The 109,814-nt window shown below is 39.8% G+C and overlaps 2 protein-coding genes across 2 annotated transcripts; both read right to left on the bottom strand.

Moving 5' to 3' along the window:
* Positions 1-37,609: 37,609 nt before the first annotated feature.
* On the bottom strand, positions 37,610-40,720 carry LOC122980866 (PAK4-inhibitor inka2-like). Its single transcript, XM_044349273.1, has 3 exons — positions 40,558-40,720; positions 40,411-40,444; positions 37,610-38,731 (listed from the first exon to the last, which is right to left on the bottom strand). The coding sequence occupies exons 2-3, from the start codon at positions 40,426-40,428 to the stop codon at positions 37,742-37,744; spliced, it is 1,008 nt and encodes a 335-aa protein (XP_044205208.1). The 5' UTR covers positions 40,429-40,444; positions 40,558-40,720; the 3' UTR covers positions 37,610-37,741.
* Positions 40,721-45,482: 4,762 nt separating this feature from the next.
* Positions 45,483-109,529, bottom strand: LOC122980724 (guanine nucleotide-binding protein G(i) subunit alpha-2-like). Its single transcript, XM_044349023.1, has 9 exons — positions 108,679-109,529; positions 63,842-63,884; positions 58,372-58,513; positions 54,532-54,692; positions 49,496-49,624; positions 47,396-47,525; positions 47,052-47,205; positions 46,531-46,742; positions 45,483-46,438 (listed from the first exon to the last, which is right to left on the bottom strand). Exons 1-8 carry the CDS (start codon positions 108,794-108,796, stop codon positions 46,552-46,554), a joined length of 1,068 nt encoding a protein of 355 aa, XP_044204958.1. The 5' UTR covers positions 108,797-109,529; the 3' UTR covers positions 45,483-46,438; positions 46,531-46,551.
* Between the last annotated feature and the right edge of the window lie 285 nt (positions 109,530-109,814).

Below are 109,814 nucleotides of genomic sequence, written 5' to 3'. Positions count from 1 at the left end.
CTTAGAATTATCCTTACAGACAATTTGGTCTTAATTCTGCCGCAGGGATGTGAAGGTTTACCTCAACATGAGGCTGGAATTCATGAGCTTTCACCGCATGCTCTCAGAGTTGGTGTGGAGAGAGGCGGATAAGCAGCCAACTCTGTCGTTTTGATCCTCAAACGCCTGAAGCTTTCTCCTCAAATACCACCTGTCCAGGTGACAAATAGCACAGTGACCTGCTTTCATACCTCCATTACAGAGGCTGGTGATTAAGGTAGGAGAAAGGAGGGACAAAAGAAACCTGAAATAGAGCATAAACTATGCTTGACAAGAAAAATATAATGATTACAGTTCTGTTGTTGTGGAAATGGTACACCATGCAAGTTTATGATGATAATAAATTTAAATTTAAAGGTCAATGCATGAGGGAAGGTTATGAGGTATACAGAGTTATAGGGTCTCCTCTTCAAAATTGATTGATTTCTTACACTCTTTCATGCCAATCTAGTCACACTTTATTTAGGTTTTCCAAGATGGATATACAGTATAGTGTACAAAGCCATGATAATGTGTCACTCAATACTCCTCATAATTATACATTTACATGTATTCATTTGACAGATGCTTTTGTCCAAAACAACGTACAAGTGAGGTTCAGTCCAAGCCACAGTAGATCAAGGAGAAGCCTTTGAGACAAAGAGCCACAACACTCAACACATTGTGGAAGTGCCACAAGGCATGCAGGTGCCTGAAGTAATATGTACAGTAAGTGCCTAGTAGGTTACTAGGGTTTTTTTAGGGTGGAGAAAAGGGTTGAGCTATAGAGAGAGAAAGGGCACGTTAGGTAAAGAAGTATTCTCAGATGAGATAGGTCTTCTAGCAATTTTTGAAGACAGAAAGGGATTCTGTTGACCAAAATTCAGGGCTAGTGGATACTCTGTAGGCAACCATTGGTGACTTGAACATAATGTGAGCAGCAACAGGGAGCCAGTGGAGAGTAATGAAAAGTGGAGTGACATGAGCTGTTTTTGGCTGGTTGAAGTGTTGTGCTGCTTAATTTTGGACCATTTACAGAGGTTTTACTGGGCATGCTGGCAGCCCTGCCACAAGAGTGTTACAGTAGTCAAGGTGAGGGATGACTTTGTTAGAGCTGAGCTGGGTTCTAATGTTGTTATGAACAGAAGGACTGGCTAGGATCAAGAGTCCAGTCTTAGAGAAACTGAGTTGTAGGTGGCTTTATATCATACGCCTTGAGATGTCATTGAGGCAGGCTGAGATCCGCGCTGAGAGAGGGTCGCCTAGTGGGAAGGACAGATAGAGCTGGGTATCATCAGTATAGCAGTGGTAAGAAAAATCATGTGAGTGGATAATCGGACCAAAATATGTGAAAAGTGGTCTGTAAATTGTACAATTAGTAGGTGAAATTTATGGTTACGTTGTCTGTAGAGATGCGTCAGATATATGGTATTAAAACTGACACTTGTTGAACATCTACTTTTTGTAAAATGCAGAATGACTTTTGCTTCGCTTCAGAATATGTTGGTTGTTTTTGAAAGATAAGATGTCTAAGATATCTGAAAATTGACATAGAACATAGAAGAAGCCACACAGTGGCAGCATATCTCAGTAATAAAACCAGAAACAGCTGAGAGGGAGCGCTCAGAGGCTGTTCTTTGCTCTGCAGCTGTGGTCACCATATGATATTAGCAATGGCTACATATTACACACACCCAGCCCACATGGACTTAAAAGACATTACACATGTTGCACAGAAACAAATAAAAAAATGGAATAATAGAAAATCAAACATATTGTGTATAATAATGAAAAAAAAATAACAATGGGTTTATGCACACCACACATGACCACAGCAAGATGTCAAATAAATGAACATCTTCATTAGTAAAGATTCAAGTTTGCATAAAACAGAAAAAGAGCAGGAATAGAAAAGAGAAAAAATAAAGACAAATCATGCTGTAGGAAAATGTTGGACTTGGAGTAGTAATGGCATGTTACAGTGTCTTTTTTGATACTTATACTAGTCAGCCAAAATGGGAAGTTTTTCAAACTCTATTTAAAGGGACTTTCATTGTTGTTTTGCAATTTGGCAACTCAATTAACCAGGTGTTCTTCTGACTTAAAGGTTACGCTACTGGCGTAGGGCCCATGTATATACTGGTTCAGATCAAATCATCTTATGTTATCGACCTGTTCTTCCACGTCATGGTCTCATGCACACCAGATTGCAGTCTTAACATTCCAGCTTGAGAACAAAAATAGATACATACATTTTTTTAACTATATAATGCGATTGCATTTTGTAATGGTACACACACAATCACAATACTGTCGGAAAGATAATAATGTTCAACAGAACTGGTGTCTAAAATGAAGACCATATGTGTACTAGTTAAAAATAAAATGTGCAGACATTGCAGAGGAATGTTTATTTTAAACCAGGATTGTGAATTGATAATCAACATAATTTGTTCCAAAACAGCTCATTGTGCGTCCAGGATTTTCATAGCTATTTGACATGCCATTCTTGTCAGAAAACAAACATCAGAAAGCGCTAGGAAACATTTTGTCTCTACAGACTAGCATATGGGCAAAAATATGTGGCATTAGAAACTGAATTTTAATCATTTATATTTTAATTTGAATTGCCCAACTTAAATAATTGCATAAAAAAATGAATTTGAATCACATAATTTTGAATTTGTATTGTTTAACTTGAATAACTGCATTGAAAAACTGAATCTGAAAAGCATAATTTGAAATTGAATTTATTAGTTTTTGGAACTGAATTCCAATAAACTTGAAACTGAATGTAATATTATGAAATTGAATAAATTTGCTCTGAAACTGTATTTGATCCTTACTGAAAACTCAACTCTCTATATACTTCCACATTCACACAATTCTCATTCTCACAAATCAAATTCAGTTCTTGCAATTCACTTTCAGCTCACTGAGACACACATCCGGTTGTTGAGGAAGAGTAGTCTAGGAGATCATGGACTGCTTTTTGGCTCATCATTCAATGTAATAATTTGACTTTCACAACTCTGTCTCCCAACGTGTTCCCGTTGACCTGCAGTGGAGACAGTGTGAGAGGCAGACAGGAAGCTGCAGCTGACGTTAATACTGACTTTCTAATAATAGAGTGGTAACATGTCTGAACAAACTGAGGTAGACAATGGCACTGTCTTTGATGATTCACCAGTTTGGCTTGGATCTCCACTTCCTCCAGTAACAGCACTGGTGGGCACTGTTGCTCGTGGGTGGAAGAACTGACATCTGTTTTGAAAGATTAAAGACAAAATCTTGGAATGAAACAAATGTGAGAGTCTCCTTTGCATCCTTTTTAAAAGAAAGAGAAGAAGAAGAAAAAGAAGAGCAGAGCAGGTCTGGCACCACTTTACTCCTGTAATCTGTGTCTCAGAGCCCCCAGTGTACATTTCAATAAAAACATTTTCCATATTACTTGCAAATGTTATACACCACATAGAGAGAGAGAGAAAAAAGAATAACTTGATTATATTCTTTAGGAATTACATATGTTCACATGTTTCAGGTTTGGTCCCACTTTTACTGGTGTTTTAACTTTTTTCACTTTTCGAGCCGTCCCATAACACTCTATAACAACAGGGTTTAGAGGCTTTAAAGTGAGAGCTAACTCACAATCACGCTAACCACAATGACTGACAGAGCAGAGCAGAGCATTGTTTTCTTTACAAAGGTTATGTATGTGAGATATGTGATTAAGCAACGCGCGAAACGCGTAGTTTGCTCCTTTTGTTTCTTAATGTAATCCCTCAATAAATAGTGTCTATCCTATTATCCTGGTGTGCACTGGAATACTTTTTTTATTTGCTGTAACTTTCCCTGCATAAGCTGACACCCAGGAGAGAGGCGCTGCTGTGCACAGGGTATCTTCATCTTTTTGGTTATCTATGTGAGTGTTTGCAAATTAACATTAGCCTTCCTTTCAGAGTTTCCTGTCTTTTAGATAAAAGATGAACTGATCATTTACATTCACTGTTCAACATTCTTGTATTTTAATGAGTTTTACAGTTTATCATTTGGTCTTACAGTATCATCAACTTTAAGTTAAAGCATTGCCTTTGGTGTATCATCTCCTTTCCCATTCTGCTTATTTGTTGGTCCACTACACTGTTACACAAACTAATAGAAACAAAATATCTTAAAATACTATGCTAGAAGTTTCAGGAGTTTCAGGCATAGAAACTCCAAACTAATAATGATAGCTTATATGTTCCATTTTTTCAAAAGGTTTTTATCAATCTGAGGTACCAATCTATTTTTCATTTCAGAACTTGTGCAAATAGTCAAATTCAAAAGTGATCAAAATCTCTTGCAACTTGCACCAACTTATATATCCTTCTTAAATTGTGATGTTGAGAAAACTATCAATCAATACGACTGTGGATGCATTAGATGTAGGAATGAATTCTGAAAATCAACATGGTAGATCTAGAGAACTGGAAACAGAATAGCTTGTATTAGGGTTTTTACACCAGTCATGTAACAGGAAAGGAAAAAGATGTTGACAATCACGGGTAGGAAATGCTGAGTGACTGTTTAATCCTTTCTTTAATTTTCAGAGAGATGACTAAGAAAATCCTCACACTGTCTCAGTCAGACATTTTGCGGTTTGTCTTTACAAACACATCTGTCTCATTTTAATGTATCTGGGTTCCAGCCAGTGGGTAAACAAAACAACTCTCTGAGGTCCTCTAGTGTTTCAGGGCAGAAGTACAAATTTTGAAAATTACAAATTTTCAAGAATGCCTGTAGTGCTGATTAACATAAATTCACCTCTTCTGTGTCCACTTTTTTTAGTGTGGTGGTAGATAGCAATGGTTTGTCTTGTTGATGCTAAAATTACGGTACCTGGCAGATCATTCAATAATGTAATTGCATAACTGTTTGATGAATGAGGCAATGAGTTTGAGTAGCGAGAGAAGCAGCATGGCCTTCATAAGTGCAGGTTACATACCAGTGTATTACGTTCCACAACAAAGTACAAATGTAATACCGTGTGCTTGTGTGTGTCAGAGTGTGTGCTGATGGATATTGGTGTGTGTTTACAGTAACTTACATTATCTATCAGCCTCTTGCTTGTGCTTGGTTTTGCTCTGTTGATCCTATAACGCCCTTAATGTGTAGACAGTGCAATGCAACCGAGCAAATAAAACACACAATAATAGATCTCAAGAAATTCTTTATGTCATCATTATTATCATCACCAGTTCATACAGACAGGCTGTTTTCGACATTGAGAATGACACAGTGTTACAACAGGATACGCAACACAAAAGAATAGATTTTTCTCTCCATGTATGTAAAAATCCAAAATTATGGACTTATAGACTTTCAATTTAATTGAAAGCATCACTTTAATCAATTTAATTAAAAATATCTAATAAAATGCTAATAGAAGATATTTGCTATGAGGTCCATGGCTTTAAATTCTCCCAGAAAAATAAACTTGAACACATTTGTGACTATTTGTGTAGTTGCCTGTTGTGAAATATACTACATCACCAGCAGAGGGAACCACAGAACAATGACAGTTTATCCGTTTTCTGGTCATGCAGTATAACAGCAAACTCTATTTTAGGGGACTATAGTATTTCTTTTCTCTTTTTCTTATTTTTCTTTTCTGTTTATTTGTTTTGTTTTGTTTTGTTTTTTTTACATTTCACAGCAATGGTGACACATAAAAATGTTATCATAACTGTGAACCTGTGGACCACAGGAAATCCATCTTAACTGGACAATTAGAGGAAAATCAAAACGTCAAGGTCTTATACTGTACAAAAAGTGAGGGTGAGTGAACTATGCAGAGATCTTAAAATCAAACTGAGAAGAAAGTGTTGACCTCTGCTTGAAGGGGCTGGAAATGCAACATGCTCTTATTTAAAGAACATGTCATAAACTTGCATTGCCCCTAGAGAGCAGCAGAGATCATCACTTAATCCAAAGACATCAAATTATAATTTTGTTAACATAGCCTTGTGTTAATCAACATTCAAGCAATTTGGAGCTCCTAATTAAGAAAGGTCACATAGAGTACATAACATGAAGAAAACAACAATGGGGGACGTGCAGAGCATCTAGTTGAAAGGGCATGCTGTAAATGTCAAAGTTCGGTTTACTCAGTGAGGATTTAGATACTTAACGGAGTATGAGATGTTTTTGTTCTACAGCGAGGCAAGTCCCATGACCTTTTGTTTAAAACCAACAGAAACTGTAATCTGTCTGATCAGGTGAAAATGAAAGTGTTGTGTTGTCAGCATCAGGCCACTAAAACATGACTCTTGTCACAGAATTCACAGTGATAAAAATTAAGCAGTTATAATAATAATATCAGGTAAGTAACACAGGAAATGTATGTGGCAGAGCAGTTACAACTTGTATATGGCTGACGTTTTCTATTGAAACATACACCCATTGCTTTCCAATGTAATTCCTTTTCCACCCTTCTGGTTGTTGCCACCTTCGTGTTCAGACCTGTCAGTTCGTGACACTGCAAAAAGTGGAGCAATAATTTGCAAGGCGTGGATTAGTGAATCCCTGTTCCTGCCCTTCCCCTAATGTTTTTGGGAAATTCAGTCTGGGTTTTAATGAGTTACTGATGCATCATTATGCTGCATGTTTACAGTACTCAGACACACTGAGTTCACACAGCTGGTAACTAAGCCACTGCTGCGCTTTTATCAGTCAGAAAGTGTTGTGAGAGCAGATGAATAGATATTCATTTTTCTTGCACAGATTAATACACACACCCATCGAGTTGTGTTTCTTTCAGTCCTCTGATAAATGAGTTCTGCAGTAAATAGCACACAACGACACATGAGGGAAAAAATAAAAAAAGGCTTTTAGGATTCCTCGTAATGGGCGAGAGGTCTTTTCTATCTTCAAGGGTCCTCTGAATAGACTCCAGCCTGGTCCTTTTTGTACATAATCACATAGACCCCCTGCAATCCTTTCAGTCCTGTTGGACACACACACACACACACGCACACAAACACACACACACACACACACACACACACACACACACACACACACTGGTGCAATAGACATTTCAGTGAATGGCAGCTTTCCTCCCTCCAGAGAACTGGAGAATATACAAATGTACATTAAAGAGTGTAGAGAGAGGGGACTTAAACAGCTTGGGGGAGTCTGCGATGAGGTTTATATCTTAGGCTCTGATAGATACTCTGGTTGATGATTTATGGACATGATGGGGAGTTTATAGCAGTATCCTGTTACCAGTGATGCACACTGAACTTTTTTTTTTTAGCCTTTAGCCATTTTTCCATCTCCATTCAGTTCTTCGGGCCATTCAGTCCTTCTCACATCATGAATTAAATATATATTTACATCTTTCTCGGGGCTCCTTGCTTCACACTGTTTAAAACTTTGCAGTTATCCCCCAATAAGCAAAGCTAAGTTAAAACTTTGCATGTCACTAACTGTCACTAACAAAGTTTTCTTTAACAAAGTTTCCATTTTTGGCTGATGCACCCCCACAATTTAGTTCAAGTATCCCTTCATTGGCACCAACAGTCATGTGCCGAATATGTCCATTAGAACTGATTTTAAACTGGATTTTATTGAACACTTTTAATTACATAAATTGGAATCATCTGTATTTAGGATTCTTTTTTTTTAGGGCTGTTATTTTTTCAGAAGGTTTGGTCGAGTTTTCATTTGTGCTACTACCACTTGTGAGTGTCAGAAGCTGGATGTTTCAACCATTTATCGAGCAGCAATCTAGGTTTTTACACACTCTCAATCGCAGCACATGGTATCAAAGTAGTGCAACTAGCTCAGGTTGGTTGGAGGCATGTCCTGTGCAGTCTGCAGTCTTTTTCTCAAATAGTTGGAAAATTGCTGATTTCAGGCATCTGAAAATGTCACATTATCTGAGATTGTGTTTTTTTCATCTCACAATATAATGATTTACTGTATACATTTTTTTTAAAAAGAGTTTTCAGTGATGATGTAGAAATCAGAGAAGAATTGCACACCTGATGATGCATATTTCCAGAGCTCATGCCCAGCCCTGTTGCTGAACCTGCCTTCATTCACTCATCATGTTATCCTCATTGACCTTGCCTTTATATTTCAAGTACCACCTCTAATTTTGTTCAAACAGATACTGGAGGCCACAAACACCCATTAATCGGTGTGCACCTGAGTGTGGGTTTGTGTCCTATTAGTAGTGTTCACACATGTCTGTGGTTAGCTTGATGAATTTGCCCTGAAGCTTTGTTGTTGAGAAATCAACAAATCTGTTATCAAGGTCAGTAATTACATTGTCACAGCAATAAAAACGTCACAATCCCGGATGTGCATGCGCAGATCATCCTAACTGTACACTTACACACACACATAATCAAGAATTCCATGCAGAGTCATTGAATGCGTCACAGTTTCAGTGTGTGTGTCTGTGCTTGTCTGAGGTGAATTATTGGCTTCAGTCATGTATCTCAACCAGTCATGTTTCCCAGTCTATCCCAACCTTTCTCTCTCTCTCTTTCTCTCTCTGTTTTCTTTTCCTCTCTTTTACCTTCTGCCTGTCCTCCCATCTGCTCAGGGTCTTTATTTGCGTTGGTTGTGTGTGTTAAGCTACTCTGCTTACTGGGCAAACATGCTTGTGTTTTCTTGAGTGAGGTTTTGTCACTTTGTTAGAGCTCCTGGCCTGACCCTCACACATACTGGAGCACATGTCCAAACACACACCTCAAACAAGCTCAAACACAAGATTTGTCCATGCAACTTTCAATCAGCTTTAATAAATATTGTCATATTAACAATGGATCACATATAACTACTTGTATGTGAAAGGAGTTGCTTGCTCACCCGACTCTACAGTTTCAACTTTGCTGTTTAGGTTCACTGTCACCACTCTTGTCAGCATCGTTTTCGGCCACATGAATGCAGCTTTTTCCAGCAAAAAAGCTCTAAAAACCCTGTGTATGCTAACTGTCCATCATCAAAATGGCAGATAAACAAATTTAGAAACTAGATGGTGAACATACTGAAGCATATAGCAGCTAAAGAGCCAAATATTTCTCTCAGGAGTCAGTGAAGACCAAAAATAGAACTAAAAGAAGAGTGAATATATATTAAATTTATTATATTTTACATCATTTTTCATTCATCATTTTTACATCATTTACATTTTACTTCATTAAAACAAATGGGCTTGGGGCTTAGCAAGTCGAAAAGTAACAAGAGATGGACTAATGCATTACTGTTTTTTGTCTTTTCATGGGATTTGTTGACAATAAAAAATTATAGAATAACACCAACACTAATCTTTAATTGCATGTGTGATATTCTAATTCCATGTGAGGTGGCACACCTAACTTGACCCCTCCAGACAGAGGTCTTAGCATCTCTGCCCAGTAGAGATCATAAGAAAGACAGAGAGCTCTTCCTCCTGAGAGCAACATTTTGTGAACTTTGAAGCTCTGTGAGTCTGTATATAGAAGCCTGTGAAACTGTCCTGATGTGTGTACCGTCTGCTTGGCCTGTTACTGACATTGATGAGCTCTCGGGATGTGTGTGTTGTCTTTGTGTCGGGCTCCCAGGCCTGGCACCCATCACACACAGGAAACAGGCCCTGGCCCTCAGCCGCACATTAAACACGCAGGAAATTCACACAGGAAACCGTGTCTCAACCTCTTGTGCGCGTCTCGCTCACTCCTACAGATCCCAGAGGAGGGCTGGCCGCCAAAGCCCTGCTGCACACTCAGCTGACAACCTGTCTAATTTCTCTGCAGTGTGTAGGCTATAGTATCGTGTGCACCCTCCAACCCCCTCACCCCACATCCTCCACATCAATCCACCCTAGAGTCAGACTTACTTCCAGTCCTGGAGCCAAACCTGGTGTTTAGAAGGCAGGAAATCAGGGTAGAGTTCACCTGTTTTATCGTAAAATGCCTTATGGATGCACCATCATTGCATTTATCACTAACATGGCACAAAATTACACTTATAAGAAAATACCTTGCTGTGGTTATGTACTTTAATGATTAGTTGTTAAGTGAACGGGGACTATACTTGAAACCAAGTGCCCTAAGTCTGATGTTATAGATACCGTTCAGCAGATTTTTCTCACAATTCCACAAACCATATGTGCTACCGATGACTCTGCAGTTGTGAGAAAGATATTTTACCTTCCATTTAGTTAAATCTATGTCTCTACAGCTTGAAATCGTTCTTCCCTCTGTTACTTCTACTTGCGCCCCCAGTTCTCTCATGGCCTTTTTTTCCTCCTGGGTTCACCACAACTTCTGGGAACATCACACTCCTATTTCCATTATGGGATACATGCCAGATCATTTGATTTAAAGTGTGTAAAAAGGGACGCAAGGAGATGATTTATAAGGGTCCTCGATAAGGAAAAATAACTTTGTGCCAAATACTAACTGACTAAACCTGCAAATATAGCAAATATGATGATAAATTCATCCTCTAATCCTCTTGGAGTTACAACAGGGGTCTATGGGCCCCTCTGCAAAGTCAGATTGCTACGTGGTACTTAATGCACAAAAATTTGTCAGGGTTAATAGGAAGAAAAAAAAAGTCAGTAATACAGTACAGATACCCTGAGAATGAATTTTTCTTTCGCTGTCTGTCCTCCCCCCGCTAAGTTAAAGCCATAATTAAGTCCTTACAGACTAAATAATGAATATCATATCTGTTTACTGTTAATTAATCAATAGCATGTTTAGCTCTGCTGGCTTGGCGTTAGCTTCCCTGCTAAGCAATATCTGTTTCACTCTGGTGCCAAAAGCACAAGGCACTTAAAATGACTCTTCACCAAACCAGGATAAATGTATTGCTGTTTTCTATTGGAGATGTAGCATATTCACATTGTTTTTTCATGGTTTTATTATACCTAAAAAAAACAACAACACTACAGTATATGGGAATTTCATTGCAGATGTCAGCAGCTGCATCCAACCTCTGTTTCAAATTTGCTGGGTCAATAAAAGCTGTGATTACAGACACTGAGAGAGTTGTGTTTACCTTGTGATTATCTACACTATAATGACTGATAATGATACAAAACTAAGTTGGTAAGAAGACATGACTGAGGTTGACTATAAAGTGACACTGGTTAGTCCTGTGACCAGTGAGTGACCTCTGTGATTGAACAAAGTCACAGCATGCTCATTAGAGCTGTCCTGTACTAAAGATTCTTAGCTGAATGGCGGTCACAGGATTCCTTGAACTAATTGGTTAATTCATTTAATTGAAAAATCAGTCAGACTGTTTTTCCCCCCTTTACTGGGGAATGTTGTCCTGGAGAGAGACATCTTCAAATTCAAACACTAAAGCATGTTGGTGAATGTTACTGTAAAGCAATGTTTTTCAATCCTGGTTCTGGGCAACCCTGCCTACATGTTTTAGATGTTTCCCTCTTCCAGCACACCTGATTTAAATGATCAACTCGTCATCAAGCTCTGCAGAAGCCTGATAACGACCTGTTCATTTGAATCAGGTGTGTTGGAGCAGGGAAACATCTAAAATATGCAGGGCAGGGGTTTGAAAAACACTGCTGTAGAGATATAGTGATATGTGCCAGAGATGCGACCAGATCATGTTTTCAGTAATTCCTAATGACCAACTGTGTGCTCCTCATAAAAAATGACTCACTGACTAAAAATATTCTCATTCAACCAGAACTTATAATTCACACCTCAACTAAGAGGGAGCAGCTCTAATGTAAACGTAAACCTCACTGTCAATAGTTCTGTTTCTGAGTCTGTCCACCATCTGGTTCATGTGTCTGAGTCTCCAAGATGGAGCCATCCATCAGTTAGATAGATGTCTCCTGAATTTTTCCTCTCTCTTTCATGTATTTTGGGATCTCTGTTAGTGTCTCACTCTTCAACCCTGTCTCTCTGGGTTCCTTCCACTGCTCTTTCTCTGTCATTCATACAGTATACAGGCATATAAAAATAGATCGACATGTAATGCACGAGCACATTCTTATGTAGAACAGAGACTGAGGGGAAAAGTTCATTTCCTGGGGTTAACAAAGAGATTTAATGCAAACCAGGGTGACGATACATTCCTCACACACCATGTGCTTTCTTTTATTCAGTTTGGATGATGTGTGGAAAGATGTGTTAAGCTGAAATCTTGCATTTAGTTTTTATGAGCCATATGAGAGAATTTGGAGGCGACTCAAAGTAAAGCTCAGGCTGCGTCATGTGATGGATCAGTGATAAACAGACAGACATGAGTTTGATAGATGGGTAAAAGTGAGGGTAGGAGAGTCATGGTCATGTTTGATCAAGACGAGCTTTCTTTGATTCCTTTGAGCTTTAAATGGAAAGATGGATTAGTAGTTTCATCTTAAGGGAAAACAAGTGTGCTCTTCATATATCCTTGTGACACTTTGAGCTGTGACTTAATTGAAAACCGACTCCTGGAGTTTCAGCCTACTCTGCCCCCATCAGCCCCCTGAGGTGGAGTGACCTCTTTCCCCAACCTCTGGTGACCTTGTGCCAGGACCAGAGTGCCTGACTGATGCTCACCTGGTTTTCATTACTGTTCTTACATCAGCAGCCATCATTATATCATATGCAAAGTTAGATTGAAAGGTCTAATGTTTGGTTAGTTTTTATTTTTCAAATGACACTGGAAATGTCAAGAAACTCTACATGTTATATGTAACTTGATACATGTGACATTCTGTGTTTTCCTCTTCGAGCACCATCAGGAAGCCTGTGTGTATGTATGACCCCAGAGTTTCAGTTCAGTTGAACTGGCATGGAGAATCAGATAAGTGACAGGTTAGTTCTATGTAAAAGCTCATCATCTGTTCCTGTATTTTGTTACTCGGCACTGACTTACCTGACATGTGTTCAGAGAGCAGGATCCAGATGGAGGCATGACACGTATGAATAGGAATGGTCATGAGGATTCCTATTACACACAAACACCACATGCAGATGCACGTGTATATTCGTATCCATGCGTATCTGAACTAAGCATCTCAGCTTCACTGGAAAAAGTGGTAAGAGGTCTCAGTGGCCCTCATTTTTCCATATAGGAAAGTGTGTCTGGAATCCCTCCATGTGCAGCATGTTTCATGGGAATGAGGGTGCATGTGATAGCAGCCAAATGTAAATGAGGCCCTAAATTGACTGATCGAGCATGTCCAGAGGCACAATCTCACCTTCTACTCTATGTAAAGTTATTCCACACAGCATCTCAGCACAGCGATTGTTCCCTCTCTCAAGGTCTAGCCTGGCTGATGTCCATGAGCTTAATGGTCCAAGGAGAAAAGCAACAGTCTTCACAGGACCATTACACTCTAACAGAGCTCTCCGTTTACACCCAGGCAATGTGACCTGTCTTAAAATCACTCATCCAAAGTACATTCAACATAACCCTCATCTCCCTGTTCCATCTAAATGTGTCCTTGCAGTGCAGTATAGACACTGCTGATGTGCCAACACAAGACTGAGGACAACAGACCAGAAATGAATGCTGAGTAGGTGAGTGGGGTGATAGGTTACAAGTCGCATTGCATGGCTGCTTTATGTACATTTTTGACATTGTAGTAAAAATAAAAGAATGTGCTGTGCATGAGCAAACAACTGTACGCAGACGTGTGCCATTAAAAACTTTAAAACACAACATGTGTTCACTGTCTGTATCTGATCCTCTGCCCAGACTCACTGGGTCACTTCGTGCTAACATGCTGTGTCAAAAAGAATTTGTCAGCTGCAGAGGTAGAACAATATATCTCTATCTATAGAATGATATCTGTGCAAAGCTTCTTTAGCTTTACTCCGTCTCCCAGACTTTATGAAAGTTCCTGTTTTTACTTTAAGTTAAGATTCTGATTCAGTGATATAGAGTGAGTGACAAACACAAGCAATCAAACAGTGACACAACACACTGAACTTAAATGAATGTGGCCGGATGGAGCCAGGTCACATCGGGCCCTCTGGGTCCTGACCTTAGGGTTAACTACTCAGCAAAGTGCTGTAAGTCATAAAGCTAAACGTGAGAGAAAAGGATCATTAATGAGGAGCACTCACTGTTAAGAAAGGACTGCCACAGTGATTATGTTGTTGGAGACCAGAAAGACCCTTCCTTCCCTGTCACGTTGTCTCATATCTGGAACAGGATGAGGCCTCAGTAGATCCGGCTGTCATGCAGCACAATGACTGCGACCACCGTCCAGCTGTGGCCTGATGTGATGTATCTTGTTATGTGCTTCAGGGGAATGAGTTTAATCAGGTCAAAACAAGCAACTATCAGCTGTTCAATGATACAGTATGTTTCCTATAGTAAACTACTATGATTTAAAACACCCCAAACACTCCACAAAAGCATAAAACACATCTCTAAGAATGTCAAAATACTGTTAATCACCTGTTTAAATAGCACTTTGAACAGCAGCCTTTAGCAGCTTACGAGGGAGTCCTATTTTATCTGTAAAAATAGTCAAGTCATCTGATCTTGACTTCTGAAGGCAAATCCTGGCTAGCAGGTCTGAGAGTCTGCACAAGAGACTAAGTATTGAAGCTGCTGATTTAAATAGCAGGAAAAGCCTCTTTGATTCCTGTCACATCCTCTGGGCTGAGCCCACAGCCTTGAAGCATGTTGTGGTATGTGGTGGGTGCGATGACGGCGTGTCCCCCTGGGAAATATTGTGTTACACTGCTGGTTTTTAGATCAGAAATAGGATTCAGAATACTCTGGCGCACGGTTTTTTTTGGATCAGTGGATCAGACAGGGGTTTAAAGAGGAGTATTGATGTCACATTTGGTTAATAATCCTTGTCATCATGTGCTGAAATGAAGACTAATACTACACTCCTCCCCTACTGTACATTTCCTTCCTTAAAGTGTGCCTGGATTTGTAGTTAATATAAAACTCCTGTGAGATCTGAGTCTGAAAAATATGCACAACTGGATGAACTTCAATACTTTACAACTCAAAATCTGTCTGGTTTGTTTTGTTTATGATCATGTAAGGTTTGGCCCTTCATGCTCTATTACACTGGTATCCACTGGGGAAAGATGTTTTTATTTCTCTATTTAATTCATTGTTACATGTCATTGGACATTTGGAAAGTACTATTTTTCAGTAAGGCAGAGTTCAAAATAAACAGCAATGTTCCTTTATTTGGAGACCAGAGTCATTTAAATATGTTCAGTCCTGTCCTGTTGAGGTTAGAGTGGTGCAGCAGGCTCCACAGCAGAAAGGGAGAGAGAGAGGTGGAGTAGCTCCACCGTGACTCCTCACAAGCTTGCTTTGTGTGGAGGGCCGTTTCCTGCATTCACAGGAAACACTCATATTGGAAACACATTTTCTCTGACAGTTGATTCGAGCCACAGCCCGACTGAAACCGATCTCATCTGCTCCAGCCTGCACACGGAAAAGGAGGAAGGTATTAAGGGAGGGGGCAGCTTTGAAACTCATCTCCCTCATCCTACTGGGTGTGGGGTATTTCCTTCATTATTTTTTTTCTTTTTTACATCCACATATTTTTTCTCTCTCTCACCCTCTTCACCAAACTGCTGCCTCTCCTCCTCGTGTGGGGCTCATGTTTCACTGCTGAGTGCTATTTAGTTTTTCAAATGTCAACACACAGGAGCCTGCCTGGGTGGAGGAGTTACCATCAGCCTCAGCAGTACAGTGAGGGTCCATGCAGAGCCCTGGTCAGATGGAACAGCCAGGGCCCAAACATAAATACACCATGCGACACACCATCACAGCACGCTTTTAAACCCTCAAACAGAGGAAGTTAACATTTGAGTATCACACTGCAAGCAGACAGTCATCTAGTGGGTATATAAAACTGTCAGGAGAAACCCAACTGACCCTGAATTCAACCCAAACAGTCTTTCTGCTGTATGCTGCATGTGAAGAGACATGTATGGCAGGTTTATGCACATGCAAGAACATACACATACACTCTTAAATGACAATGAAAGAAATAAATCAGAAAAAAGAAAGGAGATTCTCAATCATTTGTTTCTCTGTTTCTTGTTTGCATTTATATGAACTGACAGCTTTACATACTACAATATCTTCACATTCAAATTCAAGTTGTTTAATGCATTAAAAGGTCAATAGAAGGTTACAGCCAGTAAATTCTGGCAAAAAAAAATTTAATTTATATAACATACTGCAGTTGGTGACTGGTTTTGTTCTTAATGGATACATGATTGCCAGCATCCTAATGTGAGAATGACAGATGCAGTCATGCCTATATTGATGCCGAAAATGGCTCCTCGGTGAGCACCACACCAGAGCAGCTGCTTAAATCTGTGCAGGTATCACCCAGTAGCAACTATCATGTCAGGGTGGGTGAGTGGAGCAGGTGGACCCAAATGCAGAGACAGTAGGCAGGGACAATCCAATGCAGATATTTATTAATGAAAAAAGCAAAAAGTCATCAGAACAAACGAGAACGCAGGAGACACAGGAACATCGGACAAAAGCAGACAACTCAACAAAGACCGAACTGAAAACTGGACTATAAATACACAGGGAGTGATTGCAAATGAAACACAGGTGAGGGAAACGAGACACAGGTGAGACACATGAAATAATCAAACACAAGAAGTAAAGTGACCAGACACAAGGAGGAAATATTACAAAATAAAACAGAAACTAAAGTAAACAAACAGGTGATACAAAAAACACAGGTGGAACACACAAGGGAACAGAGAAAACCAAAACCAGGAAACAAATGCAACACAAATGAAAGAGCCCCTCAAAAAGTCCAACTAGAAACAGAAAAAGTATGAGGGCATCAGAAGGATAACAAAAACCAAGGTCCCAGTAGGACATGACACATCATCCCTCATGGGTGCTGTAGTCACGATTACCATGGTGATAACCCTGAGGTCAAGGGAAGTGTGCCAGGGGCAGGACCCCCCATACTGCAGGCAGGGGTCCCCAAGGGACATACTGTTACCTCTCAGGAGAATATTGTTTATCTCATATCTTAAATTGGGGAAAATGGACCAAGTGGCATACAACACACTCAAACAAGAACTGTCTGCAATATTTTTTCCTGTCACAAGTTTTTTGAGGAAGAATTTAATGGAAAAAAGATAAATAAAATAAAATTTGTCTGATTGCAGTAAATCTAAATATACTGTAAATATACATGGTGTAAGATCAAATTTATTTGATGGTCTGTTGCCTCTACATTGTCAAAGTAGTAAGACAAAAGAAAAACTCCTTGTGAATTTTAACTCACTATGTAGAAATAAAAAACACAATATACTGATTGTGGTTCTTGATGATGCTGTTGTGGTTGATCCATAAGGATTTCCCACCTTTTCCTCTTGGTGTTGTATTTCTCTATCGTTAATCCTCATCCCCATTTTCTTTCAATTTAGTCCACGTCTCTCCTGCTGTGAGCTGGCTTGGCCGACTCCTTAGCCTTTTGTCCTGCTGTGGTGGTGGGCCAGGCCTCATCTTACCTTCCAGGTGTTCTAGATAAGCCGTAGGTACCCTAGCAACCTGGTGCTGAGCTGCTTCTTGAGGAGTGCAGGCAGATGCGGGTGCACAATGCATCCACTATCACCAGCATTTAAACAATCCAAAACAACTCTCCCTTGGATCCTGTGTTTTCCCCACCATGCCATGCTTTAATTATAGCACGATCCTGACTTCAGCCACATGTAGCAATGCACACACACATGCACAATAACCCACTGAGGGCAGGAGTACACCGCAAGACAGAGAATTAATGTGCTGTAAGCTATGAAAAGGAAAGGAAAGACTTCTCCAGTTTTCCTTGTGGGAGACGGTGTTCACAAAGCCACAAACATGCAGTCTGGGAGCTCTTAACAGAGGTTAGTGGGAGAGAGGTTTCCCTTCTATCATATTTTATTCACAGGAGTGCCACGCTGCCAAACAGCATGTTGATCTTCAGACGAGGATTCAGGGTGTGTACTGTAACCTTCTGCTGGGAAAGAATGTGCTCTCTGTGTCATTTTGTGCTTCTGCTCTTGTCTATATTTGAACATGAGAATCTCCGTTGTGGTAAACCAGATTCTTTACTCTGGGTTCAGATTGGGAGGTTTTTCTTGGCGTGGCCTAGTGATTAAATACTGGGAGAGAAGAGAGCAGCTGAGCAGATTGGATCTTTTTTCCACAAGCCAGGATCCCCTAACTGACTTACAACTGCACAAACTGCTCTTTGGTCACAGCAAGATGAGAGCCATTATCTTGCTGACTGTTGTATGCAAAGTATTTTCTAAAATACTTTTCATGCTGAATTTGTTTTGTCATGATAAACAATGAAAAGCCAACATTTCATTGTTCCTTATTTGATACAACATGGCAAACACTGATGAGATAAGGAGGCCTCTGTAAATAACATACATCTGTTTAAAATAGCAATGCTAATGTAAGCAAAACATTTCAGCTCAGCAAAGTGATTTTAGGCAAAAGAAACTGAGCTATTGAAGCAGATGTTTCCCTCTGTGTGTATACTTCACTTTCTATTTTCATTCCACCTACTTTCTATCTCGAGTCATCTCGCAATCACCCTTATCTTGTCGAGGCTTGTCATCACTGTGCGAACCTGAAAGTGCATATGTTTGTGATTTTGTGGGCCTGGTTCCAGAGAGAGTGGCCCAGTTCCCCGACTGCATTTAAAAGCTTTTCACACCTGGCTGTCAGGGGAGGGGAGGCTGCTGCACGGCACTCCTATTAACAGCTATAATGAACTGTTCACCAGCTGGATCAAGACTAGCTCTGTACCTGAAAGCATATAGCAATTACATATATTATAATTTATATATTTGCTCAGTGGCTAACATTATATAAGGAATATTTGCTTTCTTGTTGAGAGTTAGATGAGGAGACCGACACCGGTCTCATGTCTGTACAATATGAAGCTAAAGCCAGCAGGCAATTAGCATAGCTTAGTTTAGCTTGAAGATTGGAAGCTGGGGGGAAACAGCTAGCCTGACTCTGTCTGAAGGTTTAAACACATCTGTCCACCAGCACCTATGACTCACTAATTAACAGTTTTATATCTCATTTGTTTGATTCATACAAAAAATGAATTGTAAAAACAACAATTTGTGGTTTTACAGTGCTGAGACTAGCACTGTTACCACCACACCACTGCTAGCTCTGGCTTCATATTTAGCTTTAGAGTGGTATCGATTTTCTAATCTAACTCTCAGCGGGAAAGCAATGAAGCATATTTTCCAAAACTATTCCTGAGTTGGTTGTTTTCTTCAACCAGCCAAGTGCATGTTATGTTGATGAAAAAAGGGAATTCGATGGAACATATCATATCTAATGTCACCGTGGTAACATTTCAATCTATATTTGTACGCTTTTGATGTTTAGAAATAGAAATTATATCTATAAGCTGTGAAGCAAAACTAATGTTGAATCAGTAGCTTTTTTTCAGGTTAATTTAAGGTCATTTGCTTGTAGTGTTTGGCCATGGTCAACTTCTAACAACTAACAGCAGATGTCTACCACACTTTGCAAACATGAAGAAAGATGGAAACAGCTACAGAGATAACACAGTGATATATTTAAATTGAGAATAACTCTGCTTGGGCGTATAACCTGTATTAATTTAATGGATGCCAGTGGTATGCCCTCGACTATCCACTAATAAACACAAGAGTAAAAAAGCTCAACCCTTCTTTTGTAGTTTGCAGTCTGGTGCCAATTATCCTGATTGGACAGGGCCTGCTGTGTGAAGGTGATTACATCCCACCACCAAAGCCACATACCATCAGGTGTGGGACAACATGAAAAACCTGAAATAAGAGATGGGTAGCAAAGAGGGTTCAGGGAGTTGGGCATTGGTGTAGTCCAGCTGTGATTCACTCAACAAAATTAGAGTCTAGGGTTCTTCACAGCCAGAAAAACTGAAATCTGATTCCTTCACAGAACGGTGCACCATTTTCAAAAGTAGTAAAGCACCATACTCTCATTTCCCTGATGACTGTACCAAACTAGGTTTTACAAGGTGACTAGCAGTAAAAACAAATAGGTTAGATGTGTTAGTTCCGTGGGAGAGCTGCCCATTTATTTTGAATAATAGCAGTGGACACAGAAGATTAAGTTGAGGTCAGATTTAATTTTGGGCCAAGACAAGCAGAGGCAGCAGAATTAACTACTCAATAATATCTGGGAACAAGAAGTATTTCCTCCTGCTGAAAGTAGTTAGTAAAATGCTGATTCATTTAAAGCTGCTATACACAACTGCTTTAGAGAAGGTGTTCTCACACTTTTCTGACGATGTACTCCCAAAACGTTGCGGGTGGTGCTCAGGTACACTCTATCATAAACATCATGATAAGCCACAGCTGTCACTTGAGGCCAAATATGGTACTGGATACAATAAGTAAAACCTCGCCTCTCCACATCCGCCTCACTTGCTATTGTTTGGACAAGTTGCTGTAAACGTCTGTCCATAGGGAGGAGTAGCAGAAGTTAACTGCACTGTTTAAAATCAGCAGCTTTCAGTACTTCTTCAGTCCTTTCCTTATATAGACTTAGATCACCAGTTTGTCTGGCTGCAGCATCTAATTTCCCCCAGAGCAGCGGACAGTGAACCTCTCTGAGAGGGCAGCTCTCAGGGTCCAGGAGGTCACTCGCTGCAGGCGCCTCTTAGTTTTTGTAGATCCCTTTGTCTTTGTGAGAGTCCCTCTGTTCATGTATTCTCAATATCGCCACACTTCCTTCTCATATTAAGTCCCAGTGGTCTTCAGAAGCCTGTGTTGTAAAATACCAAACCACACTGAGGACCAGTCTGTCACAACTGACCCTATTGATCTTCTCCCAACTACTGTGACATCTGCTCGGCACTAATTGAGAGAAATTTCATGCAACTGTCAGCTAGTAAAGTGCCAGACTGCTGTAAAACTAATTCTTTCAATGGTGTTAACAAATCTGTATTGTTTACTGACAGGCACCAGTCAAGCACTGAAGGAGAAGTCAAGATGAGTTTTTTTTTTGGTTAAGTTTCTATGTAGTCAGTCACAATAAAAGTATTAACCATGGTCTCATCAGATTTTGCGATATTCAGGAGGAGTAGAAAAAAAAATATTGGACATATTCAACCTTATCACCAAATCGTTTGTTCACTTGATGACTTTGTTATTTGGAGGTGAAACTCAAGGTGAGCCCACTTGAGCTCACGACTGATGGTAATATTTCATCATTGCACAGTTAAACTTTGTATGCACATAACTACAGCAAGTACAATAGGTCAAAGTTGAACCAGGAGGTTAGTCTGTGAACCGTGATCAGATGTTTAGTTTACATAAGAATTTTTCTTTCTATACAAGTTTGTCTTTGGCTTTTCTTCCAGATAAGTTTGACTAACCTTGGGGTCTGTTTAAAACCTGACTGACCACTGACTTCTTCTTAGTGATGTTGCCATATTTTCCACATCTCAGAAATTAAGTTGGTGAGTACAATTATAGTTAGTTTACAGAATTAAACACCAAACCTGCAAAAATATGATCCAAGTTGTAATAAACTGGAATTATCCTTTACTATTCACAATGGTAGGGAAAATGCTGTGCAGCCAGTCGTCTGTACTGTATAGCATGTGGGCGTCAGAGATCCCACCACAAAGAGCTGACTGAAGGGCACACATCACCTCAGGGTTCAGGGGTCGAGAGGAGCCACACTTCCTGTAGCCCGCACCATGGAACCCCTGCTGACTGCTTAACTGGCTCTCTCATTGTTCAGATTTATCATCCTCTGCCATTGATGTGGCCTCTCGCAGAGGCCATTAAAGACCAAAGAGCATCACCCCGAACCAGATGTTTCACCCAACAGAGTCGTCAGCGCAGTCTGTCACTGAAACATACAAAGTGCATGAAAGACTGATGGGCTCGTGAATAAGGTTTAGAAGTCACTGGCCATCATAAAGCACCCCTTCAAATGAAAGGATCTGTGCAGGTAAGACATTCCTGCTATGGTTTTAATTTGAACAACCACATCCCCCATCAGAAGAATTCTTTATACTGTATAATATAAACTGATAGATGATGTGTGTTGTAAATCCCACCAATGTGAGACTCCCTTTATCTCTGAATAAACTTCTGAAGTAATTAAATTTAACATTATGGTTTAAACATTTGGATGACCGACAATAAAATAAGTTTATCAATCATAACATTACAAACAACCAATAAGACAGCACTGGCACCATACTAGTGTAAACAACTAAACAGTTACTGCATAAGGGTAAGATTGCGTAAAATTAAAAAAAACAAACAAAAAAAAAAAACACTTCAAAATCTTCATTATCTTCTGTTTAGGTAAGAGAACAATGTATACTGTGTAGTTGAAACCCTGGGTCTCATTTTTGTAAAAACAAAATTGAGCCATGATGTTTGTCTTTAAGAGGAACATGAATGAAAATAGTTACTGCTGTTTGCCTTTATGAAAGTAGCATATATAGATACATTTTTTAATAAAATGCTACTTTGACATTGTCTTGCTTCTCTAATTTTTCCAGTAGGAACAAAATGTAGGAGGAGGATATAATGCAAAGTTAGATGTAGATGCTATGTGCAAAAGCTTGATCTGTTAAAAAAAAAAAAATCAGCATTCTTAAAAATAAATACATTCTAGTTACATTGAATTAATCAATATACTGAATAATACAATACCACCATGTTGCCATTGGTGTTACACTGAAAAATTAAATAGGGAGGATGTTTAAAAAATCTGTTTGGGCATTTGTGGTTACACTTTTTTGTACAGCTGATATACCATGACCTAACAGTTATGATGTTGTTTTAACACTTTGTAAAAGAGATTTTGATACAAAAATATGAGAAAATATAAATGTTGTACATTTTTCACATTCCATATCAAATCTGTGCATGATGATGTATAGAAGATGATATTTTGAACCAGGAGTTTAGTCTGTTGACAATTTGCGTGAGAATTTTATACTAGAATGCTTTTAGCATTTTAGTAAAGCAACTAGTCAAAGCAGATAGCCGCCCACCTAGAGCTCCTTTCTGCTCAAGGTTTCTTCACGTTAAAGGGGAATTTTGTTCTTGCCACTGTTGCCAAGTGTTTGATCTATTTGAAAAGTGCCCTGAGATAACTTCTGTTGTGATTTGGTGCTGTATAAATAAAATTGACTTAACTTGTTTTGACCTGACTTGGCTTGGCTTTTCTTCCAAAGAAGTTTGACTAACCTGGGGGTTTGTTTAAGAGAAAAGTTGACAAAACTGTTATTATACCCTGACATGGCACACTTGGCAACACTGAACTCATGCCAGAAAAAGACAAGCAAACATTTAAGACCTCAACAGAGCCAACATCTCTGTCAAAAAGATTACAGTGACATTCCCACCCCACTGCCAACAGTCTAAGGACAAGGTTAGAGCAAAATACAGACTTCACATATAATTTGGCTGTCAGAATCCAGTAGGCACAGCTTATTTTGGAGTTATTTTGGTGGTTATGTGCTTTTCTTTCAGGCAGCTTTGCGTTTGTTGTGGGTGAGAAAGTCCCCTGAGGTCAGTGGAAACAGAGGGAGAAAGACTGTGAGAAAGCGAGGAAAAAGAGAGCGGAGTCTGGTGTGGTCTAACGCTGTGACATGAAAGCTCTGTCATTAATGCTGGAGTCAGGACCGCAGGATCACCACCTCACTGCTGCCTGCTGGGCTACAGAGGCAGGACGTGGTTGCAGAGTCAGGGGGATAATGTGATCACATCAACCTTGTTAGGAGAGTGCATGAGGGGGAATGCTGCTGTACACAAAGGAGCACAGTATTCACCTCTGTTGGTCTGTTATAAGAGAGTTCCACATGCCACTGTGATAATGACATTAGCATCTAATCAAAGGCAGCAGTTCAGACTGCTCCCATTGCAGATGATGTGCATTTATACTTGTGATGATGATAGTGTGGTTTCTCATTTGCCTAATGCAGGGAGTGTGGCAGAGCAGTAAACAAGTGGACGCAGCATCATCTCTGACTCTATTTTGAGAGAGATGTGTCAGATGAGAAAACAATTTAATGATTCCCAAGTTGCAGCCCTAATGAATTATCTCAATTCAAACCCCCTGGGTTTCATAGCTGTGATGTGAGGCAGAGTGTGACTGACTAAGCAGACATGTGCTTGAGAGAAAACAACAAATACTGACAGAAAATATGGCGCAAAGCAAGGGGAAATTTGAGGAGAATTTACTTCATATAGTCAGCAACAATACCTTTAAAGGGGAACGCCACCAATTTTAAACATTAAACTCTGTTTACAGGTCTTGGGGAATATTGTTTGAAAAAAAGTTGTATAAATGAAAGTAAAATGTATTTTTTGGCTCTAAATGGAGCTGTGTGAAATTCAGTGTGGACTGATGACTACAAGTTTGAAAATGAGAAAAATCTGAGGGTGTGGAGTTAGAAAGAAATTAGATTGCCAGACCTCTGTAACCCACTCCTCATTTCTGCCTGATAATAAAAAAGATGATATCTGTGGTTCTGCTGCATCAGTTTTGATCAATTTAAAAACAAAAAGTCTTGGAAAGTTTGAGTGAAAGATTGCAAAGTAAAATCTTGTACCATAAAAACCCATTCCTGGCTCAATTCAGTTAAACTTACAGTTAAAGCATTAGCCTACTTGTAGGTTTACCACTCAGTAGGAATGTGGATGTTAATTGCCGCAGAGCTCCTGCACAGTATTTGATCTGTACCAAACAACATGCATTACTCAGCCTCGCAGAACGGCACATCGTTGAAAAGCAGCCAAGTGCCTGACTTCACTGTGTAAACACAAGTATTATCTGGGGTTTGTTTGCTCTAGTTTGGTTGATTTATGTGTTTGTGTTCAAATACAGAAGGTGAAAAGGATAACAAAAATAGAACAGAAATCGACTTCTGATTAGATCACACCGTGTTTATGTGATTAATAGCATTGATAAGATGATGCGGGGTGAATTAGGGCTGTTATTTGAGCTGACATAGTGCTGAAAAGACCCAAATGGGAAACTTGGAGCGGATTGATTTATCTCATATATTGTGCAAGCCAGGGATCGTATTCTGCAGTGTCTTAGAAGATGAAAAGCAAGAGCTTTTTCCTGCATATTTTATCATATTTCAGGTGTCAGTCAGGGGTTTAGCTCTCTTGTCAAGTAACTTTCACTCTTGTCATGGCTCAGACACTGTGTTTTGGGGGAGGGTTGATGGCTGTGTGGTGGGTGGTGACAAGTCACAAGGGGCCACGGAGGTGACAAAGCTCAACAGCAGAGTAATTAGCAACACAGTGGTCAGTCTGGGTTGTCAGATGTAAAAACTGCTGTACTGTTCGGCCCTGCAGCTACACAGACACTGCGGTGCCATGAGTCACCATGGCTGACACGGTCATAAAGTGGTTGACATCACAAGCTTATTGTGATGTGTGTGTATGTGTGTGTGTGTGTGTGTGTGTGTACACCTTGATCTATGACGCCTGTCCCTGCATCATAGATCATATGCTCAAGTCAGTGTCAAATCATTCAAAATTTGGCCAAATGATGCTTCTCTGGTTGCATCTTGTTATTCTCCCTGAGGATTGTGTGTATTTCTTATTCATTTAATGTACTTTGCATTACTATATATGTACATATATATATGTGTACTATAAAAATGGCAGAAAATGGTGGAAAGTGACATCATCCAAAACAGTCCAAAACCCAAATATTTTTAATTTATTATCATACAAGAAGCATCAAATCCTCACATTTGTGAAGCTGGAACCAACAAATGTTTTTTGCTTGAAATATGATGATTGAAATGATTTATTGATTATCAAAATAATTATCTGATTAATTATCTGTTATTTGTCCATTCAATTGATCAACTAATCATTTAAGCTCCAAAAGATATAGATTTATATTATTATGATATATTAAAATAATATTTAATAAATATATAACAAATAATAATAGCTCTACTAACCTAACAGTGCTTAAAAAATTTCATTGGACCATTTTTGGTGAGCATTTTGGTGCTCCAGTTTAAAATTCAAATTAAAAAATATGTTGTATCCAAATATGGTAAAACAATTATGAGAAGACATATTTATTATGGTTATTCTACTTCATTACAATATACTGCTGAAATAGAAAATTGGTAAAATTGAAATTGGTGATGACAGATGAAATGTTTCTGTGTGTTAAGGCTGTAGCAATGAAAATGTTGCAACCACCACTGCATAAACATTTAGAAATACTAATCTAATCTATCTGTTTCGATGTTGAAAATATTAATCTGATTTCAGATGTTTTTTTTTACTGAACAGGTTTTCAGTGTGCATGCATGACATATAATATTTGTAAGATTTTTCCCACGCTGCATCCTGCACGCAGTTTTCCCTTGTTACTGAGCTGGTTCAGCCGGTCTTAAGTCTGATTGGAGTTCCCACATTGCTCTGCCTTGGGTGTAATAGTGATCCATCCCATTTCCTGATTCATCATCCAAATTGAATCTTCTGTTTTCCTGTCATTCACATCCTCGTTAAGGGACAAGTAGAGGAGGGACAGCAGGTTATTTCAAGACTGATCTGCGGTGACAGTTTGGATTCGAGGCCTGGAGGCCAACGAATATCCAGAATATTGCTCAATTTACAGCCAACACCTGTAGTAAATTCTATTCCTGCTGGTGATTGGACGTGACAAACTAAACTGTCAACTGCTGAACATTAAAGTGCTCCAGTGACACTGCACTGTGTGTGACTTTGTTTCCTGACATTTCAAGCAAATGTTGCATCCTCATTATGTCGAACAGCAGGACATTTAATTTTAGTTTCCCATCTTCTCTGTCCTCCTCAGCTTATCTAATAAAACAAACAAAACCTCAGTCTCTTCCTAAACAGTGCTGCAATCATGTGTTTGTGTGTCTATTTGTGAATGTATGTGAACACTTTTGGTCATTTGATAAGCTCAGTTTCTCCAGGCAGGGTTTACCTCTCCATTAAATTAGCCTTCAGCAGGTACTGTTGCTGATCAGTTTTCAAATACTGTTGTCAGATGAGACCAATCAAGAGGGTGGAACAACAAAAGTCATTGTATGCTACTGTCTGTCAGCCCTCTTACACAAAAGTGTGACTCTAATTAAAGCCACTGATTCCAGTAAGGACACAAAGATGTATAAAATGAAAGTGTTTGGTTAGATTAATCGTTGGGGCAAATAATGACTAATCTACAAATTCAAATGTTGTTCTTACATAATCTCACCCAACCTGTCTCACTTTCTTGTGGACCGTTGACTCAGCTAACTGACTTCTGACGAAGTCAAAAGGCTTCAAAAGGCTTTCAAAAGGCATTAAAGCTTGAAATTCTGGTTATGAAATAGTGAAACTGGTTGTACAGTTTGTAGTTAACGAATGTTTTTAAGGTTGTTTGTGTGATTTCATTTTGCCTCTACTCACATGTTATTATTCTTAATATGTCTCTAACAATAGAAGATCTGTCCAGAATTCAATTATCCTGCAAACTGAAACTTGTGATAGGGTTTTTTTATATTTCTAAATGAATCAACTAATCAACAATTAATAATTAAAATAATAATTATTTGCTGCCTTAAAATTAAAAGTGTATTGTCAAGTATTCAAACTGATAATCAGTGATACCACAGCAAGTCAGGCTACCTAACTGAGACGTAATCACAGTCATAACTGTTATTTAATAAAATATAATCTGAATATTATATTTGTTCAGCATGAAAGTTCATTCTTGATTTTGAAAACTATAGTTTGACAAAACAATCCCAACTCAAGAGTCACTTACTCCCTCATTCCTGAGCTCTCAATAGCTCCACTGTAACATCAAATTAAAGCATCATACAGGGACTTAACAGAATCAACTAATCTTTTTTTGTTATCTTAACTTAAATATGTAAGTTTTATTCATTTCAAGTTAATTGAACTTAAAATGTCTAGTTTCATTTTCAGACCATTTCTGAACTTATGAACATGAGCTCCCTTGATTTGAAATGATTTTAATGTACTGCTGTTAGTTAACTCTACATTTTAAATTAAGTTTCTACACAAACAAGATCGAGCATGTTAGCAGACTTCCCAGCATGCATTGTTTGAGAGTTAAAACTCTCCATAGACCCTTCTTTTTTGTAGTTTGAAGAAAATCTAAGTGATGGAAACTTGCTGTGTCTTTAATACATTCAGTACATCTGTCTTCATAGTAATGAAAACAAGGCAAACCATGATGGGGTTAGTATTGAAAGTCCCTACCCAAGAACACTTATAATTTATCAAAGTTACAGAGAGCAGCCTCACATGTTCACTTTGTCCTGACTCTGGTACAAAGTGGCCGCAACTGCAGCCACAGCTGAAAAAACTGACTCCTCAGACTGAGAAAATGGAAATGGAAAGCAAACCCAACAGTGACCTTTTGTCAGTGTGATTGAACAGTTGTAGGTTCAACTTAATACCTTATTTTTCATTTTCAATAAGTTTATTGAACTTGTTGAGTTAACCTGTCCCAATTAGTTTTATATTTTCACAACTCACGAATTGACTTTGAACTAATTCTTCAACTTAAGTTCAGTTAACTCACATTTTTAAGTGGAACATTTGTTGAACCATGTTAAAATGCATTACAGTGTGCTTTGTTTGCATGTCAGCTACTATTTCCAAGGTCAAGAATGAACTTTCATGCTTAAGCCAATATGGACAAGTAGTCCTAAAAATGCTGTGGATGAAATTATAACACCTAGCTTGCATGTCGACAGATCCATCTCCATGTCCACTGAGCAAACTGGTGACAACTGTGTGATACAGCCGAAATCTACAGTGAAAGCTTGTAAGTAATCCTTCAGTTGGGATTGTTTTGTCAAACTATATTCAGAGTTTCACCATAGTTATGTTTTGCTTTTTTGGTTTTTTAAATTTTTTTCTGGATAACCTAACACAAATGTTATGGTGCACCGTAAATTAAATAAACAGTAGCTTACAATTATCTTCACAGCAACAAGTATTGAATCAATTTAAATGGACCTCAAAATATTGGAGCAGGACAATGCATGCAGTGTGTACGGTGTGTGTCAGCTGAGTGGTTGAAAGGGTTGAGGGGGAGTTTGACAACTCTTAAGTTTAATATTTGACTCCATCAGTGGTACTGAGGTGGTCACTCAGTCATGTGGTCTGCATTAGGACTGACAGCTTTGTTTAAAATCAACAGTAGTCCAGGTGCGGCAGACAGCCATCTGGTGCCTGCAGTAGCCCACCTCCACAGGGCCGTGTTGACACAGGGGCCATGATGAGGACGTTCCTCTCTGCCAGCCAAGAGCTTTTACTTAATGTCTGCCAAAATACTGCTGCACTGGGGGATTTGGCAGTTGATGTTGGAATTTCACATAACATACAAAAAAAATCTGACATAAATGATCAGGTGCGTAGGAAAACAATCATTTTTTTGTCTATTACAAAGACTGCAAACGTAGAATAGTTAAGCAATACAAATATCCCAGTACTAGAGAAAGAAACATATCAAAGGAGTGAGGTTGAGAACATTTTATTTTGGGCAGATTAGAGCAAGAAGAGGCTGATGTCATTTTGTTCTTTGGAGGGAGGAATCTCAAAATTGTCAGCCTTTCTCTGTATTTCCCGTATCCAAATACATATGAGTGAATTTGGAGGAGGAAGGAGGTATTTGGTCTCTCACATGATAGTATAATTTTGCCCTCTGTGTGGACCACATGATGACATGACCTCATACATACGGTCGGCCCAGCTGATCATCTACAACACATGATTTAAAGTTGGATCCCAAAACACTGTTTTTTGATAGGGCTTTATCCACTTTTGCTCTATGTCAGATGCCATCTCCTCGAAGAATGTATTAAATATTTGCCACACACTGGTGGAGCCCTTTTAAAAAAAATCATTGAAGCTTAATCACTGACTCATGCACATCTGTTTTTGATGTAGATTTCTGGATTGAACCCAACTGGTGCAAGAAGGCCTGAATCTTTTAAACTGGGGTTAACAGTGGGGTTAATGTTTACAATCACACTGCCGCTTCTGTTTACTGCAGCATATCAGAAATAAATCTCTGAAAAGGTAAACAAACAACCCGTGGGGTATCATTGTGATTATAATTTGTGTGTGACAGCATGGTCTCCGTGGACGTTTTCTCTCATTTTTCTCAACATTTCTATTTACACTCAGCCTGCTCTGGCGTACATCAAGACAAGAGGTCACTAAACATGTTCAGCCGTCATAACAAATTATCCATAGCCAGACACAGTGTGAGAGCAAGTCAGGCATGACCAACTGGTTCGTCAGTGCAGTAAAGCAAAGCCTACACAAACAAATAGTATACATCTTTATTGACAAATATCCGCAGGGGTCTATTCTGGGTGGACAAAGTTGAAATGCAAATCGTTTTTGTTGCAGTGAATTGAGAAGACAGAGCTAGATAGAGAAGATGAGATGGGGGGGATGTCAGCAGGAAGTAGAAATGTCAGAGAAAAAAGGGTGAGGGGAAGCAGGAGACTGAGAGATCTTTGAGACCACACAATGTCTGCTTTCTGTCTGTGTCCTCAGTGTAGCCCATCTTAGAGTGGAGAAGGACTCTATTGTGCGGACGTCTAGCGAGGGTTTTCTGACTTGAGCTGTGAAGGGACAGTTAGTGGCACAACCATGCTGTGGCGCACCACAGGAAGATGACTTATCAAGGTCACTCCTCTGACCTCAGTTTCCTGCCCTCCAGAATGACTGATTGTGTGACCAAGTAGCTCGCAGGCTTGCATTCTAATTATTGATTTCCCACCCAGATGCGTCACTTTTTGTTCACATCCCAAATGGTGCTCTACAAATTTCTGATCTTCTCTAGTATTTTATTACTCATCTGCTTCTCCACCAGCAGTTTGCTACTTCCCTTCCCTCTCCTCCTCATAGTTCAGGATTTATGACTCTTCAGTCTACATCTTCTTATCTCTACACACCTTGAGTTCATCCGACCACGAGCCAGGCAAACCCGCTCTCCCACGCTGCTCCAGTCTGCTTCCTGTGTCTGCGATATTTGGGCAAGAAAGAGGTTACATTGCTCCCCCGTGCTTTGAATGTCAGTCACATGAGCTGCTTTCACTCAAAAATGATGGTGCATAGATGATGGCTAAACTGGGTGACTTTTTATCAGCCATTTGAAGCCCAAAGGCAGTTTCACAGAATATCACATGCCGGCCACTCTGTGTGAAAAGGCTCCATTATGTCCCTAAAATCAGATGACATTGGGGGTGTATGTGTATGAAAAAGTGCATTTTTAACTTTTTTTCCTTCTTTCTGGTTTCAAGCGAGCTCCTCAGAGGAGATTCTAGTTTATTGTTTGCAACCTTCTGTGTCTATTGTATCAAGGTAAACTATGCGACAATGTTTGTGTGTATGACAGTGTGAATATTTGTGTTTGGCAGTGAAAGTGTGTGTTTGATTTAACCGGGTTGTTAAAGTTGATGCCTTGCCTGTGTGACAATAAACACACATTGGGCCATGTGGTTGTGAATGGACTCTGTGTGGATGAATTCCCAGAGACACTCTCACACTTGCATCCTCCAACAGCAAAGGCATGAAGGAATGTAAAGTTTGTCACCATATGTGGGTTTGGTGTTTTGCATAAGCTCTGTTTCGGGAAGCCTTTTTTTGTGGTATTTATTGTAACCATTTCTAAACTCTTCACCATTTCCAGTCATAGCTCTGCAAAGTGACAGAGAACAACATGATGATGAAGTTTAATCTTTACATGTCTGTATAAACAAAAACATGAGTCTCTGTCCCATTGTCTCAAGCAATTGCCTTTTCCAAGTCGACCTTGTGGACTCCATCTTTTTTTAGACAAAGAAGGGGAAATTGCTGTTTTATGGAAGTGCTGAAACATGAGCCACTGCAAAAAATAGAAAAACCATTAATTGTCTCCAGAGAAGCTAATGTTTTTTCCGTTCTCTTTACTGCGGTGCTTATTCTGTGTTTTTCCAAGGCAGAGCATGAACGTGCTGGCTGCAGGCTCTGCAGAGGCCCATAGCTCATTGAGCCAAATGCTGGTGAACTGGGACATGAAGCAACCAGGCTCAGGCAGGTTCAGACTCACATGCAGGTACAATACATTAACAGTAAGAATAGATGGCAAATAATCGCACTACATTCCAGAGATGGTGGTTGTTTATACAAGCTTTAAAATCTGCAATGCAGCTTTCTAATAATACCTAATTTGCAAAAAGCTTTTGGATAAGCTAAGCGATTCATGCATATGGTGAAGTAAATATATGTAGATTGCACACAATGTATCATGGATGACACAAGCAGTAAAGATATTATTATACATATTATTATCATTCATTTTCTGTAGAAACTATGCTGATTTTGCAGAAAGCCAATTGTTTCCTGTACTGGTCTTCTTCCCTTTTCCTGTAGTTTTAAGCAATTACTGTATAAGCAAAGGTTTAATATGGATAAAACATTTTTCTCTCATGTAGGAACATTTTTAAAAATGTGTATCGGTAAAGCCTGAAACTACTGCTTGATAACATAAACATTCTGTATTTTAGCCTGTAATGAGGCAGTCATATTTATACAATGGAACTGTGGGTTTGCTTGTAAAACTGTGTGTTTTACTGAACAGAGGAAGTGAGATATGACCTAAGAGGCCCTGTTTGGCCATGAGAGCCAAAGCAAGGTCTCCTGGGATATTTCTCCTGTGTCATCTCGACTGTTATGATTCCCATGAACCTCATGGTCCGGTTCATAGTAAACAGAAGAAGAAAGCAGCTGAGTAGTTTCTAAATAAACTTGTGTGATGATTCATCCATATTGATAGATTTTTATCATTTTTTTAAAGGCCCTACTTTTTATGATCAATATAATTTCAATAGTAATCAAACATTGCAATGCCAGAAATCCTACTGTAGAGGTTGGTGTAATATTTGTCAGTTACATATAAGAATCAGAATAAGAACCGAAGTGAATTAATGACTCTGGAAATTATCTCTTAATCTTAGCCAGGTTTTAATGGGGGAGTTTTGCCTGGTGACTGAGAGCAGAATCTCTGATAAGTGAAGGTCCAATATTAAATGTTCTCTCTGGTTTTGTTTACACAGACATTTCATAGCCAAAAAAGAAAGAAAGAAAATAAAAAAGAACATTAATCACATTCATTCTCTGTCAGACTGCAGGCTAAACACCCCCCGCACTTCACTTCCTCTCCCGCTCTCTGCTAGTTGATAGGTTAATAGGAATAGCATGCTTGTGTGTGTGTGTGTGTGTGTGTGTGTGTGTGTGTGTGTGTGTGTGTGTGTGTGTGTGTGTGTGTGTGTGTGTGTGTGTGTGTGTGTGTGTGTACACTATGTCTTGAGAAGAATCCCTTTTGAGTAAAGGCAACATAAACTGATAAGTTGATACTTTCTATATCTGTGACGGAGTGTTTTTCTGGTTGTGCAGCAGACAAGCTTTTAATCTGTGACAGATATGGAAGCCAAACATTGCTGGGCATCTGTCCAACACATAACTTAACTATTTACTGCACACAGCTTCATAGACATTTTGTATGACTCAAACCTCTCCTAAACATTTTGTTATATGCCAGCTGATTCCTCAGTAACTGGGTGTCATGATTTAATTCCAGCATATACGGTATTTTAACACTTTTTTAAACTGTGGTTTCTCCCACCCATTCCTGCTTTCACTTGAAGTATCACATGATGCCAAGATGCTTCCAGCAAAATGGCTTCATGATGTCATTTACCTATAAACATCTCAGTGACAGTGTTGCATAATGTGTGGGATCAATTGAGGATCTGCGTAATCAGAGTCAGCAGCTCCCTGTATGCACGTAAAAGTCATAGAAACAGTGTCCCCATTCTTCTTAAAGAAATCAAAAGAAAATCACAAGATCTTGTAATGATTTTTAATGACAGATATAAAAACGAGCTTCTAGATATGCCACTGTTTGCAGCAGTGTGCAGAAAACTTTTTGCAACTTTTTCTTGGAGGGAGATGGAGCTCATTAAATCTGTTCACACGTTTCAAATAAGCACTTGTCCCTTGCCCATGTTTATTCACACAAGTTCAGTGAAGGAGCATGATGGTTGTTTAATGCAACTGAGAAGAAAAACATCAAGAAAATCCTAATAAAGCAGAGAAATTATTCCGTTACATCCCAACAGCCCTACACTGGAAAATTGATTAGAATAACTGCTCTGAGGAGAACAAACATTAGCCGCCACTGAACCGCCACCGTGCAATGCCTGACACTCCCTGCAGTGTGAGTACCGCTCTGATCTGAATCCAAACTGTCAAGTGAGATGGATTTGAAGTTTCTTTTGAGTGCAATATGACACAGGTAGAAGTTCTAATTAAAGTTTGTTTCAAGCCACAAGAATCACAGGGATGAAGAGTTTGCCAGTTTGCCCATCTCTTTATGTGTACTGAAGGGATAATTATAACATGGGTGATGGGAGTGAGGGATTAGTCAGCATGAGTTCAGTGTTACCCAGGACTATCAGTGAGGACCACAGGAAAAATCCTTAACACTTTTTAATTAACAAAAGATTTGTGTGTGTACACTACATTAGACTGGACCACCCTGCAAGTCTGCGATGCCTCAGCAGGTCTGCTCTAGATCATTTTGTATGCCAAAATGAAACCCTGCACATACTGTTAACAGTCACTGGCACTGATATTTGCCAGAGAGTCTGGCCATAATCAGGGTGGCACACATCATCTGTCCAATGGTTTGAAAGGTAAGTCATTTTAATAGTCTCCTGTATTGGTGCATACAGCTTGTTATTGAGTAATCTACCTGGATCAGCCTCATTTCTGTGCCCAGTAAACAGTGTCCTTCCAAAGGCTGTTTGAGATTCATTAACATAGCTATAGTGATCAGTGATTGTTGCCTAACTGGCATTGTTTACACAATAATAGCCCAGTTTTTAAGAGGTGCATTTGCATTTTGAATATTAGATGGAGGAGGACCACAGGTATGCCGTCACACACAGCTTGTGTCCACAGAACTGATAAATGAGGACATTTGTCAGATATCTGATCTGAATCAAATGTTGGTCACAGAAATGAAGACGAGTAGCAGAGGTTAACACTGAAGCTGGTTCCAGACCACGTTCAGCCTATTGCTGCGTCTGTAAGTAGAGCAGGAATGCAGAGAGTGAGATCAAAAGATAGAAGATAAAGGAAAAATGAAATTGAAATCTCTGCAGGTAAGATGAAATTACCTGCGAGTTTCCAGGGATCCTCATTCTCAGCTGGAGTGCAGGGAAGCCTGTCAAGCTCTTACTGTGTGAAAGTCATCCAATAAAATCAGGAGTTGATGGACAACACTGTAATGAAATACTATGGTGTCACGTATATTGGAAATGATTCTATATAGAAGACATGGTCAAATATACACATAGAATCATCACTGACAGTTTTTGTATGCCTTTTTCTGACAAATTTAGACTTTGATGAGAACCTTTCTGAACTTATGATTTGGCGCCAACAAGATGATATTTGCAGTCACAGAAACACTGCATCTGGCAAATGCATATTTTTATCTGTTACTTCTGTACATTGTTTGGTCTTGAATTGATTGTTATTTATTCATTGTTCATTTTTATTTAAATTACGAATGAAGCTGAATATAGAAAAGAATCTCCTGTTACACACATAAACAGTGTACTATGTTGAGGAGAGTATGTGCTGTTGAGATGAGCTTTGGATTTGATCCATTGCTTCCTTTCTCCTCTCTTCTCCTCTCATCGCCTTCTCCTGAATGATTCTCAGTCAGCTGGGGAAGTTGATATATTGATGCCCTTATCCAGCTGCAGACCGCTGGGAACCAGCATGCACTAAAAAGAAAAATCAGCAGTAGAGCCAGAGAATGCTCAGAAAAGGTGAACACTTAAGTTTTCTTTGCAAAGATTTTCTATTTTCCATCATCAGTTGTCACACACTTTAAGAAACATTCACTGTAGTCTGAATGTTGCCCTGATAAGAGATCATTATGCTGCTCGGCAGTGACATTCCACCAGGAGACCAAGATAAACAGGCTAAGACAAACGGCACACAGAAAGAACCATCTCTCTTCTGTAACCCCCCATGCCCTCAATATCAGCCATGATTGGTGAGGCTGGCTACAGCAGGGAGCATGGGAAATCCCTTTTGGGAAAACGCTTTATCTTTATAATGTCTGGCGCTATTTCTCCTATGAATTGATGAACAGAGTGATTATGGTACAGCAGAGGTGAAGTGATCATTAGCTTATCTTGGTGCATATGTCACTCCTTTGTATCAATGTTTTTTTTTTTACTTTCCTCAGAACTAATGGTACCATTAACCAATGTGTGTGCATGATTTGGTACCACCTGTGAGGTTAGACCAAAACAACAGCACAGACCAGGTTAAATGATGCAGGGGGCTGTTAGTGAGATGTTATGCTTCATAAAGCAAAGGGGAGAGTAAACTTCTGCTCCATCTGTAACCAGCTGCTTCGCCTCTCTTCACCTCTCACTGCACAGACACATGGGGAATTACCTCATCAGGCACACAGAGCTCTGTGTGTTGATACAGCCTCTGTTTCTGGCCTGTAAATAGCCTGGTCATCCTGTTTAATGCCTCTCTTAAGGACTCAACTTTTTGTTTAGTAAGAACTGAGCCCCTTGCTATCTAACAAATGTGCTTCAAAATGGACTCAAATGCCCTTATTAGTCATGGAATAACTGCACATCTGCGCATCTGAGATATTATCAGTGTTTATTATCAGTGTGGCTTCCAGTCTTTTTAAGAATCAATTTTAAAGTGCTTTTAATCACATCTAAGGTTCTACATGATTTAGCGCTGGATTATATAAGTGAGTATATGACTCACACCATACTGTCCAAACAGGCTCCTCAGGTCTGCCAATCTGGGTCCTCCAACTAAATTAAAAACAAAGGGTGATTGAGCTTTTGCAGTACTGGCTCCTCAGCTTTGGAACAGCCTTCTACTGAGCATCAGGTCAGCTGACTCTGCTGCTTTTAAATCTCGTCTTAAAACTTATTTTTACAGAATGGCTTTTCCTAACAGCTGACAGATTTGCATATATGTATGTATGTATGTATCTATGTATGTATGTGTATATACGTATGTGAATGTATATGCATGTTTCATTATTTACCTCTTGCAATTGCTTATGTTTTGAATTTCCTCTCCTTGGAAAGCACTTTGTTCGGAAACCCTTTATGCTTATTGAACAAAAAGTGCTCTATCAATACAATTATTACTATTGAATTTATCTTTTTATTATACATCATTTATTCTGAACTATGCATCTCCAAACTCTATCATACATGCCTAGAGTGTTACATTTCTAATAAAAACAAATGAACCCAGACTCATTTGCTATACTGCGGAGACAAGTAAAAGCCTCCTTTAACTAACCTTCCTGTAAGGAGTTACTGTCTGGCTGTAATAAGCTCTAATGAAACTCAGATGACTATGGCGGAAGCTTCATTCAAATTAAAGAAATGGCCTCAGATGTTTTCTTGGAATTCAAAATGATATCAACCACACATCCTGTGTCACATGCAACGCATGAATAATGAGAAGAATATTTCAGTTTTAAATTATGAGAATGTCTTTATTTCAGTGGCAAGTCAGAGCATATAAAAAGTGAATTAACAGTCATATAAAAATAAAGTGACTCTGAGGATTGTCCGGTTTGTACATGGCTTTACATGGGAACTGGTGCGTCAGATGTAGCCAATGATATCTTTGCAGATAATCGGCTGCCGGCTGCCTGATTTCATGAGGGCTGCAAAGTGGTAGAAGTCTGTGTCCATCTCATTAATGCCTGAGTGGGACTGGTGGAAAAAGGGGACTTTAGACTGCGATGCCACAACGGGACAGGACAGACGTTTTGAAGCATTGGCAGCTCTGTTAATATGAGCAGAGTCTATGGATCTCATCCTCACTCTGTCCCCTACACTCTTAGAAAACCCAGCTAGTCTCCTTCTCATGTTGACAAAGAAGCCTCTTCCCAGTCTTTGTCTCGAATTTGGCTTCAGCTCAACAGGCTCAGGGCAATCTGGCAAGTCCATCCAGTTCTGTATGAGGTCAGCAAAGCTGTTGTCACCCAGAACCAGAGGTTGGCGGTTGCGTCCTCTGGTCAATAAAGAGTTTGTCCAGTCCTCTGGGTCGCTGACCTCAAACGACGTCCATCTCTCTAGACAGGCGTCAGAGGTGGATTTGGGTCGAATACGTCCGCTTGGTGCCTTGTTTGTGCGGAGGCAGGCTGAAGATGATACCCGCACATTCCTTGTCCTCCTGAGCACCACCCCATCATCCTGCCAAGATGCTTCAGAGTAGCCTGAATCAAACTCTAAACTCTTCTGACTGCTGGGAGAACCCAGGCCCAGTCTGAGGTTCAGGCCCAAACGATTGCTTGAGTCGTCTTCCTCCTCCTCCAGAGGACTCGCCAGGCAACAGGCAGAGTCGTAGGTACTGGCCGTGCTGGCATCAGACATCCGGAGCCGTGTGCGCTGTTCTCGCTGCAATGCTCGCTGCTGACAAGCACGTGCCACTGCAGAGTGGCGCACTAAGGCTGGGAGTTGGTTGCTGATGGGAGCAAGGGGGCATCTGGCCGCAGGGCAGGTTTTCCGCAGCTGTTTCAGGTCTTGCAGTGACCTCATCATATACTGCATCTGCTCCCGTAAGCAGTCGCCTGAGTCACGTAGACAAAGCTGAGGAAACAAAAGCAAAAGAGTCAAACAAATGTTGGCAGTAAATGGCATATCAGTGCATACAGTCAGCAAAGGCAGATGACTGGAAGGCTTCAAAGCCTTTCTAATGAATTACTGCAGTGGAGTGGAAATGGCTCTAATAATAACAAGAGTTCAGTAAATGCAGAGTAACACAGGAACAGCTTCATGGGCACGCTCAGGCTTGCTCACTCCATGTCATGTCAAATTTAGAAATATGAAAGAGCGCCTTTTCTCTTATTGTATTTGTGAAGGCTGGGCGAGCCGCTGTTCAAACAACTTAACTCTTCAATAGACACATTTCAACACAAAGCAAATGTATCTGTTCGTTAATTAACTTGACCACACCAGCACCATGAGTGAACGCCCTGTTTTCACTGACTCAGTAGTGATTCAACTGAAAACCCAGACAGATGTTATTACAGAGAGATCTGTGCTCATTTCTAACTTCAACAATTTATCTACAGAGTGACTCCAGGGGCAAAGTAAAAACAGCTGCACCATATCAAGGAGAAACTGGGGTCTTGTGGATCTTGATTTAGCTACAGGGTTCCTGCCTCTTTAAGGGCGCAGCCTGCCTGCCTATGAAATTCACCAGTGATACACGAAGGCATATAATACTCCTGTTTCCTCTCTGACTCACAGTGCTGATTGGTCAGAATCAGCCAGTGAGAGACGGTGGCCCACTCTCAAACTCAAACACAGTATGAGAGATCATGTGACAGTGTGTGTGAAAGTTTGGAAGTGGAAGTGAAGCAGAGAAAGAAAGACAAGATCCCAAAGTCTTTAAATAATTGTCATCCATTCTGATCTCAACTTTCCTACATGGATTTGTTTGCTCCATTTAATTGACATCTTTTTAAACACAGTTGAGAAAAACATTCTCAACTCCCAGTCTGTGCAAAAGACCTCCGGCTTAGTGTGGCGCTGCCATTAAAAAAAAGAGAGAAATTGAGCTGACAGAAGTGAGATATGTAAGCACGTCCAGAAGAAGAAAAAAAGGACACAGGATGCAGGTTCATTTCTGGCTACAGAGGTCACATCCAACACAAGCCATCAAAACAACACACTTCTTTCCACCACTGGTGTCAGTGCACTAACCTCTGAACCTGTGCGACCCCTCTCCTCTGAGTCTGTACTGTTCGTTAAAGCATTTGACCCTGTTGCAAGACCTTCTGCCCCCATTTTGTTCTCATCATAACTCTGTTAGATGTTACAAGAACTTGAGAAAGTATCCAAGGCATAGAGTCATGAGCCAACAAAGATGGAAATTTAAAAAAAAACTGCAAAATATTCCATCACAGAATGAACATAAACTGCAATTATACAGATATATGTTCAGAGTCTATCAGTGAAAAAGTCTCCATATGCTTCTTAACTGTCATTATTTACTCCAACAAACACTATAGATGCATCTGAGCATCACTCACCGTTCAGCCGTCTGCTCCATTGGCAGATGTTGTCTCCATATGTTGGAAGACTACCAGATCTGATCCTCTATTCAGACTAAACTAAAGCCAGTTCAACATTTACTTTTCATTTTTAAATAGCGTTCCAGATGAGCAAATAATAGAATAACCAGTGTCGAATAAAATGCGCCCAAGTTTAGATCAAAATGTAAAAAAAAAAAACAAAAGTTTATAAAGAGAAAACGCACTTACCATGTCTGTTCCTCTCATCTGTGATGCTCAGTTCCTGCAAGGAAAAAAATATGAACCACTTTTTAAACAAGACCACGCAGACATGTTCCCTTCGTAAGAAATCACAGCAGCATTTCAAAGTAGGCAACACAAGAAGACACCACTCACTTCTAAAGCCACAGATTCTGTCCGGAGGAAATAATCGGTCCCATAAAGAGATCAATACCCCGGTTCGATCAGAGGTGTTGCAGCAGGCTGCAGTGTCACCAGATCTCGGCTCCAGCTGCTTGTACGAGGCAGATGTGCTGAGTGAAATCTTCAGCCCTGTTCGCCTCTTTTTACAGCTCAGCCAGTTACAGCCGCTTGCGTCTGAATGAGCCAATCACAGCGCAGGAAGCTCACAGGGCTCGTTCGCGAACCCAGATCTGTGTGCGGCTCCGCAGAAGAGCAAGAAATGCAAAGAGGATTCCCCTATAATTTAGACCTTAGACCACCAAGATAAAAATGTGTCTTTTCTTTTTTGTGACTTAAGCTCTTTAAAGATGGAGAAATATTGACTGTGATGGTGAAAACTTTAATCAGAATGTGTCTTTCCCTCACTTTTACCTTTAGCCTCAAATGATAATGGTAATTAGCTCAGTATGGTTACAGGAAAGCATCGGGAACAGTACTGTAGACATACTTTATGTAGTGTCTTAGAATCGGGGGTGCAAAGTTTTGAGTTTGCTTTGCATCTTGTAGCTTAAATCTGTGTAATCCTGTGTCTTTGCTCATTATTTAATTTATTGCATTGTTATGGCTGCAACTATTAGGATCATTTTCATTACTGATTGAGTTTGGTTTACAAAATGTCTTGTATTATGTAGTCCAAACAAAAGAAGCCTACAATTCTCTCAAAGCCCAGCATCTTCATATAGCCTATTTTGTCCAAAAAACAGTCTAAAACCCATTTTATATTTAGTTTATAGAAGACAATCAGCAAATATTCACATTTGAGAAGTTGGAATAAGTGATTTTTTGGCATTTTAGTCAATTTCCCATCAATAAGCTCTTTGTTTCAACTCTATGATGGCACCTTTTTAAATTAAATTTTGTGGCAAAAAAGCAGGCGATGTATGTTTTCAATCCCAAGGCACTTCATTTTCATCCCTCTTTCCTGATTGTTTTAAAATCATATTGTAAAAAAAACAAATCCTTGTTTTGGCTGCTTGTAATTTTAGAAGTTGAAGCTTCTTCTACTTGTGGCTCATTGTAAATCACTGAATAAGAGTGTAAACAACATGCCTAAATGTAAATGTAATAATTTGCACCCTAATTGGGCATTGAGCCTGTAGCCTTGACAGTTGTTTGGCACTCAAACCCACCATTCACACTATTCAGTGAACAAATGTTTATGCTAATCTGATGGGCTGAGAGGAATGCATCTGCTCATTACTTGTTGTAGAAAAATCCAGATCTGATGGGCTGCTGTTCACGTGCAGATTTTGTCTCCACAGCATGTCTAACATTAGCATACAGGTAGGCATGTCCTAACCCGCTTAACCAAGGTGACCCAGTAACATGTCTATAAGGTGAAGAAAATGTGATAAAACCTTTGACACTAGTATGATTAAGTTGATCATTTCTGTCTAATGCTCACATACTTGCAGGTATTCTTCCACACAAAGCCTTAATATATAAGCTACTGTGCAGCCCAGCATGACTGTATGAAAATAGAAATAATAGAGTGCAATCTGCAGGTTCCTGACATCAACATAATGTTTCTAAAAAATAAAAAAAAGCAAAACAGCATTAAGGATGGTTCCCCCTAATGCCCTCCACTTCTAAAATCCACCAGCCCATAAACACTTGACTATGCATTAAGTAATTACACAGGGCTGCTAATGGAATTATGATTATTTCAATTTTCAATGCAGGCGGACCTTTTGTTCTGAGCATCTCTGCTTCTCTGATTGCTTAATGGATTTAATTATTGTACAAGCTGGTACTTGATCACAATCCATGTCCATTAAAGTCACTGATAAATTGTTTATTCCCCTGTTTTTTATAATACATCATTTTATAACTATGCTGATGTTTTGTTATTAGTTTTATTTTGACATCACAGTGATAAATATTGCAAGGCTGAGGGTCATTATAGGGCTGGGCTGTCAGGTAACCAAGGCTGAGGCACAAAACCGACATCTACATCATTGCACTCTACTATCCTGTTCTGCTGTCTTCAGTCTTACTGGTCCAAACAGGTCCATATAGGTTATAGCTAAGTTTTGATGCACCACATTTTACATTTGTATGTCACTATCATTCACTGAGTCTCTAATTTGTAATTTCGGGCTTTGAGGGAGAATAATTCAGTTTCACAGATGTTTTTTCTAGTCATGTTTTATGGCTTTAGTGCATATTTCAAACCTGTTAATGTGGAGCAAACCATTTGAAACCTTTACCAGCAAAATAATCTTCTTTCACTGTTGGGTACACAAAAACTGTAATGTTATACTTACTGCCTAAGAGGCCGGGTCAAAGTGGGACTGGTGGAGTCTTCCAGGCGTAGAACTTCAGCACCCTCTAGAGAAAGTACTGCAGAAGGGTTTAAAAAACTGGATTCAATGAAATCAAACAGCAATAGACATGCAGAGTTTTGTTTTGGTGACATTGGACATATCAGTAACACAGTTCACATTAACTCACAGAATTCAGTTGAAGTATGCCATTGGCAAGTTATATTGAATTAGCTGAAAAGATATTGATGACCTTGAGAATGTGCACGTTTTCTGAACAACCAAACATAAAACTTACCTTTGTGTTAAAGGAAGATAACAGTTGTTATTGCTATTGATCAACACTGCTTGTCAGCTGATAAGTTTGAACTGTAACATGAAAAACCGCGCACCCAAAGATCCTTGTGATTTTATTTTTCACACACAAAACTTGCTTGTTTTTGTTGTAGCAGTTACACCTCTGTCACTGACATCTTTTCTTCAGTTTATAAGGCAAATCAATGAACATGCAAAGTATTGTTTAAGCTTTTTTTTATGTATAAATAGGCGTATAATAACATTATGATATTAATGCTGGCATAACATTCTAACAAGGTTACATTTAGAGCTCCTGTCAAGTATATGGATTCTGTATGAGTCATTTGTTGTTTTTAAATCACAGCCACAACTATGGTAAGAATGACAACAATCACATTCAGTTCTGCATATAATTAATGCATACATGAACTGCAACATTATAGCTGATAAATTTTTCAGCTTATTCATTGTACATATAGGCATAGTAACAGCTTTGGGCTATGATCATGCATGTGAATGAGGACATGAATGAACCACTACAGTGTAAACCTCCGTGACTGATTTGCACCTTTAAGCTCCAGTAATCATTCACATCAAACTGATCTCAAACCCAGTTCACAATGACACGCTTTCTGTAATATTTCATGCAATATCAATTAATTTTACTTACAGTTCATCTGCAATACTGTCAGTTTCCCTGACATATGCCTTTGCAGCTCCATGTAGTTCTCTTTCACTTCTTAATCTGTCTCAGTATGAGCATTACTATTCTGGAGGGCATCTGCAGAGGACTGGCAGGCTGAGTGTAGAGGAGGGATGGTACACGAGGAGACAATCATTAAGCTAATACAAGCATCATTAATTAGCCGTCTTATCTGTGTGATATGGATTACACCACTGACAGCTTCTCACCTACTTTATACGCTTCTGAATCCAGACCTGAGACAGGATGAAGCATAACTCTGCAGAATGAGGAAATTTGCATATTTTCTTAATACTTTAAATCTGGAAGTGAATCTTAATGTCCACTTTTGCTCTCAGACAGATGTTGTTATTGATAATGACAGGTCATTAAAAAGCTGGTGTCTATAATACAATTCCATGTCATGCCTTCTCTTCAGATGGTCTCGGTCTCTCTTTGTATTACAGTGTGGAGAGATGTCGAAACCACTAAGGTGGGGATGGACGCCATTGACAGCAATGTGTCCTTCAAACATATTGACAACAATCATTCTTTCAACAAACTCTAGCTCAGAGATGGACAACTGCAGATACAGCAACAGCATAATAATCAGTTCGTGCAACAGCAAAGTCAGTTGGTGGCTATATTTCTCTAGTGTAAAGTGATATGTCGTTTTCATGGTGTTTTAAGTTAATTGCAGGTAGTCATAGTAAATAGGTGCCATTTTTAGGACAAGAAACAAGTGTACCCAGAGACAAAGCTGAACTTAATGAGAATGACTAAGAAAGTCTGAATCAGTTGTCACCGTGTCGCATAAAATGTTGTGACACTGACTATGGATGTCATGCACTTCAAATGTTCACTAGATGGCAGCGTCAGCTCATTTAAAGTCAGTCTTGAGGAGGAAGTGATGGTTATGTTGACTGATATGTCCTGTAAGCAAGAAACTGAGTTATTGCAAGACATTTTTTAGCAATTCTAAACTATTTCTTTACATTAGAAATGTATTTCACAGGTAACAGATGATATAAATTCTTAGAAAATGCCAGGAATATAGAAAAATCCAGTTTCTGAGCAGTGTCAGGGGGATGTTACCTTTTGACCCCACCTACTTGTGAGTGTTGATTACTTTGATAGAAAAGCTGCCTCACCTGCAAAGAATTTGAGAAGTAGCAGAACATACTGTACTGACTAAAATAGTCACTATAATAGTATTAAGTCTTTTTTTTTTTATTGCAGCCTAACACTACAGCAGTTAATAATGTCATAAGTTATGTCCTTCCTCTCTGATTCAGGATGTGTCGACTGAAATCGTTTGCTCTAATAAAAATATGAACACACCCTGGTCATCATGGTGGAAAGATCCACTGTATTGATGTCTTCCTCTCACTTACTTTAATGTTGTAAAACTGACTCAGTTTAAGAAAAGCAGTGCAAATTTGTGGAAAGTTATGATTATTCTAAACCCCAAGTGCTTCCAGTATATTTATGTTTGCGATCAAATCCTCCCGTGTAACAACAGAGCAGACAAACTGTGTGTGAGTGAAGCTGTCAGTAGAAACAATGTTGCAATAAAATAAAATATACACATAACAAAATGGAGAGGAAAAACAATGTGCAAGAGTCAGGTGATCTCTACTTTTATTTAAATTAAATCATATAGGACTTTAAAGCATTTTAATATTTACCAAAAACACTAACCTTTTTGTCTGAATTAGATTTTCGTCTCTCATTAATAATCACTATATATTCATAGGGTGCTAGGCAGAAAAATGGAAGAAAATATATCGGCGCACAGTAGGTCAAACAGTACTGAAAGCATATCTAGGAATTGATTGTAAACAGAGGTCAAGGCACAAACATACAGCAACAGACATGGAAATGATACTATAAAAAAGTGATAGAATGTTAGGTACACACAAACTTTAAATATCAGTTAGAATTTTGCCATAATTTCTGCCTGCATGTGAAGCCATTTTTTTTTTTCCTTTTTTTAAAACTTTTTAATATTTTTTATTTTCATTTTATAGGAATGTTAGGTAATTTGTGCAGAGCTAATATTTGCCATGTTGAGTCATGCAGAACAATAAACTGTTTGGCTATGAATGATGAACTTATGTAAACATTATTAAAAAAAAAAAAAAAAAAAGCACTTTCCTTTATCAATCATATTTTATGTCCATGCCTGTGCTTCATCTCTTTAAAAAATAAGCTTCATGTGATTAAAAGTTTAATAATTTGCACATCAGACTTTCTAAAAGTAAAATGAATGCATTTATATAAAAAAGTTTTCCTTTGCTTCCTTTAGTAATTGAAAATAAAGAAGAAAAAAAAAAAAGAACAAAAATACAATAATAAATGTTGATTTTTGTGGTCATAGCCCAAAGAGAGTTAACAATACGAGCAACTGGAACAGCAATCATTGAAATTCTGCGAGGCTCGTCGGGTTCTCAGTCTCTTAGGTGTCTTTATAAAAAGCAGATCAAAGCAGAAATCGTGGTTGGCCAGTGCAGTCATTCATGATGTGTGTATATTCCGCCATCTATATGGTCATCGGAGCTGTTCAAGTAATCTAGTAAAATACAAAAAAAAAAACACACAAATCAGTCATTTCAGACAGACTTCATTTTGTAACTTGTTAGAGAGCCGAGTCATTTTTCTCACCTTGACTCTCTCTCTCATCTTTTAGAAGAGGCCACAATCCTTCAGGTTGTTCTTGATGATGACGTCAGTGACAGCGTCGAACACAAACTGCACGTTCTTGGTGTCGGTGGCGCAGGTGAAGTGGGTGTAGATTTCCTTGGTGTCCTTCTTCTTGTTCAGGTCCTCGAATTTGGTCTGGATGTAAGCCTGGGCCTCCTCGTACTTGTTAGGGCCTGAGGGACAGGAAGAGTTAGAGGAGCTTGATGGGTATGAGACTCAAGTTAAGAAATCTGCTGACAGGGTGAGACAGTTTCATTTGTTTCTGCTCTAGATCAAATAATTTCAGCAGTTCCTTGATTCAAGTGCCATTATCTTTGTAATGTCGGATTCATCTGCATGATTTTGTTACAGGAACAAAGCAGTACGACTTAACTGGAAACAATTGGAGGTATCGCACCCTACTGACAGAAAATTTAAATTTTTTTATTAAATAATTTGAATAAATAGTTCTTAATAAATTGAAGTTTTTAATCAGTCTGTACCAGTGTACTCAGGGAAGCAGATGGTCAGAGGGCTGTGGGCAATCTTCTCCTCAAACAGGTCCTTCTTGTTGAGGAACAGGATGATGGACGTCTCTGTGAACCACTTGTTGTTGCAGATGGAGTCAAACAGCTTCATGCTCTCGTGCATCCGGTTCTGGGTGGGACAGACACAAATGTGGAGATAAAGAGATTATTTGAGAGCACAACTAGGGCACATAAAGGAAATGAGTTCACCGAAACCTCGACCTCCCTCCCCATTTGAAATCATCCTGGGAATGGGCTTTACTCTAAAGTCATTTTTAAACCGAAGGAGTATAAGCGTAGCTTTCGGGCGGCGATCTCACCATCTCCTCATCCTCAGCCAGGACCAGGTCGTAAGCGCTCATGGCTACACAGAAGATGATGGCTGTGACTCCCTCAAAGCAGTGGATCCACTTCTTCCTTTCTGACCGCTGACCACCAACATCAAACATCCTGCAGGGAAACGCACACACACACACACACACACACACACAGTGTAAACATGCTGTTTGTGAGAGAGTGCGGATGGGCTTGAGCGCAGGAGAAAACAACAGTTTTTCAAACTGACAGAGCAGCCAAGCAGCTTCATGGTCTCCCTCCGGAGACATGTGTGTGTGTTTGTGCTCTCTCTCTCTCTCTCGCTCTCTATCCTGTGAATACATCTCTGCATTTTCCTCTCTTCAGGGCAGGGTGTTCGCTGCACAGGCCTTGTCATTTTTCCTGGCATTTGTTGGCACTTTATGTACAGTGCAGTTGCTGTGGTAACAGGCAGCCATAAGACAGGTTGCGGAGTGGCGGCAGCAGGTTTTTCACTAAGATCCTATATGACTTATTCATGAAGGTGGAGGGTACCTAGATGGATGAGAGAGGATGCTCGTCTGAACGGTGCCATCTAATATTAAGAAGAAGTTTTTCAGCCGGCAGCTTAAAGGTAGAGTGCGGAAAACGCCAAGTGTAACTGTTTGTAGTATCTCACAGTGACATGCTTTTTTCATTACAGTAGAACTTTGACTCTCACAGACAGTCAGCTTTGGGCTGAGTAAGCACAGCTCATTATAACAGTGACATACTTTAGACTGTTTACCTCACCAGCGCGCTCATTTCCAGCACTGCTTACACAAGCTAAATATATCACAGCAATTCAGCACTGAGGAGACTGCTCTAGGTAAACATACACTGGTTGGATTTGGTTTATGCCTTCCACGAAGAAATAAAATACATCAAGACATAAATATGAGACTTGAATATCACATACAGACACATTTCCATTGCTTCAATAATGTAGCTAAAGCGAAGCCCTGACTAAAAGCGTTCTTTGATCTTTGATATTTTACAATTTCCTCTGTTGTTTCTAAAGCCTTAGTGGTGACTAATGTCTCCATCAGATATGTGTTAGGTGTGTGTGTAGTGACCTAAATCTTCAGATTTCATTATCTGAGGAATATGTCATTACGAGTACACATGAAACAATGACAAAAAAAATTAAACTGTCATACATGCATATTATGTATCACTTTCCTAATAATTCCCATTACTCATATGTGAAATTCTGATAACAATCCAGCTACTCAAAATCCCACACATATGTGTCCTTGTCTGTGAGGGCGTACACACATTTATGGTTTGCAGTTTACTGAAAGTAGTCAATAGCAATAAGTATGAGGTTCCCTTTAAAAAAAAGGTATTCAGTGGGAAAAGCTGTTTGGAATACAGACATCTGAAGCTTAATTGCTGAAACAACACAGCAACCTCACAACGGCTCCACAAATCGGAAAACAAATGTTTTCCTTACTGCGAACTTTGACTTTTTGACTTTCCAAAAAGGGGAAACACCCAAATACCGCGCTGGCAAACAGTTTTAGTACACATAAATGTATGACTCATAAGCCCAGATAGATTCATTTTCCTCGGTTGCTTAGGCACAATCCTCAAAAGACAATCATTATTGTCAAAACATAGCGAAATACTCTGCATCAAAGGCTCATTTTCTCACAAGATATGCATTTTTGATTTCTTTCACATAGAGTTGAACTTTTTGAGTGCTATTATCTTCAAATAACGCAGTGATGCTTTGAGTAAGCCTGGGAGATTAAAATGGGTTTGACTGCTTTTCAAATGACTTGTATTACTCTCAGATGCATTTATTGTGTAAATCTTTGAGTGCAAAACATTCCCGGAAACCGTTGTGTTGATAAATTTCAGGTGGTGTGAGTAAGCCTAATCAAATAATTGCCATCACCTGCTGAGCCGAGTCCGACAGGTCCTGATGGCATCTAATCCTCTCTGATCAATTTAACTACTAGATGAAGGTCTAAACTATAGTCTCAGTCATTAAATATATGGCCAACAGTTTTAATTTTGAACACTGTTTCCCAAGATGAGCTTGAGCACTTGATCAAAACTCGTAAAAAGGAGAGTCTTACTTGAAATGCAGGTCTTTGAAGGTGAAATGTGTTTCCACAATGCCGGTGGTCTTGACTCGAGTTCGCAGCACGTCTTGCTGTGTGGGGATGTAGTCTGGCTTGGCTATCCTCTCCAAGTCATTTAGGTAGCTGAGGGGAGCACAAAAACAGATTAAATATATATCAAATTAAGAGTGTTGTTCTCTAACCTCGCAGAGAGAGAGAATCTTAAGGTGTTATGTTAAAGGTGTGGGCCTGAGGAAAGGTTCTTTGAGGTTAAACGTCTCATCTGTTCCCTCACACAGACACGAGAAAAACAGAAGTGCCTCATGCTGGCCCTCTAACAGCGCTGGCAGCACAGTGTCGTCTTAACACAGTCGGGTTCAAATTTACAGTCACATTACATGAGGAGTTGATGTGTGGGCACAGAACAAAACAAAGCTGCTTCTTTACCTCTGCTGATTCCATAAGAGCTCACATTGGAGTGTGAAATATCTGCAGTTTCCTCTTAGTTAAAATATAAATTGTCTCTCGTTCACACAAGCATTTTCATTTTCTTCACAGTTGTAAAAAAACTGGATTTTCAGGGCAAGTAAAATGAATAAAAATAATATCTTCAGGAAATCTTACAAATTATAGCCAAAGCTTCCCCTAAAACACAGTTTGTGACATAAAGTCAGCAGAAACAGGTAAAGTATGGTAAAGAATAGGTCTAGTAGCTGTAATAATTTCTGAATAAATCTTCTCTACCCTGCAAAGGGACACCAAGCCTTTAGTCTTTTCAGACATGCAGAAAACAACCTTCATTTAACCACTGATAAGATAGCCAAGGCCCTGCCCCCGATTCAGTTGTAATATATTATCGTCAGATTCCTCCTAATATTGTCTTAGGAAGTATCTGGATAGTTTTGATGCACTTAATTTAATTTGATCTGTGAAATTTTGCTTTCTTTGTCAATACTGACTCCATATTTTGGATTGTTTTCAATCTATTCAGAAATCTGTTTTTGTGTGTGCTTGCAGGCATGCGTGCAAACATGGCCAAATAAAGCATGCTGGGAAAGCCTGATAAAAGCATTAAACAGACCACAATCAACTTTTACAAGTATAATGTTACCATGAGAGACACACAAGGCTAGAGGCCAAACGTATTTTCTGTCCATTTTTTCAGCAGTATTCAACTGCGTAAAAAGACTGTTGTTTAACAAAGTGTTTGTGCTGATGTAATCCAATACAAGCCGCAGCCCAGGTGTAGATATTAGAGCCTTCGCACCACTACTTCATGCCACGTGTCTGTCAGTTTAATCATAATCCTGCTCCCCGCAGAGGTTCAGCTGCTTTTGTAGTCCACACATCAGATATTGTAACGCTGCTTGATTTGGCCACTGGGTTCATAAGCCTTGAAGATTAATTGAATATGGTTGGCTTACATTGTAATCAGAAAGGTTACTACATAGTAGAGCCTGACCAATAAATAGTTTGGGCTGATATATCAGCTGATATCAGCTCATTGCAGGTATACTGGTATTTATGTCAGCCCATAAATGACAGGAAATTGAAGTGCAGAGATGCCAAAGATACTGTATGTTTTGCAACAGTGTCACTATTCTATGGTTTGTTCACCGGAGTACTGACAAGTTTATTTTTCACCTGTAAAATGTCCTGTCCTGTATACTTCTTGGTCACAACTATTACAAAGTTATTGTTATTGATTGATATAACATTATCAGATTTTTAAAATTCTCAAATATCATTATCAGTATCAGCCTTAAAAAACCTGTACAGGTCAGGTTATATTACATATTGTGACAGAGACTCATCAATGGCCAAATAATGGACATTTCAAAGTTTTACAAGATATGTTAAAATCAACCTATCACAGCATAATCACATGTATTTTAGTCCACTGGTGGACAAAGTCCTAGTGAGAAAAAACAGTCAATTTCGACTGTTCAAAGCTGGTAAATATCGCTACACACAGAACAATTACGGGCAAGAAGAGACCATTTCATATAAACACAGATGTGTGAAAACGTTATCCTTGTTTCCTCAAATAATGGCAGATGGATCTATTATTTGAGTGTGTAGTTCATGTCCCCACGTCTATCAAATCGGTGTGAGAGAAGAGAGGTCTCTGTCTTTTCCTTCCTTTCTCTTGCTCTCAGCAGGTGCTCAAACATGGATTACAATGCCAGACTCATTTAGTCCTCTCTTACAGTAACTGACTCTCTCAGCACTCTACAAAGTCTACATGAAACATTGTGCACTGTCCACTCTCCCAGCATCTAACTGTGAGGCCATGTTAGCAGTATGCTCCCAGGTCAGGGTTGCCAGGTCTGTGTGACAAAACTGGAACAATGGCCAATCAAAACCAGCACAAAAACCTGTGCAACACCAGAACTCAAGATATGCTTCTGTCAAACCATATACACTGCTTTTAAAATCCAACTGCACTGCTATCATTGCCAAATGTATTGTAATATCTACAAAGTGACACCATAAATGCCAGCATTAAAAGCAGTTTTCTCTAAACAGTTCTTTCACCTAGGTCCTAAAATGGTGTTGTGTAATTAGATACAGTATATTATCATAAATAAAACTTTTTTGTAGTCTCAGGGATCCTGCCTGATGAGATTTAGTTATTCCATAACTGTCTATACAGAGTTGGGATCGAGAGGTGGGTGCTGGGCAGCAGAGAGGATTACAGCACGTCATGTGTGTGTGTGTGTGTGTGTGTAGGTGGGTGGCGTGTTGGTGTGTGTGTACTTGCTGATCTGGAGACCGCTTGGTAGGGTTTGGGTATAAATAAATTATTTCATATAAAATATGGATTTTTGTTTATAGATATTATTCATGCAATTTGCATGCAAAATAGGTCTGTCCAACCAGCAGACAGAAAATTCAACCCGCATCAAAAAACCACAGGAAAACCACAGAACTGGTAACCCTGTTCCAGGTCCCCTCTGCTTTAAAGGCCCCATGAAACAGAAGTTAAGAGTGTCTTTAGCTTCTGTACTATGACTTATTTCCCAGTGAAATGGAATATTTGAGTTGTGTACAGCTACAAGAGGGATTTAAAATCAAATCCTTTGCATTTGATTGGACTGCTAAAAAGTGGGTAGGGCTTTAGTTAGAGTTAAGCGTGATATGAAGCTGCAGAGAGAAACAGAGAAATGGAAACAACATTTTTGCCCACTGATATCCAAACACACATCTCTTCCTATCTCTCTCAATATTGCTCTGTTAGCTACTACAACCCACAAACCGTGAAGTGCGATTTTATATGACTGGTGTGGCTAGCTACTTGCCAAAAGTCACATTTTATTGGATGAACTATTGTAAACGCCCCTGAATGCAGAATGAGTCATCAAACATTTGAAACTGTTTTACAAGAGGAGAAAAGACAGGGATGTCGATGTAAAAATAGTCTGATACTGATTTTTTGACATATATTTGGCATGTAAGAAGAGATAAATGAACAATTAACACAGGGACATGGGATTAAAACTGGGAAAATGTATTTTTCATTTCATGAGCCTTTAACAAGAGCAGTGGAGCAGACATGGGGAAGTTATGATTATACTGGCCAACACAAACAGAACAATATCTCTCCCACTGGAAGCTGAATACTGCCTTGACTACAAAGCAATCATTTGTGAAACACTTAATGCTCCCCTGACAGTTTACAGCACATTCTGGAGGTGTCATAGTATTGTAAAAGGCCTTATGTGTATTAAACAGAAATAGGTGCAGTAATCCCTGCTGTAGCTCAAAGGCAGCTGGTGGGTAACGAGGCTGAGGCTCTGTTTTCTCTTTTCAGAGCAGCGATGCGTCCCCAAGGATCAGAGTGATAACCACCTCTCACCTCTTACCAGCAGCCTCTAACAATTACCTTATGCTCTCCCTGTCATTACACTGTTACATTATAACAATGTGGCCAAAACATGGAGCACTCAGACATGAGGGTCACTGAGGTAATTAAGACCTGGGGAGAGAGGCTGAGGTTGGCTGTGTTGTTGCAGATTAGCGACGCGACCGGTCGTAAAAGTGAAAGCCGCTGGTTAAACAAAACAGTAATATCTTCTCTATTCATAACTGTAGCTACTCTCTGTAGGGGCATTCTCTATGGCTACTGCTTTGACATGTAATATGATGACATTATTAATATATAATATGAGAAAAACAAAACCGGGAACCGAAAAACAATACCGAAAAACTATTGAACCATTTGGGCAAAGCTAATATGATGTTGGTGAGATAGAAATAGAGGAAAAAATGTAAAGTAACTGACAAAACTGGATATTTGGGCAGCATGGGCAACCTATCATTTTAGAGCTAGCTGTAGGAATATTATATAATATTATAGTAAGCTATAGTATATAGCTATATTAAGTATATTTACTGTAATTTACTATTCTGATAATTTTGTGGTAAATCAATGCAATACTACAAATTTTGCTAAATGCCTACTTTAAAATTTTAGGCTTTGTAGGATTTTGATGTAAAACGCATCACCTTTTAGTTTTAACATGAAGTAAGAGTGCAATAAATTCACCCTTTACATTCACACTGGTTGGATTTTTTTTTTTTCATCCACAACAGGGGAGACGTGTAACAACGTCACTCAACTATACACCTCCAGTAAGCAGGAAAATCTGTTCTTCATAATATTTTGGCGTACAACTGTCCTTGTTGGACTGTTCTAAGTATTTATGTATGTATTTCGCTTCAAGTGACACTTCCAATCTACAGAGCTGCCAATCTTCCAATTATCCATTATTTTGTCATTATCTATCTGTTATGTGATTATCAGTGTGTTTTTTTATTTCTATTTTTAATGTTATCATCTTTCAACACATTACACTACATATTATCCTCTCTGCACCATATTGAACACCACGAACATGCTGTTAAAGGTGATGTTTCTTTGTATATTGACATTTTGTGGAATTGACTGAGTAATGTGGTTTCTATTTGTCTGGTGAATGAATATTATTTTGTAAGACAATGATCCACAAAATAACTTTGATCTTAATTTAAGTTATTATGCCACTCACTAGGCTGCAGAGTCATTGAGCTGGTACTCTCGGGCCCGTGTGAAACAGCTCTGGACGCCGCCGTCGGCCCACAGCCGTTGGATGACATTGGACAGGTCCTCTGGCAGGATGCCCTGCTCCTCTGCTGCTGCTGACAGGGCAAACAGCTGGCGGGCATCATCCTGACAAGTAAAACACAAACCATCAGATAGGTCTCTTGAAATTATGAAAAGATAAAACATTTATTAACTCACATTATTTTTCTTTACAAGGCAAAACTTATAATAAAAATGACACTGCAGGATTTAGTTTATGATTTAGAAGTATTTGACAGTTCAGAATAACCACAGCCAATCAATTAGATCTGTATGATCTTTAATTAATTGCAAAATTCCAGATTGTAACATTGTTTTGTTTGTTGTATGTTCTTGTATATTGCACATGTATTGCATAAATGAGCCCTCATAGCAAATTGTGACTCAGGCTTTTTTTGATCATGTAACCAGCAGTAACAAGAAAAACAAAGCAAAAAACAGAGCAGAGTTTCATTCGGCTGGTAATATTCTACGTTAACCTGTCTGGCCAACATGAATCAGAGAGCTAGCTTGCCAACATACAAACTGTAGATTGCTGTTGTTGCATGTATCCATTGTGTGCTTGTGATAATTGGTGCTTTTAAAAAAAAAAAAAACAGCTGTCTCAATCTGCTTTACTTTGAAATTGCAGTGAAAAGGTACAACCACTGTGAAATAGTTGGTTCTACGAGGAAAAGAGAAACAGCGTTTTTCTTTCCATGTCAGGTAATTTGAAGTTCCTGCATCCTGGACTCTATACCGGTCTGATTTGACATGGTTTACAGTCAGGAGATGTAAAATCTGATTGATTTACTTGTCTGTTTCTTTGTCTTTCTCTTATGTCTTTTCAACAAAAGAGTGTTCCATTGGCCCAAGCCAATGTCTCACTGGCCCTGGGCTGTCACAGTTATCTACCATCAAAATGCACTGTAATGACTCCATCTATTAAGATGCAGCAACCTGGAAAAATAGATGCATCAAATGGCAGACAAGTCAATTAAACAGAGAACATTATACAACAAAGACACTGGGGACGGAAATCGACTTACATTAATATTTGAAGCATTTACTTTTCATGTCCCCTGCATGTACACACAACCTTTCCATTCACTGTTTTAACTATCTGAGCTATGGCTTAACCAGTTGACTGACAGCCACCAAGTCGATGGGCTATTTAAGAGAATAATATTGCTAGCAATGGTGAGGATTATGTGTAAACAATCAAAGGAAGGGTTTGTGGTTGAGAAAGGCATCTTCTACAGCTTACATCACCCTGATCGCACCATCCTCACTCCTTGTGATGGACAATGAACAAGGGGTCATATAAACAATTGATGTTAGCTATTGAGTACAGACTTCTATGTATTAGTTCATCATTGTCCAGTCCTCCACTCCATCTCAGCTGTAGGTCACAGTAAGTTAGCTGCCTTTTACTGTTTACCACATGCTAGCAATTAAATCCTGTGAGAGAATGCAAAATATGTGTCTGATGCCTTCACTCTCCTTGAACAACCCACAGAACAGGCCTTCAGTCCAGCTCAATACATAATAATATATAATTCAAGCACATCAACATCTAAAACTGTTATATCATGTAGTCATAAAATCTTCTGAGGTGTTTGAAATGGATCGCAGAAGAAATTATACATTTCTGGTGGAAATCCAACATGACATTTCTTGTCAAGTGAACAGCATTGGTATTCACAGTATTGGATACTATTTGGTTATAAATAGTTTGCACTCTTTGTCATGCTTAGCCAACAACGATGGCAGCTTGTTCCTCATGTATAAATCGAGAGATAAGACAAACAAGCTAAGTTGCGTGCTGTCATTGGAACAACACTGAATGTTGACTGTATTGCTTCTCGCTGTGTGAAGAACTTTGACTTTTCAATTGAAATCTGTGAAATGTGCCAGGATACTCAAATCTCTTTGCAATATAAGGGTTTTCCCTGCCTATCTAACTCAAAGGCTTTGTATTACTGGCCGCTGCCACCTTTGTTGAAATTTCTGGCATGTGATTTTGAGGGAACAAAAAAAGCGGAACTCAAGTGCGAGGACAGTGCAGCCCCCGGACAGTCTACAGCGCATACGCTAGAGTGATCTATCTCAGTAACAAACAAGACCTGCAGACCAACACACACCGCAGCATTAAACAACTTAAACCAACTCTGAGGTGAAGAAAGTAACTCAGTGCTCAGTCTGTTTCACCTCAAAAACCTAGAGACTATGTTTATTTATGTTATTTACCTAATTTATGTGCACTCGTTTCATTTCAGCTAGTGTGAGAGTCTCTACTGTGTTTTTCTGTCATTTATGGTCACGCTACTCTCCTCTGCTCTCTGTTTGTCACCACGGGCGGGGCTCAGCCCTCCGTGTGTGTGCTGCACACAGCGCAGCAGAGGAGAGACAGTGAACAAGGTGAAGTGCTCGAGTTGACGACAACTATACTCATTATGTTACTGCAACTGCAATAAAAGCTTTACAAGTAAAAAGCCGAGAATAGTTATTTATTAATGTAATCCACACAAAAGATGGACAGACTCCAAACGCATGAAAAATATCGCTGTAAAGAGTGTGATTTGCGACACAACGAAATAAACAACAGAGCATAATATAAAACAATATACGGTTTTCTATCATCACACAATATATGTTGTCATATTGCACAGCCCTAGTTACAAAAATACATGTCATAGTCTTCAATGTAGAATACAAGGTTTAGTAGCATGTTACCAACCATATACATTCATCAATTATACATGACATGCTGCTGCTCTATTACTTATTCCAATTTAGCTAAATTATGAGTGATCAGGTAGTACAGATTTCCCTCTGTAACCTTTATACACTCTTAGACACAAGGATTAATAACAAAATATGTTTACAGGATGAGTCGAACTCTGTGGTGCCACGTTGAAGTGTGTAAAAGGCATCACAGCACAGCTATCTTCTTTTCTCCACTTTTCATCGAGTCAAAATCTATTTAAATGTACTTTGATGAAGGACAGACTGCTTCATTCTAAATAACTTAGAAATATCAAATTATCTGTGAGAATTGAATATATGAATCACATTTGTGAGAAGTCGGCTCAATGGAAAAATGAATGCTATTTTCTCTTCTCGTGAGTAATGCCTGAATTTTATTTGATTCTGATTTTATCATCTCCTGGGGTGGTGCCCTGTTGAAAGGCAGTTCTTTAGTGTTTCTTTTAACAGCACACACACAAGGACAAAACATACGTGGCTCTGCAGGAGTCCATCTTAAGCATCTGCTACCCAGAGTGGGTTTCCTAGTAGAAACTGTCACATTTCACTCGAGAGAAATTCTTGAGCTGCATAATTTCTGCTGCCTAAAATCCTCAAGGCTAGATATGGGAGGTTAAGATAGCGGTAGAGTGGAGGTTAGGGTGGTGATTAGTAAATCATTATATCACTGAACAGAGTACAGCAGCTATATTACACTATACTTAAGCAGGTTCCCTGAAGGTTTGTCACTGCTTTTAACAGTTTTCTCTTATTAAACAACAGGTTAGTTTTAAATATTATGGCACTTAAAGCCATGTCTGTATTTAAAGGTTTCTGTAATATATGTTTATTTATACACAAGACATAAAAACAGGAATTATTTAGGATAATTGAAGATGCTCTGTAGCTGGCATGTCTTTCAGTTTTCAGTCTCTGCAACTGTTTTGTATTCCCAACATCATTTCATGTATTTCTTGCTTCTGCTTCGGCATTAAAACAGTTATTAATGTCAGTGTCGACTTTTTTGTTGGAGACCTACCGCTCTAGCAGCTTCCTCGTAGTCGATCTTGAGGTTGGCCATGGCTTTGATAATGGCCATGATGGACTGGATTGTGTTGCTGTAGACAACTGCTCTGTACTGCTTGCACTCATCCTCTGAGTATCCATCCTCATGGATAATCCTGAAAACGGAGACCACAGGGGGGGAAGGGAAAAGAGTGTAATTTATGCTAAAATCAAAACATGACAAGAAAACATTATTGCTGCATAAAATGCTGGTGAATATTGTGTTAGTCACCTGAAATTCAGAAGCTACAACTAATATGTGTTTTGCTTGGTTGCTAATGCAATGTAACGATTACTTTTATCATTGTAAAAACTGTGTTGTCCATTATTTGTTACAATAAACCTGATGTATTTAATTGACATTTCATCGGATTGAAAAAGAATCATCTAGTTTTGAATGTGTGTGATCACAAATCACAACACTGCTGGACAGAGGATATGATAGAATTCAGGCGTTTTTGTATCTCTCAGCTAGAGGACACTAAAACAAATATTTACTTGCTTTTGGAGAAGGGGAGGAAGACCGAAAGAAAGAGGCATGTGGTGGAGAAAGCACAAGGCTGAGAAAGCAACTGCTGGGCTGAGAACCAAACAGAATCATCTCCCCTGGCCCGTCAGAAGCCAGAGACCATAGCCACACAGCTAGGATGCTCATTGGTTGTGTGATGTGCTAAATAAGACCTCATTAAAATGCAAGTGAGCCCACTGTGAAACACAGACACAGCCAAAAGGACTGAAAGCCCCCACTGTTTCCCCCTCATCCACCACTACCTTTAATAATTTAATAAAATATCTTTGATTTACTTGATTGTGAAGCAATTTGCAAACTTTGTTTTTCCTGTTCAAACAGTTACTTTATCAAAATCTCACATTAGACTGCCACATGTAGACATTGTATAGCTGGATAAAAAATGTCATTCTGCACTTTAACACCTTGTCTAAATGCAGATTTTACTGATTTGAATGTAAGGCTGCAACTAACTATTATTTCTTATTTTTGATTCATCTGCAGATTATTTTCTTCTTTAATCCTTTAATAGTTTGTTCGATAAAGTGTCTGAAAATTGTGAGAATGTTCATTACAATTTACTACAGGTGATGTAATTCATCCTTTTGACTGATCAACAGTCTCTAACCCAAAGATATTCAGTTTACTATCACATAAGACAAAAAAATCAGCAAACAAGAAGCTGGAACCACATAATTTAGGTAATTTTAGCTTGAAAAACGACTTTAACGATGAACTGATCATCAAAATCATTGCAGATTCATTTTCTGTTGATTGACTATTCGCTTAATTATTTCAGCCCTATTTAGAGTCTATTTTGAGTCTTCTACAAAATATTCTGACTGTGAAATCAACTGTGAACATGTCTACAACTAGGAGGCACTCATGAACCACATTACCTTCCCTAAGGCATAATTCTGCATGAATACGTAGTGACAGACAAATCATGCCATTTTTTGGAGAATACCTAAATACTGGGACTTATAGAGATTTGTAAAAGGATGATTTGTGTAACATTTAAAATGTGTGAAACTCCCTACAACCTATTACAGAAAGACAGTATGAGCAGATATTTTATATAACACAAACTTAGATGAAATTTGTAGGGGTAATACTGAAATGTAGTAGAAATCCTACAAATGTAGCGTTTTGCATAAAAACTAATGTTGAAGATGGCTACATATGGTACATGCTTGACCAAAGAATTCAGGAAAGAAGAATTTAGCTTCTGCACCTCAGTTCTGAGTTCTGAACCAAAATGAAAAGAGCTTTATGAATGACAAGATGAAGGCACTATCCTCATCACATTTTACTGAAATCCGTTAAGTACTCTGAGATATCCTTTAACTATCAGACAAACAGAACTGAAAGCTCAGGGATGAAAATTATATTGTATGGACTTAGTGAGCTGCTTCTTTCTCATTTAAATATTTCATTACTGCCGTGTTAAAAATAACTCGCAAGTCGAGAGTGTTTCAATAGAGCTCTAAAACTGGATTAAAATTGATATCCTGTCATTAATGCTGTCATTTCCTGTGACTGTCACATTTTTTTCTACAAGCATAATCATCCTTTTTTATCATAACTTATAAATCTAGTGTCAACGAGAGAGTATTTTTCTGAACTTTTCTCATGAACTTTAAAACTAGATTCAGTGAAACCCCATCATTAATACTGCAGATTCCTGTGACTGTAACACTTTTGCAAGCACATTATATTTTTGTCAGCATTGTGAAAAGAAAATTTCACACATAGCTGTCTCTCTGAATCTATTATTTGTCCATCTTATAAAAAACAACACTCAAAGAAAACTATTGCTCATGTAACTCTGCCTTCAAGTCTAGTTTGGGTTTGAGGACACACTCAAATGAGGCCACACACACTAGGTTATGTTTGTTCTCTATTTTTAGGCAGCCAAAAGAATTCACTCCCACTCCTTACGGAGCAAAGAGAAGGCAGCAGTGTTGTTTTTTTCATTGCTGTGTCAGTATTCATAACACATTTTGACCCCTTAGCAGGAAAACCACAGGTGTAATTAACATCAATAACGACTGCATTCCAATAAGATTTACCAGTTACAGGGTACTGCACCATTAATGTAATTAACGACAACTGTGCTTCTCTTGCTATGCCAAGTCAAATTGTCTTGACCTGTATGTGTGGCTGTGCCATGTATGTGGGGGATTGGATATGTATGCTTTTGCTAGGACCAGTGTGTAGGATTTGGTGGCACCTGGCGGTGAGGTTGAACTGATGCCACTAAATTCTACACCCCCTTTAGAAGCAAACACATTAATTGTATAGTTGTTTGTTGACATGTGAGAGGATTTTAGAGAACAATGTATCAGAGTGAAATTGCTTCAGTGAGTGCAGGAACACTTAGCAGGGCTACTAGGAACTTAATGACATTCATATGCATCAGCCGTGGAGATGCACACTTAGCCGGATCCTCTCAACCCTAGTTTTAAGGACAAGTAGGGAGGGTTTCAGAAAGATTTGCAGGAGTGAAATTACACAGCCAGGAAATGTGTGGTTACATTCATGTTTCAATACACAGGGTGTAGGCTATGCAGAACTCAACTAAAACTACTGTTTGTGCACGTTCTCGCCCATATCTTTTTCATTGTATTTTGAAACGGAAAGGCTTTCAAAAATTGCTACCTTGTAATTGTCACTGGTCATGTCAGTTTGTACATATCATGCTATTTCTTCAATTGATGAACTGGAAAATAATTAAAATTATAGATAACTATGCACGATTTAAAAAAAAAAAAAAAAGCTCTGAGAATCAGTTCAAGCCCTGCATGCAGCTGGTGGCCGGAACAATTAGCACACCGAGAGAGGCAGTTGATGACATGACTCACTGCCTCTCGAAACTTTTGTGAACTTTTTTTTTTTTTTTAACTATTTCTATTCAGCATTGTAGATACACCATAACTCGGGAAACTGCATGACATATTTCTTGTCTCTAAAAAAAACAAAACAAAACAATGACAGTCCAGTGAGAGTAGGATTCATCCAATCAGATGTAAGAAAAGTTCACGCTGATGTTAAAGATGATGATGACGTCTGTCCTTAGCCTTGTCAGATTACAATCAGCACAGCAGTCGTTGTAGACTAATTTTGGATCGCACATATGCAAAAAACAGGATTTTTACTGAATTAGATGTAACCAGCAGGTATCCAGATAGACCCTATTCTATGCAGTAAGTGCACACCCCCAATCGATTTCATCAATGCCTTAACAATTGTTTCTCCCCTCCATAAAGCTGATGATAAATGTGGATTCTGCATTGTCTGATAATGGCCTGTCTCCAGCTTCTTGGCTCTGGGCCAAACTGTGTATATTACTCACTGTATCAGCAGGCAAGAAGATTGCATTTATTAGAGGGGGGACATCCCTGTATACAATATCAGATGCAGTGCAGAGGATGATACAGCTTGCCTGTGTGTGTGTGTTTGTGTGTGTGTGTGTGTGTGTGTGTGTGTGTGTGTGTGCGCGCGTGCTTGCCTGTCAGAGCAGAAAAGGATGTTTCCTAATAGAAATTACACTGGATGACTACATTTGGCACCTGCGTTACTTGATTTTGTATGGAAAGTATAGGTGTAATATGAATTTCAAGGTTAAGGTTAAATAATCATATTTTGAAAACTAAATAAACTACATCTTTTATAGATGAAGTGTGAAAAAGTTTTTAGAGCTTCCAGCTGATGGAACTGTTGTGGACTACCAAATAAACCCTCCTACTTATGACTATTACATCCTGGTTCATTTCCTGTCTTGGCATTTTAAGTGAGAGAACAGCAATAAACAGTCGAGAGCACGCTCTTGACAATTTTCCTTAGCTTTAATATATTTTAACAACCCAGATTTGTTGGATCAAACTATCTCTGATAACGGGACATTAGACCTGTCTCCTGTGATGTCAGAGCAAAAACGCACGGAGATACGTCTCTGTTGAATAGACCAGGGCAAGATTCAAGCCCAGGATGTTTTATCGTTAGGTGACATTTGTGCTGCACATTTGCTCAAATGTCCATCAATTAATGCGCAGCTATCATTCTTAAATTTATGTTTATGCAGTATAGTGATCCAGTGTTTCCCATACATTGATTTATTTGTGGCAGCTTGACACAATATCAACATTGACCACCACACATTGATTTACGATTTAAAATGGGTAAAATCTTATTAGGGTTCTTTTAAATTTATCTTATAGCAGAGATGCGTGCAGCATATTGATTCGCTCAGCCCCTCCTTGCCCCACTCTCTCCCTCTCTCTCCCTCTCACAAACACATTGACAATGGACCCGTCTGTGTAGCCCCTCCTCTCCGACACACTCTGAATCAAAACATGAAAATGCATGGGAGGAAGGATTTTTGTTGGCTTTTCCCTGCGGAGAGGACGGCTGGCCGACTTCCTGAATAGAATCAATCAGGAGTTCACGAATACTATCATGAACACCTCTGCACAAATTTGTCCAAAACTGATTTAATCAAGTTAACTCTGATAAGTTAGTCTATCAATGTTCTTAACACAATGCTGTCAATCTCGGACACTCAACTCTTCAAATAAGTTATTAGCAAGCATGTAAGGAGCCTAGCCAGTAAGGATAGCTATAAGTTAACCTTAGAGTACAGACGGGTTGTCGAGGTTAGCATGCTGTACATAGCTACATGCTATTTGCATTGAGTTTATATACGATATTATTTAATAATTAATTTAAGAAATCGTGTTGTACCTCCTTCCGTGCGCACCCACCCTGCCCCCCGGTCCCGGTCAGCTACCATCACAAATAGAATCAATACTATGGGAAACACTGAGTGATCCTCAGTCCTATTTGGAAACTTTCTACATTAACTCGTGGTGTTAAATCATATATTAATTTGTCAGACATGATGGGAGGAAAAGCAAAACAATGAGCAGTCACTCACTTCATCTGCTTCACAATGGTGCTCTTCCCTGACTCTCCAGCACCTGCAGAGAGAACAAAAACAGGCAGAGGTTAAAAATACACTCCCGTTAGCTGAGAAAAGTAAACAGGCAGCCAGTGAGGCCGCCTCACATCTGGACCGTTGTCTAGCTTGACCCCTCCCTTTACCTCCCAGCCTTAGTTTCAGCCCAGCAACAGATCTCAGCTCTCATTTTCATCCTGGACCAGTCTCCTGTTCTCTCTCACTGTACATCTATTCAGGAGTTCAGGTTGAGTCAGTTCTTTCTGAATTGAAATGGTAATACAGTGTTGTCTTAATTTCTCGGTGGAAACATCCCAGCCAGTCTCTCAGCCTTTGAAGACACACAAACCACCTGCTATCCTATTCTCCTCTTACTTATTTGAGATAAGTTACTTTATCATGGTTAACATTTTAATGGAAATGTCTTGCACTGACAGGATATAGGCTTTTCTTATCCACTGCTATGTTTATTCGAACAGCCTGAGGCAACCAGAGAGAGCTCATCTGCCACAAGGAATCTAACACTACACACACATAAGACACACACACCCAGGGGTGCCTGTCAGTGCACTCTCCACTCGTACTCGCCCGGGGTGAAGTCTTTCTGGGATGACCCTCAAAATACACTACTACACAGCATGCTCATGCACAGTGAAGCCCCTGGGTAGGAATGGGCCAAGACAGTTTTCACAGACAGCTGTCAGCCCTTACTTCTCTGTGGTATATGAGTTCAGACTAGGCTAAAGGGAGCAGAACATGCAGTTTGCCTTGAAATGAAGCCAGTTTTAACAGATTTCGGTAGTCTCTAAGGTGTCATTAGGTATCTTGTTGTAAACTGAGTGGCAGGAGTCATAAAGAAAACAAAGCCAAAAAGAGGAAAGGGAGGAAAGAGAGACAGAGAGACGCAGTGGGTTAAAAATGTCATGATAAGGAGGGAAAACACCGTTTTCTGTTTGATCACAGGCTGCATCATTTTAAAACTTTGTCATTGAAGCTTTCATTAATGACTATTGTAAGTGGGAGGGATAGTTGCCCCCGTTCCTAAAACATTTTTGTATCAATTCCACCATTTAACTTTATTCTGCTTCCTATTTTATATCAGACGGTGCACACGCAATGAATGACAGGACGTTGAAACGCTAGATTAATTCCTATTTGCTTACACCCTGTATGTTAAGCAGTTCTTGGATATCCATTTATTTATCCATGCAGCTGGCATGAATGACAATTTACAATACAGGGAGAGAGTCTGATTATAATTGTGCTTGTACCCAGGGTTTTCATAAACTGATATGAGGAAAATCTTCTGAACAACATATTGTAGTTTTTTAAACTGATTTATTTTCTTTATTCATAAGAAAAATTGAAACAATAAATGTATTACAGTGATCTTAGAAGGCAGAAAAAATCTCAAATCTCTCTCTGGGCATGTTTTACTTCAGAAAGACGTACAGAAATGATACTAGATGCGACCTGGTAAGATTGCTGTTGTGACTTTTACGGAAAAGTGACTTTGGCAATTATTCAGACATGAGACCAACATTTTCAAATTGCTATCAGATTAATGTAAAGGAGTGCATGTCTGAAAGGCACAAGCACATTATGGCATTCTCCATTTTACATCCACCTCATAGTTTTGAAGTCCCCACTCTTCCCACAAAGCAATTTGCAATTCACACTGTGATGAAGCACTCATCCATCTGCTATACAGTCTGTGGGCCATATTGTTAAGAAGGAGGAAAAGGGAAGAAAGAAATGCTATCTCTGGCTCACGGCATACCTTAGAGTGTGAATTGAAACTGTAAACAGATTCCATGCAGAGGGAAATGGGAAATAACTACAACGCAGGGCAATTCAATGGAAATGGGCAGTGTGCACCCCATATAAACCATATTATTTTGTCAGAATGCAGATGGAATATTTAAGTTGTGAATAAATCATGTGCCATTACAGACAAGCAGTGGTTCTACTTAAGCTGGTTAAAATTACACTATTGGTTTAAAGCCAAAAGGCTATGCAGCTATAAAATTGTACCTCCATACACTAACTCTATATAGCTGTATCTATCAAACTACCTCTCAGTTTTTAGAACTTATCAAGGAAACCTATAATCTATAATTTTGCACAAATAGCAACACAGTGAGACAGACGTGACTGACTTAGTCCCTGGAGCCTCTGTGGCTCAGCCACAGATATGCAAGTCACAGAAACTGCCAGAACATACTTTCTAGACCTGTGAGTTCATGACTGTGACTGACCGGGGCCAAGCTAGCAGGCCTGTCTCTCACCACACACACACACACACACACACACACACACACACACACACACACACACACACACACACACACACACACACACACACACACACACACACACACACACACACACACACACACACACTCCTCCTGAAAGTAGTAAACATGCCCTTTGGAATTTGTCCAGAGGACTTGAAGCTGCTAACAGTTAGAAATGAGTGGTGAAGTTTGGCACATATTTTGATGCCACTACTGCTTTGATTAACAAATAGGTAGCAGTTGCTCTCTTTACTGTACAATACAAACACACTTAACCTCCTGGCAGACTTTGTATATTCTCAGTTTTCAAGCATGCGCATGGGGAATCTGTCAGTTCAAATGATTCTCCTGCAGAATACAGTTATGTTCCTCTTTACACAAGAGAGTAAAATTAATGTGAGAAGACAAGATCCTAAGAAAGATACAACTGAAAGCACAGTAGACTGGTGTATAAAACTGGGATTTTGTGTACACTCCAAAAAAAGATTAAAAGTATACTGCTGCTGCAGTAATCTTTATTATTAGCACTTCAGCAACCACAATATACGTACACATATGCAGAGGCAAAGTACAGTCCTGTGCTTCACTGTTTGACTTTAATATTTCATACTTGCCAGCTGGCAGTAAAAGGCTGCCAACAACTGTACGAGCACATGTACTTCAATAAGACTGTTTGCAGAATTCCTCAAGGACTGGGCCCACTTTGTTTTTACTAATAAAATCTTAAGTGAATGAAACACACATTTAGTCAGACAGCTAGGAGTGGGGATATGCTGCAGGATCACTGAGGATCCTTTAGTCTTGGTCGCTGATGTGATACGAGTGGCAATCACTCTCTAGAATGGGGCAATAAGCGTATGTTGCTAGTGGTTCTGTGGGGAGAAGCTGTAGCTGGACCTCGGGCCTGATGACAGTCGGACTGATACTCCACTGATCCTGTCACTATTACACAACACGCTTTGTCTGATCTGTGGCTAATGCTGCATTATCACCATATCTCCCTTTGGACCATGGAGGCTCAGAGCTGCAGCTGCATGAACACACACATACACACACAGACCCATTTCCACATGCCCTTTTGATACAAGTACTTTCCAAAAGACTGTTTGGAAAAAATTTGTATGATTCAGCGCTGAACAGGCAGCGCTTCCCTCTACAGTAAGCTATAACTGGTGGCCTTGGTGACAGAATACACCATAGTCATCATCAGATTTCAAAATGCGCCAAAGTAGAACAAACCAAGTTGTAGCCTTGGCCTTGTTTTTTTGTTTATTCATCACAAACAGTGTATAATAAAATCAACTCGTAAAAACTAAAATATCACTTAATTGATCTTTAGCTTTTTGCTGCTAAAAATAAACTGAACTGACATAAAAATGTAAAAGGTTACACTGAAAGACAGTAATGTACTGTATATAACTAAACTGTTGGATCAAGACACAGAGGGACTGGGCTGTTTGTGCAGCAGGAAACTAAGAAAAGTTGAGTTTGCAGGAAATTAAAAATACTGTCCACTGCCTAGCAACTGGGCACTGTGTACGACAGTTGTGGCTGACTATGAATCATGGTAGAAAATGAGAAAAAAAAAAAAGGCAAAGTGTCCACTGAAGTCTCCAAGTTCATTTGAATGAGATCAGTTAACTTCTATAGGTGGTAGAATTCAAAGCCACAAAGACAAGAGCAGTCAGCATCCTGCTACTGTCTGAAGATGAGAAAGTCAGACACGCTAACAAGATCATCAAGTGTGGCAGGAAGTTGAAGCCTCAGGAAGCAGTGAAGGAAGCAGAAGCATACTGGAAACATCAGGAGATCATTGGGATAGTCTGTCAAGGATGGTTAGGATTTGGAAACTACAACGCCAAGAGGTGGAGCTAGAGCAATGCCAGAGGCAAGAGAGAACTTGTGGTGCAGAAGGTCCGGGAGGCATCAGAAGAAGACTGTCGTGTAAAAGTGGTAGGGCTCGCCTGCCAGGGACAGTGGATGCAGTGGGACCAGGCATTTGAGCAATTGCGGTCCTGGAAGGAACTCTGGGGTACCAACCAGGGTAAGTTGACCTTCCTTCTGTGTACTATGGCTGACCTCTTGCAAGATCCATCCTGCAAGCAGTGTGAAGCAACCCTTTGCACCCTGACTCACATCTTGACTGGATGTCCCAAATCACTGGGAGAAGGCCAATACAGGTGGAGGCATGACAAGGTCCTTACAGAAATTGCCAAATGGATGGACCTGCAGAGGGTCAAAGCCAACAAACAGCAGGCATCACCACCCAAAGTTATCAGCCTCCAAAGGGTGGCATACAGGCTAAGGGGCGAAATGCTTGTGACCCTGAGATACCTGCTGAAGATGCAGAAGGGTTCCCAACAATGCAAATGCTCTGACCACCCTGCCACCAAGGAATACCAACAAGAGGAGTAGTGTCCAACACCATATCTTAAGTAGCTCCTGCAGTTTCCACTTTTGGCAAAGCATCTCTGATGTTTATTTCACCTCAGCGTCGCTGATAAAACACAAAAGATGTTAAAAAAGCAAAATGTATTGACCCCATTGATTGAAGATATCAAAAACAAAGTGTTTTGTTCCTCTGGGGTACTTGGTGGTTTCATTAATTTGTTGTAATTGTTGGAGGGCTGATGAAGGAAATAGTCCCGTATGTATTTATAGAAAACATGGGACTCATTGATCTTGTGATTTGTGCTTCATTAGGACTCAAATAAGTATGCCTGTAATTGGGTATCTACCTTTGTTCGGAGATGAGCAGGCAGCTGCTTTGAGAGTGGAACATAATTATCATTATTATACCAGGGGAAGTCTGTCTGCTCCCACTGTGCAACAAGTTCTTAAAGACCACACAGACCACAGGTGTGTGAATATTATAGTCAAACTTAGCAGCTAGTGTTTAAGTGCCAGACCTGAATTATATCCGTTAACACAGGCAAATGATTTGCTTGAGTTTTGTACCCAGATTCGGCAGCCTTTATGACACCTCATGCCGTATTTGTCTCCGTGGGAGAAAAGTGGCATTAATAAAATGTCCATACTGAAGAACTTCTCTGAGGTGGTCCAGTTATCTACCCGTACTTTACCTGACATGGAAAGCTCGGCAGTTCCTCTAAAAGCCTGAAACGAGGGCTATCAGTTTCAATTAAAAACTAATTTTACGTAAAACCTACGTTCTGATAAGGAAATACAGTTTTCTTTTTTGCAGAAACAGGATCTGAGAGAACAACTGACAAAGCTTCATCAGCTCCCACATTTGACCAGCGACAAAACCTGACGTGTGAAGAAGTGTGCCAGCCAGCTCTTCTCTTTTGTAAGAATTCCTGGCATGCTCACATTGTCTCTAGAGTTTCATTATTCAGTGAGGCATGATGCAATTGACAAGTCCAGACATAAAAGGAGGAAAGAACGAAGGTTACTTCCCACTCTTCTTCTGTGTCAAAACAGAAGACCAACAATTTAAAATATATCAGCTTATTTCTTTATCTTCCTGCAGTGCCCACCTATTGCATCAGCATCCTGCAAGCAGCCCCGTGAACTTACACAGCATTAAGGCTGTGTGTGTGTGTGTGTGTGTGTGTGTGAATAAATGTGCATGTGTTTTGAGCAAGTGTGACCCATCCTGTTGGAACTGGGAGCTGGACACAAAGGCAGCAGTGTGGGCCCCTGCTAGCTGAGAACACAGGGCCGCTGTTGATGTTTAGGGCCTGGACCATTCCAATCAGCGCTATAGCTCACACTAGCTACTCACACTCCTCCGCCCCCTTTTAGTCAGCATGACAACTGCCTTGGCCAGCCATAGCAAATCACTTTATGGCCACTAGCAAGAGAAAATGCCTGGGGGGACAAGTTAAGTCTTACTGCTGATGAAAGGAACATATGTTGAACCGTGAAATGATTTAAGACAATAAACATTTAAAAGCAAATAATGCTTCAAGCTATCTGGGCTCTCAGTCCTGATTATTAAGTTTGTCAAACTCCATTTTTAGGGCATTATCTTGATTAGTAAACAACTGAAATCCCTACTAGTTCCTTAATATACATTCTATGATTTTGTTTTAGTGCCTCCAGATTTTATGACAGAAGCTATGGGAGGAAAGTCATCAACAGTGATCTCTGAGGAAACTTGCTTTTGTGTAGTGAAACAATCAGGGAGTGTCTCATCCCTGTCTGGGATTTTCAGTCATAGGCAAGAGATGACAAATGTGAAACAATTGGTGTTTTCATGCGGGAATCTGGGCAGAGGTAAGGTACTGTGTTGTAACTGTGGTAGCCATTTGTATTAAACCCCAAAACATGCAGACGATTTACTGAAAAATTAATAAAGCACACTGTTGTGTGAAAAATGGATGTCACAGGCTTGAATAAGATAATTGTTAAATTCTTATATTGCCACTGAGACAAGAGTTAACTAACAAAGACAAAGTTGAATAAAACATTGGAAAAGAGCCAAAGAATATTGTCTTTTAAGACAGGCCAGTTCATCCACTAAATCTATAATGGGCTGGCCCTCTGGTGCTTCCTGTCCCCACTTCAGAGCAGATCTGTTGAATAAATCAATACATGACCCTTAGTGACAGGCTGACCCATGAATATAAAGTATGCACTGACTTGAAAGTTCAACTGTGAAGACAATAGAGGCAAACAGTGGCTGTCATGACTCTCTGAATCGATGTCCATTCAGAGAAAGAGAGACTGTTTAATTCATTTTAATGCGATTTTTCCTGCTTCTTTAGACTGCTGACCAATACTCATCACAGTGCAGGCAGGGTTCGCTTCTCACCAACTTGAGACTCCTTTTCTCAGTGTCAGCAGCATGAGACACACTGATATTCATACAAATAACACATTGAGACGCTTGAATTCTTACAATCTCCCCACTAATATACACTGCACTAAATATACCGGAGAAAAGTGATGAGGCAGCTTGTGTTAAAGCCAAGATGAGTAACTAAAGTGATATAGCAATGGGAATTTCAGGAAACAGAGGTAGAGAAGAAAGGGGCAGGGTTACTTTAGAGTGGGAAAAACAACAACAATAAAAGTTGGCTGAGTTGGCAGCTCTAGCCTGCAGCAAGATCCAGTGAGACAGCCTCACTATACTGAGCTTTCTAAACAGCCACAGTCTATAATCTAATTGACTTCAATTTTCATCATTTCTCAAACTTCCTCTCACTGTCCTTGGCCGCCTACACACCAACCGTGAGCATCCCGATGCCGCCTGTTCTCTCATCTACGTGTTGCGAAATGTGCCAATCCAGACCAGAGGCCCTAAGAGACACATGTGCCACTTCCTATTCTCAGATCCAATCAAGGAGGAAAGGGAAGCAGCTTGCATGAACACGTGCACACTCGTGAATGCAAAAAACACACGCACACACACACACACACACACACACACACAGACATATCTGGCGGTTTGAAAGACAGGGACGGAGAGATTCAGTCTCCTTCAACAGATGGCTACCATGCCTCAGGCAAAGAGCAAGTCTGGACAGCACACTGACAACTGCTGCCAAAGCAGCAAGGGATGAGAGGCGAGAAGACCAAATCTACTTCATCTATGAATTCTGAGTGAATGTGAAGCATGACTGATAAATGTCACACAATACGTTTGATGACAATTCTGTGTCTGGATGCAAATTTCTTTAACCAATGTCTGGCCACTGTAACAAATAATCCATGAATCATTGAAAGCTTCTAAAACACAGAATGCATGTTTTTTCTGCAGTGGAAAAGTAGCCATAATTAAGCAGTTAGATGAATAGCTGCAAGGACCAGTTTGGGAGAACTGAGAGCTCCGACGTGTTAAGTTGCAACACATTTTACTGTGCCATTCCTGCAGTATGGAAAACCCCCTCTCGCCGTGCCTGCAGCAAGGCTCTGATTACGGTGATAATCAATTAATCATTAACGTCACCAGTTCTGGAGGCATGAAAAAGAGAGGAAAACTAATTCATTTGATTACGGGACCATAAACATGCAGAAAATTAATCAATGGGACTTGAAGCGCTATGTGATAGTTGTGTAACTCCTGCAGAGGTTATTAGGAAAAAGAGACACAAACACATTATGGGCAAATTTAAACTTGTTTCCGTGCTGCTGTGCCTCAAACAGAAACAGAATTTCGGCTGAATCACAGCGTACATCTCTCTGTACTGTTTTTGTATTGGACCGCAGGCCATGAACGCAATGAACAGTCACTGGGTTAGATACAAAGGCCTACCAGCAATACACTGTGTCTTCCTTGAAGGCAAGGATGCTGCACAGACATCCTCTTTCCGTCAATAGATGACTGACACCTAAAGGGCTGCTGAGGGAGGAGACACAAATAAAAGAGAGGGTAATAACACTGAGGTATTGTGTTAAAATGTGTCTGAGAAACGTGCAGCTGATAACCACAGGAACTCAGCTCATAGGGACTCAAGATTCTGTCGGCCCTGAAAGAGTACAAGAGGTGCAGATGTCTGGAAATGTCTGTATGATAGACTGACAGCTACCTGCAAGTAATCTCTACACTTCTAGCCCTTTGCAGGTGCTGTCTTACTTTTCCAGACTTTGACAGTTGATCAAACAGCTGATTGGGGGCCACATTGTATGACAAACTTCTAACTGTCCATCTTGTTTTACCTCAAAAGTCAAAGATAAGGAAAATCCAATTTTCTCATTACAGTTGCTCAGCTGTAATAGCAAAAATCCTACACTGCGTTTTTGGCAAGATAAGATTGTGACGTGAGAATGTAGCCTCAGGTGTCTGCAGTTTTGATGGGACTTAGATGAAATAACAAAGAAGTCAAGTAGGAATGTGACATTTCCTCATTATTTCATAAACATCCAGGGTTAGTGTTTATCCTCTGAGGTACCTAAATATCTTGAGCTATTTGCTCTCTGTCTAAAATAAACTTTCTACACTCCCCTGACAATGGTTTTTCCCTTAAAGGCCTTTTCCACACATTAACTGGATAGATGGAAAAAGGGATGTAGAGGAGGTAAAATCTCTACACCACCTGCTTTCCAGTCTACAGGGAGGGGAGGCTGAGACAGTGGCAGTAGACAGAAGTGCTGCGTGAAGGTGAAGTGCTCTTTGGAGGTGGGAAAACAGAGGTAGGACAAAGTCACTGAGGGTGAAGTAAAAGCAGAGGTGGGAGGGTTTGAGCACAGGGAGAACATCCTGATGGGAGATTGAGATGAGTGGGAAAGCAAACCATTAATCGCGGGTGACAGCAGAGAGGATCAGCTGAGGAGAGTGAGAGAAGGCAGGAGATGAGAGGGGAAGAGACGGTCTTTACAGAGACCATGATGGGACACTTGAGCGAGGTCCCACTGTGAAGGTGCCAAATTAACTGCCCAGTCCCTAGCCTTAACTGCCAATGACTGAGACAACCTTGTGTAGACAAGTGTATAAAAATCTAATTCAGAAACACATTACAGGGATGTTCCCTTCGATCCGGCACTGATATGAGTCAGCCGGTATTTATGACAAATGACTTGATTATGGTCCTCATATTTGCTGATGGGAAAATATTTAAATAGGTGAGGTCTCTCCTGCACTCATTTCTTTCCCTTGGCTTTAGTGTTTCTCATCAGTTCTGAGTTCTGGTGGTGAAATCATTTGACAGAGCTGTGAGCAGGAGTGGCTATCAGGCCCACCAGATGGAATGAATTCATAATTGATGTTCATTTTCAAACTGTTTGCAGGAGCGAAGGAGCATCAAGCAGGGGGAAGCCTGGAGCCCTCCAAGCTTTTTGTAATGCGCTGAAACATCTGGAGCAGGCTTCCTTGGCCATGGCGCTACTACAAAGCAAATAAAAGAGCCGATCTATCTTCCAATACAGGATGACTTCACTCAAACATAATACTACCGGTATAGCTGGGATATAAGCATTTGGCATCACTTATGTGAGTTGGAATTAGTTTAGATATTGGTGAGGTGTCCCTTTTCTAACATAGTGACGACTAGGTAGAGTTTTCAATTATCAGTAAATGGATCTGTCAAACCAGTTATGTAAATAAATGTCATACACTACAATGAGTCAGAAAATGCAGGTCTGTGCAAAGACACATTTGTTTAAAATCAAGAATTACTGGAATTATTTATCTGTTTGAAGCCATGATGCATGCGCGCGCGTGTGTGTGTGTGTGTGCTTGTGTGTCTCTTTGTCCCAGTATCCTTGTTTGACGCCCACTTCCACATAATCTAATCAGAGCTTGCATCTTGCAGGCATCTGGTGAGGTCAGGGTTAGGATTGTATTACATGACCTCTGACACTACGCTGCAGCCCTAGCTAGAGACAAAGACCTGGGCTAGCATGAAGGGTATTGAAAGACAATCCTTGTGCATACACAAACACACACACACACACACACACACACACACACACACACACACACACACACACACACACACACACACACACACAATTACACACATACACATTACAGGCATATTATCCTACAGCAGGACCAGGGTCACACACTGATTTAATACTTCATACAGATGTTCAAATCTGCTAAGAAAATACACAACACTTGAACACTTCTTTAGAGGGATAAAATAAGCTGTGTTGCTCATACAGCTTTGTTCATTGCACACAACTACATCTTTGCCTGCAACTAAACAATGTGACATGATTTCCTGTGCTTTTTACGTCATTTGGGCTGCAGGTTCTGGTTATTTTCCTTATTTTACATCATATTTCTGCTCCCCTTCCTTTTAGTTTCTCCCTGTGTGTTCTGTGCTGTACATATGATACATATGATTATTTTACATTTCTATTCAACACAACTTAGTGTTCACATACATTTAAATTTGAATTTGATTCTGTAAAAAACTATGCAACTGGCTTTGATTAGGTAGTCTTTTTCTGCCGTTTAAACTTCTAGTATCCAGGTGTAACACAGGTTTTGCTCTCTGTAGTCATTCCTCCTGTTCATACCGGCCATTACAAGATCCCTTCCTAAAGCGATTTCAATGTAAGTGATGTGAGGGAAAATCCAAAGTCCTCATTCTGTGTAAAATGCATTCTAAAGTTCAGAGTTATTGTGGTTAAATTGAAGTTCCCTGTTTTTGTTTCCCCAGGCAGTGTTTCCTTCCCTAGTTAAGGTGAAAGGACAGCAACCGAAAGAGGTAAATTTGTACTAAAACTGCTGTAACTTTGGAAGATCCCCACTTTATTTGTCTCACTCAGATTTCTGAAGCTGCATCTAAACCTCTGATAAACTAAATATAAATATAATATAATATAAAATATAAATATATTTTTGCATACAATGCAGACAGTGGACTGTGCACAGATGAACATGTTGCGACCACTGTTAATGTTGGGCCCCCTGAGAGCAGCTGAGCAACAGCAACTGGCATATTTCAGGCCCCACACCCAGGCTCTGGGTCCCCAAAATAATTTAGTTTCCCCCTCCCTTGGGTGCAGCCCCAGATAAACAAACCAGAATTAACAGCAAGTATACAAAAATTAGTTTGCAGTAGTCCAATTTTCCATACGTTAGATTTTATGTCTATGATATTGATGCCAAAAATTATGAGACATACTGCTAAGGCAGATAATTGGACTACAAAAATGTGTCTTGCCTCACACTGTACCATTTTGTACCAGAAAGCCACATCACGCTCACACTACTCTCTAAGGAAGAGCCACTCCACACGATCATTATTTGAGCGTCAATCTCACTTCAAGCAGCAAAACAAAGCTGGCCGAGCTTAGCTTGTCTCACTGGCATTAGCAATCCACAGTCACAACAGCTGCAGCCTCACAATGATGAGGCTGAACCCTGGGAAGGAGTGCTAGCCTGTGATACAGCTGATAAAAAAAACAAAAACAAAAACAAAATAAACTTCACAGCATGGATTTGTTGTACTGATCTTGCACATTGGGACCTTATAGCGGGAAAACCCTTTATTCACCATCAGCTGGCAAAGATGAAGGCGAACAGAGACCCAGAGAGCGGTGGGCCTGAGCTCACTGGGGGCATCTGCTGCATCATGGGCTACGGACGACTGGAAATGTACTACTGATGCATTATACATGCATCCATTACCAGCCCACCCCTCCTGCACTAACCTTTGTACTTAGAGATGCACGTAAACATTCACATGTACAGGCACACAGACAGAAGGACGGAGGAAAAATGTTCACTGAATTATGGATTGGTGCATCAAAAATATAAGCAATGTGGAGAAAACATTGGATGAAAACAATGCTCAGTAACAAAAGCCAGACAACGAGGCAACAGTAAAAACGGAAACCTTCCTTCCTTGATATTGTTCTAATTACCGATGTCAAGTTTTTTTGGGCCCTGATCCCAATCCAAGTCCTTTAATATCGGATATCCGCTGATTTGAGTCTGATTTGATACTTATATTTACCTATAAAATTGATTAAATACATATCTGACTTATTATAGTAACAGGTGTAGCCTACTTAATTTCGCACACCTTCTTTTGCACAAGCTTCTTCAGACAAATACTGAGTTTAGTTTATGGCCACAAATATAGTTATGATAAACCACATATGTGAGATTGTCACTCTGCTGGGGCTGTTCCTAGAACTACAGACACACTCAACTGTACAGCAGTGTCAGAGAGTGGAGTTTCTTCCCTTTCAAGAAGTCTTTGGGCGAGTACAGACAAAGAGTTGCAGAGAGCAGTTTTACCAGACAAGATTCATTTTTGCGTCATCAAGTCACTCATGAAATGTTACGGCAGCAATGGCGAAGTTTGTTATTTTAGCTGGTGAAAGAGATGGTCAGCACCAGCTGAAAATGAGAAGCAGCTACCTGAATGTTTTGTTCACTGCTCTTTGCTAATAAGAAAGAAGGGAGGGCTAACAGATGTGTAAGCATTGGAGTTTAGTGATACCACTCCATTCAAATACGCCCAGATCAGCTGCTATACCAATCGTTAGGACCGGCTCAGGGACAGTAATTCACAAAAATCAGAAATCAAGTTGAGATGAAAATATAACTGTACTTGTGCAATTGGAATCACTTTTTTCCTGGAGGTGGAGGCAAATGCTGAATTTCAATGTGCTGACTGCACGTATCTACTTATTTGAACATACTGACCAGCTTAACAGACAAAGAATACAGAACAGGTCACAAATCCAGTATATTCTTAATAAAACAAAGTCCACAAAAAGGCAGAACCTTGGGACAGAAAATGAGACCCTTATCGTTAAATTGTCCTCAAAGGGCACAAAAACAATATATTTATTATTGCTTTGCTTCAGCTGGAATAAAAACGACTGAGACCACGTCAGTACATTTGCATAGTGCGATGCACAACAACAGAAACAGAAAAATATGTCAAGTAAAATGACTTCAGTGTCAGTTTGGTTTTATGGTGTGAACCAGATGTTAAACCTGCTGAGACCAGGCAGATTAACGAGAATATGTGTCTCAGTTGTTACCAGATGACAGCTGTAATCATGTACTATTTTGTTGTTTGCCAATTGAAAGAAACATTAATTTGGCATTTCAGTGTGGAGGAGAGAGCATTTTGGAATCTGAAACCTCTGGATGCAAGTCATTTGCACATGTAAACAGGTTTATAAACCTTACTTTTAGCACCTCAGTGTGGACATGGCAGTCCACAAAGTCACCATCCTCTCAGTCTGGCCTGGGATAATTATTCCAAACTGAAAGGCCATCGATCAAAGAGCAGACGAGGTGACCAAGGCTGCCTGTGACGACTGGCCTTCTCACAGTCCTGAAAATCAGAGGCTGTCCTGGCCTTGAAGCCTGCAGACATGAAAGAGCCAACCAGACCAATGCACCTGACACACACGGCCAGATAAAACATCATCACTCAGCATTTCAACTCAAGTTTACGACACACTGTGACTTTGAATCCAACATTAACTTTTAGATAAAACCTGTTTCAAGATTAATTATATATTTTTTACCCACACAGATCAGACATTTAAAACTGGGCTTGACATTTGCATTAGTGTTGAACTAGCAGAAATAGGTCAAGCCAGTGCCCATGAAGTTAACTGTTAGGGATGGGGAAGGACAAGTTTTTAGGATTTAACTCATGAATAATGTTAGAACTCACATGTGCTATTTTAATATTTGACCACCCTTTAGGTGTGCTGTGACCAACACATATTAAGATTAATGATTTTAAAAGCTGGGTAAGGGGACTTAAAGATTAACAGTAAAAGAAAATATATACGGCACCTGTTTTACAAAGAGGCCAGTACTCCTTAACTGCTGTGCTGCATGATGCTAAAAGCTAGATGATGTCAGTCCTTTAAGTGCTGAAAGGTTCATTTATCAAACTGGAAATGTGGAACAAAACATTCTTGAAAGATCCTCATTTAAAACAAGATTCTGAAAATGTGTTTTGCTCATCAAGCAAACTGATAATGTACAATATATGTTATAATTATCTACATAACATGATGAATGAAGTGTAAAATCAACAAATTTTAAGTGTGCAAGATTATAAAGGAAGAAAAAATAAGCCAAAAGAGGCCGCAATTAACCACAGGAAACAGACAGGAAGTTTATTCCTTCTCTGTGTCACTATAGCAACCTCAACTTGCAAGTTGAAAAAAAGGCACAGGAAATGAAAAGAGGAGGGGTGAAATGGGAGGTTTCTCAACAGTTCACAAATTTTCCTCAGAGTGCACAAGCTGAAACTTGTGTTGCTGACACCTTTCACTGAATGAAAGAATTCAAGTTGACTTGTCACATCATGAAGGCAAATACAGTTACTGAGATACTGGTTCCAACTATCAGACAAATCTGATTGTGAATATGCTAGACTAAAACTTATGAGTAGCTAGTTAATTCCATTGTTTTTTTTGTTTTTTTTTAACTTTTTGTACAATACAGTATCAAGGGGTATTTTCTATTCATATCTTTCATGGTATTCTGAAACTGAAAAAACAATTCTGCCATGTTTTTTCCCTAGTGTGGATGCCACATGGAAAGGCTCTGTGATTGCAGAGATGGCAAGCTTGACAAACTGAAACTCTCTTATTGCCAAACAGCTGCCTCCTGTCCCTGCCAGTGAAGGCAGCAAAGCTGCTGATGTATGACCTGAGAACCATGGAGGCAATGTCTGCAAGTACCTTGAGATACTGTAACACAACATCACAGCAGCTTATTACTATGTCTGAAACAAGCAAAATATTTCTCACATCAACCTCATAAAATCAAAACAAGAAAATCAAAGAAAGCAGAAATTATATCCAGCACCAGATTTTTCTAATAAGCCATGTTTTGGCTCCCCCTGCACTAGTTTCGGCTAGAGATGAAGGTTACTGTGCAGGCTGGCAATACACCCTGTATGACCAGTATGCTAACCAGAAGCCAGAGTGAAACAGAAACAGAATTAGTGGTAGTCTCGGTGTTTTCCCTACATCATTCTGTAACAGCGCACCACTACTGCAAAATTATGAGCGCTGCTGCAAAGATTTCACATGATCATTAACATCAATGGACTACTAATGATTTTCACTTGCACAATGCACCCTACGTTATTGTGGAATTGTTTTGAGTCATCTACGAGAAAGGTACTGTTATAAGAGTAGCATAGCTCCATTAAGGATTAGGACAGTGCGTAATGTGTGTGCGTAATGAGTGTGTGGTTGAATGAGCAGCAGAAAAGTGATGATGAATGTGAGCCGGGCAGAGGAAAAAGGTTAGCAATAAGTTGTCAATATGGCAGTAAATGAACAGTATAGGCTACAGTGTGTCATTTAATAAATGCTGCAGCTTCTCAAGAATAATGTTAGAACTCACATGCGGGTTGCAGCAGTCAACCTAGGGGAAACACTGAGTCTCCTGTTCTAGATTAAACAATTCTTAAAACAGATGTACGACAGGACTGCTCAAGTTTGCAGATGACACCTTCCTGGTTTGAGTCTCTTTACAAACAACATGTGCTTGCACAGGAAAGAGATTTCCTGTTCCATTACCATGTTAAGAAGTGAAATGGATAGGAACACACATGCAAAGGACATCGCTGACAAGCCACTGTCCTCGAGGGAGCTTCCAGCTCATCAGCCATGGAAGCTGTCCTACGTTAAGCCATGACAATCTGTGCCCAAAAGAATCTTAATTTCTCACAAGACCGATCAACAGTCCAAGAACAACCCTGAATTGTCCTCACCAGTCAGTGTGCCAATAACTGTCGGCTGCCCACTATGACACATGAAAGACCAGACAAAACAGCAGGGAAGATTACTAGTGACACTGTATATCCAGGCCCGCAGCCCATTTCTCCCCTCCACAGGTTCATTAAACATGCTCTGCTCTTTCAATCATTCAAACCTAGTAGGTGATAGACAGTTGCACTTTTCTTCTACCAGTTATTTTTGACAAATGTGGCTGTGATTATCTCAGTTTGAAATGTCAAACAGACACGTTATCATGCCACAATTCCATCACACTTGCTTCTAAAACTTTGTTTATAAACCGAGTTTGTAAGAAATGTGTTGCTAAACTTTCAAATAAATGAACATCACTTGTATTTTTAAGTTCATGCACCACAATTTCAGCTGGGCCTCTTCAACATAGAAGTCAAAACGATTTGTTCGATGTTCTCAATTCTCTGCCCTGGGATGTTTTTACTGTGAAGAGGTTTCTCTAACTCTCATTTTGTTTCCTATGCTTTTCTTGGCAGTTTTTGTAGAAAAAAACCCCGCTTAAGCAGGCCATCTTTGATAGAGATACTGGAAGCCGGGGGAAAAAGCTGTAAAAGAACCTAGTCTGAACTTGCCTGAGGACAGCTTCTTCCCAAAATATGACTCACTTTACTAAAAGTTATCTCACTAAAAACCACAAGCATCTCCATTGATGAAATGAATGAACAAAACTTGGTGTCCGCTCCAGGGACGTTGTACTACTACTGATCCTGTGCTTTGACCTTCCATTAAAATTGAAACACAAATTTCATTGACATTTCTAAAGACTGACCCATAATAACCTGTGTACTCTTAACACTCACTGCGCTGTGCACTGCACTGTAAACATGTTATCTAGTATGTATATACATCCATGATCATGCCGTTTATTACTGTTCATGTACTATAGATACTGCTTTACAATGTCCACTCAACATCATGTACACTTTGCCACTTTACAGCCTCATAATTCCTCTGTTCTATGACTGCTGTAAGTGACCTTTTCGTGCTATACCTGCCATTCAGTTATCTCATGGTTCACATAAGTTATGCACTACTGTGCCATAATGACTCTGTGTGTATATTCTATATGAATGATATACATAGTCTGTCATCTGTTATTTGTTTTACACTATCCTTTTGCAGCATGTGCAAGAGATTTATGGCGTCAGTGATTCGGCACAGATTTATCCAAAATACAAACTTGTACTTTGGGTGCATTTAGAAAATTTAGTAATATTGATTATAATAAATTAATTGGTACTACATAAATGTAAGGATAAGGGATAAGAAAGCTTTCTTTGTCTTTGCTTCCTCACAATTTGTTTTAAATTCATGCAGGTATTCCTGGTATTCCATTACTTGCATGAGACACCATGTGGGCCTGTAGTTTTGCACTTCAGGCAATAAAACCAATACATCAGCAGAGAAAAAGCTATGCGACGACCCACACTTCACTTCTGCCACTGATCCTTTTTCTACCATTTGTGCTATAAACTACTGCACATGTCAGGAAAGACGTGAATTGTGAAGGAGAAAGATAAAAATGTAAGCATAAGATTACCTCTCTGGTGCAGTACAAGTTTTGGTAAGTATAGGGTATTACATACCGTCTATCCAGCACAATCTACTTTGGTAGTCTCAACAGTACAGACTACTGGTGCTCAGCACTTATGAGATCCAAGACAGGTTATCTGTGTTAATAATGTTTATGGTAATCTTAGTAGATTGAGTAGATCAGAATCAGATTAGAAACATAAATTAACTGAAATAGGATCAACACAGCCACAGTCACCTGAGGGTATAAACATTTAATTGTAATACCACTTATACAGGACTGTTGACGGAGGCAGTGCTCTAAGACTCGCTGACATGATGGCAAATTAACCTCCAATACAGACTTTCCCAGGTATCCATTGGGTCTGGGAATTTCTTGTAAAATTTTTGCCATTTAAACAACAGTTATGTAACTGATGAGCCAGACAGAGCAAACAGTTTCATGTAGTTTTATTTGGCAGTAAAAAGGCAGAACTGTTTTGACATCGACAAGCACAACATTTAAATTTAAATTACGATTAGTATGCATGTGGAACTAGCACTGCTTGTTTCTGGAAAGCTAAATGTAGTAATTCTATTTTAAAATCAAGGAGTCCTTAAAGAAGTCCTTTTGGGAGTGTGGAAAACCACAAGGTAAAAATGGTATACGAAATTCACATCATGTCTGTGTGTGATTGTAACGTGTGTGACATACACACTGTATCCATGGTGGCCCTCAGAGGTGGGCCTGGGTCCACCCAATCACACAGATAATAATTTAATGTTCTCTAGATTATGTGACCACTGAAAATAAAACATTTATTGTTTTTGGATCTTGTTTACCACTTGATGATAATTCTGTTTCTCAAACTGTACAGTCATATCATTCTGTCAGTCAAATAAACATTTGCATCAGGGCATAATTAAGATGACAATCTCTCCACACTTTCCCTAAAACAGAACTGAGTAAATCATTATATAGTGACATAATTTCAGTGCTGACAGGCAGTCATCACACGTAAGATATTTACATTGTCTGAACCCATTGTGTTGGTTATTTTACTTAAACTGCTGTCTGCTGTCCATGTGTGTATATGCTTGGTAACTGCCAGGCTGTGTTGCCATGCCCTCCATGAGAAGTAATGATTTTTTTTTTGGAGTATGTTCGCATTGGTGCCTGTTATATACTTAATTAAACACTGGTGATGAAACAAGTATTTTAATAGTGGCTTATTTTTTCAAAAATACTGTACTTTACGGTCTTGGAGTTGGGTCCACATTCATAAAGATTTTGGCAACGCTACTGGTGTGTGAGTGTGTGACTGAGTGAGTACTCCACAGGAATACGGAGCACTACTACTCACACAGAGAGCTCTTTGTGTGCGCACATTGCCCCTGAACCAGCATGTCTACCAAAGCCTCGTTGCAGCTTTGTTTGGTTTACTTTGCTTTTGTTTATTCGACTTCCTCTCAGGTTCCTCTCTCTGCAGCTGACCAGAGTGATGGCCATGGACTCGGAAAGAGTGAGTGACAGAGGCTCAGTGAGGGATGGACAGAAAGACAAACACTCTTTATTGTGAAACCGGTTTAGGATGACTAGGGAACTGCTCAACTGAGAGAGCAGATGTATTCTAAATGTTACTGTACACAGCTGAAATCAAAAACTCTCCAAACAGTACTTCTTTCTGTCATTTCCAATGCTTTTTGTTAGCTATAAACAACTGATGTAGACCTTTCTCTTTAAAGATAAAACGATGTTAGGAAAGATTATTTCTCATGTCCAAGCATGTCCTACTACGGAAGTCTTATACATGATCTACAATTTCACAAACAGCACAGTTTTTTTATGTCCACTCACTGTTGAACAGTTTATTTTTGCCAACATTTTGGCACAGTGCTTGCCAGCTATCAGTGGAGAGGCAGCGGCATGTTGATTCCTTGACCTCAGCATCAGAGTAAAAATGGCTGACAGGACCTACTCATATTAGTTGCAAGGCAGAAAGGAGATTCTGTATATGAAATTAAATGTTTTTCTCAAGAATGTAAGGGCCAGTAAAAAGTATATTATGACCATTTGACTGCAGCTAATTAGCCCAGCCAGTGCATAAATGTCCATTTGTGCCTCTATTCCACCCTAATTGAACAAATGGAATTAAACTAATGGAAATCTTTATGGAATCTTGTAAATGTATGAAAGTTACCATGAGTCATAATATCATGAGATACATAATACATAAAATACAACTATATAACAATAAGATCCAGGTCAGAATATTTCTTTTGAAAAGGACATGCAGGCAACACAGTCACCTTCATTGCTGTCAGTGACATCCTCCCAGCTGGTTATAGTGCCAAAACAGACCTGTTTGCTTTCAAAACACACTCTGCTCCAGTGATAATCGCCATAGTAACCAGAGAGCTGAAACCCTAAGCTATCTGGACCTTTCCACACGTTAACAAACACAGTTCACTGAAGCCAGCGTGTGGAAGACTGCCATCAAACACTGGGTCAAAGATGAACAGACAAAGCAGATTAATTCATTAACACTGTTAAACCTAAAGCAATGCCTTGCAGTTGACTTCTCAACGATGAAAACATTTCCTTGACAACGCAGCCTGGTGACAGAGCCCTCCAGCTTCATCCAGGAGACGGCATAAAGAAAAGGTGCAGATAAGGTCTCTTTGCTGAGTGCATGTGTCTGTTGATTTTTTTCCCCTGTTTTGATCCTTATTTATCCCGGGTAGATTCACTGAGCGCAAATGCTCTTTTGCAGGAGCATCCTGCTCCTCACTCACACTGGAAGCTGTCCAGTTCAACCGCAGTCTAATCTATAGGTCACTGAGCAGTATGGGGTTAAGTGTCTGGCTCAAGGGCACCTCAGAGGTGGTGATGAGTTAAATGCAAGTGCTGCTCTTTCACCTCCCTGCCAAGATCTCTTCAGACCACTACTGCCTTTCAAAGCATTGTGAGGTTTTATCTGTAAATGAGAATTTATTTCACCATTCAAGTAAGTGCTTTCTATAGAATTTACATATAGGCACATTTACAAGTTCACTGTCCTTTGCCCTGGAAAGGACAAAAATGCCAGTGTCTCATTGCTGAAGGGGAAGCTGGCGTCAAAGGAAAAACAAGAAACAGAAAAAGACATCTTTGTAATGACCCAACATGCTCATCTCCTTCCCCTTTCTGACAAAGTCTCCAGAAAGTCGGGGCAAACTGAAGAAGTTGCACTTAGTGAGGGTCAAGCTGAGGCACACAAACCATTTCAGATGCTGTATGGCTCTCAAGGCTTTACCATGCACAAAAATTTAATATTTATAAGAAAAAGTAAACCTGAACCTCTGTGCACAAACGTCCTGTAGGAGGAGGAACAAACCCCCCAAAAGTGTGACCCTTTCCCCAGTACAACCACAACATTTCTCTCAGCACTGAGGATGAATTAATTTCTTTCCTCCTGTCTCTTCTTCTCCTTTTTCACCATGGCTATCCCTCCGCCTGTGCACATTTTGTAAAGTGGTATAATTCAGTCTCGTCATTTGTTGATGCAACGGATCTCCCAGCTAATGCAAATACAGCAGAACTGTTGCCACATGAGAATGAATTACAAAATGGTACCGTATAAATCAAAGTTATAATTTAATTCTGCTTGACAGAGTTCTGAAGTGTATAGGCTTGACTGTGGGTAGGCAAAGCAGGTTTTGAGAGAATCGCAGGTCTTGTCACAAATAGTACATGCCGGTTGCCCTAGAGAAAGACAACAACTGCAGCACGGAAGCAAGAAAGAACATGATGCTGTGTTACGTCACAACATGGCTATATATGGTATTGTACGAGATCTAAGGTTTTTGAAGGGAGTTGTTTCCCCTTTCTGAACAGCTAGTCATAAATCATGGTAGGAAAACTTTATTGAAACATGCACTCCTGCACAGAAAAGTTTCCTTATTCTTTCTACATTGGTAGATGGCCTTATTACTTACTAAAAACTCAATAAACTAATAATTTGAGATCAAACATTGTGTGCCCCTTTTCATGCAGACTTTAATTCTTTGTATTTAAAAATGAACATAGTAGAGAAGAAGCTACATCATCCGCCATATGCTGAATATTTGCTACATCTATGAGGAATTTTTGCAATATGCAGAAACTGATGTGAAAACTCCTCTACTGCAACTGTGCAATATAACTAAGCTTAGGTCGGCTGTAGCGCTGTTTTCTATTATCTCAGATGTCAGTTTATCTCAAACTGACTTAGAGAAATAAAAGCACTGTTTGATTGGATGATGCATAAAATCATTTTGATGTTTGTCTTTTTAAATAAGCTCAAATCATGCCCTAAATAAAAGCAACCCATTCAAATGATGTTGTGTCAAATGGTTTTTTTTTGTTCAATAGATGTATTTAATGACTTCAGATGTCAACTCAGATGCCTTTCATGGATTTTCTCTTCATTCTGACACAGATGAAATGTGTGTCAGAATGAAACATGCCATTTGACTCCTAAAGCAAAAAAGCTGACTTTTAATATGAGGTTTGTTGCTGACTTCCAATCTTAAGGAGTCAGAGTTTATGAGGAGCGCTTTAAGGCAGAAACTGAACCCAGCTTGAAGTCCTGAAAGTATGAATACTTGAGTTTCCAAACAGGGTTCTACTGATTCTAGAGCCGCAGAGGGATAACAAATTGCTTTTTTTTAAAAAAATTTACAGAGGGTATTCTTTTGTCTATTGTTCTAACTTTGAGGATCATTTTAGCGGCAGTTGTATTGAGCTTTAACAGAACATGTATGCGCTGCTTATTCACAAATAAACAATTTGTGCCACAAAGACTTTACAGATGAGGAAAGTGATGTTTCCCAAACCAGTCCATCTTTCACCTCGATGCATCCCACTTTTCTTTAACCATATAGGGCCATTTTATTTTTGTTGACGTCGCTGTGGTTTGTTTAGGAATGACAGTTTTTTAAACTGCTTACTCTCTAGTGCCACATTTTCTATTACTTCAGGCTGTTTCCTTGGTTGTTTTCTGTACAAAATGAAATGATGCACGTTCCTCTCCCAGACTGCACTGAGAAGGACTCAGGCACTGACTTTTATGCATCCAAGGAGAAATATATAAACTTACTGCACCCACATTTTTCCTTTCAGTGGCATTGCATGAAATCTCTGACCCAGCACTGAAGGATTAGTTTAATTTCCTACAAGTTAAAGTAAGTTTATAGTAATTAATGTTTGAAAGAGCCCCCTTGTAAACTAAGGAGCTATTCCTCTGAGAAGTCCATATTTGCAAAAGTCCTGATTTCACAAAAGCAGTGTAAGAGATTCATAAGTCAGGGTATGGCTGCTGTAACTCAAATTTCTATATACCACAGTAATCACAAATCTGCAGAGAATGATTTAGAATAGAAAGAATAAAGCTGGACTGTCAGAGCGCCCCTTACATGAGGGCTGAATCGCTGGATGAAAAACAGTGCAATATAATAAAATCAACTTTGGTGTGAAAAAGGTTTGTGTTATGGTCCACAAGGTCAGTCATTTATGACCAATGAAAGTACTCAAGGCTCTCAGTCAGTTTGACAACGCTGTAATTCCTGTGTGTTGGCAGCCTTTAAAAGAAAATTTAAAAGGCAGGACACTTGTCCAAATTCTTGATTTCATTTTCCTGCTAAATAAATAATACTTCAAGGTTTACAGGGTCACAACTGAGCCACTGAATTTTTACTCTTAGCTTTGTAGCTTGGTTTCCTGGAGAAGTTACATAATTAGAGAACACATGAGGTATAGACAATAGAAAAATATGCATCACATTCATTTTCTATCCTGTGTGTCACATTTTTAGAAAAGGAAATGAGATAAAACTTACTTCAAAAGAACGTCACACATGTCTCTAACGATAATGGGCGTTTCCAAGTCTGTCTATGACTAGTGAATGATGGCTTAATGTTTGATATGTACTTCTTGGAATAGAACATTACAGTCATATTAGTAGTGGTCAAAAAATGTGTTGCACAACTGCATGAAGTTTCTTCATCCAGCGCATTCCATGTGAATACACAACAAAAAAAGGAGCAACAAAGCACATATCCAATCCACTACTTAATGTCACAGTAAACAGACTAGACCCAAACAGCTGAGTCATCCATCTCTCTGCACCTTTAATTCGCTTTTCTTTTCATCTAAAAGGTCATGGTTTGATCCTCAGACGAATGTCGGATTCCTACTCTCCCTCATGCTGTATTTACACCATTAGCTCTTTTCCTTTGCATAGTAACCTTAAGGAACCTTCAATGGCAAGAGCAAGCTGGACACTGGTGGTTCCATGCTTAGGGACCAAGGGCCTGTGTGTTTTCTTTGCCTTTTAAGAATCTGTAAAGGCCTAAGAAGAAAAGACAGAATGATACAGGACTTCGTGTAGACAACAGTTGTTCGGTTGCGGCATCTGGCATAGCTCATCATATAATGTCTCTTCAGTTTCTCCCTCTTACATCAGTGCTTACTGGCCTGTGAGACATAACTGAATGTAGTAGTCTAATCAGAATAAAGAGTGAGGCACCAATGGATTGTTTATTTTGGATTTTGGCAGCAGCAGCAGCAGCAGCTCGGAGCAAGAACTCATAGTGCTTCTGTGGTCTGACCCTGCTCACTTCCTGCCTCACAGGAAACATGCTGCATAGACCAGGCCCTGCCCTTCCTGTTCCCTATATTCATACACACACACACACACACACACACACACACAATCTGCCCTAGTTGATGTCCGTTACTTCCTCTGTTTAAAGCCGGGTTCAGACTACAGGAGTTTATGGCCGTATTTATCCCTGATTCAACCTTCCCGACAATCGGAGGAGAAATCTGGTGTGGGACCTTGGTCGGTACCGATGTTTGGCCCAGATTATCTGGTAATGTGAGAGGTTTACAGATCTCACCTTTAACCTTCAGAACTGCTCGCAGACTCATCGGGGTTGCCCCAATAATTTCAAACATGTTAGATATTTACAATTCAAAATCTGGATGATTATGTCACTACTTTCTAAGTGGGATAACATTAGCCAATGAGAGACAAGTCTACAAAGAGATGGAAGTGAATGAGAGGACTTTTGAAACTGTGAAGAAACAACAACAAGCTGTTTTATGGGCTCGTCGGACAGCTGAGATGGAGGAAATGCTTGTCGATATGTGGCAACTACCTCCTGTAGTCTGAGCCCAGCTTAAGGTATTTTAAATACCCCGACCTCACCCAGGTAACTATCACGCACATCATGTGTATTTTAAAGTGTGTGTAGGATTAAAACTTAAAAAAAAAAAAACTGGAGATTTTACAGCTCATAACAAGCACTGGTCTGCCTTGCACTTCCCAGACTGCAAACCCAAACTACCTTGTCTTTGCTCCTGAACCACAACATGAGACTAAGCCAATGAAAACGCTGAGACTTAGAGCTCAGAAAACATCAGGATTACATATGAGCCTGGGCTGCGCCGGGCTGTAATTGAGAAGTGACAATGTTAACAAAACAGTTCTCCTGTAAAGATGAGAAAAGCTGTATTTAGAGACCCCTAGAGAAAAGCAGGGAGGCCCTCCCCCACGCTGCTGCAGTCCAGAATCCTCTATTGTCTCGATTCCTCATTTCCCCACAGTCTTTAATCAAACTGGAGTGGAAAGGGCAGCCCATTTTTCACAACAGGCTTTCGTCTACCACTGAGATTGCTTAAGAATGGGGTCCCGCTTTAACAGATTATGTGACAATGTGGGAATCTAAGCATCGCCACTGCAGAATGAATATAGGGGAAGCGCTGTTATAGGTGCTATTTCTTTGCATGTGAATGCACCAAGAGTTGCAGACCTAAATGCGTGTAGTGTTTAACAGAGACAAAAAAAGAAAGCAGAAAAACAGGAAATCAACCTGCTGTAACTGGCAGCGTTCGTGGGCAGGTCTGAGTCAGTGCATGGCCCTCTGCCTTTGGCTCAGCCTGCTTTTAAGGGCAGACTCTAAGAAGGCAGATCGATAAGCAGATACACAGAAAAGCTCTGAATCACTGTCTATACACAGCATGTTAGACTTAAAACAAAGTCTAACTATGAAAATACCTTAAAAGCACTGTTGAAAACATTCAGCCTAAACAAATTCAGATCAATGAAATAAATCACAACAAACTTCATGGGCTATTTCAGATATGCAGCCTCTAGGAATAAACGTCTGGCCATGCAGGCACTGCAATTAAAGTGGCATGCATGCAGAACACCGCAGAGAAAGGCTTCCCGAGCTGTGCTCCTCCTGCCCCGTTTCTAACAGCTGCCTGCTCTCTTCAACTTAACAGGCACAGCTCAGCCACTGACAGCAACACTCCAACACTTTGTTATCACCTCTGCTTTCCCCTCAAGCCCCTTCCTCCACCCTCCTGTTCCCTTAATATCTATTCATGTTCAATTGAGAGATATACCGAATTTTTTTCTTTTTCATCTCTGTTTGTTGTAGTCCCTGAAACCCATTTGTCCTTTCCCCCACATTTAAATAAAGGGATCCTCAGTCAGTCTCCGGATGCTGAGGATAGAGTCCAGTCAAGCCACTTCGCTATAGACCAACATCACTCATGCAAAAACACACACACACACCTCCTCAAACTCCACCAGCTTGTAATCTTGCAACAACAACAAAAAAAAACAACACAAGCACAGTGACTTCAGATTATATTACACACACTGGTGCAATCAGATCCAGGGTAACAGGGGACTACCAAAGTCAATAAGATTCATACTGTGGGGACCATGAATGTTAGTACAATATTTCATGATAATGCTCTCATCGTTGTTAAAATATATCAGTCTGGATGAAAGGGGTGGACCAACCAATACTGATCAAGTTTACCAACTTGTCTAATTCTGCTGTACCTGTGGGTTGTTAAATGAATGTCACTGGTGTCAGCCAGCTGTTCATGTAGGTGTATAGCTTCCTGTGGTGAGGCTCTTTGCTGTTGCCATTCTTAACCCACACCTGTTCACTTCCTTACAAACACATCAACGGTGCTTTTCAGTTGCTGAGACATACACTTTACTTGCCAATCACTTATATCCAACCCATCTAGTCATGGATAGCTTTATTTTTGACCACTGGCTTGTTTTTCTGCGATTGTCCGAATGTACAGTCGTCCAGTTCAAACGTCTTACTAACCACATACATATTGATCTTGCAAAAGAAACTGTGAGAAAAGGAAAGTTGTCTTTTTCCAGCAAGTTAAGGTTACATTCAAATATAAATCTGACTGAGTCACAGCTTCTTGCGTGGCTTCAGTTCAAAACTCAGATCGTGTGGAGCTCCGGCCATGTCTGCTCATTCTTGGTTTAACAGAAATAGTTAACAGTGACCCTGGCCCCACCCTCTCTCTGTTCTCCTACTCAGTATTCCCTGACTAAAAAGAGCCTCAGTGTGGGAGCGCACCAAACTGAGGCCCCACAGAAAACCACATAATTACAAATCACAATAAAGCCCTCAGTGCTGCGTCCCTGCCAGAGGCTCAGCTGCACCCTGCTCTGCTCCAACTCCAGCCCTTTGCTTACAGCTACACGCCGCCCCCTCCCCCTCCCCTCCTCCTTCACCACTTTCTTTCAGTCTGCTAACCCATGCCCTCCTTCCCTCCCTCGCTTTCTCTTGTCCATGCTGTAAATCTTAGTCTTTCCCCCCTGTCCAATTTTCTCCCATCTCTTTTTTGTTGTTCAAGGCTGTTACAACTCGCCTTCCACACTCTATACTCTAGGCCTCATTTCTCTCTAGCAAAGACATATCAAGAGAACCAAAACACTGTTCAAATGCCCATTGTTCAAATGACTGATTCTCTCCTGCAGGACCCAGCTTCATGTTTGACTGACACTTTCACCCCCCTGTAGTGGCCTTGAGCAAGACATTTAACTCCTATGAGCTCTACAAGTGTCATTCTTCAGCCGACCCTCCGCCTGACCTTTGATGGAATTCAGTATGGGAATCAATAAAGCTAATTTCTCAGCCACAAAACTGTTCAAACTGACCTCTAAAAGTCTCAGAATATCAGTGCCAACTGGTACTGTTAAGATAATTTCCTGAGAATGCACTGCAGTTTAATTATACAGTCCCAGTCACACACTTTCTCTTTCACGGGAATGGGAAGGTGTGTCTAAACTTTTGATGAGTGTTATATATAAAGTGGAACTCTGCTCCTTACTGGAGAGAAAAGATCTGCAGTAATCAGTTTCTAATTGCTGTAACTCCACCACATTTGCACACACACACACACGCTCACGACAAAATACAGTAAATAATAAAGTAAATAAGCTGTGGTAACACTGTACCAGCCACACTGTACAAGCCAGGGAGCTGATGAGACACAAGTTTACTTTCTGAATGTGAGCGCTGAACAGAAACACAAAAATGTGCTTTTATTAGCCAGGGATTTGTGCCAGAGCAATAAAGACCTAATACAGTCTAATACGGAGCTAAAGCTCCAGCTTTGAGCAAACTAACCTAAGCCAATCATTAAGCTGTATTCAAGTGAAAGGGGTAAATCTCTCCAGTGAGTTAAAAGGTAATTATGATTCAATTATTCCTACAGGGCGTCAGTAGTGGTCTGACATTAGAGTAACCTTAAAAGGAGTCATTTAAAATGGTTATGCTTATTATGTGAGACAACTGCAAGGGTGGAATAATCATTGTTCCAAATGATAGAGGTAAGTGGAACTGACTAACTTGTCAACTTGGCTGAATATATGCATGTCTGTACTGCAACTTGCACAAATTTCATTGACTTGTCTTGAGCCCTGAAGCTCAAATCCATAACGTAAAGATCTCCTGCAGACATATAAAAATACTCTGCTTTAAATGGTCATTTCTGTCTGATATGTTTTTTCCAGAAAAAAATGTTACATAACAAATATAAAAGTGAGCCACATCAAAGCGAGTCTTACTTTTTATAAGCTTATTGTATTTATTGTACCTCCTATCTGCAAAGTAGCTACAGCTGTCGGATCAATTTAGCAAAGTAAAAAGTACAATAGTTCCCTCATAAATGTTGTGGAGGTACTGTCTAGTGCCAGCACCCAAAAAATGTTGTTGAGAACAATACTTAAAAGGGATGTATCATGCACATTTCTAAGTCTATATTTATATTCTGGGGCCCCACTGGAATATCTGCATGATTTACAGTTAAAAAGAAATTCCTTATTTATCTTATCTATCTCGACTTGCACATTATGCATCCTCTCAGTTCAGCATGTCTGAAACAGGCTGTTTTAGCTCCGGTTTCTTTAAGGCCCCCTTCCTGTTGAGCCCACTCTGTTCTGATTGGCCAACTCCCTGAAGTCTGCCGAGGGGCAGCTTCCACAGGCAATGTAAAGGAAATAATAGTAGAAGGATTTCAATTCTTATTCTCATTCTTTACTTGAAATTGAAACTCAAATACAAATACATCCGAACATGTTTGAGCCTGAATCCAATCTGACTTATAGGGAGCATTTTAGGTTCTGGAACTTTGATCATGTTTAACACAGACAATAGACATCATAATAGTATAAAAAACAAAACAAAAATGTCCCCTTTAAGTAAATGTGCTCAGCCAATGTCCAATGGGAAAAAATGCAATGCTACGGCAAGAACTCACACAGTTAGACAAAGTCAGATTATTTGACTGTCACCTCTCCCTCAGTGAAACCATCTTTCTATAGTCTCTTGTCACTGTTTCATATTGTTATCCAGGCATTCTGCACTTGGTTACAGCCTGCAGGTCTTGCCCCAACAGTGCAAAGGTTGAAAATGGGAATGAAGTGTCATAAAAAGTGGGTTGTGGATAGCTGGGATCTGTGGTATCATGATTTTTATGAACATTATGCCATACCTAGCTTCCTGATTAGTCAGCCATTGTAAATGTTTATGTTTGCAGTCAAGAGAAGTAAGGTACAAGGAGAAGTGCTGCTATTACTATTGCTCATTTTGTCTCTCTCGCTCCTTTCTCTGCGACGACAGGCACTCATCAAATGGTGGGCACTACTCTCACTGATATCTCCTTGGCTGTTGTTGTTATTTTCCTTTTGTCAGTGTGTAATTACTATAAGCATCATTTGAACCACAATGAACTCCCCTGTCTGCGGGAAGGAATTCTTAATAACGTGGATGAGACCATTATATGCTCTACTTATTAGTTTTCCTAACCTCCGGCTCACCAACAGTCGACAACTGCTCTACAAATGGAAGGCGCACAACTCCTCCAGCTATTGGCACAGTTGTTGCAATTTCAGTTATTTATTAAGTGGTAAGTACAAAACTAGTGTAATGTCCAGAGTTTATATTAAAATAAAATGTAAAAAGGAGTGATGTAAAAGTGAGGGTTGAAGTAGTTTGTTGTTTTTAAAAGGGATTTATAGCCCAAAGCAAATAATCTCATATTTTCATTCAAATTCTTATTCTCTTGTGATAACTGTCCAAGTGACCTGCTGTATGTATGCTGTTGCATCAGACATGAAGGAGTAAAACATCTTGTTTCAGTTGGCATGTTAGCAGTGTTTAACATTACTGGGGAGATCATTTCATGGAAACTAAGCTTGTTTGAAAGGAGCCAATAAACTAATTCCTCTGGGAATTCCCCACAGTTATGAGCTTTTACCTCCGAGTCATTGCTAATGTTAGAACATTAGTTAGTTGAACACTAAACAGAACAAAAACATCACAGCGAGCCAGGGTGATGCTTCGCCTTAGGATAGTTATTATGATAGTTATTTTCACTATGCTATAAGGTGCTTTTCCTTTCCTTGTAAACACACAAACAAACAGTAAATGTAGAGATCATAGGCCTGTGCGCACACACACACACACACACACACACACACACACACACTTCTGTTACCATAAAACACAGTTATAAGATGATGGTTCATTCTGGAACCACTGCAAATGTACACACACACACACACACACACACACACAGCAGCAAAGTGAAAGCAGCTCCCAAGTTGCCAGCAGGTTTGCTTAAAACCTTCCTGGAGGACATAATCCGCGTCACTGAGAAGGCAGGTACTGAGTCAGCTTTTTCTTCCCATTCCCTTGAACATGAAAACTCAGGTGATAAAAGCGTTTCTGCTCGTCCTTTCTTCTCAAAGCGTCTCCCTATCTTACTCACTTCAGCCAAAATTAGCCATTAACAGTGCTGCATGTATGCACGTGTTGGTGTGTGTTCAGATGTGTAACACAGGGAAGGTCAGGAATAAGATGCTTTTCTGAATCTGGGCTAAAATTCAAAAATGAGTTCAGTAGAAGCTTTCCGCTGATTTTATACACTGTATGTTATTTGTTACGTTATTAAAGCATCATACAACATAACAGAATGTGCGCTGCTTACTTTACTTTTGGTTTTGTAATGAATGTTTTTCTAAACAACCGTTTAGCCCACCTGCTTTTAATAGATACAGCAGCAATGGTTCTATTTGTATATTGTCTCCACATGCAGTCTTTGCAGTGAGGAGACGCAGCAGCAGGTTTTGACATGTAAAACTAATAAATCACCTTTCCATCAGAGACACTTGGTGTGTCACGGGCTACTGAGAACATAATGTAAAAGGCTATGCTATTAAGTAGTAAATAGTTTATTGCTGTCTTGAACTTACTGTGTGTTTTCATATGTGCTTTTATTTTAAACTGCCTACTAATCATATTCCACTCATGGGAAAGTTTTTTTGAACTGATTTTAAGTCGAATAATAGCTCGTGTGGCATGTTTAGGGGAATGTCAGCCTGCTTCCCACATGCCAAATTATACACCACACACACACACACAAGGCCTCCCAAACATACACACATGCTCTCATACACACACACACACACATACACACACAAATTACAAGTGGCATAACCCAGCCTGCCTTGCCAGGGATTTTTTTTTTTTTTTTTTTACTTCGAGGGCTTGGTATGGGGTCTTGCACACATTTCTTCGTTGTGCCCTGCTGCTTTAAGAGTTTATTGGGTGGAAAACAAAACAACGCACCAAAGTACAAACATATTTTATGGCTCTACTACATTCTTTCCAAAATCTTTCGTAGCTTAAGGGGTGTGTTCGGACAAATAACAACAGTGACCGGGTATTATGTGCAAAAGATGAGTTATAACAGTCCCTACGTATCACAGCTAACAGTGTTTTTTAAAACTCCATTGTGTCATTGTTAGCTGACACACCATGATATTGGCCAATTAAGGGTTGTGTAGAGCATATGTCATTATTAAGAGTCAGCCTTTGAAGTCTGACACTTGTATTGTGAAATTTGCACGTTGACACATGTGTATTGTTAACAATGATGTCATTTTGCAGAGAAATAACAGTGAGGAAAAAAGGTGGAGTTTGCTGTTTCCATTTAGTATATAAGTACTGTACAGGATGTTAAATGCAAAAAAAAAAAGACTTTAAATTAAACTTGTTTAAAGGCTTCACTGTTGCGTGTTTGCCTGCAGTCTGAGGACCAGCACCAGGCAACTGACACAGGATGGGTGTGCTGCTTTCCTCAACCAGCAGAACAAAAGACTCGCATCTACTTCTCTTTTACATGCAGCCAGCTGAAAGAGGAAGTGACAGTCCGGTGGTGGTGGAGGGGGGAGGGGGAGGGGTGACGAGAGCCCGAAACAGGAAGTGACATCAATTCCATCTGCAGAACACTTAGCAAACCTTAATCAGAAATTGTAAATTAGAGAAAGTAGAGAGAGTGCGATCTTAACATGCCAGCAAAAGAGAAGATAGTGGTTTAGTGTATTATCTCTGCTGTGATCAATTTGATATGGGAAATATTTGCCTACTTCAGTGTATGTTAATTGCAATAAACCTTATCAAAAAATATATTTGACAAATCTACAGGAATATGAGAAAACTCAATGATGAAAATGAGCTAAAAGAAATGGTTATGATCTCAATTTCTTCTCAATATGGGCTGTTCTTGTTTGATAACCGTGAAATCACTTGTACCCATGGAGGGTCATAATTTGTATAACAGAAGACAGTTCTGATTGGCTTTGGAAGGTGAACACGGTGTTTTTGATGTACTAAGTAATTTGTTAAGAAGAAATCCCATATATCCCACAAAACCTAAATCTAATTTCTCGCCATGAATCGATTTCACAGCACCCACTTCAGTCTTTCTGTGGCATTAACATTACTGGGGTCATTCAGCTGTGTGTGTAGCTGGAGCAAAAAAATAAATAAATAAATAAAAAAAACATGAAGGCAGGAATGTACTACAAGTTATAGCTGCTGGTAGGTGTGAAACAATACACTGGTTCTGATCAATACCTTCATTATAAAAGGCTATAATGTGACTGTAGCGATACAGTGAACTTATGACCAATATTATGAAGCACAGCTGAACTGAGTAAGAATAAACTCTGGGTGCTTGCTCACAAACCCAAACCACATGGTTTTATCTCAGTGACTTAATAAATGTCTACTGATGACCTCGTTTAGGTTGAGTTCATTGAACATTTGATGACCTCATTGAGGTTGAGTTCACTAAACATTTTTAGGGCTGCAACTAACGATTACTTTAAGATTAAGATTTTAAGATTCAGACTTTATTGTCATTTCTCAGCACTCATACACTGAAATTAAATGTATCCTCTGCATTTGACCCATCCTATATACTAGGGGCAGTGGGCAGCTGCAGTGGGTGTCTGGGGACCAACTCCAGTTCTTTTTGCCAATGCCAGTGGTCAGGGGCACTGACAGGAGTATTAACCTAACATACATGTCTTTGATGGTGAGAGGAAACTGGAGCACCCAGCGGAAACCAACACAAAGACAGGGAGAACATGTCAACTCCACACAGAAAAGACCTGGAGACAGCTGAGGTTCGAACCCAGGACCTTCTTGCTGTGAGGCAACAGTGCTAACAACTGAGCCACTGTGCCGCCGCCCCGATTAATCTGTTGATTATTTTCTCGATTAATAATTTTGTCTTCAAATGTTTCATTTAGTTAGATTAACAGTCAGAATTCAAAGATATTCAGTTTACTAATATATATGATTCATAAAACCTTCAAATTCTCACATTTAAGAAGATGCAACCAGCAAATGTTCAGCATTTTTCCTAAAAAAAAAAGACTATCAAAAAATGATTATCAAAATAGCTGCTGATTAATTTTCTGACAATCCACAAGTCAATTAATCATTGCAGCTCTAAAAAAAATTAAAATAGATTATCTTATTGTTATCTGGATATACTGATCATATTGAGTGTATATTTTGGTAGTGCAGTACCATCAGAAATATCCACAAAAATCAAACTGTGATCTTATGATGGAAATTGTGTCAGAGCAAAGCTTAAAGTTTAGTTTAGCATCTTTAGAAAGAATATGATTGGAGAACAGACATCCAGTTACAGACAAGAGACTGTTTTAAAAGTAAAAGTCTAGAGCAGAGATTCCAATGAAGTGTATGAATCATGTTATGTCCAGTTGTCAGATAGTGGAGAACCGAAGACAGGCAATACTACTGAAACAAATTGACCTTTCAATTACAATCTTGACAGTGCAGCTGCCACAACATTATCACCCTTAGCACCCCACTAGGAAAAAAAACCATCCCTCACCCAGTGTGACATCTAAACTATTCCCACCATCTATCACCTTCACATGGGCCCATGCTGCTTAAGTTATGTTAGGCACCTCGCTTTCTCCACAGCACACAGCTAAAATGAACCAACAGAAGCTGGCAGCTGCTCAAAAGTAGTGTGATAGATCAGGTGAGGTCCTGAGTAGAACTAAATCCGATAAAGGAAAACTTAACAGAAGTGGAGAAGGACAGTGCTGCACACCGAGGAAAGAGATTACAAACAGTACCACCCTTTACCTCTGGGAGAGTGACACCTCCACTTTCACTGCTGTCTGCCCTCTGACAGCTTCGCTACATCATCATCTCACATCGCAGCAGCACACTGTCACTCAGTACAAAACAAAATCAGAGATACCACCTGTTGACGACATTTTGTAAGATTAAATCTCTGCTGTAGCCTTCCTTCTCATCAGCTAAACACTGTCTGCTGCTTTCTTCTTGCTCATCAAGGGCCGGCTATCAAACTTCGCTACTTTTATGGCCCCGACCGAATTGCTTCGATACTATTGAGTATTGAAAAATGCCTTGTCATTTGGTACCAAATTCCAACACCTAAGGAGTGCGAAGACGAGTGGCGCCACTTATACAGCAGTTGCCACTAATAACACCATCCCTACCCGCGGTGGTGGGCTGGCATTGGAAGCATAGCCCACCCTCCAGCTCGGTCACTTCCGTGTTTACATGTGACATCGGAGGCGGGACCCAGGTACATGCCATCCCAACTAGCTTTGCGCCTTTGAGGGAAGATGGTGACCAAAATACAACAGGCACGGCAGAAGAGCAGATTTCCAGGTATAACACCCCACAGCTGACAGCCAAGGTGAGTGTTTTTTCTTCACCGAGTGTGTACAGCAGACCTAAGTGAGAGGTGGGTGCCTCGCCTAGCCTCCAAAGGAAATTTTCCCTGCCGTCCTCTGAAACCTGCTCGCCAGGGGACAAAGCAAGGGATGCCTTAGCCACTTCCTGGCCCTTTCTGTAGTACCCAGCCCTAAATAAATAGGTTTATATTTTTTAATGTTATGAAACTGCTTTGAGTGTGTAAAAATGCCATGGAGCTGAAAAATGAAACTTCAAATTTGTAACGCGTAATGTAATTAAAATGGATTTTATAAAACTGGTAGCGAAAAAAGTATCGTTCAGGAACTGGTGTCAAAGTCAAGGTATCAGTATTGAAAATTTTTGAATGATACCCAGCCCTTTGCTCATTCTTCTCCCAAAGTTTCTCTACCACCCAGAGCACATTTGAACAGATACAATAATAAAGGAGAGATGAAGAGATTAAGCCATAGCTGCACAGTGAACAAGGGCAGCAGAGGTAGCTGTGGTTGAATGAAGTTGCCCTGCTGATCACACAGACATGCTCAATCTTCCACTTGGTTAAATATGAACTACAGCCCACCCTCCGCTCTCACTTAGCTTGCAAGCTTTTGTCCCGCGGTAAATTCATCCTGTCTTTCTTCTCTTTTCATCCCCACCTCACCACCCACCCAAGTGCTGCCTACCTCTCCTCCAAGACTGTTAGAGTAGGATGTATCAAAGTCACAGCCTCCATTGAAAACTGGAGCTATTTCCTTTCCGTGGGTTAACATTTTGACATTTGACTGTTCATGTGTGCTTTCAACATATATACACAGGCACAAAGCTCAGAGTGCAGGCAGGCAGGTCCCCGAGGGAGGCCAGGAGCACCAGACTTTCCAGTGCAGAAAAATGACAGGATAACCCAATGAGGATGGAGAGGGAAGTGAAGTGAGCTCATTTCCTATAATGGGAAGAAGTAGGAAATGGATTGTGGGAGGGAACAGAGAGGATAATGGTTTACAGTATGTGTGTTTAATGACATGGTTAGACAAAGGAAGCCCAACCCCCCCACACACTTCCTAGAGGTGCTTGAGAATGCAGCAGTATAAAGAGGGGAACTTTGACATTTGTGGTGATGTTACAGGGGGGGTCATGAACTTTGAGAGTGAATTGTGTTTTTGCAGGACCCTAGCAAAACAAGCAGCGTTACAGGGAGTGCTGAGTAGACTTTGCAGAATAATGTCAATCATGTTGGAGCTGAAACTGGAAAATAAAAGGTTTTCCTGGCCCTGGGGCCAAGAAAAATGGAATAAACTACTCAATGATGAGCATGAGCTTAAAGGGTCCAGTCATCCAAATGACAACCAAAAATATTTCTTTTCTTACCCCCAGTGCTACCTTGCATGCACATAAATGTGGTTTTATTTACCCCAGTTGTGATATCTACAACACTGAGACTTCTGCTTCCACCCAAACACAATGTAGCTGAACTGAATTTTGTGTGTGGTGCTCACAGCATTGAAAAAGGAAATCAGAATTACATAACATAATATTTAATTATTTAATACCATATTTGCACTGGGCTGGCTATAGAAGCCTCAATAGACAAGATCTCAAAACCTCATCATCTAAAGCAAAAATTATATATAAGTAAGGGCCTGTGGGGAAAAATAATTTGGGGGGTTTTGTAATTTGGGTGAAATGAGCCTTTTTAAAAATGACATTAAGGAAACTACAGTAATTGGTACATTCTTTATCTTGGCGTACATTGTCTGTCTTTCACTCAGCAAGTTTTTGCATCTTTCAACAGTTCCTGTGTCTGTGCAGGGCTGTCTGCAGGCCTACATAATGCAGTAACTACTTCCCCTCCCCACACACTATTCGAGGTAAAGGGCATGCATGTTTAGTAAAGCTTGTGATCTGGTCCTGTGTCAAACATCTTCACACCCTGTGCTGACAACCAAAGTGAATCCTGGGGGCTGCACTCACAGTCACTACTCACACATCACAGGAGACACACACACTAAAAAATGGCCACATACTTGCCTTTCCTTCACCAAAATATTCAACTCTATGGTAGTTTTTTTTATGAAACAGCAGGGAGAATGTAAGAATAAAGCTGTGAGATATGAGCTGTGTGTAGAGGTGGAGATTGAGACAGAGGTGGAGGATTTTCTGTGCTATCAGAGCTGAGAGGATAGTGCAGCCTGTTCCCTGTGGACTCGCACTGAGACACGCAGTCTGCAGGAGCAGGCTTTATCTTTGGAGCTCTCCCTGTAATTGCAGGATATTCAGCCCCTTCACACACACATACACACACACACACACACACACACACTCACAGATCTGCCGTCTAGTGCGTCATACAGCTAATTGGGCAGCAGAGACTGCTGGGTAAACAAGGTCAAGTCACCCAAAAACATAGGGCACCAGCTCACTTGATAAATCTCCTAAAACTGGCACATTTTTGCCAGTATGACTTGTTTTAAGTATTGGTTACAAAGCAACTGCTAAGTAGCTCAGATGAGATTTTTTGGCGGAGCTGTGAAAGTGTCTGCTGCTGCCAGAGCAGGCGCTCAGACGTAGAGCTGTTTATACCTGTGGAACAGGTCAGTCTGACTCGGTTTTGCCGGAGAAACGCAGGTCTCTATAATCAGCCTACTGTAATTACGCCTGACACCCACTAAAACTCAGCCACTCACTTTAATAAGAGGGAGGAACTCAGTGTCTGTGCAGCACTGACCGCACTGACTGACCAGCAGTGGAACATGTCACCTGGTGTAGTCATCAAACACGAGTATCTACAGTAAATAGGTGACGGGACTGCAGACTAAAGTTTGGGCGATAATGTGATGCTGAAACTTAACTCTTTCGTTCAGCAGCAGATTACACTATGTGACATGAAAAATGTCCTCCAGTATGTCCTCCAGTAATTATTCAGGTTACTTCAGGATTTTAGTGTTTTTTCTATACATTTCTAATCACGTTCCTGTCACAAAGTAATGGAAAAAGAATTGGGCCTATAGGAGCAGCTTTCCACTATTTTGCAGAGCAGTCAAAGAACTCTAATCACCAGCTGGCAAAGAGATAATAATGGGATAAAGTCAGAAAGAACGAGGGAGGCTCAGGCTCTCTGCCTCTCTAACCGTACTATCACAGCAGCTATAGCTCAGGTTTCCCAGCTCAACTCTGCTTAGATTGATAGCTTTCACAAATGGTAGCAGTGGCTGGGCAATTGGATAGAGGCCTCCTCTCCCTGATCTATACTGTGTCTGCGGTGCCAAGCTTTGAACAAGTTACCTAATCAAAGCATTTAAGAGAAATGAAGATTCCCTTGTTCCCCTAGAGAAACCCACCAGCAGAAAGTGTCTTTGAAGATGTGTGACAGTGGTTACAATCTAATAAAATTAGATGGGCTTAAATCTCACCCTGAAGTGTTTGGTAGTGTTATTTTATTCCAACAGGGAAATAAAATACAACAACACATATTAATTAATACATAAATTCAAAAACTGAATTCTCAAAGAGAAAGGATGAACTTAATAAAAAGAGAGAGATGTGTGCATCACCCCGTAATTATTCTTGCATTGTTTTAACAGAGAAGCAGGTTGACAGACGGACCACTTCTGCAGTAGTGATATTTTTTTATTATCCATTTTATATTTGGCATTGAAACGAGTTGCTTCAAGATGTTTGATATTTTTCCAAGGTTAATGTTTTTCAGGGTATAATTTATAGTATAATAAACAGGTTTCCATTTTCTTTAATGTACCTATGTCAAAAAGAGGTTGAAAAGGAGGTGTTATGAATTACAATACTGTCTGAGCCTTCAAAAGTCCATTAGTGAGAAAATAACCTCCAATTATTTTCATACCAGAAGTTTATCTGATGGGTGCAGCGGTCAAAACCTGGTGATGTGACAACAACTATAAGATCAGATAAACAAATCCAGAAAAAAACAGCTGTGACATGAAGGGACAGGCCCTTATTTCCAAGTGTTATTATGGCTGTCATGAATAAATTATTAAAATTAAAGAGAATTCATGAAGAAAAAAAATGGATACAAAGTGACAATATATAAATTTAAATTGCATTTAGTGTTGATGCTGATCATATCTCTCCTGTGAATGCAAAGTGGTTTTGATAAGGCTTATATGACATGTTACATGAGAGTACTGTGTATTAGGGTTGAATACTGCAGTAAGAGACTGGATAAGGCAGGAAAAGGCAAGAGACCTCTCAAAATGACTTTAACATCAAAAAGCAGCTACATGTTTGCCACTGTTGTTTCTGTGGTCTGCACCAGTTCTTACTACACCACTCATGCATGTCACAAGTGTTTGAAAAACAGATACCAGCTCCCAGATAACATCAGCAGGTGTTTAGAACTGGTAGTTATGCAACAATTACACCAACAAACTCCTGGTAGGTAGCTGTCAGTTAAAATAATTCCTTTATGTGGTAGCTGGGATAGATGTGGTTATATTTTAACCCTAACTAGCATACATAGCACAGTCTGTCCAACTGGTCAAAGTCTGAATGAAAACACCCAAAAAAATGATGTTATATGCACTGGATAACTTCGCAAACATTTGCATATTACAATAATTATGTAATGTGCAAATGTTCTTTAATGCACAACATGCCACTGGTTTGAGAATTAAAGCCAATAGTTATTGATATATCACTGCCCACAGTGTTATCTGCCAGTGGGAGGTGATATCTGTCAGTGACAAGCTGTTTATAAGCAGCATTATGTCAGTTGAATGTCTGTCACTTAGCAAAAGTATAAAAGTCAACAGTGGTAAATGTCAGAATCAGAAAACTGCCTACATAGCTCCTGGCCTGCCGTTAGCCACTTTTTGATCTATTTAAGATCTGTATGGCACTTACTACATGATTTTCACAGTAGGTAATAGATAGTATTCAGCCAAGAAAACAGTGAAAATTACAGTGCCCATTATTTAATTGTATATCTACACTGATTTGGAGCCCAGATCACCCAATAACCGCACCGATGCTTGTTGGCAGTCCATTTCCCCACTTTCTGACCAAAGCTTTAGCAAAATATGCAGATTAATGAGTCAGCATCCTCACGCACAAAGCAGAGATCATGTGTAAAAGAGGAACAGAAAATGACTGGCTCATATTTTTTTTTTGTCTGTGGTTACAAAAAAAGTCAATATTGGTTAATAATAATGACAAGTGTTTGGAGGAAGAGAAAAAAAAAAAAAAAACCCTCAAGGTGACCGTGCTAGTTACATGAGCTTCTCTTCACATCCAATCTCCACACACACACAGACAATATACGCTTAGCCTCCAACCATTAACAGCACATCCTCCATCCCCATGGTATGAGCAATGTGATGTGGCTGCCGTCTTCATTTTAGGTTAACCATTTGATGCTTTGATCATGAACAAAACCAGCTGCAGGGCTAAACAGTACGTCCGCCTTACATTGTTACATGTGGCAGCCTTACTGCAGAGACTGCGAGGAGCTCTGTAACGGAATCTAAGCCGATTCAACACTGTGGCATCGAGCAAGTCATAAATCGAGTCTGTAGTGCGTAATGCAGTGCACGCCGTGTATATCATGCCATAGAAGAGCTAAACATCTACCACCCTCAGTGGAAATGAGCAACACTGCTGCCATATCAGTTGTTGTGAAGACTTAAAATAGACCAAAGTTGTATCTCCCCTGATCAGCATGTTTTAGCCACAGCCTGATAAAACTGTCTTTATTTTACTTCATTTATCAGCTCTGCACAGTCAAGCTGACAGCTGTAGGGTGGGGGGGCAGGGAGGTGTACTCCACTGCACACATGTGCTGCACACTTCTTTAATGTGCACAAATATCAAAGATATTTTTAGTACAATGTCTACATATTTGTGTTAGAAGTAGATGTGGCTTTCTTGTGTGCCCATAGGCAGCATGCATGCATTCAGTATGCCAATGTATTTACATAACAGCACTGCCTGTCAAGCCTCTGAGCAAATGTGTTTATGTACAATTAACGCTCAAGTGTGTGTGTGTGTGTGTGTGTGTGTGTGTGTGTATGCCTGTATATATGTGTGTATGTGCTTACAGCATATCATGCAGAAATACTCTCTACTAGCAGGCTGCTGCTGTTAGAGGAGAGCACAGTGCCAAAAGGAACTTTTCATTTATGCTGAGCTGAAAAAAGGTTAGTGAGCCAAAGAACCGAGAAAATCAAGTGAAGTGAGCAGCAACATTTTTTTTTTTTTTTTGTGCTGTGGAAGGGGAGGAGATTAAATGTCAATCAAAAACCGGAATCAGCAGGGAAGCCTATGAAAGAGTGCTCCCTGCTAATGAAGGTTTAAGCCTCAACGGTATGAAGTCCTCTCTGCTACATTAACTAATGGCTTTCTCCAGGGACAGCTAACAAGACAAAACAATCGAATACAGCCTTCTTTTTGAGCATAATTAGAGAAAAGCGGTTACCATGGAAATAACTAATTGCATTTGTTTGTTTACACCAGGTAAAATATGAAGTGCCAACATTTTGATTAAGCTTTTTGTGGTCAGACTGCCTCAGCTTGTTGAAGGACTGAAAGATTCAGATTTGATTCAAAAAGAGACCCTTGTCACTCCATCTGCCTTTTACTCATCCTTTAACCTAAACCTCAAACCTCACCTCAGAGTCACTTGAATTTGCTTTAGGAGGAACCTGGGACTGCAATTCACAAATTTTGCTTAATTTGACAGACAGAACAGATTTCTTTCTTGAAAAGCTGGACTGATATATCAGCCAATAATAGCTTTTTGCAGATATATCGCATAGGTGTATACATGTCGGACGATAAGTAACAAACAACTGCAGTATGAGTTTGTCCTCCAGAGAGCGCTGACAGGTTTAGCTAAAGAAAAACCAAAAAACAATTCTAAGGCATCCAATCAAGATTGTTTATGGATGAAAAAAAAAGATCTGTCAGCCAATATATCATTATCAGATTTTTAACATCCAGATGTTTCATCAGTATCGGCCAAGCTAGACCTTCTAGTGTAACCATGTAGGAAGTAGCAAGACTTTTTTCAGCTGTTCCGACAGTTCCCATGGTGCTGAAAAGCATACCTGGAGGTGTGATGTAGCACCTCTGGAGGGATGTCACACTTCTATCACACTTACTGCTACTATATTCCATCCTTTACTCAGTAGTTTACATCTTCCGAGAAGGAACAATGCAATTAAACTGAAACACTGTCATTAACTTGAGTCTACTGGCAGGATAGCAAGAAAAGCAAAACCTGCTGACACTATGGGAGTGTAAAATCGGTGTCCAAATAAATTCTGTTCAATCTTCACGACTGCATTTACCATCCAGTTAATTGACATGTAAATTTCACTTTTTAGAGACCAGAAATCCTCTACAAGACATTCCAGGTTTATATCCGGATGCAGTTTTCGCATGCGGCGACTTGTTTACTCAAACTGCACAAGGAAAGGGAAAACTCTTACTTGCATGACGTGAGAGTCTGTACACACAAATTCGTGAACCCTCAGTTGAGATTCTCCTATAATTCCTCTCAACCCTCACACGCTGCAGCGGATGGTAATTACCGATATGAAACCTGCTGTACAGAGCAGAGTATGTAATTAGCCTTCTAACCAGGGGCACAACTTAACAACCAGCCGTCCCTTCAAAGACCCAGGAGAGAAAAACCCAGTATGTTCCCTATCAATTTAAGCAGAATTTTTCTGTTTTCTGTCAGGTAAGAGGATGAAAAATCAAATTAGGGATTCTGTGATCACCAACCTGATAAAAAAAAAAAACCCATGTTCTGTATGAATTGCTTACAGTAAAAGCAGCAGAAAGAGCCTCACATTTACTGACAAATATGGATAATTGAATTTACATCCTTTGAGATTATGTTCTTTAAAATATACTATACGTTTCTTGGGGGTTTTGAAAGAAGCCTCATGTTGTAGTGAACAAATTTTAATGCAAAGAACATCATCTAGAAAATGCTTTCAAGTTGCCTCAAATTCCTCTGCTCACACAATCGATATCAGCTTGAACCTGGGCATAGGTTTGGCAAGGTGCATAACCACTGCTGCTTTAGAAAATGGCATTGATTCCCTTTAGGCAATAACCGGATTAACGTCTAAGGAGTAAATCAATGAGCAGGAGGTCAAACATATAACTGTTGCAGGAATGTACAGAGTCCAACTTTTAATATGCAAAAAGGAATGGATTAGCAGCCAAATGAGTGCACAATTCCCACGTCTTGCATCTCTGAGCTGTATATTAAGTAATGTTTGGAAGGTTTAACAGAACTGGTAACAATCCATAATGAATAAGCATGTGGATAAATCAACCCAACAGGCAAGAAGTCAGTACAGATTCCATATCAAAAAAAGGACTTTAATGAGAGTAACAGATTAACTTAACTCAACTATAGTGCATCCTGTAGCATACCCAACCCCTAAAGCTAAAAGAGGCAGGGGAAATTTCAAAGCCTGGGAAAAGTGTCATTCTCTCTTTGCTTCCAAGCAGTGCTTTCAAACTGTTGTTTTGTGTGTGTGTGTGTGTGTGTGTGTGTGTGTGTAGCCAGTTCTGGGAACAGTCAGGGCTGTTCACCCTCTATCCAAACAGTGGTCCACTCATTATCAACCATGTCTGACCCGACAGTCCAGTCTTGCATAGAGGAAACCACCACAAACTTAAAGTTTTAACTTGTCCTGTCAAAAACCTCTTACACTCTGCTTCGATGTTACACTCAACATGTGGTGACATTGGATAGCATTTTAACACATTTCCGCATATCATCATGTGCTCCAAACTCTTGTTTGGACTCCAAACTTTCCAAAAATTCTCACTCGGGCCCTGTATGTTTGTGTCAAAGCAACTCTGAGAATGAAGGCACAGGGGCACGGTGCTGTTTAACACCGGGGCAGAGGAAGGTCAAGTTCACAGGATTGCCACTGTGCTCAAATTTCTGATGGCATCAGTGCTGCCACGTTTGTCTCTTCGGGAGGTGGGTGAAGAGAACACTTGAGCTGAGCTGTTCTCTGCTGCCCATTGCATGTTTTACTGTTGATTGTACTGATGTTTTATTACTGATGATTTGTTGTTTATTGTATGTTTTATTACTGATCTTATAGGATGTAAAGGTGACCTTGAGTGCCATGAAAATCACTATTAAATAAAATATAATTATTTCTTACTTCAAACCATATGGAGAGCTTTGGTGTTGTTGGTGAGACATTGCAGGAGTATGAAGGGTAGAAATGAAAGCCAACATTTGTCATAGCGGTGGCTAAAAATACAACTTACTCAATGACTTTGTGTGTGTGTGTGTGTGTGTGTGTGTGTTCACATATGGCTAAATGGTCTTTCATGCTGTTGCGCAATTAGTCTGTAACCATTAAGGTTTTGCAAGCCAGTGTCTGTGCTGTGTTATGACAGCAGACTACTCACCCAGCAGCAGCAGTTTCACTTCTCTGGCCGCCTTCTCTCCATCTTCTCTCAGGTTTTTATCAATCATTTTAGACCTCTCGGCCGCGGCTTTGTCTTCCTGACTGACTGTACAACCCATGTTTCCCAGTGCGCGCTTCAGGACTGCTGTTTAGTGGGGAAAATATCACCTGGGAAAAAAAGATTATTCACGGCTGTGTCCCAAAGCCCTTATTAAAAAACAAGGGTTGAAGTTGAGTGAGGCGACTTCCCTTTTTTGATGAGTGGCGACAAACGTGACGGAGTCCGTTCATCCGCGAGAGGGAGCGAATATCATGGAAAAAAAAAAAAACAAACGATTTCCTTTCGCGGTCTGAACTTGGATTTCTACTCTAAGAAATTCCTTAAGACTGGTTGGTTGTTCAGTCACTGAGCCAGCATTGGTGTTTCTTTTTTTCTTTCTGAGCGTGGAGAAGTTGAAAAAAAAAGCTGAAAAAAGCTTGAGCAACTTTTCAGGGATTGTAGACTTTTAATAAATTCTCCTACAGCAGAACATCAGGTTAAACTCACGAAAAACGGGCCACGAAGTTCAGCAGAAGAAGAAAAAGTACTCCAGCTGTTGAAAACCGAGCATACGGATTCCCGCTGCCACACAGTCGCGTACTCGCTCTTCAGGTGATACCTATCCTTCCAGCTTTAAAGCTTTTTGTCGTCGTTGTTGTTTTTAATCTGTACTGCCTTTACGCATTCTTTACCCCGCGTTGAGATTTCTCACGTTTGAAGCCACACCCGTAACCGCCGTGAAGTTCCCCCTCAGCCCGAGAAACAGCAGCGCCGTCACCTCCTCCCAACTCTACAACAGCACGGCCAACCTTCACGAGAGAGGAAAATACAAAGCCCCGCCCACTCGCGACTGCATCATGGGAAATGGAGTCAAAGAGGGGCAAGTACCGTTTCCTTCAACAGCTGTGAGCGTGGATGTGGGAAATATTTGCCTTTAACTTTCGAGTTGACAGCCCCCAAATGATTTTATTTTATCTGAGTTTACGAGAAGAGAAGATACATTAGTGGGGATTTTGAATTTCTTTTTTTTTAATAGCCTAATCACTCTCCGGCTAATAGGAGGAATAGAGGAATATATATATAATATTGTTTACTTA

Source organism: Thunnus albacares, chromosome 4 (assembly GCF_914725855.1).
Source record: "Thunnus albacares chromosome 4, fThuAlb1.1, whole genome shotgun sequence".
NCBI classification, from domain to species: Eukaryota; Metazoa; Chordata; class Actinopteri; order Scombriformes; family Scombridae; genus Thunnus; species Thunnus albacares.
This window is presented reverse-complemented; position numbering and strand designations above follow the sequence as displayed.

What these genes read in the sequence shown, in the direction of transcription:
- LOC122980724 (XM_044349023.1), bottom strand. Translation starts at nt 108,796, where the DNA reads ATGGGTTGTACAGTCAGTCAGGAAGACAAAGCCGCGGCCGAGAGGTCT. An exon ending in CTCAATGACTCTGCAGCCTA is followed by an intron (nt 49,625 to 54,531) that starts GTGAGTGGCATA and finishes TGCTCCCCTCAG; the next exon opens with CTACCTAAATGACTTGGAGA. An exon ending in CTGCTTCCCTGAGTACACTG is followed by an intron (nt 46,743 to 47,051) that starts GTACAGACTGAT and finishes CCTGTCCCTCAG; the next exon opens with GCCCTAACAAGTACGAGGAG.